Source organism: Mesoplodon bidens (assembly GCF_964165515.1).
Source record: "Mesoplodon bidens genome assembly, chromosome: 4".
NCBI classification, from domain to species: domain Eukaryota; kingdom Metazoa; phylum Chordata; class Mammalia; order Artiodactyla; family Ziphiidae; genus Mesoplodon; species Mesoplodon bidens.
This window is the reverse complement of record NC_138160.1, coordinates 140,647,218-140,754,374: the sequence shown is the minus strand read 5'-3', so window position 1 is coordinate 140,754,374 and position 107,157 is coordinate 140,647,218. Positions and strand designations below refer to the sequence as shown.

The following is a 107,157-nucleotide window of genomic DNA, read 5'->3' as shown; positions in this document are numbered from 1 at the left end:
GGAATTCCCTGGTGGTCCAGTGGTTAGGACTTGGCACTTTCGCTGCCGTGGCCTGGGATCAATCCCTGGTTGGGGAACTAAGATCTGCAAGCCCCAGGATGAGATGGAGAGATTTCCAGATGGGGGAACTGAGGCTCAGAGAGGTAAGTTGACCTGTTCAATGTCACATAATACATAAGTGTCAATGGAGGCTGTCTGCCCCCAGAGCTCTTTCTGCTACCTGGAATGGACTCAGGCCAAGCCTGGATTTCTTCCTACCCTGCAGCCATTTTATTAGGCTTATATGATGGTGGCTTTATTATTGATGGGGGGAGTTGCACCCCACATGGAGTTTGATTTCTCAATGGGCCACTGGCAGAAATTGCTGGTCTTTTCCTTCGTATACACCTCACGCTGATGCTCCTTGTTCCCCAAGAAGCCTCAGCCTAGGGACACCAAATCAGATACATTTGCTCTCTGCTCCCTGGGGTCAGGCCTGAGCCAGGTGCTCTTCCTGGAAAATCGGGAGGGCTGCATGGAGGAGGGGGCACAGAGTTGGGGCTTGGATGAGTAGAAGTGTGCTAGGTTGAGAAGTGGAAGAGGGACTTCTCTGGTGGTGCAGTGGGTAAGAATCTGCCTGCCAATGCAGGCGACATGGGTTCGATCCCTATTCTGGGAAGATCCTACATGCTGCGGAGCAACTAAGCCCATGTACCACAACTACTGAAGCCCGCACACCTAGAGCCCATGCTCCACAACAAGAGAAGCCACCGCAATGAGAAGCCTGAGCACTGCAATGAAGAGTAGCCCCCCCTCCGCCACAACTAGAGAAAGCCCGAGCACAACAACGAAGACCCAAGCAGCCAAAAATAAATAAATAAAATTATTTTTTTTAAAAAAAGAAGAAGTGGAAGATTAGCTGGGTGGATGTATGGATGGAGGAGCTGGGAGTGGATCATGGATGATGCCTGCATCTCTAGGAGGGTAGGTAGATGGATGGGTAGGTGGGTGAATGGTGGGTGGATGGATTGATGGATGGGTGGCTGGTTGGGAGGATGAATGGATGGGTGGATGGATGGACAGTGGGTGGGTGGGTGGATGAGTGGATGGGTGCATAAGACAGGGCAGGCCACTCGGAACCACTGACCACCTGGCCGACCCAGTGGGGGCCCCTCAGCCTCCCTCCCTCTTGCCTCCGCTCTTCTTCTCCCTGGAAGGTGCCCCCAGAACAGCAGAGACACCCCATCCCAGCCACTAGACACATCCTGCCTGGGCCCCAATGTGCAACGAAAGACCCCAAGATGTGATGAGACTGACACCCCTTCCCCAGACTCTGAGTTCCCCTGGTCTGTGCTCACTTTGGGATTTGTTATAACAAAGAATTAAAGGATTTTGAGAAGCGGGGACCCAGAGTTCCAAGTTCCACAATCCCCCTGCTGGGGTCCCCAAGATGTGACTAGGAGGCTGAGTCCTAGTTGTCCCCACTACACTTATCACACGTGCCACCATTTTGGGAGGTGGGAGGGTCCCCGTGTGTCCCTCTACTCTTGGGCATGCCCCTTCCCTCTCTCAGACTCAGTTTCTCCAGCTGTAAAAGGTGTCCACGAAAGCTCCCAACTGGGACCACCTTCTAAGTTTACTGCTCTGATGTCACAGTCTTAAAGATCTGAATAATTTTTTGACAAGGGGCCCTGCATTTTCCTTTCACACTGGGTCCTGTAAATCATGCAGGCTACGCTGCTCCCACTGCATCAATCACCAAGCATTTATGCTGCGCCAGGTGAATGTAAGCAAAGCCAAGACATGATTCCCCTCTCTGGAAGTGTGTGGCCGCTACTCTCAGGCCTCCCGGCTAGAATAACACAGAGCAAGATTTGAACCCAGGCCTCTGATTGCAGCCTGGAGGTAGTCTCCCCTGTGTATGCGGTTGGTGTCCAATGTGTGACCCTTTCTCTGTCCCTTAGTGGGCCCCCTCCTCCAATCCAGCCCAGGGCAAAGCAGGCTCCTCTGTGACCTCCCTTGGGGCTACAGGATCCACGTGTTCCGGAAACCAGATGTTTCCGTCCTGTTGGAGGCCTGGGATTTCAATGATAAGACCAGGGCCAGCATCATCAAGAGTTCTTGAGAGAGAGAAAGAGGAAAGCCAGGCAAAGCAGAAAGAGGGTTACTGAGATGAGCTTTCTCCCGGAAGCCCTGGGAGGGATACGTGCTTAGAGCCTGTGACCGTCCCCAAAGATATAATGATAGCGCGAATAACAATGTCATTTGTTTATCAAGCACAGAGCAGGATACTCTCTGTTTCGTGATAAACGAAGAGGAAAGTATTAGAATCACCCTCCTCAGTGCCATGTGGTGTGCTGGTGAATCTTATCTCAACATGTAAAAGCAAATCCTGTCCCTCTCCTGCTCAAAAGCCTCCCATGGCTCCCCAGTTCACATTCTTCACTGGGGCCCAGAAAGCCCCTTCTGACCCAGTCTATGAAGCTCTCTGCCCACATGGCCCCCAACTGTGCCCCCCACTCACCTGCTCCAGCCACACCTGCCTCCTCGATGCTGCTCCAAGGGACTGAGTGTGATCCCACCTCAGGGCCTTTGCACATGCTGTTCCCCTGAATCACCACCTCCTCAGAGCAGCCTTTGCCAGCCACCTGTCTTTGCCTTTTGCTTTGGTTGATTTTCTTTCCTTCGCATAATGCTGTCAGAAGCCAGCCTACTCTGTCCTCTGTCATCCATTTTGTCCACCAGATAGTTGTGAGCGCCCTGAGGGCAGAGCCTCCCAAAATGCTGGCATGTAGTAGGTACTCAATAAACATGAGTTAACAAATGAAGAGCCCCTTCTTAAAGAGGAGGAAACAGGGGATTCCCTGGCAGTCCGGTGGTTAGGACTCCGTGCTCTCATTGTTGAGGGCCTGGGTTCAATCCCTGGTTGCAGAACGAAGGTCCCATAAGCCGCGCAGCGAGACAGAAAAAAAAAAAAAAAAAAAAAAGGAGGAGGAAACAGAGGCCCCCAGTGCATCCATGGAGATGGGCCGTTGGAACATTTGAGTCTGAGCCCAGATTGTATCAAATCTACCTGCAGGGAAGTGAATGCCCCCTCACCCCCTCCAATGGGTAAATAAGGCTCCAAAGGCTGCACGGAGCAGGGCCTGGCCTGTCAGATCCAGGTTCGAGGCCAAGCTTTTCCACTCGGACATTTTTTCATCTGGGGAAGTGACCTAATTCCCCTGATCCTCAGTTTCCTCTTCTATAAAAATGAAGTCAGAGGTCAGATCAAGGAGACAGCCTGGGGGGGTCCTGCCATGGGCTGTCATAGCGGGCATCTCTCTCCCTCTTTGTGCCCTCCCACACGGCACGACGATGGGGACCCTGAGAGGCCTCTGCCCAAGTCAGGACCCCGAGGGACTCCCAGTCTGGGGTGGCGGCAGAGCCAGACAGAGATACTACCTCATCATGTAGGGTCAAGGTTGGGGTAGTGGAGGAAGTCTGGGAGGCCTTCCTGGAAGAGGAAGTGTTGGAGCTGGCATTCCAGGCCATAGGTGGGGTCAAGTGCAAAGGCTCAGAAATGAGGCCGAATGCATAGGTTCAGAGATGGGGTTCAGCATCTTGGCTGATGGAAATGAGGCGCTTGATTCTCCCTCTGAAACCTAACAAGAGAGCCATAGAAGGTGCTGGTTTAGGGGCCGGCCAGAGGGGTGAATCCTGACTCTAGCCTGTGCCTGGGGACCAGCAACAACCTCCCCTGGCAGACTGAGGGAGGAGGATGCAGCATCTGAGTCACCCGGTTCCTGCAAGAACACTCGGCACCCAGCGGCCCCACGTGGGCTGTCACGAAGCAGGAACACTGCCCCCGGAGGCCCTCCATGCAGACTTCCCCGAGACCTCCTGCTCTCTGTTCCCACAGCTGTTCCTTCAAGGCCACAGAAGGAGAGTAGTAGGAGGAGAGGGCAGGTGAAGGGGAGGCCATGTAGGCTGCTTGGCCAGAATTTGGGAGCTTGGGTGAAAGGGAGATTCCCTGGCTGAGGGTCCTGAGTGTCCTGGGGCTGCCAAAGCCTCTGGACTCTGTCTGGGATTGGGAAACTGAGGCTCAGAGAAAGTCAGGGTCTGCCCCTATTCTGCGCAGTGTATAGATACCTGGTTCTCTCCTAAGAGTTGAAACCCTGGGGGGGAATTCCCTGGCAGTCCAGTGGTTAGGACTCCCTGCTCTCAATGTTGAGGGCCTGGGTTCAATCCCTGCTCAGGAAACTAAGATTCCACAAGCCGCACAGTGCAGCTGCCCGCCCCGCCAAAAAAAAAGAGTTGAAACCTTGTCTGGAGCCTGCAGTGTAAATCTGATCACATCCCACCCTCTCTGGCTCCAAACTCTCCCATGGCTCCCCAGTACCCTCAGTACTCACTGCCATCCACGAGCTCCCACCTGGCTCCCTTAGCCCTCAGCATCCCCTTAGTCTCCTCCCTCACTCTGTTCTGACCACCCTGGCCTCCCTGCCGTTCCTCCAACACACCTAGCCCATCCCCACCTCAGGGCCTTTGCACATGCTGTGCCTCTGCCCAGAGCACTCTTTGTGACTTATTATCCCCATCTGATCCCTCAGCAAAGGTGCAGAGAGAGGGGATCACGTGCCCAGGAACACACATCAAGTTGGTGTGAGTCAGGATTTATACCCAGGCCTGTCTGACTAGCCCCCAATCCAAGCCCTCTCCCACAGATGGTGTCACGTTCAAAGCAGGCCTCCAGACCAGTCCAGTAGAGATGGATGATTCTCAGTCTCTCCAGGTTTTGCCACTCCAGGTGGGTGCCAAAGACTCTCAGTCCTTAGGCCCAAACCCGCTGCTCAGGGAGCTCCTGGGCCAACTTGACTCTCAAGTCTCCCACTGTCCCTCCTGATGTGGCTGTGATTTTTCTGCCCCACTTTCTGCCCTTCACATGAGTAGATGGTGGAGGCTTCAAGGACAGCACAGCCAAAAATAATCAGGCCCTGACCTACCTCCCAAAAGTGGGGCAGCCCCGCCCAGCCACCTGGTATCGTGGAGGTAATTAGTACATGTGGCAAATGAGGGTAATTAGGTCTGTGGGAACTGAACCACGGATCCAGGTTTGAAGTTTGGAGGGGGCTCAAGGGCCGCCTCCCTCAACCCCCAACCCGCCCTGGTCCCGGGAGGTTGATCCGTAACCCAGTGCCAGACCCTCTGCACCAGCCCGTTCATGTCTGGGCCTGAGGGGGTCTGGTTCCATTACTTCCTGAGAGCTGTTTGTTTAATGAATTAACCTTGGCCTTGGGGAGAAATTGAATTGGATCTGAATTTTAGGTGGGGTCAATTTCTAGTGAAGAAAAATCACCAATATTGAATCATCCAACTCTCCTCTGCCATGACCCCTATGCGTCCACCCCATGCTGGGAGATGCCAAGCCCAAGAGAGGCCTCAGCCCAGCCCTTGAGATGCCCTCAGGCTGGGGGAATCTGGACACAGACACCCCCTGGGGTCAGGGTTGGGCTACAAGGAGGGAGGGTGTTGGGAAGGGTTCAGCAGAAGAGGAAAGAGGGCTTCTTAGAGAAGAGGGCATTGGGGGTGGGAGTTTGAGGAATGAATAGGAGTTTGCCAGGAGGATAAGGTCTAGTGGCTGGCCCAACTAGCCAGCCTGGGACAATAGGGAGCAGGAGAAGGAGAGTGGTTAGAGAGGCACATACAGGGCCCAGAGCTAAAGATTTAGAGGATATCATGCCAGGTTGGACCCATTTCTCTTCTCAAGAGCTCACGCCTGGTTGGGACCCTTCATACCCTAAAAGAGAAAATCTTAAGAACTTGGCTCAGGGTCAAAACCACATGCCAAGAATAACTATAATGTTTATAACAGCAAGCATTTATTAAACTCCTAGGGTCATACCCTCTTCACGCCAGGACATGTTGGAGCCTTAGAGGAAACCTCAGAAGTGAGCACCATTCTTAAGCACATTTTATAGATGGGGAAACTAAAGTGCAGGGAAGAAAAGTGACTTCTTTAAGGTCACCCTACTGGTAGGAGGCAGGGCTGGGATTCACTCCCTGGCTCATGTGACTCTGGAGGCCACCAAGGACCAAGGCGGGGCCTTGGGACCCCTTCCTTCTGGAAGCATTTACAGAGTTCCTGCTGCAAGTCAGGCCTTGCTCTAGGTGCTGAGACAGAGCCATGGAAGAAGTAGACAGTAACCAACTCATGACATAAACAGACCTAAGTGGCCACTGTGACTCATGCCATGAAGTTGGGCATGTGGCTTTGGGGAAGAGTGACAGACCTCCCCTGCTCTGGTGGGACAGGAACCCTCCAGGGAGGAGAAACAGTATAACTTCAGCCCAAAGTTTGGGTCAGATTTAACTAGGCAGAGGCCAGAGCCTGACCTCTAAGAGCCACTCTGTAAATGTGGCTGCCCTAGAGCCAAACAAGCTATTCTATTTCCTGCTTGGTTCCTCCTGTGACAGGAAGCTCATTCCCTCATGTCCTTCCTCAGCCCCAAGAGAAAGCTGTTGTTACTAGTCAGCCACCTTGGGTTGGTGGCCTCTGTTCGCCCCTCAAGGACATTCCCAGTAAGAAAGGCCCGAGAACTAGGCAGAAGAGGGCTCAGGCTGGGGTGGTAGTGGCAGCTCAGGGCAGCCCCCTACCCATCTATACCCAGGGGACAGTGAGAAGCTGCTGGTGTTGCCTGGATCCTTCCTGCCTCCTCCCACCACCTACAGCCCTGTAAGCATCAGCCCATTCTCCAGGCAAGAAAACTGAGGTATACACTGACAAAATCCCTCCCTCAGTTTGAACTTGATTAAGACAACTTCAGGTCAGGGCTGCTCAAGGCCATCCACATCCCTGTCCTTCCTGGAGACCTGAGAGGGGACCCCATTCTCCCTCATGCTGTTGCCTCCTGCCCTCATAAGGGGTAAAGTCTGCCCAGGCTCCTCGCCCAGCTGCCCCCACAGAACAGCCACATGGCCCCAGCTCTACAGCCACCCAGCACTTAGCACACACCGAGCAGCTTCCAGAAGACTTGGCTCTGCCGGCACATTTCCAGTTACTTTTTTTTAAATTTTAATTTTTAAATTTTCTTTTTTTTTTCCGGTAATAAGGAAAAATCATTCTTTGCACAGAACAGACGGTATTTTCTTTGTTCCCTACAGTGTTCAAGCGTTTTGTGGCTTCGGGCCTGAGAGCGAAGCCAAATCCTTTGCTTATGCAGATGCCATGTGAAGTTAAAGGCAACTAGGGAAACTGAGTCTGCAGCTCTGTTTTCCCAGCTGGAGTGATAGTACCTCTCATGCTGAGTGAGGCTGGGCTCCAGGATGGGCCAGCTCTGGCCACAATCGAACAAATAAATAGATCAGGGATCCCACAGAAAGGGATGGGGTGGTGGAACAGGGGTGGGTGATATCTCTTCCAAACCCAGGATAGTTAGAGAAGCTTCCAGGAGGCGAGGGGGCAGTGGAGCTGAGCCTGGAAGGACAAAACAGAATATATGCCTTTGGGAAGGGCATTCTAGGTAGAAGAAACAGCTTGGGCAAAGGCCTGGAGGGAGGAAAACTCAGATCTTGGCCTGGGAATGACATGAACTGGGATTCACCTAAAGGTAATTTAAAGGAAGCTACCAGCTCAGATGTGCGATTCTTGTTGGCGGAAACAGAGAAGAACAGGGAAAGGAAGTAGAGGAGAGGAAAAGCAAAAACCTGGCATGTGAGTCAGAGCTTCAGGGAAGTGCAGGGCTTGGTTCTGAGGAGCCCCGGTGCCTCTGCCCATGAACCCGATGGCACTCTGTGACTTTGGAGACACTGTGTGTCTCCAGAGAAAGGGCAGATACAGGACTGAAAAGTGGGCTCCACAGGCAGGGTCAGAGGAGATCCTGGCTCGGCTCTAAAAGGACCCTCTCCCAGCAAGTGTAGGAAGGGGTGGACTCCCTCTGACCAGAGGTGGCAAACCTGGGCCTGTGGACCTCCAGGCAATTCACCCATTTGGTGGCAAGTGGACACTGACATTCCCTCCACCTGGATTTGGGGACCCTATAACACAGCAACGATAATCCTAATCCAACCTCATCGGCATTGTTACAGTTGTTTTAGGGGACACAGAAGCCCCGAGGTTGACAGAAGCCCCAACCTGGGGATCAGGGTGAGGTGGGAGAGCAGGCAGGAAGGATTCTGAGCAGGGGACCTGGGATCAAGCCCCATTAAGTGCCTACTGTTTGCCTCTCTCTCATCTACCAGCCCCCTCTCTGCTGAGGTCTCTTTCATTTTCTGGATACAGCCATTGAGAAGCTACTGTGTGCATGCGCCTGGGCCCACCAAGGCAGCAGATGTGCCCTGTCCCCGGACTCCCATCGGGTGAAGAGGAACCTGATTCCCCATCACGGGCAAAAGCAGCAGAGGCCACGAGGATCAGGGGCCCCCCTTGAAGAGAGGATGAGGCCACATTCTCCTCTGTCCACCTAGGTCTGTCTGTCTGTCTCCTGTGTCTCTGCCTCTCTCCTCCATCGCTCTGTCTCTAGGTCTGGGTCTCTGTCTCCGCCCTATTCCCTGTCCCCTTCCGCCCCCTTCTTAACCTCTCGTCCCCAATCCTCCCCACTTCCTCCCTGCTCGCGCCCCTCCTTCTCCCTCTCCCCCACACCCCACACCTGCCGCCGGCAGGGGGCGCTGCGGGCCGGCCTCGGCGGCCCGGGGAGGCGGGGCGGGCGGCGGCCGCGTCGGGACTCGCCGCGATGGGACCGGAGACGGCGCGGGCGGCGGCGGCGGCGGCGCAGACAAAGGCGCGGGCGGTGCGGAGGGCGGCGCGGAGGGCGCGGGCCCCGGAGCCAGCGAGCGAGCGGGGCGCCCGTCTGCGGGGACTCGGCGCCGCGGGGCCGCACCCGCCTAGCGCCCGGACACTTGCGGGGCGCCGAGCCGGCAGGGTGAGCCCGGCCAGCTGAGCCAGCGCTGGGAGCGCGTGGGGCCCCGAAGTTCCAGGGCCGGGGAGAGGGCGCTGGGGGTCCCGCAGTTCCGGATACGGAGGCTGGGGGCAGCTGGGGGAGCCCCGAAGTTCCAGGGCTTGAGAGGGCGCGGGGACCCCGAAGTTCCGGAGTCGGGGTCGGGGAGGGGACAGTGCGAGCGGTTCCCGAAGTTCCGGACCCGTCATTGGAGGGGGCTGTGAAGATGTCTCCGACGTTTCGGACCTGGGGTGGAGGGGCGACGCGAGGGAACCCCGAAATTCAGGACCCGGGGATGGAAGGGTGGCAGGGGCGTCCCCGAAGTTCAGGCGTCAGGGACAGCGCGCAGGATCCCCTAAGCTCTGGACCTGCGGTTGCAGGAGATAGATAACGTGTCCCCGAAGTTCTGGACCCGGAGTGGGGGGGGCGTCGCAGGGATCCTGGAAGTTCCAGGGTCGGGGGCGGCACTTCCCGAAGTTGGGGCGCGCATAGAGCACCCTCGTCCTGACCCTGGGAACTCGATCCTGACTGAATATCAGATCCCCTGGACTGGGGCTCCTGGGGTGGGGCTTCACCCCCGCACGCGATTGTGGATCCCGGACACCGGGCGGAGTCGGGCTCCCCTTTGGAGCCCCGCGTCCGGCCGCGTCCGAGGCGCATGACTAGTTGGTGAGTAACTTTTCCCAATGCCGCAAGTCGCTGCAGGAACATCCGCTGCAGGAACGTCCGGGCAGGAGGGGCCTGAGTTTCTAGGACCCCTGCGCCCCGGAACCCTGGCTCGACCCAGGACCCACCCCCAACCCCGGCCAAAGTCTCTGCCCCTCCCCCACCCAGGGGCTCCGGTTTCAGACCCTGTGACCGGGACAGCAGCTGCCCAGGACAGAGTGGGGGGGCATTACCCCCTCTGACCACGGAGGCTACCGAGTCCGGGCCTCCCTTCCCTTAGTTTGCATCCCCCCCTCCCCCAGGTCCCTCGTGGACCTGGATCCCGCCCAGCCCCATGGTACTGGGATTGAGTGGTGATGGGTGGGCACCATGGTAGACTTGTTCAGCCACATCTTGTCTTTTTAACTAGGCTGGAGGCTCCCTGGGGATTTGGACTTTGACTCCAAGGTGTGCCTCTGCCCTACAGTGGAAGCTGAGGGGTCTCTTTGTGGGTCCAGTGGGGGACTGGTCTCCCAGTAGGCACCTGTCCATGCCCCACTTTTTGATGGAGGCCCTGCCTTGAGGAGTGATGGACAAAAGTGTCAGGAAGTACTGAACAGGAGTTGGCCACCTTGGCCTCCTCCACCCAGCCCAGAGATTGAGAAGACTTCACTGGGGGTCCAGTAACCAGGAAGATGTGAGGTATATGCTGGGCTGTTAGATGCCACCTGGCTCCTATCAGAGGCCATCTCCTGCCCAGGGTGTTGCCCGAGCTTCCTCCCAATGGAGAGAGTTGGGGTCTTTTTGCTGAGTGATTCCCTCACTTTTGGATTGAAGTTCTATGAATGGTGTACTTGGAAGTGGGTCCTGGGGCTGGACATGCTTGGCCTCCCACAGCCTGGTCTGGGGGGACACTCACAAACCTCCTGTCCCCCCAGAGGCCAAGCCAGCAGTTCCTACCATCCCCCTGGCTGTCCCTTGGAGCCCGCCCACACAAGCCTGACCAATGTCCACAGCCAGGTGAGCCCCTGCTTCTACCAAAGCTTGGCCTTGAGTCCCCTGGGGGGCCAGCGCCTGGCCCCCACTGAACACCCTCTCCCCATGCAGGGAGCAGCCCATCTTCAGCACACGGGCGCACGTGTTCCAGATCGACCCGGCCACCAAGCGGAACTGGATCCCTGCGGGCAAACACGCACTCACTGTCTCCTACTTTTACGATGCCACCCGCAACGTCTACCGAATCATCAGCCTTGGGGGTGCCAAGGTCCTGGTGGGGCTTGGGTGGGGTGGCAGGTGCCAAGGATCCTAGGGACAAGCCTGGTTCAGTCGCTTCCTTGCTGTGTGCCTTGGGGGCCGGGGGAGTACCCTGAGTCTTTCTGGGTCTCAGTCTTCCTCCTGAAATGGCTCAGACCAAGGACTTCTGAGGTGCTGATACAAAGCTATATCCCTGGGGGTTTCACATTCATTATTACCAGTCCCATCACCCGGGAACTTTTCTCCCCACCGCCTTCCCCAGGCCATCATCAACAGCACTGTCACCCCCAACATGACATTTACCAAAACCTCCCAGAAGTTCGGGCAGTGGGCAGACAGTCGCGCCAACACCGTCTATGGCCTTGGCTTTGCTTCTGAGCAGCATCTGACTCAGGTGGGCCTGCAGGGATACATGGTGGGAGGAATGGGGCTGGGGCTGGGTCTTCTCTTGGGTGCACTGGGGGACCCTGGACAGATGCTGGGCCTCCATCTTCCCAGCTGCAGAATGGGCCTACAGAATTGGACAAACCAGTAGCTCCTTCCCAATTTTCTGGTTCACCTGCCAGCTCTGTTGGCCACCTGCTCTGATTTCGGACACACCCTGCCCCTCTCTGGGTGCCTAGGATGGGCTGGGTGCTTCCCCGCACCCCTGGCATTACCTTCTTTATCGCCTCCCTCCCCCCTCTGCTGTTTCTAGAGTTCAGTATTGTCTTATCCATTGCTTTCCTGTGTGGTTCGTGCTCTCTGAATCCTGTTGAGTTCATGATGCTTTTCTTCGCTTTTCTTCTAGAAGCATTAGTTTTCTTTTCAAATTTAGATCTTTGAATTAATTTCTACCAGGGGTTTAAAGTAGGAGTATTTTTTTTCCCACATGAGTATTCAGTTGCTCTTGGGCCATTTTTTGAAAAAACCATCTACCCCCCCAACCCCCAATGAATTGCACTGGCCCCTTTGCACAAATCAAGTGGCTGTATGTCTGTAAATATGTCTCTTTAAAAAATTACTTTCAAGCTAAGGAAATTTATTTTAAAATGAAAAAAAAAAAGTGTATCCTACCCTAGCTGGAAATGAAAGACAGATTAGCACCCACCTGAGGCTCTCCTTGCTGAAATAAGCCTGACTGAGAGGGAAAGGGGGTCCCTTTCTCAAGGTGGCTCAATGTGATACACCTCCATGAACATCCCACCCACCCCCCATCCTGATACCCACGCTGCTCATTGGGCATTGTTTTCCAAGCCTACTTCCCGCTCTTCCAGTTCATGAGAGGAGGGGATGCACTCAATTCTAAAGTTCCTTCCAAAGCGACAGAGCTGGTACTGGGTGGAGCTAATGTGGTGGGACCCTGGGGGAGGGGGCTGGGAGTTTGTTGACTGTCTGTTCCTGCCCCCCATTCCTCAGTTTGCTGAGAAGTTCCAGGAAGTGAAGGAAGCAGCGAGGCTGGCACGCGAGAAATCTCAGGATGGGGGAGAGCTCACCAGTCCAGCCCTGGGGCTCACTGCCCACCAGGTCAGCACTCCCTGTCCCATGCGTGCCAGGAGCTCAACTGGTATTGTGGGGTCTAGGTGCTGTGCCGGTTCCCAGGACCAAATGCTCACAGATGATGTAAAACTAGATCCATGGCAAGGACCATGGAAGAGGGCTGTGGGTGCCATGGGAGCATGTCATAGGCTGTCCAAATGTTAGATCAAGGAAGGCCAGAAAACCAGCTCACAGGGCAGAGTTGAAATGTGGAAGCTGAAATGGCTAAGTAGAGCGGCAGAGTAAAAAAACTGTCCCTGGGTGTTTTCCCCCACTAACTTATTCGTATCATTTATTTATTTATTTTTAATATTTATTATTTATTTTATTTATGTATTTTGGCTGCACTGGGTCTTAGTTGTGGCTCGTGGGATCTTCGTTGCGGCATGCTGGCATCTTAGTTGTGGCATGCAGACTCTTAGTTGTGGCATACATGCAGGATCTATTCCCTGACCAGGGATCAAACCCGGGCCCCCTGCATTGGGAGCACGGAGTCCCACCCACTGGACCACCAGGGAAGTCCCTCAGCATCATTTATTGACCCCATACTGTGTGCCAGGCCCAGGGCTGGGCACGGGATTAAGGAGATGAAAAAGTAGGTTGGTCCAGGCAGCAGGTGGATTCATAATGAATTTAGCCTGATGGAGTGCGTTTCCTGTAGGAATTTTAAATGGATGTTGAAATTTGGCCCCAGGGAAGGTCATCGCTCTGAGGGAACAGCATGGAGGTTTCAGATTGCTCCCCTCTTTGCAGATTATGAGTCTCTCCCGGGGTTTAGGCTAGCCTGCATCAGGTTTGCTCCTGGGGGTTGGTGAGAGCCCAGCTGGCAAGGTGGGGGGCAGGGCCCAGAAAGGGGCCATCGGGAGCCATTGGTAGTGGGTGAGGAGGGGAAAGGAGCAGTCAGGTCCCAGTGCTGGGAAGGACCTCCTGCCCTCAGTCACGACCCACGTAGCATCAGCCCTTACTGTGCCCTCACTTCTGCCCATGCTCTTAGGTGCCCCCGAGCCCCCTCGTCAGCTCCAACGGCCCCGGCGACGAGAAGCTATTCCGCAGCCAGAGCGCGGACGCTCCCGGCCCCGCTGAGCGCGAGCGGCTCAGAAAGATGCTGTCCGAGGGGTGAGGGGGGTAGGGCGGGGCACGGGGGCGTGGCAGGACGAAGGGTCGGGGAAGAGGGGAGAGGAAGTTCTCAGAAACTGTAGGGACTTGTTCAAGCGGCAGGATCTGACACGGGACCCAAGGCCTGTGGTAGGAGAGGAGACACCCAGATTATGCCCCTTCCAGAGCCGACCCCGCTCCTGCCTCATCCATTCCTCGGGGCTAACCCTGGCCTGTCCACATCTCCCCCGGCTAATTCTAAACCCACGGGTGCCTCCCCACCCACTTTGTTCTGTCCACATCCCCTGGGCTGATCCTGCTTGGCCTTCCGACTGTGTCTCACTGAACTGACACCAAAGCGCCTACTTTGACCCCACCCCCGGCAAGACTCCGCCTCCCCGGGACGTCCCCACCCCCTACTCCCGAGGTGTCTTGACCCCGCCCATAACCCCGCCCCCAGCCCAGCACCTCCCTCACCCTGCCTCAGGCCCAGTGAGGCCCCGCCCTGCCCTCTGCCGACTCCAGCGTCCCCGCAGCTCGGTGGGCGAGGTGCAGTGGGAGGCCGAGTTCTTCGCGCTTCAGGACAGTAACAACAAATTGGCGAGCGCCCTGCGAGAGGCCAACGCCGCCGCCGCCCAGTGGAGGCAGCAGCTGGAGGCCCAGCGCGCAGAGGCCGAGCGGCTGCGACAGCGGGTGAGGAAGCCCCTCCCTCCCAGAGACCCCAAGTGGCCCGGACCACTGTGAAGCCCCTGCCACCTATCTGTCCTGGGTTCCCTGGCTGGCTGTGTGATCTCGGCAAACCACTTCCCTGAGCCTTAGTTTCTTGTTCTGTAGTATGGGTCTGAAATAATGTCAGCCTCAGAGGGTTGTCAGACCCTAAAGACCTACCTGCCAGAGGCGGGGTGGTGGCCCCAACCAGAAGGGGTTAGTGCCCAGTCATGGGCTTGGCTGGTCAGGCACATTCCCCAGGGATCAGGAGAGTACAGGCTGGGGCGTCAGGGGCTGACCTTCCTGTCTGCACAGGTGGCTGAGCTGGAGGCCCAGGCTGCCACCGCCGAGCCACCCGCAGTCAGTGAGAAGGAGGGACCGGGCCAGTCGCTGGAGCAGCTGGAGGCACTAGTGCAAACTAAGGACCAGGTGTGTGAGCGTGTCTGTATGCGTTTGTGTTTCCTCGGGCCCTGCCTTCCCTGATCTCCCATGGGGGAGCCAGGACTCTCAGAACGGATTCTGGGAACTTCTCCATTAGGAGATCCAGACGCTGAAGAGCCAGACTGGTGGTCCCCGTGAGGCCCCAGACAGCGCCGAGCGTGAGGAGACGCAGCAGAAGGTGCAGGTGTGTGCGGTTGCTGTGAGGCGGGGTGGGGTGACCACCCAAGGCAGCCAGCCTCTGATATAGGACAGACCTGGCATCTTCCCTACCTAGTGGGTTCTGGGCAGCTATGTGCCTCCCTGAGCTTCAGTTTCTTCACCTATAAATCGAGTCAGGAAGACACCTAAGGTTGTGAAGGATTTGGATGACCAGGTGCATGGAAGGACTGAATCAGTGGGTGGTTTATAAAACATGGTTATTAGTACAATGTTTCATCTCCTTCCATTCATTCAACAAGCAGTTTTTGAGTCCCTGTTGAATCTTCATTCTTGACCCCATCAAATCCTCACACATTCCCAGCCTGAGGTCAGGAGCTTGCATTTGTACCCAAATGTGCTGGCCTGGCCCTCACCGAAGACTTTATCTGAGAAACCTTCAAGCATGTCCTGTGAGTCCAGCAGGAGGGAGAAGTTAAAGGAGCTGGTGCCCCCAAAGAGAGAGAAGTTGGGGGAATGCTCCCTATTGTTTCCTGGGCAGAGTGCACAGCATATGTAAAGGCCCTGAGCTGGGGAGAAAGTATGTTCAAGGAACCACAAGGAACCCAGCAAGCCTGGGTTGGAATGAGCGAGGAGGGGTATGGATTTCATTCCCAGCATGATGGGTGACGAGGGTCTTGAGCAGAAGAGGGACGTGGTCATTTCAATGATGTTCCAATTAGGGGACCAGGGAGTGTCTTGGGTAGAGGTGGCAGGGAGGAGGCCAGGAGACAGAGAGGGCTTGGCCCAGAGCGGAGGCTGTGGGGATAGCATTCAGATGCTGGACCCTTGAGACTTGCTGGGGCCCCCAACCCTGCTTGCCCTCTTCCTGCAGGAACTGGAGACCCGAAACGCAGAGCTGGAGCACCAGCTGCGGGCAACGGAGCGCAGCCTGGAGGAGGCACGGGTAGAGCGGGAGCGGGCACGGGCCGAGGTGGGCCGGGCTGCGCAGCTGCTGGACGTCAGGCTGTTTGAGCTGAGCGAGCTGCGGGAGGGCCTGGCCCGCCTGGCGGAGGGCACGCCCTGAGTCCGGCCTCTGGGTCTACGTGGGAGCAGGGGCCTGCGGGAGCTAGTTTTACATGAACGATTCCCGCCTGGGGCACGGGCCAGGCCGCAGGCGGCACAGTGGGCCATTCCCCCGGCAGGGACTGGGGCCCGACTCAGCCCGGGGAGGGCCTGTCCACAGTACTCCAGCCGGCCCTGGCTGTTCACAGCTCACGGGCTGTTTTTGAGCTCTTCATCGTGTAGAATTTCTAGACTCCCCAGGGCACGTGCTGGTGCCCAAATTACATTTCTAAGCGTGGCTGTGTGTGTGGTGTGTGAGCACCTAGGTACCTGGTCGCCGTCACTGGGCCCTCTGCCCTCAGTCTGTGTAGGGTTTGGTAAGCCACTCAGAGATGAGAGGGAGGCTCAGAAAGCCTCAGGGGCATGCCCAGGCCACATGGCTCTGCTGCCCCATCTTCTTGGGCTCTGCCCATGTTGTCTGGACCAGTTTGGACGAAGGTGGACCCTGGTTAAGGACTCCCCCCACCACTTCGCTCTGGCCACAAACCCCAAATGCAAGCAGGTCGGCAGGAGGGGAAGGTCCCAGCACACGGCTGTGTTCACTGAGCATGGGAGGGATATCACCAAAACATCTGCATTTGCAGAGAACAGCAGTTGCTATGCCCATTTTCCAGATGAAGAAACCAAGGCCCATATAAGGGGCTTCACCAACCCAAGGTCACTCAGCTGGAATGGTCAGCACTGCAGTCCAAAGCTTTGGGCCTGGCCCGACAGGAAAGGAGACCTGGGGGGTGGGGGATGGTAAGTGGTGTCCTGGGAGACTTGGGAAGTACAGGCAGTCACACCCTCCTCCCTCTGACCCTGCTCCCCGAGAGTCAGACTGGGGAAGTCAAAAGACTCATTTATTGAGCATCTCCTGCAAGCGACACACCTTCGCTCTGGGGCCCCATGGCACCCCCAGGGTGACCCTGGGCTGGGGTCACTGGACGGGGACTTGGGCCCAACCTCATAGCGTTCTTTCCTCCTCTGCAGCCTGCCTCTTGGCCAAGGTTCTGAGGAGGGACCACCAGGGGCTGCAGGGTCGGGTGGAGGGCTGCGCACTGCACGTGGGTGTCCGTGGGCTCCACTGAGGGGGACTGGGCAGACTGGGAGGAGGGATTATCCTGAGGGGAGGACCCTCCAACCTTCAGCTGGATGAAGGCGTCCCAGGCTGGGCAGATGGGGGCCGTGTGGAACTCAGGCCGGGCCCTGAGCGGGTGCTGGGGACAAGCAGGCCTCAGGCTGGGCCCTGGATGGACGCCCCCTGCGGCCAGCCCCGCTGGCCTTCTGCCGCTGCAGTGCCTGCTCCACTTTCTCCTTGAAGCGCCGGTTCTTCTGCTTGATTTTGGCCAGCTCGGCCTTGCGCTTGGCCTCCAGGTCGGGATCCTGGCATGGGGAGGACCGGAAGGTGGCTAAGCTGATCACCCACGGGGAAGCTTGTGCCCCACGCCCACTCCACCACCGGCTCAGCCCTCACCTTCCCCTCCAGGATCATCTGCTTCCGCTTATTAATCTCTTTCTTTTCATCAAAGTTGGTTGCCTCCAGTTTCTGCGGTGGGGAGGGAGAGGCCGTCTTGGGGGTCACCGTCTCGCAGGAAGCACCCTGGGCCCCGAGGACCAGCCCCTTCCCCGACACTCACAATCTCACACTCCCTCCGCACCACGTTGACCTGTGTGAGGATCTGGAGCACCTCAGCTTCCTCCACCGAGAACTCCTCCAGCTTCTTCTCTGTGGGGACAGCAGGGTCACAGGGGGGGCAGGCACGACATGGAGGGGGATTTCAACTATGTAGTGAGTTCCCTGTGTAGCAGGGCATGCAAGGCCATCCGGGGCCATAGCAGATAAGGATCAGGTGGGCAAGATCTAAGATTTCAGACCCAAGGAAGGTACAGATTGCTCTTTTTTTGTTGTTAGCAATACTATGAATTTGACTAGGGATTATTTTTTTTTCCTGGAAACAGTGTCCTTTAAAGTCAAGACATTTCTGAATCTTAGGACAGTCTGTGCAGTGACTGGAGGTGCCCCAGAGGTTCTCGGTCTTGTCTACACATTAAACCACCCAAGGGGGTTTTTCAGTCATGCCCGGGCCCGAGCCCTGGGGCTTCTGACTCATCCACAGGGACCACCCACACACTCTGGTCTGAGAAACCAAAGTCCCTTCCCACCAGATGTGGCTTCCAGCTGCTGAAGGCCATTGCAGAGCTTCTGTTTCAACAACTGGGCAAAAGAAACTTCTTTGAGGGTTGCGTAAGAAGGAAAGCGCAGTTTAAGCCTGCTCATGTGAGCAGGCTAGCGGGTGTCTGATAGGGTTGAGTGCCATCTCACCCAGAAGCACCCGTCTCCCCTCCCCTCTCGTCCTCTGCCCCTCCACTCACTGATCTGCTCCTCGATGGCGTGTACCAGGTGGATGTCATACTGCGTCACCAGCGTGATGGCCTGTCCCTGCCGCCCTGTGGGGACACACCCAGGCTGTGTGCTGGAGGCCAGGACAAAGGGCTTGACCAACAGGTGGCTCAGGGCTCCTCTTAATCAAGGGGAACAGTACAGGAGCTTGGTGGGTGAGTGAGTGAGTGGAAATGAACGAAGCTCAGGGCGTCAGGGCTCAACCCCCTGCCTGACCTCTGCGTAGTAGGCAGGTCTGTCCCAGGGGAGCTGCAGGACTCCAGGGAGAGGCAGCTCTCCTGCCAGCTTGGCCTTATACAGGTGATGTGGCTGATTTCCCATTTCGGTGTGGCCGCCAGGGAGCCCAGGCCAAGTTCTGTCAGCAGTAAGCCCAGACAGGCTTCAGCTCAGATCTCTGCACACCACTTTCTCCATTCCCTGTTCCTGTGACAGTGACTAGTGCTGGAACAGCACTGGCAGCTGACCAGGCCCATGACCCTCAGAGCAGCCCCAAACAGGTGTCACCTTCTTATTACCCATTGTTGGATGAGACAGTGGGGGCCCAGAGAGCTGATGTGACCTTCCTGAGGCTACAGGGCAGGAGAGAAGGGCCAGGCCCAGTCTGGCCCCAGAAACCATATCTCTGCCCACTCCAGGTATGAGAAAATCTCCTGGACTCCGTGCCCCTCCTGGGTGGGGCTGGGGAGCAGACACAAGGATGCCTCCTTGGCTCCCAGCCAGAGTCACAGCGAGGGGTTGAACTTGGACGCCAAATCCTACAGGGCAGCGCCATACCCACCAGGACTCGTACACCTATTTGCTGCTGGGCATGGATTGGCAGCCCTGACGGGTAAAGGGGCCTGGGGTGAGGCAACAGGGAGTGGTGGGGATGGGGCCAGTGTGTGCCGTGTCCCCAGGGGACAGCACGTGTCACTGTTAGTGCTGCTGGGGGTGAGAAGACAGAGCATCCCCACCTACGGTTTTGAAAGGACGATTCCCCCAACTTGCAAGTGCTTCCTCTAGTGTCTTTCACTTGTGGCCTGTAGCCCTCCCATGTCCCACCAGCTTGTGACTCTGGCTCCTCGCGGTGTGGGCAGGCAGGAGGGGCGGGTGCCAAAGGCTGCCGCGCCCTGTCTGCTCACCTGCACGGGCTGTCCGGCCGACTCGGTGGATGTAGATCTTCGGGAGCCCGGGGGTGTTGTGGTTGATGACCACCTGCACCGTGGGAATGTCCAGGCCCCTGGAGAGAGAGGTCGGTCAGCACCTCTGTCCATGTGGGGAAACTGAGGTTGGGGCTCACCCAAGGTCGCTCAGCAGTGAAGCTGAGGCTGCCTGACCCATGCCTGAAGCCAGTCCCTCCCTCTGGCCCTTTTGTGGGGGGCGTCATGGGGAAGGGAGTACCCTGGAGCTGCTCACCGGGAGGCCACATCTGTCGCGATCAGGATCCGGTAGATGCTGGACTTGAACTTGGCCAGGGCGGCAAAACGTTCTTTCTGTGCCGGATTGGGGAGAGAATTGGGGGCGGGGGTGGGGATGTGAGGTAGCATCTCAACAAACGTTTGAGCGCTTACTGTGTGAGGCCTGGGGACAGGGCAGAGGCCAGGACAGTCTCCACCCTCAAGTGGCTCACAGTCCAGTGAGGGAGATGACCTTGAGGAGGCCAGACTGGGGCAGACAGGTGGCAGGAAGAGTGTTCCAGGTAGAGGAAAGGGCCTGGGCAAAAGCCCTGAGGCTGGGAGAAGTCCCCAGGGCAAGGGTGGCGGGTGAGGGGATCTGTGGGGCTGCCCAGCACCTCACCTGTTTCATCATGGAATGCAGAGCCACGGTAGGGAAGTTGAATTTGCGCAGCATCATGCACAGAATCTGACAGGTCCTGGCAGGAAGGATGTGCCGTCTAGCGCTAGGGTCCTGGAAAGGCGCTCCTGGCCCTCCCACCCCCCGAGACCCCAAGTAGGTGGCCCTGCACAGCTGGGGAAGGAGAAGCCGGGGTGCAGTGTCCTGCCCACTGAGCCCTCCCCTGGCCTAAGCCAACAAGAGTGGGCCCTACATCCAGACTTTTCTGGTGGCCATGAAGTTCTTGGGGGGCAGCAATCAGGAGTCTCCTCCACGCTGTGGACTGCCCTCCTACTCTGGCTCAGGCTAGGCTACTCTACAGCTCCTTGACGCTCTCCCTAAACGCCTCAAAGGATTTTGAAATCCCTGGGTCTGTGGAGAGGACAGCCCCAGGTGTTGGTGCTGATGTGCTGGGCCTCATTGACATCCTGAGACCACAGCGAATAGGCTGCTCCAGGGCCTTCTGAGATGCTGCAGGGGTCTCCTGGGGAGAGCCTGAGGCCCTCAGCCCTTCCGGTTAAAGGCAGGTCTGAGGAACCCCAAATCCTGGCTCTGCCTTCAGGAGGGGTGACCTTGGCAAACTGCTTGACCTCTCTGAGCCCCCTTGAGTGCATCCTCCGAAACTGCTGGTCTGAGCAGAGGCCCCGGAGGGCCGAGACCGTCTTGGCACCTCCAACCTTGGGCCACCTCTCAGGCCTCCGTGAAGGGCTATGGGAGGGGTGCCCGGGGGACGGGAGAGGCAGGCCTGCCCACACTCACTTGCATGTGTTGGTGAAGATGATGATGGACCAGTCCTCGTGCTCATCCTGGAAGTTCTGGATCAGGTGGACCAGGTAGGCATCCTTGACCTTCTCAGGCACTAGCAGGTAGCGCTGGTCCAGCTGTTCTACTGTGCGCACACTGGGGACAGGCAGGCCTGTTTCCCCTTCTGTTGAATAAGGCCAATAGCCCACCCTGCCCATGGGCAGTAACCTCTGTTGGGTGTGACCCCCCACTTGGGCCCCCGCCTGACCTGCTCCCCCAGGAGCGTGGCTATGGACTCACGGGGCCTGAGCCTCCCAGAAGAAGGGCTGGTTGGTGGCCAGGCCCTGCAGCTCCCTCAGCGTGTCGGTCAGCGTGGCACTGAAGAGCAGCGTCTGCCTGCGGGCCGGCACAGCCGCCAGGATGGCCTCCAGGTCCACGGTGAAGTCAGTGCAGCCCTGCTCCAACAGCCGGTCCGCCTCATCCATCACCTGTAGTGCCGGCAGCAGCGGATAGGGATCTGGGGTGAGGGTGCTGCCCGAGTCCTGACTACATGCCTGGGCTCGACCCACCTTCCCCATGTGCCTCCTTCCTGGTCTTAGATGTGGGCCCTAGAGCACTCTCCCTCTAGGTCTTGGAGGCCTGCTCCCTCACCCATCTCAGCTCCAATGTCACCTCCTCAGAGAGGCCCAGCCCCCAACTATCTTTACTAATACAGGCCCCCTTTTGTTGGTTCCTGAGCTGTTTTTGTCACCATTCCCAGCGTGGTACTGGATGGCCTGTGGGACACACATGTCCCACGTGGATGTATCAGGGCCCCAGGCTGACTTACCAGGAAGTGAATCTTCTTTATGCTGAAGGTATTGGAGCTGCGGAGGTGGTCTGCCAGGCGCCCTGGTGTGGCGATGACCACATGTGGTTTCCGGGAGAGCTCCAAGGCCTGGGCCACCATGTCTGTGGGTGGAGGGCGAGAGGTGGGGCTGGGTGGATGATCTGAGGCTGCGGAGGGTCCATGCCCAGAGCCTCCCTGGGCCCCCCATACCCATGCCGCCGACAATGATGCAGTCTTTCAAGCCCAGAGGCTTCCCCAGGACCCGGAACTGCTCTGCGATCTGGTAGGCCAGCTCCCTGTGGGCATGAAGGGGCCAGCCTGGGTCAGATAGCGGTTTTGTGCTTGCCTCTCATTCCCATCTCCACCCTACGGCCTCCTGCCTGGGCCTCTCCTGTTCACACACCCTCCGAGGCTCCCAGTCCCCTTTGGACAAAGGTTCCGATACTGAGTGTTGGAGGCCCCTTGTGGCCCCTGCCCTCTCACTAGGCTGGGTCCCCAAACAGCCCATGGCTTGTCCCCTGCCAGTCCTACCCACACTGGCCTTTCTTCTTCCCACGTCCTCAGCAATGGCCTCAACACCACAGTCATCAAAGCCTGAGACCCAAGTGTCAGTCCCCCCTCCCCCAGGGCTGGTCAGTGTCCAAGTCCTCTCCTCTCTGCCCCCAGCCCCAGCTCCGCCCAGGCCTTTTCTCTGCTTGTGTCCCTACTTCCCGGCCTTCCTGCTTGCCCTGAGTCAAGCTCTGTGCTCAGAACTTTTTACACACTGTCTTGTTAATTCTTCAGCACCTCTAAGAGGTGGGCATAATTTCTGTCCCCATCTAGCACACATGGCAAGTGCACTCAGAGAGGTAAAGGCGCTTGCTCAAGAGAACACAGCTGGTTAACTCACCCACGAGGCCTTTGGGGGGCTCACCTGGTGGGTGTCAGGACGAGGCAGAAGATGCCATAGGGATCCTCAGACAGCTTCTGCAAGATGGGCAGGACAAACGCTGCCGTCTTGCCACTGCCTGTCTTGGCACAGCCCAGGCAGTCCCGACCTGGGCAGAGGGCAAAGCAGTGTCACAGGTGTAGACAGGTGTTGTATCGGGCACAGTTTACAGCAGCTAACATTTAATGAGCAGTTACTGTATGCTCAGTACTGGCCTGTGCCCTTTCCGTTCCAGGCATTCTGACAACTTTCCATTTAGAGCAACTGACACATTTTAGAAGGGCGAGGCCATTATCATCCCCATTTAACAGAAGGGGAAACAGAGTCTCAAAGATTTGCCCAGGATACACAGACAGTGAGTATCAGGCTGGACTGGAACCCACATCCATCTGACCTGAGATGCCTGCTACTAACCACGACCTCGTTTTGACTCCTTCCGGGGTATCAGGGCTTGGGAAACCCAGAATGTCCTCCCCCCAATCTGCATCCTATACTCCCTACTGACTCCTTCATCCTTGTTTATTTAATGCCTCAATTTGTCACATCCTAGGCTTCCTGAAGGCGTCTCTTTAATGGCAAAACTGGGTTGGACCAGAGGAGTGGGGAGAAGAGCAGTCTAGGGACCAGAGCCGTGGATTTACCAGTAATCTTGACAACCTCAGTTTCCATTTGTAAAATGTTGATAGTAATCCAAGCTCTACCGAATTTTCCCAGTACTATTATCTATTAGTTATTCATCAAACCCTCCCAGTGCTCTGAGGCTATAAAAGTTTCAGAGATTACATCACTTGGGTGCGGACACACGGCGAGTCAGCCGTACACCCTAAACGCCGACACTGCCTAGTCTGCCTCCGGAACCCAGGATCGCCCGTAAGGGCCAAGACTGCCCTTCGCCTCACGGGGCCGGCGTGGGCAAAAGCTGCGAGAAGGCAAAGTGAGGTGACAGGAGCGGGGACGCCTCCTGGAGAAGAGGCCTAGCCACACTCACCTTCCAGGATGGCGGGAATGCAGCCGAGCTGCACGGGCGTGGGCTGCTTCAAACCCAGCTGCCGACATTGTTCCACGAGCCAGGATGACAGCCCAAGCTCCGCGAAGCCAGCCATCCTCGCAGCCAGCCCAGTGTAAGCACCCGTGTGAGCCGTGCTTCCGGTGCATGTTGATGACGTTAGGAAAGCCTTCCAGTTTATTGGATCTGCCTCCTGCCTGGTCCCACCCTCTGCAGCTCACTGCCATTCCTAGCCTCTACCACATCCTTACCACTCTTCCCCGAATCCCGTTGGCTCTCAGGATCGAATCGAATTACAGATGCCCTGCGAGACGCACTTGCGTCTTCCGCCCCTTTGACTCCCGTTTGAGTCTCCCATTGGCTCATCTCTAAGGAGGAACGAGTAAACTACATTTCCCGGCGTGCCCCGCGGTGGCTCCCTCCTTCCGGCCGACGTGTCTCTCAGTGGGAGTAGTGGGTGAGAGGGCAGCGACATGGCGCCTCCGGTTCCTTGCTCAGCTTCTGGAGGCTCCGGGGAGGTGGACGAGCTGTTCGACGTGAAGAATGCCTTCTACATTGGCAGCTACCAGCAGTGCATCAACGAGGCGCAGCGGGTGAAGGTGCGGCGGCTGCGGGGCTGGGGGACCCTGGGGGCGGAGGCGGAGGACGCTTCCTGGTGGCTGCGGGTCGCGCTGATTTAAAAAACCCTCCCTCTTCACCTCGCGCCGTTTCATCCCCCCCGCCCCCCCCCCGCCACATCTCTTCAGAACGCGGTGAAGAATTATCCTTGTCCTATGACCAAACTCAAAGCAGTAACACTTTAACGATACTTCTCACTCTGAGCGCTCACTCAGACTGAGCCTTGGGAGGCATTTGAGTAAGAGAGGGGTTCATACCTCTATAGTAATAATAACAATGGTAATGATACTACGCTACAGTAGTAATGATAAAGACAGCAACAACAGTAATAGTTTCCATCTGTTGAGCACCCACACTGTGCCGCCATGCCCTCAGTACCCGTGAAGTAGGGACTGTTGTTTATCCTCATTTTACAGGTGAGAAAAGGGAGGCTCAAGAAAGAAATGCCTTCTCGCTCGTTACCCTGCCCCACTAACCAGGTTATTTCTCCCCAGACTTGATCATTCATTCATTCATCCATTCCTCATTGAGTATCTGTATGGGCCAGGCAGGATATTAGTGCTGGGCGCACAGCAGTGACAAAATAGACAAAACTCCTAGCTCTCTTGGAAGCCTCAGCTCCCAAGGGAGACAGACAGTAAACAAGTAAATAAACAAGATGTCAGGAGATGGTGCGACGGAGAGTGGTGGGAGTGAGCCTGGCTGTTTGAGAGCTAGAAAATATAGCCCTTCAAGGCAGGGCCCAGGCAACCAGGCAGTGAGTGGGTGACAGGAGAGGGGGCAGCAGTGGCCACTAGCAGCACCATTTGGGGAGGCGCATGGATGGTACTGTCACTTTGAGAGTGAGCCATTGGAGAATTTTTAAGAGCAGTGAACATGACAGGCTCTTTGCCTGCTCTCATGGTGTAGTGTCCTGAAGAGAGTAAACAAGTAACGAAGCAAGAGAATACATAGTGTCAGCTTGAGTCCTCGAGGGGAGAGGGGAGATAAAAAAGTGCTGATCAGAAATGGGGGTGGGGGCTGCTTCACGTGGGAGTGGTCAGATCAGGTCTCTCTGACTGCCATTTTAACCTGTGACCAAACCTTGAGGAGGCTGTAACCCCATAAGTTGCTGCAAAGGTGCTGAGGCAGCAGTGAGCTCCACGTAGTCAAGGCATACGAGGGTGGTGTGGCAGGAGTGGGGCGAGCACAGTGGGGGGATGAAGAACGAGGTGAGCAGAGCGAGGGGCAGGGCCTGAAGGGCCACAGCAGGGGTTTGGATTTTATTCCGAAGGTGTGGGAGGCCATGGGAGTGCCACACAAGGGAGTTGCAGACATCTTCCCAGAGGCAGCCAGAGGGTTGGGAGGAATTTGGATTCTGAAGTAGAGAAGGCTTGCTTTCCCTTCTGGCCTTTGGCAGTGAACCCCATGTCCCTGAGTGTCATCTGCGTAATGGGGGGTAAAACCTCAAACAGACTTCAGTAAGAGATTAGGAATCGTTGAAATAACATTTGCATGACTGTATTAGTTTTCCATTGCCACTGTGACAAATTACCAAACAACAGCTTAAGTAAGGCAGCACACGTTTGTTATCTCGCAGCTTCTGTAGGTCAGAAGTCCAGCACCGCTCTCACCAGGCTAAAATCAAGGTGTCGGCCCAGCTATGTCCTTTTTTGGAGGTTCTGGGGAAGAAGCACCTTCCTAACTTGTTCAAGTTGCTACCTCTTGGCCAGGGGCCCCCCTTAGCTCCTGGAGGCTTCTGGATGCTTCTCTCTAGTCCTCAACCTCGCATATCACCCTTCCATCTCAGAAGCAGCCACAGGGTTCTCACTTGGAGTCTCTCCAATTTCCCCTTCTCCTTCACTTCTTTTGTCTAAAAGTCCTCAGCTTTTAAGGGTTTCCGTGATTAGACTGGATCCTCCCAGATAACCCAGCGTAGTGTCTCCATTTTTAGGGTCCATAATCTTAATCACACCTGTGAAGTCCCTTTTGTGATGTAACGTAAGCTGTTCACAGGCCCCAGGGACTGCTATGGACATCCCTGGGGGACCTTGTCCGTTCAGCGCCATGGTTGTTACATGCCTCCTTGCCGGGGTAGTGTAGACCATGAGAAGATTGAGACAGACCTGGGCTCAGATTCTGTCTCTTCTGTGTTCTCTCTGCAGCCAGGGCTGAGTCACTGCACCTCTCTGAGCCTCACTTTCCCCTCCTGTCAAATGGGAACGATGACATTCATCTCAGTAGGGTCCCTGTGAGGTTCAGCGTTATACTCATGATCCGCTGTCTGTCTTCTGTTGTGTGTCTGTTCTGCTTACGTTACAGCGATGTGTTCTTTCAGTCTTACTGTGTCATAATATGCAAACTTTACCTCCCTGCCGAAGGAATCAGCGTGACCTGTTGTATGTAGAGAGTGATGGAAAACAAAGGAAACCAGATCAGCAGTCACTTTTTGATTGATTGATTGATTGATTGGCTGTGTTGGGTCTTCGTTGCAGTTCGCGGGCTTCTCAGTGCGGTGGCTTCTCTTGTTGTGGAGCACGGCCTCTAGGCGCACGGGCTTCCGTAGTTGTGGCTCGTGGACATAGTTGCTCCGCGGCATATGGGATCTTCCCGGACCAGGGAGCGAACCCCGTGTCCCCTGCATTGACAGGCAGATTTTTAACCCCCAGGGAAGTCCCAACAGTCACTTTTTTAAAATTAATTTATTTTTATTTATATTTATCTTTGGCTGCGTTGGGTCTTCGTTGCCGCACGCAGGCTTTCTCTAGTTGTGGCGAGCAGGGGCTACTCTTCGTTGTGGTGCGTGGACTTCTCATTGCGGTGGCTTCTCTTGTTGAGGAGCATGGGCTCTAAGTGCATGGGCTTCAGTAGTTGTGGCATGCGGGCTCCAGAGTGCAGGCTCAGTAGTTGTGGCGCACGGGCTTAGTTGCTCCACGGCATGTGGGACCTTCCCGGACCAGGGCTCGAACCTGTGTCCCCAGCATTGGCAGGCAGATTCTTGACCACTGCGCCACCAGGGAAGCCCATAGCAGTCACTCTTGCTGGAGGCACACTGCGGCCCAACCTCTGAGCTGGGGGAACTACACCCTCTTTAGCAACGTGGTAAAGATGCACCGGCACCAAACCAAGAGATTCTACCTGACGCATCCAGAAGAGTGGGAGTCCTATCCCTGCTGAGCCATTTGACGTGATTTAATTCTGGTCCACAGGCCACCTAAACCTTCTTAGGCAGCCTGTACTGGGTTGAATGGTGTCCCTGAAAAGATATGTTCACCCGGGACCTGTGAATGTGACTTATTTGGAAAAGAGTCTTTGCAGCTGTAATTCAGTGAAGGATCTCTAGACAGGATCAGCTGGGTTAGACCCTAAATCCAGTGACTGGTGTCCTTCTAAGAGAGAGGCTTGAGGCAGACAGAAAAGATGGAGGCAGAGGTAGGGGTGAGGCAGCCGCAAGCCGAGGACTACCTGGAGCCACCAGAAGACGGATGAGGCAAAGAAGGATCCTCCCAGAGAGCCTATGGGAGGCACACGGCTCTGCCGACACCCTGATCTCGGACTTCTGGCCTCCAGAACCATGAGAGAATAAGTTTCTGTTTCTTCAAGCACACCCCCCAGCCCAGCTGGTGGTTAGTTATAGCAGCCCCAGCAACCTCAGGCACCACCAGAGGTGACACCAGGTAGAACACCTGGTGTGTCTCAGTGCTGACACCATGATGATGTTTGTTTCCCCACCTGTCAGACATTTCGCAAGTGCCCACAAGATGGCAGGCACTGCACAGGTGTTAGGGATGAAGCAGCTAAGAAAGCCTCCAGGAGCTGACCGTGGAGTGTGGTCGGGGGACACTGATGGCCAGTAAGGGGAGGGAACGTGATCCCCCTTGCCAAACCCCATCACTGACTTCCCTTTACAGTACCCCTTGCTCTCAGGTCTGGCTGCACCTCTGAGCTGTTTGAAGGCAGTTTGAGGCCACCCTGGGGTTGGACATCATTGGTGGACGTAAGCCTCCTGGCTTTTCTGGTTTCTGAGCTCCCAGGTGATTCTGATGAGCTGTCAGGACTGGGGACCAGACCACTCACCTGGTGGCATGCATCACAGTCCCTGGTGTTCCCTGGTCTGTACATCTGTCCTTGTTCTTACACCTCCCAGAAGCTCTTCTCTCTTTGGCTGATTGAGAGGGTCCTGAGCATCTGTGTATGGGGTCTCGGTGACCCCCCTTGGCAGTCCTGCAGGGTCAGTGGTGGTGCCTGTTTTACAGAGGGGGCAGCTGAGGCTCAGAGTTGCCTCTGGGACCCTGGTCCCCCACAAGGCATCCCACTGTGTCCCTGCTTCAAAGATACCAACAGCCAACATTTGTCTCTTTTTTTTTTTTACTGAGGGTGGTATGGGGACCCCAGGTGGGTTGTCCTCACCAGTGTCCACCTCTGAGGGTCATTTCAGAGTCACTTATATAGAGGACACCGTGTTCCAAATCATGGCCGGATCCCCAGCCTGGCCACCAAGGCCAGAGCAAGCTGCTGGGACCCCCAGGCAAAGTTGGCCTGAGTCTGGCTGGGGCCAGGAGCCAGGCTTCTTGTTCGCAGTCTCCCTTGGCCTGGGAGGAGGACACATTCAGCGCTCTCACCCCCTCAGGCTGGGAAGAAGGCCTGGGGACTAGGAGTCTGGTTCTCAGCCTCGGGGGAGAGCAGTCCTGGCGTGCTCCCACCGGCGGGGCTCCAGAACATTTGTCCCTGTGCTCTGGCAGCTGGACAGGCTGTTCATTCTCTCTGTGCTTTTCCTCAGGCCCTGTGGTTTAGAGGTTGTTGGAGTAGTGACTCCAAGGTGGCCGGGCCCCCTTCCCCCATGTCACTTTGCTCTCCCAGCCTCCAGGTGGCCTGTCCCAGCACCCGCATGCCCTCTGGGCTGAGTTGCTCTGTGCCACCCCAGGTCAGCCAGCACCCTGGGGCGTGGTCCAAAGCTGCTCTCCCGAGGGAGGGTCCCTCGCCTGCCCGTAGCCTCGTGGGGGCCTCCCTCGCAGTCCCACAGTCAACCCTGTAGGAGGTCACCTCACACCTGCTTCTGGGTTCTGTGTGGTGGCTGGGCTGAGGGAGTGTGGCCCGTGGGCCTCATCCCCGAGTATAGGGCGGTCCCCAAGGTCTCACCCAGCCTGGCTAGACCCAGACATCGCTATGCTGGGGCAGCTAAGCTGAGCTCTCCCAGAAAGGTCCTCCGAGTGAGGCAGACCTTCATCTCTCCTGTTCGTCACGTTTAAAGAACATTTTGAAACAAAAGCAGGACAGGAACAAGAGGCATGGAAGTATTCGTTACAGAAAGTAAGTCCCTTTCGCACGTCTCCCGCTGGGCCCCATCCCTTCTCCAATATCCACCATTCATGTCCGGATAGGAATCCTCCCAGGCCTGTTTGCGGATAGGAATCCTCCCAGGCCTGTTTGCTCGGCTTGTACAAACTTGGGCATCAGGGCGTTCCCATACCCACCCCCACCCCCACCCCTTGCTGTCCTCGGACCACCCATACTCTTGAGCAGCTTCTGTTTTTTTTTTTTTTTTTTTGCGGTACGCGGGCCTCTCACTGTTGTGGCCTCTCCCGTTGCGGAGCGCAGGCTCAGCGGCCATAGCTCACGGGCCCAGCCGCTCCGTGGCATGTGGGATCTTCCCGGACCAGGGCACGAACCCGTGTCCCCTGCATCGGCAGGTGGTCTCCCAACCACTGTGCCACCAGGGAAGCCCGAGCAGTTTCTGTTTTGATCCACTGCACCCTGGGGTCCTTCCGCCTTGACACAAGCAGCCATGTGGCCAGTGGTCAGAAGCGTGGGCTCTGCCCTGGCCCCTGCTGTGTGGCTGGAGCAGTTTCAGCACTTTTGGTGCCCCCATCCCTCACCTGGATGGATGGGGGTGACGGTTGAGCCTCCTTTCCCAGGGCGATGTCAGGGTGGCACAGAATGAGGTGCCTGGCTCACTGCATGCCCTCAGTGGAGGCTCCTCTCCTGCTGCCTAAGGTCATAGGCAGCTGAGCGCCAGGGCCGGGACTAGGACCCAGACTCCACTGGGAAAGCTGCCCACTTCTGGCCTCTGAGGGCCTGTTGGGCACACAGCCCCCAAGAGTTCTGACCTGCTTTTCCACAGCCGTCAAGCCTGGAGAGAGATGTGGAAAGGGATGTCTTCCTGTACAGAGCGTACCTGGCACAGGTGAGTGTGGGCCCTTGACCATGACTGCCAACACCCTGGGGAAGGAGAGTAAGGAACAGAGTGTCGGCAGGGGTGGGGACCACGAGCAGCTGGTGTGCCACCACAAGGTGGCCGTGTCACTGAGGCCCTGGAGCACCAGGCCAGAGGGTCAATGTTGGGATTTCTTGCTTTTCTTTTTATACTTAATCGATCGATTTCACTTGTTCAGTACAGTTCTGGGTTTACAGAATAACTGAGCAGATGGCAAAGAGAATTCCAAATGCCCACCCCCCACGCACAGGCATTTTCTCTTATTAACATTTTGGGTTGGCAGGGAGCTTTTGTTACAATCAATGCAGTGATATTGATACTGTTATTAACCAAAGCCCACAGTTTAGACACTAGGTATTTTTTGTTTCTTTTATTTGGGGTATAATTGATTTATAATGTTGTGTTAGCTTCAGGTGTACAGCAAAGTGAATATGTTATACAAATACATATATCCACCTTTTTTTTTGGATTCTGTTCCCATATAGGCCATTACAGAGTATTGAGTAGAGTTCCCTGCGCTGTACAGGAGGTCCTTATTAGTTATCTACGTTGTATACAGTAGCATGTATGTGTCAATCCCAATCTTCCAATTTATCCCTCCCCCCGGACCCCTTACCCCACCCTGGTAACCATAAGTTTATTTTCTACATCTGTAATTCTACTTCAGTTTTGTAGGTAAGCTCATTTGTAGTCTTTTTTTAGATTTCACATATAAGCGATATCTTACGATATTCTTCTTTTTCTTTCTGACTTACTTCACTCAGTTTGAGAATCTCTAGGTCCATTCACGTTGCTGCAAATGGCATTATTTTGTTCTTTTTTATGGCTGAGTAATATTCCATTGTATATACATACCACGTCTTCTTTATCCATTCGTTTGTTGATGGACATTTAGGTTGCTTCCACAGACACTAGGGTTTTTAAAAAGCAGCATTACCCTGATAATGCAGTAAGACTGCATTCTTCTGTTCTAAAAACAATCTGGACTCTGCACACAGGATTGAATTGTGCCCCGCCCTGTTCCCACCCCAGACCCACCAGCCTCCCGCCAACCTCATCCCACAGCCACAGCCGTAGACTGCTCTGTTGTGGGTACATGGCTCCACAGATGCCCCCACCTCACATCAGGCCTCGGGTGGCTTCCCAGGTCTGTTTTCATCTTTCCCTCTATGGAGCGTTCTGGAGCCTGATGGAACTTCCACCTTGTGGACCGAGCCCCCCTCACCACCCTCCCCCCACCAACCTCCAGGGTGAAGCTGGGGCCCAGACAGTGTGTGTGGTCCCCAGCAGAGTAGGGTGCCCTGGCACACCCCAGAATCTCCTTGGATGTGTTCATGTATTCGTGTATGTATATATATCTTTAAAAGAGGAATACATGTCGGTGGCAACGAAAATACTGAAACTACCTAGAAAGAAAGACAGTGGAAAATGGGTCCCTGATTCCAGTTCCCCTCCCTGCAGCGACCTCCCTGCTGGGTGTCTGCCCGTGGGGTGCATGTTCTGCTCAGTAGAAGCCAGTGCCCAGACCCCCTGGCCCTGGTGACACCACTGCACCCCACCCCCAGAGCTGGCGGGGCCCTCACCCCGTCACTTCACCACCGGGGGCTGAACAGTGACCTGCCAGGGTCTCCAGGTAGAGAAGTGGGCAGCGTGGCACGACAGCTAACGGGTGATGCTGTGCTGGCTTCCACAGCGCACTCCAGCGGGGATGGCACCCGTGGGCTGAGGGGGTCCCTGGGAGTGGTGGGCACCGGCCCCTGGTATTGGGGCTCCACCAGGGCAGTGCTGGAGCCAAGAAGCCCTTGTATGTTCCTGGGGTCTGAGAACATATAAACCCCACGGGGAGTTCGGGCAGAGCTGGCAGTCTGCTTGTCTTGCCCACAGAGGAAGTACGGCGTGGTCCTGGATGAGATCAAGCCCTCCTCGGCCCCAGAGCTCCAGGCCGTGCGCATGTTTGCTGAGTACCTGGCTAGCGACAGCCGGCGGTGAGGTTGGGTGGGGGGTGGGCCTGGGGCACGGTGGATGGGCCTGGGTGGGCAGAGGATGTCTAGTTGGCATCCCTCCTCTGCCCTCTCACCTCTCTGAGCTTCAGTTTCCCTCACTTGCACAGTGGGAGGCAGTGATGGACCCTGCTTCAAAGGGGGCGGGGGGCTGGGGATCAGAGATGCGGACTTGTGTACAGATACCTAGGGACAGTGAGGGCCTCATTCTTGCCAGGAGGACCTCCCCTGGTACATAAGGGTGGGGACCCTGCAGCCAGTCTTCCAGCCATTGCTGCTCACCCATTGTGCAGGGGAGGGAATGGCAGCCACATCACGCGTCGTTCATCTCTGCCCAGATGGAGGGTGGGAGGGGACAGCAAGTCTTCACCCTGAGCTGGGTGTGTCCACCTGTGCCACAGACCAGCAGTCATCAAACTCCCTCAGGCGATGGCCAGGAGAGGTGGGGTGGTCCGGGCTATGGGGACCTGGAAGTGCTGAGCATCCCAGGACCAGGCCCGCCTGTTACCTGCTGCTCCGTCGGGGTCTGAGACAGCTCACGGTCCAGCCCTGCTGGCCTCAGATGGTTCCTGCACAGGCAGGTGCGTGGGCTGTTCCTTGCTGGCTGGGATGCTCGCCCAGGTGCACGTGAACTCGGCCTCTGCAGGTGGGGGCCCTGTGGCCCTGCATCACCTGTGCGTGGAGCACCAGCCTGACGCAGCAGGCCCCGTGGCCCCTCTGCACCTCGGTTTCCCCTGCCCCTCGGAATGGGCTGGTCGTGAGGCCCCCTGGGATTTTGGAGGTAAAACACTCCCCAGAGGGCGGCTGGGATGAAAGGCTGGGGCAGCACAGCCCACGACAGGGAGCCACTCTGTTCTGTGAGCCGATTCCCACCTACCTGTCCCAGCCCCAGGGCCCTTCCACCACCCAGGCCGCCCCTCACAGCACTGTGACGCCTCACAGAGGGGCCCTCCCCCCGATCTCTGCCCTGTGGAACTTAATAAACCAGGATGCGGTCATGACCTTGTTGACACTACGCTTTCCTTGGAGGCTGCTGCAGCCATGTTTGAGTCCCAAGTGTGGGTACGACTGTCTGCTGTGACCCCCACCTCTGCTCCTTCCTCATGGAGGGCAACGCCCTGTGCTCCACCTTCTGTGATCAGGCTCCTTCGTCCACAGACGCTTGAAGGATTTACTCAAAGAGGCTTAAGCAGTGGCAGCTGAATGGGGACTTCCAAAAGACATGTCCATGTCCTGACCCCCAGAACCTGTGAAGCTGACCTCATTGGAAATGGGGGTCTTTGCAGGTGTACGTGGTTAAGGATCTTGAGATCATCTTGGATATAAGGTGGGCCCTAAATCCGGTGACTGGTATCTTCATAAGAGATGGAAGAGAAGACACAGATACGGAGGCCACATGAAGATGGAGGCAGAGATTGGGGTGAAAGAGACACAAGCCAAGGACTGCCGCAGCTCCAGGAGAAAGGACCAGGACAGATCTTCCCTTGGAGGAAGGAACCAATCCTGCCAGCACTTTGATTTCAGACTGCTGGCCTCCAGAACTGGGAGAGAATAAACCCCTGTTTTTTTGTTTTGTTTTTTATGTGATACGCGGGCCTCTCTCTGTTGTGGCCTCTCCCGTTGCCGAGCACAGGCTCCAGACGCGCAGGCTCAGTGGCCATGGCTCATGGGCGCAGCCGCTCCGCGGCATGTGGGATCCTCCTGGACCGGGGCACAAACCCGCGACCCCTGCATCGGCAGGCGGACTCTCAACCGCTGCGCCACCAGGGAAGCCCACCCCTGTTGTTTTGATCCCCTCCCTGGTTCGTGGGCTTTGTGACAGCAACCCCAGGACACTACGACAGGCAGCGTCCTGAGGCCGTCCCTTCACCCTCTCTGTGCACGTCTCTAGCTGGGGTGACAAACCCCATTCTCCTTTCGGAAGGGGAAGGAGCCGCAGGGCTGCTGTGAGCACTACAGAAAAGAACCCGCAGGAAGCCCGCGGTGTGGAGCAGGTGCTCGGGAAAGCAGAGCGGCTCTTGGTGCATCCATCCTGGCTGTACAGACCACCGCCCCATGCAAACTGCCCAGCGAGCAGGTGGTGGAGAAAGTGCTGGAGCCCGTAAGGGTAACCACAACGTGTTCCAGTAACAACGTACAGCACTGACGTTACAAGGACAAGAGCAGGCACCGTGTTCACAGCCTGTGTGCCAGGAACCAGGCAGGAAGCTTTGGGAGGTGGCCTTGGGGCTCCTCACGCCAACCCTGTGTGATCCCCGTGCACAGTCCTTCTGTGCAGAGCGGGGAAGAGACTCAGATTTGAAGTCATTTGTCCGTCAGGCACCTCTCTGGTGGGCGCAGAGGGAGTAATAGGCACATCCCTGCCCTCGAGGGGCCCTCAGGTACACAGGCACTTGGCTGCCAGCCCCCAGCAACCCGCGTGAAACGTATGCGCTTGTTGAGACCGTGTGTCCCAAGCCACAGCATTTGTCCAGCAGTGACACAGGGCCAGGCCCTTGCCTCCCTTCTCTCATTAACCACTCAGCAGCCCTTTGAAACAAGGAGTTGCAGCTCCTCGTTTCAGTTAAGCAGACCGAGGCTCTGGTGTCCTGTGGCGGGTGAGGGCGTCCGGCGGGTCCTCGGGCAAGCCTGCACTCCAGCCTGCTGCCGGCTCCCAGCCCCCAGGCGCACATGACATCCACTTGCCGGGAGCAACCTGCACACCAAGCTCGGGAACTGGGGGCAGCCACCCTGTCAGTGGGGGTATCGTCCTGCACAGCCACCCTCAGGACCCAGGCCCGATGCTGACCGAGGTAGATCAGGACCCTCTGCTGAGACCACTGGCCTACTCGGGAAGTTGGTGACGTCGCTGGTGTGAGGTTCACCTGTGTGGCCTCATGTCCCTGTGGAGGTGTCCTCATTGAGCTAGCCTGTCCCTGTGCATGCGGGGCAGCGTGGACACCTCAGCCCCCGAGTACTGAGGGCCAGTGGAGCTCGAGACCTGGATGGTCATTTGTGCTGCTCCGTGGGCAGAGCCAGGCGTGGCCCTTGCTGCCCCACACTCCCCACAGGGCCTGGAGCACCCAACCCCGCTTCTCCTGGCCTTCGTTTCCCTGTTTATGTGCGGGGTGAGGAGTGCCTGGTGGGGAGGTGGCGAGACTGGCACCTAGTGGGGCTTGGCAGAGACAGCTGGGCCTATCCTGCCCTCACTGCTTTGTGCCCCGGGGGGCTTGACTCGCCCTCTCTGGGCCTGTCTGTTCCCATGGGGGAGAGGCCGCCTCCCGCCCCTGCCTCGGGCTCTGAGCAGCTGCGTCTCGCAGGGATGGGATCCTGGCCGAGCTAGACCGAGAGATGAGCCGGACCGTGGACGTGACCAACACCACCTTCCTGCTCATGGCTGCCTCCATCTACTTCCACAACCAGAACCCGGACGCAGCCCTGCGCACCCTGCACCAAGGGGACAGCCTGGAGTGGTGAGTGGCTGTCCTGCACTGGGGGAGCGGCCAGCGTGAGTGGCTCCTCTGGTGTCCAGGAAGCTCAGGGCCTCATCAGCCATCGTCATAGGAACGGCAAGGGGGGCTGCTCTGAAAGAGAGGGGCTGGGATGGGGCATGGGCCTCCCATTTAGGCTGCAGCTCTTGTTCTCCGTCCAGGAGACACACTTTTCCGCATGGCTGGGCCATTGCTCTGAGGACACATCACCCGGGGCTGAAAACCCTCTGTTCCCAGCAGCAGAGCAGAAAGCACCTTTGTCTCTGCCTGAGATTTCTGCACCCTCCCTTCTCCCATGGAGCCTTGTGTTTCTCTGCCCTGGGCCCTGGATTTCCATGTCCTCCCTGGGCCCCACGGACCCTCCCCTGAGGCCGGCCCTCAGGGCACTCTAGGCCTGGGCACTGGAGTGCCCTGCAGCCTGCTGTTGGCTCCACCCCCACCCCAGGAGGTGGCTCTGGGCTGTGCTGTGTCCGGCTCCCTGCGGCCAGGGCTCCAGCCCTGCAGGGTGCAGCCATTCTCCCCCATGAGCGCTCTGGTTTCTGCCTTCCCTTGGTTAGTTGGTCACCACGTGTTCCTTCCTATCCATTTATGTCCCACCCTGATCCAGAGGGGTTTGCAATAGGCATGTTACACGGCTGGTGAGGCAGTGCACCCCACGAATGTTTCTCATGCTTCTCCTTGGGCTGGTCTGGGTGCCGGGTCACGTTCTGGCGGGAAAACTCGGGAACAAGTGGCCACATTAGTGATGCGGTGGTCACAGCTGTCTGGGCTCGAGGCGGGGGGCTGTGGGTGTGGGTGCTGAAAGCACGGAGCAGATGTTCTCCTGCAGCACTTCATCTGGGACTCTGGAAAGGAGAGGGAGGTACAGATGGGATGGCCAGCCACGGGGCGGGCAGGGAGTGGGCCACAGGCCTGGGGACCCCATGGGAGCTCCCGGCCCAAGCACACTCAGCAGAGACAGGCGGGAGTGCAGGGCCTGGGAAGCGATGGGGTGCTCAGCCCAGCAAGCAGCGCCCAGGTCTGAGTTCGGCCCTGCTGGGCTGACAGTCAACCTCAGTGTTCCCCGCGGTAAGGCGGGGCTGGTGGCCTGAGCACGCAAGGGGAGGTTTCTGGAAGGTGGTGCTTACACAGAGTGAGCTCCTGGTGGAAGATAAAGTGGGATAGGAGTTCACTGACTGCCCGCCCTTCCCACAGCATGGCCATGACGGTGCAGATCCTGCTGAAGCTAGACCGCCTGGACCTCGCCCGGTAAGCCCCTCTCCCCCAGGGCTGCTGGGCTGTGGCCTGTGCATCGGGGGTATCTTAGCAACAGCCAGGCCATGTTGGGACACTGTGTTCTCTAGCAGCCAGGCCACTGTCTTCAAGGGCGCACACGGCATGGGGACCACCCAGAGCCCTCCCCCTGGCTCTGATTATCAGTGACACGAGTGTTTCTCCATTTATTTCATTCTAGTCCATTGGGGTGACTGCACCATTGTTTACCTGCCCTTCTCTGCAGGGTGTTGCCTGGGACAAGGGGCGTCACTGTCTGTGCCTCAGTTTCCTTCTGTGAGGCAGGCAGCGGGGCCCACCTTGCAGGGTTGGGGTGGGCTTTGCAAGCACGCAGAGGCATGTGCAGCCGTGGATGGGGGGTGGCCGGGCCAGGGCCTGAGGTCCTGGGGCCTCGTGAGCAAGGAACTCGGGCGGGGGTGGGGCACAGTGACTGGCCACTCAGCTACCGGGCACCTTCCCGCCTCTCTCCTCTGCCCCCAGGAAGGAGCTGAAGAAAATGCAGGACCAGGACGAGGACGCCACCCTCACCCAGCTGGCCACCGCCTGGGTCAGCCTGGCTGTGGTGAGCACTGGGCTTGTGTGCGGGCATGAGAGACAGGAGTATCCGGGACCCAGGAGGTGGCGGCGGCCCCCTGTGCGCAGCGCTGGCTGCTCCTGTGGGGGAGGGTGCAGGTGGGGTTCCACAGACGCACTGGACCTCCTGCTTTCTTGGGGGCTAGTCCCCTGGAGGAGCCCTAGCACGTTTTCCCCCTCTCTCAGGCTTGACCCATTCTGGCGCCTTGCAGCCGAGAGGCTTGGCCAGAGCCAGAGTGAACAAACTGGGGGTTTATGGAACCGGACTCGGCGTACCTCTGCCTGCACGCACCCCCTCCCGCCCCCCAGCCTAGGTGCACGGAGCCAGCCAGCTGGCAGCGCACCCTTCTCTGGGGTCTGGCCCTGGTCTTGGCTGCTGCCCATCTTGCTCTCCAGGCTCCCGGCACAGGGTTGGTGCCCGTATCCCCCTCGCGCTTTCCCCCCTCGAGCCCAGCCCCCCACCCCCACGTGCCTGGGCGCCCCTCTCCTGGTAGCAGCCCCATTTCTGGATTTGGACATTTGGCTTCCTTTCTCTGAGTCACTCCTTTGTATGGGCCTTTTAAATTGTGCTCCGCGTCTGCGTGCATCTGCACATCCTTTTGCAGGGCTGGGGCCTCACCCCACAGTATCCATTCAGTTTAGTGGGACACACCCGAACAGCTCTCTCCCATGGCCTAGCAGTCTTTCACAAGCACATCTTGGTCTCAGGTTCCCCTGCAAGTGTGGCGCTGTGTCTTTACCAGGCGGACAGAACCTTCTATTCAGAATTTGGGCGGTCGGGGTCACGGCTGCTGGAGCAGAGGCCACCCCGATGGGCCATGTGTCCCAGTGGTCCCAGCTCAGACCTTGACCCAGCTGACCGTGCAGTGATTCTCCCTCTCGAAGCCGAGGCTTTCGAGTCTATAAACGTAGGGCTTGGGGAGCTGGATTTGAGGGGGGTCTTCGTGCCGCTTTGGCCCCTTCACAGCACTAGCTGCACAGGGGTCTCTTCAGGGAAGGAGACGGTGTCCAAAGAGTGCCTGCTGTAGGCCGGCTGCACTGGGACTGTCTCCACAAAGTGCTGGGGTCCCTCCAGGAGGGAACAGGCGGGGTAGGGCTGGGCAGCAGGGTGACAAAGCGGTGACGTCAGCTGTCCCCACAGGGTGGTGAGAAGCTGCAGGACGCCTACTACATCTTCCAGGAGATGGCTGACAAGTGTTCGTCCACCCTGCTGCTGCTCAATGGGCAGGCAGCCTGCCACATGGCCCAGGGCCGGTGGGAGGCCGCGGAGGGTGTGCTGCAGGAGGCGCTGGACAAGGTATGGGCAGATGCAGCCCCAGCCCAGAAAGAGGTGTGCCACAGACCCCGTGGCCTGCCTTGTGGCCATGTGGGGATTTTAATGCCATATCAGTTAAAACTCGGGATTGCAAGCGACAATCCTGATTCTAACTTCTCTTGGAAATGCGAGGATCCCATCAGCCTGGGCCCCCGTCGGCCTGAGCTGAGCAGACCCACGCCCTGTCTCCTCTTCACTGAGACCTTGGCTGCCTGGCCCGGGGCCTTTTGCGGTGATCCCTCACCTGGGTCTGTGCTTGGGAGAGACAGCTCCCGTTTGCTGCCGAGGGGAGAGCAGGCTGCCGACGGGAGGTGTTGCCTTTGCCCATCCTTGTTGAGCAGAGGGCCTGGAGCGCTGCCCTCAGGGCTGCCACAGTTGTCTTCTCATGGCTGCCATCTGAAACGTTTGATATAATGAGAAACTGACACCAGTGGGAAGCTTTCTCCATGCTCGTCTCTGCAAGGGGCCGAGCTATCGTCAGAAGGTTGTTGGCTGAGTGGGGACAGGCCGAGGGAAGTCAGTCGGGTGCTCTTGCTGGCTGGCGGCGTCAGGCTACCCGTGTGGAGCTGCCTTGCCTACCAGAGCACCCCGTGCTGGTGGGGAGAATGCAGGTCTCTGCAAAGAAGGGCAGCATGGGGGTGGAGCCAGATGTGTGCAGGAGGCCTGGGCCCCTGCAGCCCCTCAAGCCTGTGGCGCCCTGCATCCTGAGCGGCATGTCCCTGCCTCGCCCCAGCCAGGGGCTCTGGCTGGGGTTCCTGGCCAAGGCAGCGGCCGAGCTGATTCCCAGAGTTCCCTGTGCCTCAGAGCCCAATATGGGCGGGTGGGGTGAGGTCACCCCCTTGGAGTTTCTGGTAATTTCCCGCAGCTTCCTGCCAATGCCCCTGGGGAGCAGGCAGGGCGGGAGGGGTCTGTCCCACGGTCTCAGGCCTCATCGATGGAGCAGGAGGAGCAGCTAGCTGGGCTGTGATAGGTTGAGGCCGCCTTGGTCTGGACTCCATTACTTTGAGATTTGTGATAAAAACGCCCCTCCCAAATTGCAGCAAGCAAGGGGGGCTCTGTGTCAGACTGGTCTGCACATGAAGCAACACGCTCACTGGGAAAGCAGCCGGTGTGGGGAGGCAGAAGGGAGGGCCCTGAGGTCACTGTCTTGCGGAGCGGCCAGTGGTGGGGGCGTGCTGGGTCTTGCAATCCCAGCCCTGCTTGAGATGGGGGCCTGGAGGAGCTGACCCTGCCTGTCTGGTGTCCCCTTGTGTTGCCAGGACAGTGGCCACCCTGAGACGCTGATCAACCTCATCGTCCTGTCCCAGCACCTGGGCAAGCCTCCCGAGGTAGGACCCTCCCCACCCTCAGCCAGGTGCAGGAGGGTTTTCCGGCCCTCATGGTGCCAGCCTGGGGTGGGCAGGGGTCTCTGGTGTGGCCCCGGCTCTAGAGGGAGCTTGGGGCCTCAGGGTCTGAACTTCAAGGTTGGCCTGGCCTTAGGGCAAAAACCTGTTCCCCACGAATGGGTGCAGCTGAGATGGGCCCCTGGGAAGCTGGCATTGCAAGTACTCTCCCAGGGTCCCCACCCTGGTCGGGGCTGCAGGTCAGCCGCTCTGTGGGTCCTACGGACAAGTGGGCTGAGGCTCAGGGCTTCCAGGCTGGGACTCGGCCTGTGCCACCTCAGGATTGGGAGCGGACACCAGGACAGAGAAACAGGGCTCAGGGGAGCAATCCTGCTGAGCCTACCTTGTCTGAGGGTGGGGAGGAGGACGCTGGGGCACTGCCCCATTTAGGTGCCTTGCCCAGCCGGCCAGGGGCCTGCCTCAGGGCTTCATGATGGTCTGTCACCAGTTCCTTGAAGAAGAGTCCCCCAGACAGCCTCAGGGCTGGGGTGGTGCAGGACAGATAGGACGACTCTCCCACTCACTGCAGAGACGTCCCCAGACTATCAGTTTTGGAGAAACAGAGCCAGACAGACGCCCCTAGCCCCACATGGTCAGGGCTGAGCCTGGCGGGTAGGGCAAGGCTGGGAGCGAGGGCTCCAATCCCCAAGCCTCTGAGGTGTCTCCATACGACGTGCCCAGAACAAATCCATCTCCTTTCCCAGCCCCGTGCCCCCTGACCTGCCTTCCACTCCTGACCCCCTGCCTCTCCCGGGGCCTGGGTCCCTGCCCAGCCCACATCCCTGCACCTGGTGCATGCTTCACCCATGTGCCAAGTGCAGGCTCTGTGCCAGGTGGTGCTCCCCACCCACCAGGGTCCTCTCTAATTCAGCATGGTTCCGGGGCAGCAGGGTGTGATGGAGAAAATATGGGGAAACCAGGGCTCTTGCCTGGGTCTGGCCAGGTGGCCCTTGTTTCACCCCACTCCCTACCCTGCAGGTCAGAGCCACAGTGGAGTCCCCATATTTAGCTAACCTTGCCTCCCCCACAGGTGACAAACCGCTACCTGTCCCAGCTGAAGGATGCCCACAGGTCCCACCCCTTCATCAAGGAGTACCAGGCCAAGGTGAGCCCATGCAGGCGGCCCGTCTCTGAGCCCTAGACCCCTCAGGCTCTGTCAGGCAAAGCGTGGAACTCGGGGTTTGGCTCACAAGTTCTCCCCTTTCTCTGCCCACCCTCATCCCCTTCCCCGCCCCTTATTCACGTTGAAGGAAAACGACTTTGACCGGCTGGTGCTGCACTACGCCCCCAGCGCCTGAGACCGGCCCCAGACACGTTTCCAGAGCTGTGGGGATACAAGGCCAGGGCTGTGCTGCCCTCTCCACCGGGCACTTGCCGTTTGGCCAGAAGCAGAGGTTGGAAACCCAGCCCAGCCCCCTTTTGTCAATAAATGTCTCCACTCCAGGTATCCCCACCAGATCCATGTTTGCTCTAGCCATTTTGAGGGGAGCATGTGGGAACCAAGGCTCAGATGGGAGTGGCCTGGGCACCATCACCCAGGGCTGTTGCTGGGAGGGGGCCCTGGTGACCAGGGTCTGTGAGCAGCAGCTGTACAGACTCCCCTGCCCTCAAACAGCCACCTCATGTGGCTGAGCTGCAGGTGGCACAGCCATGTCCCCCAAGCCCAGTTGGCATCCAGGGAAACTGCGGCACAGAGAAGTCACAGCCATCACAAGGGGCACCAGGATTTAAACGCAGGACCCCTGGGTGGTCTGCAGGTGGTGAGGGTGCCAGAAGCACTCAGGCTCAGCCAAGTGGGGAGGGTGAGTACCGGGTCCTCACAGGAGTAAACATCAGCGGCCCAGACCCCTGCTCCTTGCTGCCCTGTGGTGAGTCATGAGCCAAGACAGACCCACTGTGGTCGGGGCTGTGGGTGCCGGAGCACTGCTGTGGCCAAAGCACCGAGCTCCCTGCCCACAGAGAGAAATGCATAGTGAGCGCCCCTCGATAAGAAGAAGCTAAGGGCTTCCCTGGTGGTGCAGTGGTTAAGAATCCGCCTGCCAATGCAGGGGACACGGGTTCGAGCTCTGGTCTGGGAAGATCCCACACGCCGCGGAGCAACTAAGCCCGTGCGCCACGACCGAGCCTGCGCTCTAGAGCCCGCGAGCCACAACTACTGAGCCCATGTGCTGCAACTCCTTGAACCCCGCGTGCCTAGAGCCCGTGCTCCGCAACAGAAGCCACCGCAAGCCAGTGCACGACAAAGAAGTGTAGGCCCCGCTCACCGCAACTAGAGAGCCCGCACGCAACAACGAAGACCCATGCAGCCAATCAATCAAAAAAAAAACAAAAACTAAACAACAGAGGGAGGGAGGGGAATGGCCGGGGCCTCAAGAAGAAGGATCTGCCAGGACAGGTTCTGGGGCGACGAGCATCCTGGGCAGTAGGAACAGCCTGTGCAAAGACCCTGAGGCCACACTGGACTCAGTGAGCTGGACAGGGCTCTGTCTCTGGGCCAGTGTCTGGGTAGGGAAAGAAAGACACTTGGCCTCTGAGAGCCTGGCCTCGGAGGTGGCCTTGGGAAACCCTGTCCTTGATTGCCAAGACAAGACAGAGCAAGGGACCCCCAGCATCAGGACCCGCCCCCAGCCCCTCCCTGCCTGGTGTGGATGCCCACATGGGGCATGCCCAGCATCAGGGCAGGGGTGGTGGTGTGTAGGGGGAGTGAGGGCTGAGATGAGCTCCCTGGGGAAGAGGAGGCCTGCCCTTTCAGGTGGGGCAGGGTATGGGTGCCATCCTTGGGACCTCGGCAGCCCCTCACTGAGCCCCTGGTGCCTGGGAGCTGCTTCCCAGCTGCCAGCACCAGGAGCCACTTTCTGTTTCCGCTCTGTACCCACACATTGGCAGCCTCCTATCTGGGCCCTGCCAAAATGAAACTGGAGGCTGGGCTGGGGCTGGTGGATGGGGGCACCTCTCCCATTACTGATGGGTGCCATAGTGACCAGATAGTGCCTGGGTGGGAGGGCAGAGGTGGGTGGTTGGGATGGTACAGGGCTGCCCCACAGGCCCGACTGGACCTATGAGGGCATGTCCAGCAGGCCGGGACCCCTTAGCCCCCGTCTGCTTGCCACGCTGGCTGTGGCATTAGTTACCTTAACTGGACAGATGAACCCCTGCCCACATGGAGTGCACATTCAAAAATAATGAGTAAGAGGTACAGCAGGACAGATGGTGACAAGTGCCAAGAAGACTGATGGGGGGATCAGGGAGGTGCAACAAGCAGGTGACATTTGTAGGTAAAGCCTGAAGTTGGTGAAGGAGGAGCCCTGCCAATACCTGGGGGAACAGCATTCTAGGCAGAGGGAACAGCCAGTGAAAGACCCTGCGGCAGGACTGCTTGGGGTGTTGGAGAGCCACCTCCAGCTATGAGGCCAATGTGGCTGGAACGGAAGGAGAAAGATGGACAGAGAAGGGCGTGAGGATAGGTTGTGAGTCACAGTGAGGAGATGGGCTTTTACTCTGCATGATGGGAGCCATGGAGGGCTGTGAGCAGAGGAGGGACAGGTAGATTTCCTCTGGCCTCTGAGCGGGGTAAGGAGGAGGCCGAGACACTAGGAAGGAGGCACAAGGGTGGCCGAGGGTCGCATAAGGCTGTACAGGTGCAGAGAAGTGGCTGGATTCTGGGAACATTTGAAGGTGGGGAGAATTGGATTGCTGCAGGACAGAGGATGAGGGGAAGGAGGAGGGATGAGGGCCCCTTTGACCCCCCCTCTGTTTTCACCTGTGCACCTGAAGGTCAGGTCAGGCTGGTGGCCATATGGGACCCAGCCTGGCTCCTGCAGGGCCCACACTGATTCCTCCCACCTCGGAAGGCTGTGGGAGGACTCCTAGATGGGGAGAAGGGAGGGGCACGGCACAGGTGTGCGGGAGTCCCGGGGCTGGGATGACGGCTACCAGTGTCAGGCGAGACGATGTCCCCAAGAGGTGACCGGTGCCTTCGGTGATGGCCACTGGGGGCTTTGGACACAGGGCCTGGTCGGTGTATGGTGGAAGATCATGGGGGTGGTCCCAATGAAGTGGTGGTCTTGATCCAGCCTGAGTTCCTCCACGTGGGCACCCACTCCCTTGGCCTCCCTGAAGGCCTGTGTTAACCCGCTTCAGAGAGGCCTGCCAGGTCCTCAGGGTCACAGAGAGCAGCAGGTGGCCCTCAGGCGGGGGGATGGTGAGGCCTGAGTGTGGGACAGGGCGAGAAGCATGCTGGAGGGCCTGGGAAAGAGAGAATCGCTGGTCCTGGGCACGGCCTGCTGGTGCTCACCTTGCCCCATGTTGCGGACACAGCCTGGTGGGGTGAAGGAGCCCAGGATGGGCAAGGGCATCCAAGCGGGGACGAGGGATGGGGACACGGGGCCGCTCCGGCCCTACTCGGGTTTAGCTCAGGCGGGCGCCAGGCAGACACCCCCGGTCGCCCCCCTCCCCCCTCCCCCGCGCCTGGGTTTCCTCCACTGGAAAATGAGCCAGATCGCTGGCCCGCCTCCAGGACGTGGCGCGACAACGCCAGGACTTGTACGCACGAGGTCGCCGCTGCTGCCTCCGGGGGACCCAGCTCCTGCGCGCCCCGGCCCCGCGTCCCTGCGGGGCGGAGCTAGCGCTGGCCCCGCCCCTCCGTCCCACGGGCTACGGCCAGCGCGCCCCCGGCCCAACTGCGGCGCGTGACGCGGGGCGCGCGGCTCCGGCGGCCACCGTGGGCGGGCGCAGACCGCCGGGACGGCCGGGAGCGGACGGCATGGCGGCGGCAGGGACCGCGGCGGGGCCGGCGGCGCCTGAGCCCATGCCTAGCTACGCGCAGCTGGTGCAGCGCGGCTGGGGCAGTGCGCTGGCGGCGGCGCGGGGCTGCGCGGACTGCGGCTGGGGGTTGGCGCGCCGCGGCCTGGCCGAGCACGCGCACCTGGCGCCTCCCGAACTGCTGCTGCTGGCGCTCTGCGCACTCGGCTGGACCGCGCTGCGCTCGGCGGCCACTTCGCGCCTCTTTCGGGTCAGTGCTGCTGGAGGTTGGGACGTGGGGGTCCCGGGCTGTGGGGCCGTTATGTTAGGGAGTCCGGGGAGGGGACCCAGGGCCGCCGCGCGCCCCGTTATGTCTCCGCGGACCAGGGTGACTGGAACGTGGCGAGCCTCAGGGCTGGAGGAGCTCGGGACGCGGAATCTTGGGCCGCCGCTTGCCCCTCTGGGTCAGGGCGGGGTGGGGTTGCGAGTGGATGTGGGGGTGTGGCCGGGCTGGGGGAAGCCTGGGACGTGGGGACCCTGACAAGGGTAGGATGCTCAAGATGTGGGGGAACCGGTCCGGTCAGTGCGGGACAAGGGGGCCCCAGGCGGTGGGAGGGCCTTGTCTGCTGCGCACTCTTTCGGACCTAGCGGAGCTGGGGACAGAGGAGCGGAGGACACGGGCAGGGAAGGCTCGGCGCACAGGGGCTGCGTGTGCCTTGCGCCTCCGGGTCATTTGGGGCACGCTCGGAACCGGATCGGTGTCCGGGGTCGGTGCGGCGGCGGGACTGGCTCGTCCGCTGCGACCGGGAAGAGGCAGGAGCTGCCCAGTCGCTGCCGCTCGTCTGTCTGGAGTCAGCGCCACCCTCCGATCAAGGGATGCAAAGGCCTGGGCTCCCTGGCCACGCCGTGTTCGCAGCCTTTGGGGGAGGTGGCACGGCCTGGGTCTGCGAAGCTGGACTGTGCGGGCTCCAAGGGGTCGCCACCGAATTGCTCAGTTTCCGGCGAGCCTGGGAAGGCCACCTCCCCAGCTGGAGAGTGACTGTGGGGGTGACATTGGCGCCTGGCCTCCCTCCCATCCTTGGGGAGGGGTCGCTGCTATGGGAGCTCGTTGGAAGGCGTTTGGGCTCCAAGCTTGGCTGTGACTTCCCTGAGGACCAGCTGGGGTCACTCCGCCCGTCTGACTGGAGGTGGCAGGGGGTGCAGGGACAGAGTGCCTGGAGCCAACAAAGGGGCCTTTCTCTTCTGGCTGGGCAGAGGCTGGCCCTTGTTAAGTCAGGGATGGGGTGTTGTCTGGCTGCCATTGTCCCCACTCCCACCCCCATATGACCCACATGGGGGTTAGAGACCCCAGCCACCACGCTGCTCCAGGGAGGGGGAGGCAGGCATGACTAGGGCCCCTCCGTAGGTGAGCCCTGGTCCCAATCTGGCTTTGTTGCTTCCCCCACCTTCCCAGTTTCCAGCTGGGCAGTGGGAGGTCCAGGAGGACGAGGGCCAGAGCCCAAGAGGGGGATATGGTTGCTCTGGGACCACCAGGGTGGAGCAGACTTCCTCCCCACGTTCCTGAGGGAGCTGGGTGGGGGACAGCAAGGTCACGGGCCCCTCACTTTTAGAATCCCCGGACGTCGGGCACTCACTCCAGTTCGTGGCTCGCCCTTCCCAAGAAACGGGCGGAGGGGCTGCCTCTTTCTCCAAAGCTCATCTTCTTGGCAGTCGTGTGGTTGCCAGGGGTTACCGGAGCTGGCTCCGGCTGTCTCCATGGCGACTGTTGGTGCTCCGGCCCCCTCAGCTTCGCCTAGGGGAGGGGGGCGGGGCTTGGCCGGCAGCTCTGGAGCCCCGCCCCCAGGGAGATTGAGGCTCTGCCCTCAGGACTCCAGGGGCGCTGGGCCCCTGAAATTCCTCCATGCCTCACCGTTGCATGCTCCCACTTCTCTTGTCCCCTCCCTGCTGTCCCCTCAGGTCCCCCCATCTGCGATATCCTTTCCTTGACCCTCTTTCTCCCTCCGCCCCATCCTCTCTTCCTCTTCTCCCCTGAGTTCCCATGTCCTCCCCCACCTACCCACCCCATCTTCCCCAGCCCCCGTTCCTCTTTGGACTCCCCAATTCCTCCTCTGAGGCACCCCCTTCCCTCAAGTTCCTCCCCCATGGGGATTGCTAGGGTTCCAGCCCCCCATGTTCCCCCGGATGCCCCATATTCCCCTCCATGTTCTCTTTACAGGTTCATCCCCACAGCCCCTTCCAAGTCTTCTCTTTAATCCTTCCTCTTTGTCATACCTCCAGCTCCCCCTGAGACCACCCCCCAAGCCCCCCAGTCCCCTGGACTGACCCCACTGGTCTCCCTTGCTTTACACCCACGTGTCCCCCTCCTCCCCTCACAGCCTCCCCTCACGTTTCCTCCCAGGTCTCCCCCATCACTCCCCTCCCCTTGCGGCTGCGGCTGGACAGCTGGGCACTAAGTTTAGCCCTTGGCAGGTACACGTGGGCTCTGGTTACGTTCCAGGAGGCTGTGGGTACCGGGCCCGGCACTGCCTGGCCTGGGGAGTCCCTGGGCCTTGGTTTCCCTACCCTGGAGCAGCGGCCCTTGGCCCCCAGTGCTGATGGCCGCCCGCCTTCTCACCCGTAGCCCCTAGCCAAGCGGTGCCGCCTCCAGCCTAGAGATGCCGCCAAGATGCCTGAGAGCGCCTGGAAGTTTCTCTTCTACCTGGGCGCCTGGAGCTACAGCACCTACCTGCTCTTCGGCACTGACTACCCCTTCTTTCACGACCCACCCTCCGTCTTCTATGGTAGGGGACCTGCCGGGATGGGGCAGGTTGGGGGAGGGCCCTGTTCTGAACTCAGAGAAGGGTACTGGAGAGTACCTTCAGTACTCTGAAGGGATGGGGGAGCTGGACACTCATCAGACATCCCACGCTGGATGTCTGCTCTGAGACAAGGGCGATGAAGGGGCCCTGGGGCCAGAAAAGGGGGCACCTGTCCCTGTCAGGACTCAGGGAAACATCCTAGAGGAGGGGATCCGTTGTGTGGGCCCAGGCAAGCAGTCCAACACGTGCAAAGGCCCTGGGGCTTGCATGAGCTTGATATTTGGGGACGAGAGGAGGATGGCAGGAGCTTGAGTTTCATCCTAAATGGGATGGGTTTGTGGATTATAAAAAACCTTCTTCTGGCTGCCATGTAGAGACAGATGAATCTTGGGTAAGGAGGGGAGCTGGGCCCAGGGGTTAGGCAAGGGACCAATGTGGCTTGGACCAGCTTGGCAAGGAGATAAAGATGGTGAGAGTGGCTGCATCCATTGATTGGATTCGACGTCGGTGTCCTCAAGGCCTGAGCTCTGGGTGGGATGGGCAGGAATTTGACTGCACTGTCCTCTGTTACCAGCCAGCAGGCCGATGTAGAAAACTCAGTCTGTGATGAGGGGTCAGGCTTCTCTACTCTTGTGCTGACCACCCAGACCGTGTATCAGGGACACACATGGACGTGTTTCCTGCCGTGTGATGTAAACATCCTGAGAGGGCTCCTGGTGGCACCAGGGAGCTGGGCACCCCTGCGCTGCACCTGTCTGTCTTGTGACCATGCTGCCCACATGGCCACTTTTCCCGTGTAACACACGCACATTTCCCATGTCATAAATCCCTAGAGGGGAGGTTTGAGCTGTCATTCAATTTTCCTTTATGAGAATGAACTGTAATTGAACTCTCTCTCTGTACTTGAAGTTTCGAGCGTGGAGTTGCCTCTGGTTCCTGCTTATAAATGATGCTGTGGTAGCACCCTTGCAAGTTAGCTGCTTCTTTGCAGGCATATGCTTACTGAGTACCTACTGTGTGCCAGGCGCTGTGCTGACCCAACTGTGAGGAGGCCAGAGAAAGCCCCCCACCCTTGTGTTTTGGGGTGACAGATCTGTTAGCGTGAAATAGGAAATCTGTTAACGGTGATAGTGCAGATGAGAAAACTTGAGTGAGGAGAGGAGCATGGGATGTGGGGTGTCTAGGAGGTGGGGAGGAGGGCATCTTCTACAGGGATGGGGATGGTCCCACCAAAGGTGACTTTTGAGTGGGGACTGGGAGGAACCTGGGGCAGATGGGAAATGCAAAGGCCACTGTTGGACAGACACGCTACTGGCTGATCAGAAGCAGCAAGGAGCCCAGTCAGGTGGGGTGGGAGCAGTGGGGGTCTTTACCATAGGGCCACGAGCAGAGGGGGGACGTTGACAGGACGACCTAAGGGTGGGGCTGAGGGCAGGAGCCGGTGTGCTCTGCCCAGGACAGGGCTGTGGCGGGGAGAGAAGTGGCTGATTTAAGAAATGTTTTGGGGCTTCCCTGGTGGCGCAGTGGTTGAGAGTCCACCTGCCGATGCAGGGGACACGGGTTCGTGCTCCGGTCCGGGAAGATCCCACATGCCGCGGAGCGGCTGGGCCCGTGAGCCGTGGCCGCTGAGCCTGCGCGTCCAAAGCCTGTGCTCCGCAACAGGAGAGGCCACAGCAGTGAGAGGCCCGTGTACCACAAAAAAAGAAAAAGAAAAGTTTTGAAAGCAGAATTGATAGGATTCACTGCCAAACCAGAGGTGGGTGTGAGAGAGAAGGAGGATGGGGCTGACGCCAGGGTGAGGCAGGTTTGGGGGAGACCAGGAGCTGGGTGTGGGATGCCCAGCTGGCTGATCCTGGAGATCGGGGAGGGGGATGAGGCAGGAGTGACATGGAGAGGCCAGAGCAGCAGGCGGGGTGTGCGTGGAGAGGAGGTTGGAGGTCCACAGACAGAGCCCGGCCCACCTCACCCCGCAACGTGCAGGGAGGTGCAGACGCAGCCCAGATGGGGAATTATCTGCTGCCCTCTTCCCTCTGCCCCAGACCTGGGGCCCAAAGCTGGAGAGGGGGTGCTTTCCACTGTAGCAATCTCATCAGTGTGATAGGTGGAAAAGAGGGTGTCCCGTTTCCACAGAGGGTGCCTCCACGTCCCTTCCTTCTCAAGAGGGACAGAGACACTTGGCAGGTGTGGGGAGGCCCCCCTCTGCTGACTGCAGCACTGCCACGAGGCTGTGCACGGAACGTGGGGGGAGACCTAGACAGGAGTGTGAGTTTTGCTACCGAGCCTTGTGGAGCCCTGGACGTGTTCAAGTCGGGGATCAGTGATCTGTCAGGTGTCTTTCATTTTTTTAAATTAGGTAAAATTTACATAACATAGAATTAACCATTCTATTTTATTTATTTATTTTTGGCCGCACTGCGCGGCTCACTGGATCTTAGCTCCCCGACCAGGGATCGAACCCATGCCCCCTGCAATGGACGTGCGGAGTCCTAGCCACTGGACTGCCAAGGAATTCCCAGAATTAACCATTTTAGCCAGTCACAGAAACACAGATATTGTGTGATGCTACTTACGTGAGGCACCTAGGGTCGTCAAATCCATAGAGACAGAAGGTAGGATGGTGGGTGTCAGGGGCTGGGGAAGGGGGAACAGAGAGGGAGTGTCTAATGGGAACAGAGTTTCAGTTTTACAACATGGAAAAAGTTTTAGAGATTGGTTGCACAACAGTGTGAATATACCTAGTGCTACTAAACTTAAAAATGGTTAAGATGGTAAATTTTATGTTATATATATATTTTTACCACAACTTTTAAAAATTCACCATTTTAAAGTGAGCAATTCAGTGGCAATTAGCACATTCACAGTGTTGCGCAAGCACCGTGTCTGTCTAGTTCCAGAACATTTCCATCATCCCCAAAAGGAGACCCGTCCCCATTAGCAGCTTGCCATCACCCCTCTCCCAGCCCCTGACAACCATTAATCTGCTTCCTGTCTCTATGGATCTGCCTGTTGTGGACATTTCATATACATGGAATCATTGGTATGTGATTGCATGTGCCCATTTGTGTCTGGCTTCTTTTACTCAGCATAATGTTTTTGAGGTTTATCCACGTTGTAGTGTGTGTCAATGCTTCTTTCCTTTTTAGGGCTGCATAATATTCCACATTACGTGGATACATGAAACGTGGATTTACCACATTTTATGTACCCAGTCACCTGCTGATGGACATTTGGGCTGTTCCCCTTTTGATGATTGTGACTAGTGCTGCTGTGGACATGAGTATACAGGGGTCTCTTGAGTCCCTGTTTTCAGTTTCCTTGGGCACAGGCCAAGAGTGGACTTGCCAGATCATGGGGTCTGTGTATTCACAGCCATCGAGGCTGCTGTGGGGAGAATGGACAGTCGGGAATAGGCTCTGGAGGCCGGGAGAAGCTGGGGCAGCGCTAGGAGGAGATGGTGGTACCTGGACCAGGGTGGGGGCAGTGGGGGCAGGGCAAGTGAGTGGAGGTGGGGACCAAAGAGGGACCCCCAGATAGAGGTCCAAGTGGATCTCTGTTGCAGGCAGCACCAGGGTACAGACGAAGGGCTGTCACTGAGGTGGCAGCATAGGAGGCATCTAGGGGATAGCTGGCCTCCAGGGGGACTTGAGGGTCTAGCTCCAGATCACTGAGGCTTGGAGGGGGAGGGACAGGAGACCAGGGATGGAGCCCGGGGAGGCCATTACGGGGGGTAGACAAAGAAGGAGCCGCAGACAGCAGGGCACAGTCTGGAGTTCTAGGTCAATTCGGGCAGAGTCCTTGGTGATGGACTGAGGAGGGGAGGCGGAGGTGGTGGGGGGAGCGATGTCCCCTGGGAAGGCACAAGGCCTGAGTGCGGGTGGCACATGTGCAGGGGCAGGGGGCAGGAGGTGGCTGCAGGAGGGGAGGTGGAGCCGGGCCCGCTCTGCGGGAGAGCCCGCACTCATGGGCATTGGAAAGTGTGTGATTTCTGCCTCAGCTGCTTGGCCAGCCCAGCAAGGCAGGTGGCAGCCTCCATCGGTTTGGGGATTTGCTGGGAGGGCAGCACCCAGGACCAGGTGTCTTGAGCGAGCCTGGTAAGAGAAGACGGGAAGGGGGCCTGGGGCACAGTTGGAAATTCTGCAAAGGACCAATTTCAGGGTAGGAGCACCTTTTTCTGTAGATCTAGAACTGTTCTAAAAAGTAATGCCTATTCATAAACAATGACGGGTGGAGAATGGGTAACAGAAAACCAGCGACCAGAACAGCTACAGAGACGGGTGGCACGCCCAGCACGCAGAGGACCCATGCCCGGCTTGAGGGAGTGCTCGGGGTCGCCTGCGGGTCCCGGAGGCCCTGCAGGTCCCTGACGGCACGGTCTGGCCCTCCCCAGACTGGAAGACGGGCATGGCGGTACCACGGGACATCGCAGTTGCCTACCTACTACAGGGAAGCTTCTACGGCCATTCCATCTATGCCACGCTATACCTGGATGCCTGGCGCAAGGACTCAGTGGTCATGCTCATCCACCATGTGGTCACCTTGGTCCTCATTATCTCGTCCTACGCCTTCCGGTGAGTCCAGGAGGGGACAGGAGGGTGGAGGGCACTGGCATGAGCAGTGGCAAGAGGCTGGCGCAGGGCAGAGGCTAATGCCTGGGTGGGGGGTATGGGGGTGTCTGTGGGAGAGGTTTCTGAAGAGAGATTCTGAAGTGATGGGGCAAAACAGGTGCAGAGAGGCACCACCCTGCCCCCACCCCATCTGTCCCCCTCCAGCTCCTCCTGGATGGCACCCTTGGCCAGGTCACAAAGCAAGTGTTTACTGAACATGGCAGGTGCTGCTGGGGGCACAGCCATGAACACAGTAGACAAAACATGATGTTCCAGAGCCCGCTGTGGCCACCGCACATGGTCATAGTGCTTCAAGGCAGAGCCTGTGCAAACCACAGCGTGCTGTATGTGTAAAAGCCACCCTGATTGCAAGGGTAAAGGAGAGTGAAAATATCTTGCAGTCCCTTTGTTATATCATTTACATGTTGAATGATGACATTTTGGATATACTGAGTCAATTGGAATATATTATTAAAATTAATTTTACCTCTTCCTATTTACTTTTTTTTTTTAATGTTGCTGATAGAAAATTTAAAACGAAATTGGGATTAGCAGATGCAAACTATTATATATAGGATGGATAAACAACAGGGTCCTACTGTATAGCACAGGAAACTATATTCAATATCCTGTGATAAACCATAATGGAAAAGAATCTGAAAAAGAATATATATATGTATAACTGAATCACTTTGCTGTACAGCAGAAACTAACACAACATTGTAAAGCAATTATACTCCAATAAAGATATTAAAAAAATAAAAATTGAACACGGAAACTCAAAAAAAAATTTTTTTAAAGAAAATTTAAAACGACATGTACAGCTCATATTCTATTCATTTTTTTAAATTTAAATTTATTTTATTTATTTATTTTGACTATGTTGGGTCTTTGTTGCTGCGCGCAGGCTTTCTCTAATTGTGGCAAGTGGGGGCTACTCTTCATTGCAGTGTGCGGGCTTCTCATTGCGGTGGCTTCTCTTGATGCAGAGCACGGGCTCTAGGCGCGTGGGCTTCAGTAGTTGCAGAATGTGGGCTCAGTAGTTGTGGCTCACGGGCTCTAGAGCACAGGCTCAGTAGTTGTGGTGCACGGGCTTAGTTGCTCTGCGGCATGTGGGATCTTACCGGACCAGGGATCGAACTGTGTTCCCTGCACTGGCAGGCGGATTCTCAACCACTGCGCCACCGGGGAAGCCCCTCAAATTCTATTCTGGTTGGACTAGCTGTGCCCTCCAGCACAGTAGCTGCTGGCCACAGGTGGTCATGTCAACTTTAATTAAACTTAAATAAAATCACACATTCTGTACCTCAGCCCGGTATGTGGCTGGTGACTCCTGTATTGGACAATGCAGATTTAGAACATTCTTATCATTCTTGAAAATTTATTAGACAGCCCTGCTCTAGAGGGTAGAATCAGATAACAACCCCCCCCCCACACACACACACACAAACATGAAAGAAAAGAACTAACGGTTTGTTTGAAGGTGATCACTATGGAAAGTTCAAGTTGGAAGATAAGGACTGAAGAGGTGGTGAGGTTAGGTGGGGTGGTCAGGGGTGACAGGTGAGCCGAGACTGAAAGTTGGTGAAGGAAGGCTCTGGGAACACCAGGGATGTTAGGGGATGAGAACAGCCTGTGGCTGTGAGGAGGGCAGAGTGGCCATGAAGACAGTGACAGAGGTGCACAGCCACATCCAGGCTGAACTCACGCACCAAGCAGCTGTGAGGCGGAAGGGTGGATAGGGACGGGGCTCCAGCCTTCGTCAGATCCTGGTGGGGGTGCGGCCTTTCCCAGGCAAGTCTGCAGTTTGCAGCAGTGCTCAGTTTCAATGTACAAACCTGGGAGCATCAGTAAGGCAGTCATGTTTAAAGTGTGGGTTATCTGGGCACAGAATGACCCAGGCCTGTGAGGGTCAGGGGTCATGGAGGGTCAGAGGTCACAGAGATGAGGAGGGATCAGAGAGGGCACTTCCAGGGAGGTTCCTGAGCCTGGGTGTGGCTGCCACAGGACGGGTGCAGCCTGGGTGTTACTGCTGACCTAGCCCTGTGAGTGGGGGATGGGCATGGCAGATGGGCCAGGGAGGACAGCCCTGAACAGACCCACGGGAGGGGTGGCCAAGGGGGCCTGTGCTTGGGAGCCTCGGTGCGGGTAGGGGTCCCAGGGTAACCAGCCCTCTCTCCTCCTCAGGTACCACAAGGTGGGCATCCTTGTGCTCTTCCTGCATGACATCAGTGATGTACAGCTGGAGTTCACCAAGCTCAATGTCTACTTCAAGTCCCGCGGAGGATCCCACCACCGCCTTCACGCCCTGGCTGCAGACCTGGGCTGCCTCAGCTTCAGCCTCAGCTGGTGAGCCGGCAGGGGAGGAGGCGGGGCCTAGTGGAAGGGAAGGGGACCTGGTGGAGGTAGGCGGGGCCAGGCCGGGAAGGAAGTGGGGCTTATGAGAGTGGGTGGAGCCAAGCAGGAAGGAAGTGGGTCCTAGAGAGGCGGGTGGGCAGGGAAGGGGTGGGTCCTGGTGAGGTGGGTGGAGGCTTGGTGAGGTGGGAGGGGCCAGACAGGACCACGGCGACATGGGCGGGGCCTGGTGGGACAGCAGAGGGCGCGAGTTGGGAATAAGCAAGCTGGGCAGGAAAGGACAGAACAGGAATGGAGACAGCTGGGCAGGAATGAACAAGGGTCGGGTAAGGAGACATGGATGGGTGGGGATGTGCAGGGCAGACGGCACAGTACAGGGACCGGGGGGAAGGGAGGGGGCTCCCCCTCTCCCCCACAGCCTCCTCGACCCGCCCCTCCCTCCTGCAGGTTCTGGTTCCGCCTCTACTGGTTCCCGCTCAAGGTCCTGTATGCCACGAGCTACTGCAGCCTGCGGTCGGTGCCTGACATCCCCTTCTACTTCTTCTTCAACGCACTCCTGCTGTTGCTCACCCTCATGAACCTCTACTGGTTCCTGGTGAGTTGGCGCTCACAACTCGCCACCCCCTTCTTCTCAGATGCCAGTCCTGTCCTGGTCCGCGTCCCCAAGGAGCGTTCCAGGTGCATGCCCTTCTCACGCACTCCCAGGGAGGAGGGGCATGTTAGGCAACGTGCAAAGGGCCGGCGGCAGGAGCCCCCAACCATCAGGAGGGCAGCGAGGTCGGGGACGGGGCTCTCTTCTCACCTGTGCTTTCCCCTCCCACAGTACATCGTGGCTTTTGCTGCCAAGGTGCTGACGGGCCAGGTGCGTGAGCTGAAGGACGTGCGGGAATATGACACAGCAGAGGCCCTGAGCCCCAAGCCCAGCAAAGCTGAGTGAGTGTGGAGGGGCCCCCAGCCCTAGTTCATTCCTTATCCACGTCTGTCTGATCGAGCGCGCTCTGTGGGTAGGCCCTGGAGACACGGCAGCGGATGAGGCTGATGCTGACGCTGCCCCCCCGGAGCCTTCATCCAAAAGAGAGACTGCACTAAAGGCATGGACGATATAGCGACAGAGTTAGATGCTGTCAGGACAGACAGCGAGGAAGGTGGGGGTAGAGAGGTGACGGGTGAGAATCAGGGTCTCAGTGGTGGGAGCCGTGAGGGCCAAGCCCAGTGCTGAGGAGCAGCTGTTTTCCAGGCCTGACGGCAACCTCTAAGCAGGTGGCAGTGGAAGGGGGCGGTGAGGGGGTGCCATGGGCGGCCCAGGGAGCCCGGGCTCTGTTCGGGCTAATACTCCCTGGTCCAGCGGGGCAACCACTGGTCAGCCAAGCAGGAGATGGGGCCGGGGGTTCAGGCCCAGGTGGGAGTTGTAGGTATGACGAGCCAAAGGGGCCTCTTCGACCGTCCTGGAGGTAGGGGCCTCGGGACTGCCAGCCCTGGGATGTGAGCCTGATGGCGCCCAAAGCCCCTGGCCTGGAGGGGCCCCAGGAGTGAATGGAGGCAGGTTGGGGTGACCAGCAGGGTCCAAGATGTGCAGCGCCCCACAGTCAATGTGAGGAGTGGTTGAGCAGCAGTGAGATGGGGGCTGCTGAAGGCTCGCAGGGCGCTCCCCAGCGGACCCTCTGATTTGGCCCCTGGGAGGTCATCAGTGACCAACCTGGGAAAGATGGTTTCGGGGAAGCAGTGAGCTCAGCGTGCAATGAAGTGTGGGTCAGAATGGACAGGGAGGAGGATGAGAGAAGCAGAGATTTTAAAAAACTCTCCTTGAAAAACATGAGAAGGGGAGCAAAGAACTGGGGGAATTGCCAGAGCAGCCAAAAAGCCAGTGCCCAGGTTAGAGAGGAGTCAGGCAGTTGAGCAGGGATTGTGGACACAAGAGGGCTGGGCAGCAGGTGAGGTCACCCCAGTGGTCAGATCCCAACTCTGTTGTAGAATAACCAGACTTGCTTTGGATGTAGGTGAAACAGAAATAAAAAAATCAAAGATGACCCAAGACCTCTGGCTCGAGCTGCCATTTACCGAGATGGGACTCAGGGCAGGGCCATGTGCACTGGTGGGGGTAGGGGGTTGGGAGTCTAGTTTTGAGGGTGTCGGATTGTCGATGTCCAGCGAATGCGAGTTGGGAATTGCGCATAGTGATCGGTGAGGTCTCACCAAGGAGTCTGACCAACCCTCAGAGGCTTCCAGAAGAAGCGGTGATTAAAGAGAACTCCAGGGGTGAGGTTGGGGAGGCACCTGATTGGCTAAATTTAAAACTGAAAGACCTTTCTGCTGTAAAACAGTGGACTCCTAGAGATGTCCTTGTAAATGCAGAGCCCAAGGCAAAGAGCAAGCCAGACCAGCTAGCTCCACCCTGCTCCCTGCCCTGTCTCCCCCAGGAATGTCCAGCCAGAATGTGAGTTGGGAGGCTGGCGCCTCCAGCCCCAAATGACAGCATTCCCACTAGGATGGCAAAGAACAAACTCCATACAGAAATGACAGGGGACTGGGGACACGCTGCCATGGTTGGCCCCATGGGCACCACCCGCAGAACCTGGTCCCTAAGGATGGCTAGAGTTAGCACAGTTGGGTATAAAACAAGATGGGATAAAAAGCAATGAGAATGTGGAATGTGCCACAAAAGAGCTGGTCAGGACACCTCAAAATCGTCAGGTCATGGAAAACAAGAGACTGAGGAACCGTCTCAGCTCAGATTGACTGAATGCAATGTGGGATCCTGGACCAGAAAAGGGACATCTGTGGAAAAACTGGTGAAATTCAAATAAAGTCTATGGTTTAGCTCATAGCAATGTTCTAGCGTTGGTTTCTTAGTTGTGATAAATGCACTGTGGAGATATAAAATGTCAACGTTCGGGGAGACTTGGGCAAGGGCTACCCTGGAGCTCTTTATGCTACCTCTGCAAATCTAAAATTATTCTAAAATGAAAAGTTTATTAAAAATGTAAAAGGCATGAGAGACCATCAAAAATAGCATTGGATGTTAAATATATTTCTTTCCTAGGGCTGCCGTAACAACGTACCACAAACTAGGGGGCTTAAAACAACAGAGGTTTATTCTCTCACAGTTCTAGAGACCAAAAGCCTGAAATGAAGGTGTCAGCAGAGCCACTCTTGCTCTGAAGGTCTAGGGGAGGATCCTTCCTTGCCTCTTCCAGTTTCTGGGGGTTCCAGATGTTTTTTGGCTTGTGGCTGCATCACTCCAATCTCCATTTCCTGTCTTCACATGGTCTCTTCTCTCTGGCTCTTTTCTCTTATAAGGACATTTGTCATTGGATTTAGACCACTATGATCTCATCCCAAATTCCTTCACTTAATTACATCTACAAAGACTCTTTTTCCAAACAGAGTCACAGTCACAGTTCTAGAGATTAGGATGTGGAGATATCCTTTTAGGGACCACCATTCAACCTATTATATATGTTAAGTCTCCAACGATTAGATACAGCTGAAAAGAGAATCAGTGACTTGAAAGCTGCAGAGAAATTACCTAGGATGCAACCTAAACAAATGGAAAATATGACAGCTAGAATAGTAAGAATTATGTGGCTGAGTCCTAATAGGAGATAGATAGGGAGAGACAACATGAGAAGACATAATGCTGAGAATTTTTCCAGAAAGTGACAAGACATAAATCATAAGCAGGATGAATACAAAGGCATCCGGGCCCCAAACACATCATAGTGAAATGTGAAACAGCCACAGAAAAGAAGAGATGACCTACGAAACAGTGACAGACTAACAGCAACAAGGGAAGCTGGAAGACTGGAGTCAGATATCACCTCAAATGCTGAAAGGAAGTAACAAGAAACCGGGACTCTTATACACAACTTTAAAAACAGTTACCCAAGAGAAAGGATACCTGTTGGCTTGCATGAGATCCTGGGTTTGGTCCCCAGCATCCCCACCCCCCCCCCAAAATAAAAAGGATATCCACAGGAACAAAAACTAAGAAGGCTTACCATTCACAGATCTTCTCTAGGAGAATATTTCAGAAAACTACCCCAAGAGATCAGCAGAGAAATTGATACATATCTGGGTAAAATGTTTTTAAATGCCTAATTTGAGAGATTTTAAAAAATTAGAGCTGAAATATTTATATTATTGAAACAGGATTGGTGGCTTTGCATTTTGCAGGAGGGTAGGGCATTACCTTTGGGCTATATTGAGTATTTATGTTAACACTATTAGGGTGTAGAGGGGAGAATGGAACCCAAAACAGGTACAACAAAGTGAAAGCAGGAAAGGAAAGCTAGAAAAAGCAGGGTAAGTAATGCAGATTGAGGGTAGAATCTCAAATATTGGGCATGCAAATGAACACACATGGAATAATCATGACAATGACGAGACTGGGCTTTTAAATAAATCCACCTCTGACCTGGTTAAAAGACTTCAACTCCAGGATAAATAAAAGTTGTAAGTAAAAAGACAGGAGGAGAAAGTCAGGTGGAATTTCTGATGTGAAAGAATATGCATGATGCAGCCCTGAACCGTGGCGAGATGGGACCACAGGAGGTAAAGTCCATGCTCCTCATCAGGCAGCTCCGAAGCAAGAATAGATGTTCTGTTTAAGCACAGGAACACTTCTCAAAATGGAAAAAAAACAGGGGCAACCTCAGTTGCTCAGAACCAGGATCGTGCAGACCATGTATGATGAAAATGCAGTTAGATTTGAAAACAGTAAGAAAACAATGACTGAGAACCACTTTGAAGGACCCCGGAGTGGAGAATAAATCGAGTGGCAAAGCAGCACTGAGGCCTTCTTTGCTCCTGCTGGCTCTCTCTTCTGAACCCCCCTCCGTGGGGCCCCTCCTGGACCTCTGTCTTCGGCCCCCTGCAGTGGCCCCTGCACCCCGGTCACGACCTCGGTCTGAAGCTCCCATCATTCTCTTGGGCTGCTGGGACCGCCATCCATCAGGGGCCGTCACCCCGCTCTGGGTCTGCTGACCTGCCCGAGGCTACCCCACCCCTCCGTACACCGGCTTTCTCCTCCGTGACACTCTCAGCTGCCCCCGCTGTATCTGAAGAGCCACGATCCGCACATCTGGTCCTCGCTGCAGCACTAACGGGGGCCAGGGGTCCTCAGCGATGCCTGGGCAGTGCCTGATCTCCTGAGACTCTTCCTTCCCCTCGGCCACCAACTGTCCTCACCATTGTCCCCTCACTCGATGACTTGGCCTCCGTGTCCCCAGGAAAACGGGTAGTCGGATGAGGACATCCACCCTCTAGTGCTGGCTGGCTGCTTTGGTAGATGGTCCGTCTCCCTCTGAGGCCCCCGTCCCAGGCCACCGACGGTCCACCCCTTTGCCTGCTCAGGGACATTCTGATCAAGAAGAGAAACCTCCTCTCTCTGCCCCGCTTTATAGCACAGCACCCCCTTCCCCTCCCTTCTTGAACCCAGCTCCCTCTGGGGTCTTCCCCCCACCACCCCGAGACCACTCCTGTCCGCTCCGCTGATGCCAAACAAATCTGGTGGTCACTCCCCCTCGCCTTTTTTTGAACAGTTTTATTGAGATGGAATTCACACACCATGCAATTTGCCCATTTGCCGTGTAGAAGTCAATGTTTTTAGTCCATTCACAGAGTTGTGAAACCATCACTGCGGTTTTAGAACATTTTTGTCACCCCCGCAAAAGAAACCCCATACCCAACCCAACCCCTCCTTTTGCAATCGCCAGTCTGCCTCTGCTCCCTGCTTCACTTTCTTTTTTTTTTTTTTTTTTTAATATTTCTTTATTTACTTGGTTGCACTGGGTCTTAGTTGCAGCTTGCAGTCTCCTTAGTTGCGGCACATGGGCTCCCGCTTCACTTATTAGTGCCTTCCTGCTCCACGTCTGGCCTCCCCCTCTCCCAGGGCCCTTTCACTTAAGCCACCCCGACTTCCAAGTTTCTCTCCCAGCTCACAGTGCTTCTCTGAGTGCCATTGTCTGTGTCAGTGTCTGCTTGACATTCCAAGAACCTTCTAAATATCCAGAATCAACCCCCATTCCCACCGCAAACTACCTCTCGTGAACATTTGTCCATCGCAGTTGATGGCAACTCAGGATGAAAAACCTTGCAAAACCCTAGGGAGCCCCCCTTCTCTCCCTCTCCTCCTTATCCTCAAGGAAACATCCAGAATCCACCTGAGTCTCTGCCTGCCCACATGTCCCTGCAGCTTCCACCCTCGTGCTGATTTTCTCTTTCCCGCTGTGGTGCACTGAGACGAAAAAGTGTAAATCTGATTCTGCAGAGAGGCCATCTTGCCCTAGTTGGGTACTCCCCTCCCCCGCAAATACACTGTTTTTGAGGAGGGAGGGGGCACTTGGAAGCTTGTGCAGAAAAACAAACCAGAATCACCACAGGAAAGCTCTGATAAAGAGGCACAGGGCAGGGGTACGGATCCTTGGAGGTATTAAACCGTCTGTGGAAGTATAGGAATTAAAACAGTGGGAACAGAGCTGAGCCCATCAAACTTTAGCAAAGAAGGATCCCAGGAGGGAAGGAAGAACTAACTGTCAATGGGACGCTTGCTTGGTAGCCATCTTTATCTCGCATGAGCCCCCAGTGCAAACTCCCAAAGCATCAAAGATGTTGATGCAGAAATGGAAGCTGTGAAATCAAACGAGTCAAAATGAGAGACTGTGCCGTCCAGCAACTGAACTATGAGAAGACTCAAGAAGCTGGGAACCCCACCTCTGTCTAAAAGACCCAACAGGCAAAGCTGAAGATATAGGACAGATGGGAGGTCCACGGGGGGCTTATCTCTGATCTCCCAGATAAAGGGCTCCCGCGGTGGCAGCGAGAGAAAGCAGCAGCCCACGGAGAAGTGGGCCGGTGGGGGGAGGTGTGCTCCCAGGAAGGGGCATCCAGTGGCTCCAGCCCCAGGGAAGAGCGAACTAAAGTGACTGAGACCATCTTCTCCAGGAATGTCTTTACATTCTCATATGGAACGGTCTCTGAGCTAGAGTGCTCCACAAACCAAAGGGCTGCAGGGTACAGTAATGCACATATGCTAGTATCTGAGGATACACAGAAGTCAAAGGGTGGTAGATCCCTAGGAGCTGCTCGGTTGAACTGTGAGTTTTCTATGCTTTCTGAGGTCTAGATCGTGAGAATATATTACTGGCTCGGAAAACTTAATACAGTTGTACATAAACTAGACTGTAGAATTCACTTCAGCAGAGACTGATGGACCATGTGCAAAGGCACGAAGAGTTCTCATACGTGGGAATGGGAATGGTCAATGGCCGTGACCATAAGACTGCAGGGAGATGCTGTCTTGACATCAGCAGGCTGGGCATTTAAACAGGACACAACACCGAGCAAGTGATGGCGGTGGCGGTGAGGAGCAGGGGTAGACCTGTTGAGTCCAGTAAGGTGGGCCTGGGCAGATCCCCAGGGCGTAGGTCCCCTCCCAGTCGGAAGCCCAGAGACCTGCCACTAACACAGGCAGGGAAGATGGAATTAAGGAGAGCATCAGTGCACATGGGAGCGATCTCGGTGGCACATTTTTGGAAAATTGAGGTGCAGGAGAAGACATCTTTTTTAAAAAAATTATTTATTGATTTATTTATTGGCTATGTTGGGTCTTCATTGCTGCGTGTGGGCTTTCTCTAGTTGCGGAGAGCGGGTGCTACTCTTCGTTGCGGTGCGTGGGCTTCTCAGAGCGCAGTCTCAGTAGTTGTGGCAGACGGGCTTAGTTGCTCCGCGGCATGTGGGACCCTCCGGGACCAGGACTCGAACCCGTGTCCCCTGCATTGGCAGAGGGGTTCTTAACCACTGCACCACCAGGGAAATCCCGAGAAGACATCTTTATAGACAGTTTGAAATATGCAAACCATGAACTTTGTTTAGACGTTAGGGGTCTTTCTCTGGGATCTTACAGTACTGATTCGTCTTAAAACACTACATAACTTGTTTTAAGGACATGGAAGCAAAGTAGGGGCTGTGGCAGGTGTAGACAGAGGGCAGTGGATGGAGAATCATAGGCTGGGAAGCCTTTCCTGGTAGGGCCATTGTAGTTGGGGAGGAACTGGCCAGAGCCCCCGGTGGGATCGCCGGGGGCTCTGGCCAGTTCTGCCTCCCTGGGAGAGGAGGAGGATAAAGTGCTGGTCCAGGTGCAGGCGATGGGCTTAAATCAGGCAGAGGTTGGTAGGTGACTTTTGCCTTCCAGCAGCCGCGGGTGGCCCAGGGGGGAGGGGAGAGGAGGGTTTAATTGTGGGAAGGAGCAGGGACCACTTGCCCAGCAGGCAGATGGCAGGGTCTTTTGGCCTTGTGGGCTGGGAGGAAGAATGGGGCGGGGCTGGGAAAAGGAGGGCAAGTAGGGCGGGACGGTGGTGGGAGGCGCTACGTGGTGGCGTGGGGTCCCTAGGCTAACCTGGGCCGGTTCTGGCTCGCAGGAAGCCGCTGAGGAATGGACTGGTTAAGGACAAGCGCTTCTGAACCCCTCGACCCCGGCCCCGCCGCCCAGGACCCAGCCCCACCCAACCTCGCCCTCGGGGACCAGCCACGCGGCTCCCCCATTCGCCCCCTGTACCCTGGCCCTATCAGGCTCCGCCCCCGCCCCAACCCACCCCGCCCTGGCCACTCCCGGGACCCCTGCGCCGCCCCCTCGAGACCCCGCCCCCGTGATTGGTCCCTATTCGACTTCAGGATCGCGGCCACGCCCCCCGAGACCCTGACCTGGCCCAGGTCTCTCCAGGGACCCCGGTCCCGCCCCCAGCCCGCAGGTCCCGGAGCCCAGCAGCCCCTGAGCACTCGCCCGGCCGCCGCCTGTGACGAAGATGCCACCGCTGTGCCGGCGTCCGGGCCGCCGCGTCCTTCTTCTCCTACTGGCCATGCTGCTGCCCTCGTCACCCCCGGCCCGCGCCCCCGCGCCCCCGGGCCCTGCCGCCGCCCTACTCCAGGCTCTCGGGTTTCCCGACGTGCCCCGGGGCGCCCCCAAGTCCCGGCCCGTACCCCCTGTCATGTGGCGCCTGTTCCGCCGCCGGGACCACCAGGAGGCCAGGGCGGGCCCTCGGAGGACGCCCCTGGGGGCTACCCTGCGGCCGTGCCACGTGGAGGAGCTGGGGGTCGCCGGAAACATCGTGCGCCACGTCCCGGACCGCGGTGAGTGGGGTCTGCGCTGGGGGCGTGGGTCTGGGAGGCCGATACCGCGCTGGGCGCCCCGAGCCCGCCACGAGCCTCCAGCGGCGCGTGAGGAAGGCCGGAGAGCCCTGAGGGTCCCCACCCGCCCCGTCCAGCCCGCAAGCAACCTGGGCGTCTGAACTCCCTCAGCTCCTCCGCGTGGACACCTGCCGGGACAGGGGATGGGGTGGGGGAGTGGTCCGAAGGCCAGGCTCCCTTGCACCGAGCAAGGCCCCTTGCTTGCAGCTGAAGCCCTGCCCCCACTCCATCCCACCCACTCTGCCGCTTCACACCACTTGATGTCCTCCTGCAGATGCCACCCGCCCTAGCATCGCTTCCCCACTGACCCCATGCGTTCGCTCATTGCCCCCCCCTCACCTCCCCACCCCCGCCTATGTCCCTAACGGCGGGCTGGCCGCCCTACACTGGTCGGGGCCTCTTCCTTGCAAGTGATGCCCTGCCCCCACTCCATCTCCCTCACCCACCGCCGCTTCACACCATTTGACGCCTTCTAACAGATGGTGCGCCCCCCAGCTCCGGTCGCTCACCTTCCCCCGCTGTCCCCAACCGAGACCCCTTCGCGGGCCGACCGGCACCGAGTGGGGACCCAGCGCCAGCCGAGCCCTCTCCCTTCCTCCCCAGGCGCGGCCGCCCGGCCCCCGGAGCCCGCCTCAGCTGCGGGACAGTGCCCTGAGTGGACCGTCGTCTTCGACCTGTCGGCCGTGGAGCCAGCCGAGCGCCCGAGCCAGGCCCGCCTGGAGCTGCGCTTCGCGGCTGCACAGGCGACGGCGGGGACGGCGGGCGGCTGGGAGCTGAGCGTGGCGCCGGCGGGCGCGGGCCCTGGGCAGGTGGTGCTCCGCCAGGCGGTGCCCTCCCTGGAAATGCCGGTGCGTGCCGAGCTGCTGGGCGCCGCCTGGGCCCGAAACGCCTCGGCGCCGCGCAGCCTCCGCCTGACACTGGCGCTGCGTCCCCGGGACCCCGCCGCCTGCGCGAGCCTGGCCGAGGCCTCGCTGCTGCTGGTGACCCTCGACCCGCGCCTGTGCCACCCCCTGGCCCGGCCGCGGCGCGAAGCCGAGCCCGCAGTGGGCGGCGGCCCCGGGGGCGCGTGTCGCGCGCGGCGGCTCTACGTGAGCTTCCGCGAGGTGGGCTGGCACCGCTGGGTCATCGCGCCACGCGGCTTCCTGGCCAACTACTGCCAGGGCAAGTGCGGGCTGCCCGCCGCGCTGTCCGAACCCGGCGGGACGCCCGCGCTCAACCACGCGGTGCTGCGTGCCCTCATGCACGCGGCCGCCCCTAGCGCCGCCGCCGGCCTGCCCTGCTGCGTGCCCGCGCGCCTGTCGCCCATCTCCGTGCTCTTCTTCGACAACAGCGACAACGTGGTACTGCGGCACTACGAAGACATGGTGGTGGATGAGTGCGGCTGCCGCTGACCGGGGGCGGGCGGGAGGGGGCAACAATAAACACTGCGTGGTCCGCTCTGCTGTCTTCTCGGGTCTTGTCACCTGGGAGTGGGGAGGGAAGCATCTATGTCCATCACCATGGTGGGTGGGAGTCCTACAGTGACGCCGCCGGCCCAGCCTTCCCAGAACCCATCTCTAGGGGGCCCAACATCTAACGTACACAGGCCCCAGGAGCTGACCCTGCGTAGGCCCAGCTTCCCCCACTCCAGTCCCTGCTGCACAGGTTTGGCCCGCCTCAGCTTTGCCGTGGAGGTGGCCCCGAATCCCCCAGCCCCAACCAGGCAGAACCCCGAACCAAGTGCTCTGCCACCCCCCATAATTATCCAGCCCCAGTGTGAATGCAGAGCTGTTTATTAAGAGTTTATTGGTGACAAAAGAAGTTAAAACAAATTGACCGAAAATCAAAAAGTTACATTGCCTTGGTACAGATGCTTGATTTGGGGGACTCATAGCAACTGTTGCTAAGGTGGAGAAAAAAGCAAACAGCACAAAGCAGAGGCAAAGCATTCCAAGGAACAGAACAGGGTGGGTGGGTGTGTCACCCATGGGGACAGTGCACAAGGGGTCATAGCAAAAACCTATCCAAACTCTATGCAGCTACCAAAAGAAGCGGGAACCAAAAGCACTACAGCAATGGTAATAAATAAGAGGCCTTGCCAGAAGGAAGGTGGCCTGTGTCCCCCATCTCTCCCATGTACCAGCTGGAATCTGGAGGCTTTGGGATAAGGCACATAGGGAGGGGGATGCTGGGGGTCAGGGTTAGACAATCCCCAACTAGGTCCTGCCAGGGAGGCTACTCCCCATCACGGTGTGCGAAGAGCTGGGGGTGACTCCACCAGCAACAATAAGTGCAAGTTGCAACCCAGACCCAGGCAGAGGCCCCTTGTACCACGTGATGTGACAAGCCCTTCAAGCCCTTCGGCACAGAACCAACTTACTCGTATTCCTTTTCCCCGCCAAAGTTAAAATGACCCCACCTCATCAAAACTATGCCCGCAGGTAGAAGGGCTCCAAACTAGTCCGGCAGGATGGGGAACAAGAGGGGATGGGGCATTCAGTCAGCCTAACTGGCCACAGCAGTGGTGGGAGCCTCCCTGGGGACGGGGACAGATCCTCCTGGCTGGTGCTTTCCACCAAATCCTCAGGAAGGACCCTGGGGAAGGAGCCACTGGCCAGGGAACTGCCACCTTCCTGCCCTCTGGCCTCACGGCCAGTCCTGCCCGAGGCCCCTCCTGTGGGGCCGAGTCCACGGCACACGGGAAGCACTTTGCTTCTCGGAGTCCAGCAGAGACCACGGAGTCGCCTGCCCGGCCCGGGACCGTGCTCCCTCACCACCCTGACGTACAGGGAGAAGCTGCTGGAAGCTAAAACTGAAAAAGAAAAAAAATCCTCCTCCCGTCACAGGTGTTGATCCTAGTCTTGAGTTGTTTTGGCATGTTTAAACTTCGTTTCTGGAAGCTTCTCGCATCTCCCAGGTCCACCACTAAGATTTGAGAGACAAATTCAGGAAAGTATATTTTTCAGTACTCCTTTGAAAGAATCTTTTAAAAACAAACAGAAAAACACAAACCACCATATTTTCTTTAAATGAAAACCCTCCTAGAACACAGGCAGTGTGAGCGCGGCGATATCAGAGCCGGCGTGGACAGAACCCACACTCTGAGGGGCTCTCCCGGCACGGCCGCCACCGCAAGGAGCCTGCTCGGTACAGAAACGCGTAGTTTTTCCTGCTAAAACGTAGTCCCCTTTCAATAAAAGAGAAAAAGAAAGAAAAGAACAGAGGAAAGGGCTACTCTGAGATGAGGGTCTTCCTCCCTCCGCCCTGGTCGCAGGCCCAGGTGTGGACGCAGCGGGCGAGCGCTGGGCTCCTCGGCGAGCGGGGCTGGCGGGGCTCGCTGGCGGGCGGTCCTCCGTGGCCGCCCCACCTCCCGCTCTCCCTTCTCCGTCTCCTCGCCGCCACGTGCCAGCAGTGGGCGCTCGCTCCGTCTCGGGCTCCTCTCTCCCTCGGGTACTCCTCTCCCTCTCCTGCTCACAGTGGTGCTTCAGTTTTAGCAGTGGAAAACAGGTATCCATTTATTTTTATTTTTTATTACCCAGAATAAGATGCTGATGGACTAAGCCACGTAGCTTAGCTCTTCCGCTGCCACCTGTTGGGGAGGGAGGGAGGGCAAGAGGCTTCAGAGAAAGTGGGAGCCGGGGCAGCTCCCCGGCCTGGCCCGGAAGGCACGGACGGGGCTTTCTCCCCGACTCCACTTGGCACCTGCGTCCTCATGTGTTAAACGTGACCTCAGAGGCCGGCCGGGTACCCAGACCAATGACTTCCCACCCGGAGAGAAGGCAGCCGAGAGTTAAGGCTGCTGAGCCTGTGTTGTTCAACAGCGGTGCGCCCCTCCTCCCAGCATCACTGCATCCCACTTTCCCTGCACACAGGAAGGTGCACAGGGGCAAGCCCCAGGCCTATGCTTGCCCTGCTCGGCCTCGTTACAGATGGAGAACCATGAGCCAGGGCCCTCACGGGCACCTGAAAGCACCCCCAGAGGCACCCGTGCACCTAGGAGCTGGGGCCCTCGCCACCCTCACGACCTGCCTCATCAGGGCGAGGGGTGCGTCCACTTCCTGGCTGCCCACCAGGAGCAGCTCTAAGACTCTCTCTGGAGAGGACCGTGGCACAGACGGTGTGCATGAAGTTCACATCCCCCAGACACTAAGCAGAGGTGCAGGGACCCAGAGTGACAGTTGACAGGATGTGCTGGCCCTCGAGGACTTGAGACCCCCACATTTCCCAAATTTTCCTACAAGTCCAGATCCCAGCGAAGACCTCCTCCAGAGGCCAGCTTGCCTTCTAATACTGGGACAGCCCCGTCACTCCGCCGTGCTGGTACGCCCGCTCCCCCTGGTACGTGGAGTCTTGCGACAGCGCCACATCAATCTGTGACTTAAACTCATCTCCAAGGTAACTGTCCTGGAAGACAAGGTTGGAGAGATGAGCACCCAGTCGAAGGATGCGCACTCACCCTCCCAGCCTTGAGAACCTGCTCTGCATCCAGCCCATCACCAGCCGCAGGGAATAATCTGGAAACTTATCCTCAAGCCTAAGTGGCAGGAAACCCACACTGGTTACCTCACCATTGGAGACACGCTACCTAGGACAGTATTGTGGATGGAATGTTCTAGACCTACAGTCCCCCTGCTAAGGTCTTTAGGGGTGAGTGTCATGGGGTCTGCATGTGTGAAGAGGGCTCCCTGGGCTGGTCTGACTTTTCTGTGGGTGCGAGACGTCTCAAGTTAAAGTGGCAGAGGGCTCACCTGGGACAGCTCAGGCTGGGAGAGGCCGGGCTGGCTCATCTGGGAAGGCTGGCTCATGGAGATGTAGCCCTGGGTCAGAGCGCCCTGTGAGAAGGGCTGTGACGCCACATCCTGGCTGGCCTGGCTATTGGGGAGATTCGTCTGGCTGGGCCCAGGAAGCCCAAAGCGGTTCTTCTGGCGTCCCCCACGACCAGTCTTGCCTTTTGGGGTGCCCCGGCCTGAAAGACAGCCATCCAGGGTTCCTTGAAGGAGGTTCTGAGCCTCACAGACAAGCACTCCTGCTCAAAGCCTGGATGTGAACAAACTGCAAGGCCAAACTGCTTTTCCCCATGGGATGCCACTCAGTGCTCACCTGCAGCTGGCCCATTAGCTTGTCCAAAATACCCCGGTGGCGGCATGGGCGGCATGACCAGGTTGAAGGGGATGGGAATGTTCATGGCAGCCACGTGGCTGGGGCCAGCACTGATCATGCCAATCTGGTCATGGGTCTGGAAGTACATGTTCGAGGGCCGGCCTACAAGACACAAGGTGAACGGCAGGCATCACACTGCATCCAGATGAGTCTGTTGCCTGCACATAGCTGAAATGTCTGTTTAGTCCTGTCACTGCTTTGTCTGCCCCAGCGTTTCTTGGTGCGTCCCTAACAGCAAAGTCACCTGATGCAGAATCTCACAACTCAACCTCCTCCCCCTCCCCGCGCCTAATAGCCTCCTTGAGGCTGGTGCCTGGGAAGGCACCTTTTCTCCCAGGGGATTCTGAGAATCACTGGCCCATGGGGATCTGAAAAACTGAAACCGCTCTGCATTTCTAATTTCTTTAAAAAAACCCTTTTATGGCAAATGCTATATTCATGTTACATGGTACCACTGCCACCCTGCCATCCCCCAATCAAAAGAGAAAGCCCAAGCTTGATAGACCAGCAGATCTCACTGAAAGCAAAAGCCCCCAGGGGGCTTCCCTGGTGGCGCAGTGGTTGAGAGTCCGCCTGCTGATGCAGGGGACATGGGTTTGTGCCCTGGTCGGGGAAGATCCCACATGCCGTGGAGCGGCTGGGCCCGTGAGCCATGGCTGCTGAGCCTGCGCGTCTGGAGCCTGTGCTCCGTGGAGGGAGAGGCCACAACAGTGAGAGGCCCGCGTACCACATACACACAAAAAAAGCCCCCAGGGCAACCTTGGGTGTAGCCAGACCCACCGTGGCATCAGGGATGAAGTATGGACCCAGGAAACTCCCAGCCACAGGGGGACTCGTCAGATATGGCGATAAGAGATCTGTTGTTCTTCAAGAACACAATCCCTGGGACTTCCCTGGTGGTGCAGTGGTTAAGACTCTGCACTCCCAGCGCAGGGGGCCCAGGTTCGATCCCAGGTCAGGGAACTAGATCTCACATGCATGCTGCAACTAAGAGCTCGCATGCTGCAACTAAGGAGCCCGCTTGCCACAACCAAGACCCAGCGCAACCAAATAAAAGTAAATAAATAAATATTTAAACAGACAAAAACAAACAAAAAAACACAATCCCCTGTCTGAGCCCAGGGACAGGGAGAACAATGGGGCAGGGAAAGGGGCCCTGACAATTTAATGTGACAAAGGAGCAGCTGGGGTGCGCCTGCCCTCAGGGTGAGTGGCAAGCACATGAGAGGTTTAAGGCCAACGTGAAACTCGGGCAGGTGGCACAGAGTCATGGGTGAGGCAGTCACCCTCCATGAGGGCTGGTGCAGGGAAGGGTCAAAGGAGGCAGGGATCTGGGGGATGAATGGGAACCGTCTACAGACTGGCTCAGGCAAGAGTCGCTGTCCCAGGCAGCAGGATAAAGCTCAGCCTCAGTACATACAGAAGCCTCACACAGGAAAAGCGGGCACGCGCAACCCTGAGGTCTGACAGATGGAGCTGAAGCTTGGGGAAGCCGCGAAACCTGAAATGAGGCGGGGGGTGTGACACCCCAACTGAGAAGGTGAGCGAAGGGCAGGCAGGGTGGGGTGCGAGCACAGGGCAAACTGGCTGAGCTGCGGTATTTGTTGAGAAACCACTGTCCATTGAGCTGTATTATTTTAAAAACATCTGGTTTTTAGAAATGGCCAAAGACCAATTATTTGATTTCTGACAAGGGAAGCTGAGAAAACTGTCAGGCAGGCTTCTGTGGACCAAGGCTTGGGAGCCACCCCAAGAGTAACAGGGCTGGAAGCTGTGGGTGTGGGAACGGTCAACAACTGTGGGGCTGGGCCGGTCCCCTGCAGAGACTCACCCTGGCTGCTCCGGTCATAGACCGATCCTGGGATGATGGCCTCCCGGGCATCATACATGGCTGTTGTCATGAAGCGGGCTCCCTGCAAAGGGTTTAGATAAGTGAGGAATTTATCATGTTGACACAAGGAAGAACTTCCAAAGATCTGGTGGCCTGGGAGGTGGCCAGGCTGCACTGAGGACTACCCCGAGGCTTGCCGGCTTTGGGCCTTTTGTGCTTCGGGCCTTGCCTGCCCCTCCTCACCTGACCTGGTCTTTGTTGCCAAACATTCCCGTCTCTGGGCTTCAGCTCAAGCAGCATCCACTCCCTAGGCCCCCAGAGCACCTTGGGTTTGCCAAGTTCCCTAACTGCTTGGGTCTGACCCCTAGGTGCCACCCGTGACGTAGCATCCCATGAAGTCCAAGGCCAGAAAGGCCTCAGAACAGCGGGGAGACCTGGCGTGGGGGACTCTGTGGGGACAGACTGGCATGCATGGCTCCTGTTCACACAATGACACTCTCAGCGCACGCTCAGCTTGCGCTCGTCACGTGTCACACCTGCCATCGCTCACTGCCACGTGCCCGGAACACCGGCCTGGGGAGGACGGGGTTCCCAGCAGTCTCCTCCCCACCTCCCGGCCCCTGCCTGCGGCCGGCCCTCACCGGGTTGATGGTGTTGACCAGCTTCCTGGGCTTGCTGAACTGCATGAGGCTCTCCCTCAGGTTGTTCAGCGGCCCCTCCACCAGCACCTTCTGCTCCTTGTAGTAGTTCAGCAGGTGGTTCCAGAGCGGCTGCTTGGACAGGGCCTTCGGGTTGCCCACAATAATGACCCCATATCTGCAAGACGTGGGCACAAAGAGTGCCGTGCTTAGGGCTGCACAGTGAGCAGAGTACTACACAGATCGGTCCAAGGCAAGAGCAAACAAACTGGAAACCCAAGTCCAGAGTAAAAGGTGCCCAGGCAGCTCTCCTGGCACCCCGCCCACCAGGCACCCCTCCTCCTGCCACACAGGAGCCTTGGGGGCCACCCTCGACCCCCCTAACCAGATGCCTGCCCTGCCTGTGCCAGTGCCTGCTGTGAATGCTGGGGACAGGTGAGTAACTGTGAGCCGAGGTGACTTTCACTGGAGCCCACCCTGTAAGCTGCCGAGCCTACACTCGGGTTTATTTGAGGGCAGATTTCTGTGGAGCCCATATGTCAAAACACCTCTGTGGGCCGATGAGCTCAGAGATGAGTCTCCTTGTTTGCAACCATGAGTCAGCCTCCTGGGCACTATGTCATAAGTGGCCCAGGCAGGCTCCACAGCAGCGTCGGGACCCCTGATGGGCCGGGCATGTAACTCGAGGCCCAAGCTGAGCTGCTAATGGACGCTCACACTCATCAGGCTGTGCTGGGACCACCCCTGCCCCCGCCAACGCTGGCCGCCAAACAAATGGGGTAACAAACGAAAACCAAGGGCTCAGTGGGGAAGGAACCAACATGCGAACGTGAGCCCAGCTTGGGGCTGGTACGATGGTGGCTGTTGTCTGGTGTCACGTGGGGGTAACACGGGGTCCACCTTGCCCTCTGGGGCCCTCACCATTTCAGAAAAGTTATATTCCAGAACTGAACAAGGCAAATAGGACTAAAACATTAGACTCATGGATTAAACAACTTGACAAGGACACTCCGCTGTTGGGATGGAATTTCCTTCGAGACTGAGGCCGCAGAAAGCCACCAGGACACAGAAACAAAGACAACACACGAGTGAGATGTTCTTTCCGAACTGCTGCTGGCAGCCCTCTGACCGCTAGCACTGGCGAAGCCCCTCTACCATGCCCTGTGCCGCAGCCCAGGGTGCAGCTGGGGTACGAGAATTAATAGGAAGAGAACCAGGCACTGAGCAGCCTCTTGGGCCAACCCCTCCGAGTGCCTCAGAAGGACTCCTATGCAAGAGGAGCCACCAGCAAGGCCCAAAAGGACTCAGTCCTCCATACCGTGCTCTGGTCAAGGCCACATTAAGCCTCCTGGGGTCGTTTAAAAATCCAATGCCTTGGTGCTCATTCGCCCGCACACAGGAGAGGATGATGAAGTCCTTCTCGCGGCCCTGGAACGCATCCACGCTGGCGATCTCCACCTCCTGCAGGGGCAACGGTCACGGTCAGCCAATAGGCTTCCTCAAGGACCCCTCAGCCTGGTGTTAAGATGCACCATCAAATCCCAGCGATGAGCCTGGGACCTGAAGCCTGCAGAGCCCCTAGGTGCTGGCCACCGGCTCACTGCGCCTCTGCTACAAGGTGGCCAAAGGTCAGTGCCTGGGGTAGGAGCCAGCAGACCGGACTGGGCGCGCGCACCTGGTAGAGCTTGGTGTGCAGGGAGCCACTGAACTGCATGTACTGCACCAGGTAGGAGCGCTGGCCCTCATAGGGCGTGATGATGCCGATCTGGTCTGGCTTGGCGCCCGCCTTCAACAGCTTCGTGGTGATCTTCTCCACATTTGCAGCCTCCGTCCTAAGAAAATCAGGCTTTCACTTACCAGCCTCCACCTGTGGGCTCCTGAGACCCGCCCCCCCCCCAAGGCTGGAGGCTGTGGGAGGCTCAGGGGCAGTTCCACCTCCAGCACGACCCTGTGAAGGCCCTGCCCAGTGTGGCCACGGCTGGGCTGCCCATCCTTTACCAAGGGAGTCATGAGGGATAGAAAGGCTCATGCGTGGGTTTATGAAGGATCTGCTCAACATAAAAACATGTGCTGAAAAGATGAGATTGGAAATAGGCTGTTGGTTTAAGTGTCTGAACAGAATAAGGATGAGGGGGACAAGGAAAAGTTTCACCACCACATTAAACAAAACCACAGGTTAGCAGTCACTGGACAAGCCATCACTGAAGCCAGGAGACGCCACAGATGAGTCTCTGCTTACCTGTTTAGGTAGGAAGTGCCTGAGCTGGCAATCTCCTCTTGGCCCTGGGTCACGTAGAAGAACATCGGTTTATCCGGTTGGGGCCACTGGAAGTCAAACCCCTTCTTCACACGATCCGCTGTCATCGTAGAGGAGAAAAAAAGAGAATATCCAATCAGAGAAGAAAGTGTAGGCAGTCTGGACTGAGCTAAGGTGGACAGCTGAGTGGAGGCCATGCCATCCTGGGCAGGCACACGGTGGGGCAGGAAACCGCAGGCTCCAGGCAAAAGACCCAGGTCTGCGGGCCCGGGGCAGGCCACCGAGTACATCCTCTGACCGAAACTCCCATGAAAACCTGGCACCGTGTCTGGGATGAAGCCGGCTCACTGGCTGAACAGATCTCACTGGTTAGTGCTTTCTGCAGTCTGTTTAAGAAACCTGTGTCTGCCCCAGGGTAATGAAGATATTCTATTTCCTTCCAGAAGCTTTATGATGTACCTTAAGGGACTCATATGCCCCTACAACTGGCTTTTAAGAATGACACTGATGGGCTTCTCTGGTGGCGCAGTGGTTGAGAGTCCGCCTGCCGATGCAGGGGACACGGGTTCGTGCCCCGGTCCGGGAAGATCCCACATGCCGCGGAGCGGCTAGGTCCGTGAGCCATGGCCACTGAGCCTGCACGTCCGGAGCCTGTGCTCCGCAACGGGAGAGGCCACAACAGTGAGAGGCCCGCGTATCGAGAAAAAAAAAAAAAAGAATGACACTGTTGGGGCTTCCCTGGTGGTCCAGCAGCTAAGACTCTGCACTTCCACAATGCAGGGGGTGCAGGCTTGATCCCTGGTTGGGGAACTAAGATCCCACATGCCGCGTGGTGCAGTAAAAAAAAAAAAAAAAAGAATGACACTGTTGAGCTGACCCCATCTTGTCACACACCAGGGCCTGTAGACACGTGGGTCTGCCTCTGGACTCTATCCTGAGCACTGTGCCCAGTGTCTCTGCGACTGCAGATTTACAGTAACTCCTGACATCTCCTAGTACGAGCTGCCACCTTCGTCAGGCTCTCCATGTTCATCTTGGGTGCTTGGTCCTTATAATTTAAAAAAATCAGCTTGTCAAATCACACCCCACCCACACCTTTGGGAATTCTGACTGGAGTTGTACCTAATCAACAGATTAGAGTAAGAAAACTGGTATTTTTGCATGAAAATAGCCTAACACTGATGAAGGAAGCTTGACCCATGAGAACACGTTGTATGATCCCTTTTATGTCAAGCTGAAAATGAGGCAAAGCCTCAACCTTTCAAGCGAGGGCAGTGGCTGGCAAGCTTGGTGACCCACGCACTGCTGGCAAACGCTTAACCACCTGCTGGGGGTAAGGTGAGGGCTAATCTACAATGCTGGCCAATTTCTGTGGTGTAAACACTCCCACCACCACTGATGTCAGGCTACCCTGAGTCTGTAGGTCTGGGCGGCACCCGCACTGCCCTGGACAGGGGTCACTGCAAGCCTGCAAGGAGCTGGTCAGGTTGTGCTTTTAGATGCAGGTGCTAGTTACATGGGTGTGTTCACTTAGTGAAAACTCACTAAGCTGAACACTTAGGATCTGGGCACTTTTTTACACTTCAGTAGAGAGTTTAAAAAAATATACTCATGGGGTGCTATGTCCTGGGCACTGACGGTTCAGCAGTGAACCACCACCACCAACCCCTGCCCTATGGAGCCGATGCCGTGGAGGTAGGTGGAGCAAGGTGGGCGAGGGTGTGAATCAGGGTTACATGGTGGCTTTCCCAACAAGTGTCAACCGCGTCAGAGAATCACAAACAAGCTCCTCATGGCCTGGCCTTTTTCTAGCCCCACTACCCAACAGACCAGCAGCATTCTAAGTGTCAAGACTGCATTGCACAGCAGCTGTGTGGCCCTGGCCAGGCACGCACACTTTTGGCCTCAGTCTCCTCACCTGTAATGTGGGCTAAACAAGGCCGACATGGTGGGCTGTTGGCATTAATGAGACACTAACTGGTTCTCGAATGAATGCTGCTCTCAGAACCCCTTTACACTCTGAAAAGTTGAGTTCAAACAGCTATTGTTTTTGTGGATTACATCTACTGATATTTATTGTATTTTAAAACCCAGAAATCTAAAATATTTTAAAATTCATTTAAAGATAAACATATTAACTTACAAATTTTTTTTATGAAAAATAACTGTATTTTCCACTAAAATATATATTTAGTGAATTTTCTGAACTCACTTCACGATCCGGCTTACTCTACTCCTGTTCCCAGTCTCCCATAAGCCCTTGCAGCATGTGAGGATGGTCACAGATGCACGTGGTTGGAAAAGGGAATCGTGTTTCATGACCTTTCCTACTACTGTGGAATTCTGCCCGATTCTACAGGAAAGCTGGACAGGAGGTCACCCTGCAGGTCAGTGACGATGGCCTTTCTACTCTGCCCTGCACCTGCATGGCCTCTGACCCCCCAGTGACTTGGGAGCACCCTTGCTGGCCACTGGAATGGCAAGTGCCTGCTCACCTCGTCAGGCAGAGCTTCCAAAGGCTGATGCACCTGACATCTGTCACCACCAAAGATCTCATCAGAAAATCCACTCAGCATTGGGAAGACTTGATCAGCTCATGCTAGGGGACATGGGTTTTCCAAAATTCTAATTTTGGTGTGAATTCTCTGCTTTTATCACTGGTGATGAATATTCTCAGTTATTTTCCTTGAAGCCACAGGCTCGCTTTGGTCACTTTTGGGAAAACGCCTGCTAAATACCCCAGTCTGTACAACCAGTGTGTGAGTCCTTCCTTCAAGCACCTCACACCCCTGCCAGGTTTCTTAGGAGAACGTCCTCTCCCATCACACAGAGAATCTCAAGAACGTGCACTCAGGGATTAGTAAACTGAGTACTCTTCGCTTGTGCACCCAGACTGGTGCCTGCCACAGGTGTATGGTGGTGACGACACACAGCAGCCTGGTCACACCACTGACGCTTCTGCGCCATTAGCGCAAGTGTCAGCACAGCCAAAAGGTGCACGATGTCCCAGTGTTACTACAGAAGTAGTCTGGCCTTGGTCGTGCAGAGGTCTTTGAGACTCCCAGGGCCCGGACTTTGAGAACCACCGATAGAGGAAGGAGCAGGACGGGCAGTCAGCTCTGCCACCCCCTCTTGTGTGTGCTGTGTGTGATGCACCAATGGTGGGAATTCTCACATATTGACTCTGAATTTTACGAGGACACGGGCTCCCCCTTGCCCACACCCCGAGAATGTCCCAGAGTGCATTCCAGAGTGCACGTTCTGTCCCACTGACCACTGCATCTCTCTGAGGCGTCCCCTACCCACAAGCAGTCACCACGTAAGGCCACTTAAGAAGGAAGTGACAGGAGGTATTGTCTCCCCAGGCCCCCCACTCTGGGCCGAGTATTACCTGCAGTGACACCATTCTGAAGAGAGCCCTCATAGAAGATGTTGGATGGGAAGGCACTGAGCGCAGGATGCATCCGATACTGGACCTGGAGGCGGATGGGACGGATGCCCAGCACCACCAGGCGCTCAAAGAGCGACTGGGACAGCCCGGCCTTGGCCGCCTTCTTGCACATCACCACGGGGCCCAGCTGGCAGTGGTCGCCCACGAGGATCAGCTGTGGTGAAAGGCCCACACAGGTAAGAAGCTCAAGCATGGAACAGCCTAGACGTCCACTCAGGGGACTAAGAGGGCCAGGGTCCATACAACCACCCGGCTATGTGAATTCAAATGGCAAGATATGGACTGGGGGTGGGAAAACTGCCCACCACATACATGAAACACGCAAACTTGCACTCAGAACCCACACAAAGGCACTCTGTGCCAAGTCCACCCTTCGAAGACCCCCTCAAAGAGCCTGCTGTGCATCCGTCTGTGCTCTGGCAGGGCATCAAACAGCACCATAGGACACTTAAAAACAAACCCCCAGCACTAAGAATTACACAGAACTGGAACAAGAGAGAATGCACACCAATTTTCAAACAAGACTATAATGGATGGGCTGTGGCCCACCTGCTTGGCTCCAAGGACCACAGGGACCATGCACTCTGGCTCGGTGGCCTGGGTGCTCTCGTCGATTAAAATGGATCGGAACTGCATCTTGGCGAGCCTCGGGTCCCCGGCGCCCACACACGTGCAGCAGATGACATCTGCATTCTGGGGAAGAGAGTGTGCCAGGCATCAGGGCACCTGCACGGTCAATGTTCCCAGATCCCAAAAGTAGGCAGGATGGGACACAGACACCATTCCGGTCCACGCCCGCCTCAACAACTATGGAAATAAGTGGTCCCTCTCTGACAACATCTGTCCAGGGTGCAATGACCCTAACTTTCGAGATCCTAAGTGGCTGGGCTTCATGCCTAAGAAAGAGCTTGGCGCCTTGAGACAGCCTCTGAGGGGCAGCGCTAAGCCAGGGACACCATGCTCAGGCTGAGATCCACCTTTGGTTGGTTCATCAGCAAAGAGCAGGAGACGGCGCTCCAGACCTGCCCCCTGTCCCACCCCGGGTACGGACCAGATTCCCAAGATCCCAGCAGCAGGGAGGCTGGCGGGGAGTGGAATCTACCTCAACAAGATGTCTCTGTGTGATCTCAGAGAAAGCATACGGAGGAGGGTATGAGTTCTCTCCTCATATGCAAAAACTAACTAAAGGTGCCATCGTGGACTTAACGCATCCAAGCAGGTCCTTTGGCCCAAGTGAACAAGACAAACGCCCAAAGGCCCAGGCCAGTCCCCCCGGCAGCAGGGCGGGTGAGCTCACCATGAGCAGCTCCCTCTCGGCAGTGCGCTTCAGGGCCCGGTACCGCTTTTCGTCCGCAGACGACAGCTCGCCCGTCTCATCCTTCAGCTGCTGCAGCTTCTGGAGCTCCGGCATGCTGCAGACACAGGGGCACATGAGAGGGAGGCGTGTGTCGCCAGGGCCTGCCCAGGGGAGACACACCTTGCTTAAGGCCGGCTACCCGACACCCACCTGTCCATGTTCCTGATCTGGTTGTGCAGGGCCAAGAATGACACCGGGGAATCGATGGCCTCTCGGCTCTTGGCACAGAGCCGCACGACTTTCAGCCCAGTCTGGTGGATCTTCTCAGTCAGCTGATCCACGGCTATGTTGCTTGGAGCACAGACAAGCACGGGCCTTCAACACAATGTGAGCAAATGTCAGTGCTCCCCCAGAGAAAGTCTAATTAGCCAAGACTTGTTTTGAATCATAGGCAGTGGAGCCAGCTCAAGCTCTAAGACTAAAGCCAGGAGTGACACGATGCTGAAATAGCTAAGAGCCAGATGGTCTGGAGCTTCCTGATCTTCACTCTACTCATGCAACCCACCGCTAACACCCGAGTCCAACATCCTCACCTCCTGTTTGCACTGTAAAGTCTTTCAAAGCTCCAAGGTGCACACAGGCACAACACAACCCAGGATGAACCTACCCACTACAGCCTTTACAAGAACGGCAGGTTTGCTTGTTAAAAGCAACCACAAAGGCCAGATCTAATACAAATGGCATAGAATGCAGCATGCCAGACACCCTGGGCCCCAAAGCCTCCTGGAAGACAGGCCTCCCTCTCTCCCCAACTTGGGCTGTGCAGAGCCCTACCCATTGCCTTGCCGAGCCAGGTGGTAGACAATGGTGGCTGAGGTCACCGTCTTTCCTGTGCCCGGTGGGCCCTGGATCAGACTCAGTGGTCTCTGCAGCACAGTCTTCACGGCATAAACCTTCAGATACAAGTGGCTGTTAGGGGTGTAGACACGGCGGAGGGCCGCTCACTAGGCAGGCTCTGCAGTCCGGGACCCTCCTGCCCCCGGGGCGGGTGAGAACCTGAGAGTGGTTGAGGTCAGGGAGCCCCTGCGCCGTGAAGCGCTTGGGCAGCTGGCACTTGATGATCACATCCTCCACCTCGTGGCCGAGCAGTTTGTGGTAGATGTAGCCCGACACGGAGGTCTCGTCCACAGCAAAGGTTTTCAACGCACTCTGCATCCTGAAAGGAAAGCTCCAGGTCAGTGGCACGCACCACCGTGGAGCTGCTGTGCAGACCTGCCCCTCTGTGATGAGGAGGAGAAGCACGGAGACGCCGGAGGCAGCAGCCACGCCAAGGGCAGGTGACCGCAAAGTAGATGCAGGGAAGTAGAGGCTGGGAAGGAGGCAGATATACCTGTCGAATGAGGTTGACTTCCACACGAAATCCACCTGGAAGTTATGAGTCACCTCCACGGGTGCACCCACACTGCTCCGAAGCTCAATAGCGATCTCATCGCCATAATCTATGCCGCCGAGTTAAGTCTCATCCTGGTCAAAAGCCTTTCTGAGGAGACCTCACTCTGTTACTGAAGAGACAGACCCTCCTCTGCACCAAGGACAGAAAACGCAGCCAGAGACCCACGTTCTCAGGGACAGATTCTGCCCACCGTGTCCAGGGCCAGCGCAGCCAGCACTGTCCTCCTCCTCGTGAGCCCTGGGGCAGCAGCCAGCACCCAGCACCCAGCGTGGAGCAGCCAAGCCCAGGGCCCAGGTTCCAGGTTCCAGGTTCCAGGCCCTGACTGAATTTCCGCAGAGCCCTCAGGCACATAGCTTGGAGCGCCCTGGCTTCTGCCTAAGCAGCTCTCTTCATCAGTTTTATAGAAACGGTGCCCCCTCAGAGGACGCCTGAAGAAAGGGCGTTCCAGCCGCAGCTGTATACACCCTTCCCTCCACCTGAGGCCCCGAGGCTGCTCTCAGCGGTGACCCCCACGCAGGTCTCCTGTGCTCAGGACAAGCTCATCAGAGACTTGGGCAGACAGTGCCTGTGCCAGCCCTTCTTTACACAAAGGATACTATCAGGGACCTTGATGACGTGGCCGATCCCTTTCCATAGGGGCGCCAGGTCCCCTTTGTACCGAAGGCATATCTCATCCCCTTGCATGAGCCGCATGTCTTACAGGGAAAAGACAGCAAGAAAGTTAGAGTTTTCACATGTGCCACAGACGCTACCATGAAGAGTTCAAATTAAGGGACATTTTACAAGGGTGAAACTAGGAATTTTATGCTACTTATGGTCACAAATATTTTAAAACTTAAAATCACCTCTTAACCAAATTATGACTAAATCCTCATTACCAGAGTCAGTCTTGGGCAAAGTGAAGTAGGCGATTCTCTTCTTGTTAAGGCCCAGGTCCCACCTGACCGTGATGTTATCTTGAGTCTGAGCACATAAAAAATAAGAGCCCTGTTAGCCTGCAACACAGACACAGGCCTGGACTCCTTGTGTCTGGGTTTCCATAGGTGCGTGCCCTATGGTGAGCAGCACCGGACAGCCTGAAACACCAACAAGGGCACATCCAAGAGAGAAGTCATTAGGACCCCAAAACCTGCACAGGACGACCAGGAGACCCCCACATGATGTCTGTTCTTGGAGGCGGCTTCTCTGTGGGCTGCGGAGGGAGAGAAGGAAGCCGATGGCTGAGGACACATCTCGTGAGCCTCAGGGCTCCTGCTTCCTATGCACAGTCTCCGAGGGACGGGCACAAGGAGTGTCCTCAGTGTGCTGTGGGCTCCTGACGTCTGACTCTCATGGCTGTGGCAAAGGCTACAAACCCAACTGTGAGGAATTTTTGTTGGATCTAAAATCCGAAAACACCCAGGCGGGTGTCTGGCTTTGAGTGATGGGGCGTCTGCCCACAGGCCTGTCCTCAATCCACGGTTCCGTCTCTCAGGGGCTGGGCCTCGGCCCACGTCAGCATTTGTAGTCTGCAGAGAAAACCACCCTCCCCAGACCTTAGGAGAGATGCTTTGTTAAAAAGACCAAACCCTCCTGCACACACCACATCACCTGCGACTCTTTCAGTTTCTTATCGTAGTCAGCCTCCAGCTTGACCAGAGGACCGAAAATGTTCTGGTACTGGTAGGCATCCTCATACCGCAGGAGGACATGCTGCGGCTCCTCATCCACTCCCGGCTTCTCGAGGTCCTCCAAGGTGGCAGAAGGATTTTCCTAGAGGACAAGAACGGCACCACGTTCTTCCCTGTTCTCACCTCTAAAATGAACTATATGCGAGCTCCCCAGTCAACAGAGGCACAGCCACACCCACCATTTCTCAGAACGAGCTGATATTGGGCTGATGCAAAGAAGGGCACCCAGTGGTCAGTGGTGTCCACTCCGTAAGGAGAGCCCTCATATCAGAAAGTCCATGTGGCACACAGAGGTGGACACCCCAGGTACACAGCCCTGACACACCTATACCATCAGATGGCTGCACTCTCCAACAAAGGCCTAGCCCCTGACCTGGGAGAGATTACACTTCTTCCTGGCTGCCAGAAAGATTACTGGCTTCCCTGGCTGTGTAAACAGAAAGGAAGGCCCACCTCCCCATTTCCTCCTGATCCTATGCTGCACCAACAGGAGCAACGCACACTTCCTTGGCAGGGACAAAACAGTATGTGGGCTGTCTGGATACAAACAGGAACAGTGAAATAATTGTGGCAACTTGAAAATCAAGGTGGAAAGGTTCCTTGCTGGACTGTCCTTCAAAAATATTTTGACTTGCACTTGAAGTGAAGATAAATTCACATCTTTGATTATATGGGTACCTAATTAAAATTTCTAGCCTAGTTACTAAAACTTTATCATAAAATATAAACAGCCAGAACCAGAGATGGGCTTCCCTGGAGAAACGGTCTGTGGGCAGGGCAGGAATCCTGCGCGCCCCCAGCCTGGTGTCGCCCTGGCTCCGACGCGTCACAGGCCCGACCAGGTTTTATGGAGTGCACCTGCAGTCCTGTCTGTCTACTCAGGCCCGGCTCCTCCTGACATGTCCACACACAGTCACCAATGGCCAGTTCCCATCCACTTCCTTCCCACCACCTACCCTTGCCCTCAGCAAGAGAAAAAATCCAACAGCCGGAGCTTTCCTTTCCCAGAGGCCTGGTGGGAGGTACCCGTGGCGCCCTCAGTCCCGCTTCCAGAAGGAGCTCGAGGGGCCACTCCAGGTAGAGGCTGCAGAGTCCCCCTCGAGCTCCTTCCGGAACCTCCTGTTTCTGAGACACCACCCCCAGCTCCCCTCTCCACCCACCCCCCCCAACACTTGGTGCTGAGATGGGTGTGCATTCACAGCAGGCCCTCACCTTCCAGAGCTCCTCCAGCTTGTTGATCTGCTGGGCGGTGATCTGCCGCGCCCGCAGCTGCTCCTGCTCAGAAGGGATCTTGACCAGCCAGGACAGGAAGCAACGGTCCTGGATCAGGGGCTGCCACTGCGAGCTGTCCCAGTTAATGTCCTTGAGGCTGCTCTGACTGGCACAGGGCTGCCTGCAGAAGCCCCGAGGGCGGGGAGAGCCCAGGTGAGGATGACCTCTAGCCCCCCAAAGGCTTACTGCCTTTAACCTCAAAGGGGCATTCCCTACATTTTACTGTATGATCACATTACCTTTAAATTGTTAGCAATAAATTGCGTGCCCCACACACTTGGGCTCTGAACTCTTAAAACTCAGAAGAAACTTTGCTTTTACTCAATTGTTTTCATGATTTAACCAGAACACACCCCAAAAGGGTTACTTGACATTCCCAGCTCTCTAACAAGCCCCAACCCCCCGAACCTCCTTACACCTCGTCAGTCGGCAGAAACTATTTTAAAGCTCCATGAAGTCAGAGCTATCGAGTGGCTGAGTCTTTGGGGAAGATGACTGGGGCTGAAAGGCAGTCCCCCAGGGAAATCGCGGCCCTGCCCTCACCTGCACAGCAGCACCACAACCGAGTCAGCCTTGGCAGGGATGAAGCCGAGGAGGAAGACGTTGCGGCAGCCGCAGTTATAACACTCCAGAACCGTCTCCCCCAGGGGCCCATCCTTGTGCAGTGTCACCTCTTTGCATTTTGCCCTCACGAGGTGATTTACAATGTGGCTAAAACCAGGAAATGATAAATAGTTAACACCCAAAGTTTGGCTTTTCACCACTTTCAATTTTCGAGCTCCGTTAAAAGTTCCGGTACCGTTCACGGTCCATTAGCAGGAGTGGTCACACCTCATCCATCTGGCATCCCGGGGGACCAGCCCGCCCCTGAACTGGCTCCCACAGAGCACAAAAATCAATCCGACTTGAACCATTTTTAAGGAAAACTCTCCTAACACGTTTCACACAGTTCCTGCTTTTTTCTCTCCCCGCCAGTTCCTGCTTTCTTAAATCCAACTTATTGGACCTAAGTGAATCTAACGCTGGGGACAAGGCTGCTGTCCTGGAGAGGCAGGAGGCTCGCCCCTTTCACTGCTCCTCTGCTGTTGTAGTTTCTCTCCTGCTCCTTTCAAAGTCACTTCTCATGGCCCCTGTGCCTGCTTCCAGGAGCAACACCCCTCCTCATTTGCTGCAGGCCAGGAAACCTGATAACCAAATGTATTAGAAACCTGAGGACAGTAAAAAATACCGAGTAGTGGGGCTCAGGGATACTCTCCGGAAGCACAGGGCCAGCCCTGAATGGTCTGAAAGCCCCGCCACCTCAGCTCTTTCCTTGCTGCACGTGGCCAGGGCTCTGACGCCTTTCTCATTTCCGGGACACGGCTCACCTAAACCAGGGCCTGAGTGCCCCAGCCACCAAACCCTACCCTCCGCCACGCCAGCCTCACTCAGGGCCCACGGGTGGTGCACAGTTCTGCCTCAAGCCCTCCCAGCCCCGCTAGCGATCTGCAGCCTGGCTGCAGGTTTGTCACGCGCTGAGCATTGCCTGCCAAGCCCCCAGCCTTCCCTGCTGCCGCCTTCACATCACCTTGGGAAACCCCTCCTGTTGCAAGCTTCGGCTCAGTTGCCAACATCCTAATCCTCTCTGGCCCCACGAAGACTGTCAGATTACCTAACTAATCATCACTGCTCTCCGTACTTCCAAAGCCACCCCCTCCCCCCCACCCCGCCACCCGTGGGCCTTCTACCAGGATCAGTGATTTCCTCTTGTCTTTTCTAGGCCCACCTCACCCCATTACACTGGCAGCTTCCCAAAGGCGAGTGGCTGTCCCATCACCTTCACAGTCTGACCTTGCACAGCACACACAATCTGGCCGGCCAAGTCTGTTTTCTCTTAGAGGCCCTCCACTCACTTCCCTGATCTTGGCTCTGCTGACCGGAAGCTGGGGTTGCCAGCCAAGGCAAGTTTTATTTAACTGCTTTTCCTGCAGGAGAGGAACTAATGCGAACACGGTAACACTTATAATTACCCAGAACGTCCGGAAAATGGTATACCAGTCTCTTCTGGGTACCCTGAAGATGCTTTTCCCTTCACATCTCTAAAAAACATCAGCTCCCTTTCTTGCCTCACTCAGAACCCCACAATTCGCATTACTAACTCCAAGGTGACACGAGATCTGACCATTCTGTGTCCTCAGCCACGGCTGCCAAAGGCACAGGAAGGGTACGGGCTCTGTACAAATAAAGCTGCCTACGGAATTTTGTCACTTTATTTCTATAAAACGTGAACCTCAGAGGAAGATGCCGCTTTCTTGCAGGCGACCCGGATCCCTGCCCCACGGAGACTCTGCTCTGCTTCCCTGTGGTAATGGAGCGAGTCGCTGCACATCATGGCAGCCTTGGAGGAGCCACCAGGACCAGACCCATGCCAGTGGTGGAGGCTGAGGAGTCTCACCGCTCGAGCTTAGCCAAATGGACTCTCCCCTGGAATGCAAGCACCCTCACAATGTGGGTCTCACCCCAAACACAAAACAAGGGACCTAGTCACAGCTGCTGCTGATCAACAGCAGGAAGGGAAGCCCAGAGCCGACGGTCAAGTGAACTTAATTTAATCTGATGCTTCAGGATCTGGCCCATATTAGCCTCAGGACTGCTCTGATGAGCTAAGGCCAGAGGGAGCCTTCTCAGGAAGCGGCTCCCATGGATGCCCATTGCTGTCTTGGGAACATCCTCCCCAGGCACCCAGTAATGAAGATGAACAGGCGTGCCAGGAGCTCATCTTGCAGAAAAATATAAATAAAAACTGGGAAAGAGAATTAAGCCAACCCTACTTGCATAATAAAAAGAACCACAGAGAATAAATCAAGGGTAAATACATTAAGGCATTCACACACCACCATCTGTTTCAAGTTAAACCAGTCACAGAGGAGGGAAAAAACCAGGTTTGTTAGCATGATTTTATATTGTGCTTCGCTTCAACATTTCCATAATTTACACACAAATCTGAGCACAGCACTGATTAAAGACACATGCGCGGTTTGATTATCTACCTGCCAGAAGTATTTCCACGTCCATTACAGAACCACTTCTTGCTGGTATTACAGTAAACCACGCAAGCAGGATCGTGTATTCCGCAGTAACTAAAAAAGTCAAAACATCAACAGTTAAAGCTAGAAGACCACTCTCTGGTTTTAATTTGGCAGGATGTAAAATTCTTTCCTCTTACAACATTTTTAAGTTTTTCATTAAACACATACTCAAATCCAACGATCCCACTAACAAAATCCAATCAGTTAACTGCAGAGGCTTCCTGACCCTGTGAACGCAGGGAAGGGTTTAGGGGTGCTGTGGAGACTCCTCAGACAGCAGCAAAGCCCCTTCCAGGGTGAGGTGGCGGGGGGTGGGGGTGAGAGCAGTGCAAGGTGCCAGGTGAGCCCAACAATGGAGTCCTAAAACCCCCAAGGTGACCTAGTCACTCCCCTTGGCCTCATGATTCAGGAACCGTGACTTATAAGCAGGGAAATCAGCATCCCTAGCTCTGGGCACACAGAAGGTAAGCTGAGACCATGCTGCGTTCACAGTGCCTCCCATGCTCCAGCAGAGGGCGCCGTGCTCCTGGGAACACTCAGCTCAACCCAGCAGCGGAGGGTCCTGGGGTACAGACTGAGCTCAGCTCGCAAGGAGCACCTAGGGAGAGCCCCCTGGCCTCCCTTTTCTGAAAATCAACACACCAAAAACAGAAATATTGGCTCTCCACAGAGTTCTGTATGTGGATGAAGCCAACACTCAAGTCTCAAACGAGAATGTCCTCTGGCCAAGAACCTTCCCTGCAACACCTCACGCCAGGGGGCTCTCCCTACTCCACTCCCTGGGGACGGCAGGAGTGCGAGGGGGTGTGCAGACTTTAACGACCTGCAGCTTCACCAGGACCACTTCACAGGCATATTTGGTACATAACAGGAACGCGAATACGTATGTAAAAATGTACTGTAAATGAGAGTGAACAAAGAGCCAACAAAGTAAAAAAGTGTGCCCACCAAGCAGGGAAAAGAGTGGCCCTCTGTCCCGTGATGGGTGCAGACCTCAGAGGGGCAGCGTGCCCAAGGGGCAGGCAGAGCTGAGTAGAGGCCCAGGCCCACTGCCCTGCCTGGCGGGGTGCCCCGAGCAAGATCATTTCACCTCTTTTGGTCTCAATTTCCTCATGTGCGTGTAACAAAAAAGCAAGAGTAAGTCCAAACACAGGGGTGGGTCCTCCTCTAGATGAGAATTCCAAATTTGGTCAACACGCAGGTCCATCCACTGACTACTCACTTCCAATTTTTCAGGAATCTTCAACGCAACAAGGAGGTAGATGTTTTAAAGAAGCCTACAGTAATCTCTTTGTAAGAGAAATCTTAGCTGCTCTATTCACCCTCCAAATGCTCACCCAATGTGATGAGTTCTTTCTGATAAGTGAGTGGGGCAGGTACCGGGTAACAACCCAAGGGTCTGAGGAAGGCAGAGAAGGGGAACCTTTCCCCCTCCAGCTGGGAGAATCAGGGGTGACAGAGGGTGCTGATCCCATTCGCCTGCCCAGTAATAGGGACTTAATGTGTGTACAAAGGCTTGAGCAACCTCCTTATTCCCAAGGACAGTGTTTCCAAGTGTCACAGTCCATGGTCTTAGAGGGGCCTCTGTAAACTCAGCAAATGCATAGAGAACATGGATGCTCTGGGAGGCGAGTCCTCTCCTCCGCTGAAGGTGCTCACCTGCACGCATGTATGGGGAGATCCTTCGTGTAATAGGTATCTTCCTCATCTTCTTCGAAGTTCAACTCGGCCAACAACTGGCTAGTCTTGGCCACGCTGTCATCCACGGCCCCGTTCTGCAGGATGCCCTCAGGTCCACCGACCTATGGCAGAAGGCAGCGTCACCATGAAAGACTGCAGCTTCCGGGCCTCAGCCCAGGCATGTGGCTTCTCCCCATATGAGCAGTCATGGCAACCTTCCCGTGAAGCACTGGCCTGCTCTCTACTGTGCGACAGTTCAGCGTCTTCTGATTTGACTTTTCATACTCTCCTCTTCCCTATCAAACCTACCTGGCCAAAAACAGGGCACAGGTGGCTGAGGTCATCCGCCCTGCCACCTGCACACCCAGGCCCAACCCCATCTAGCCATAGCGCCATGACTACAAGCAGGAAGCTGAAGGCCACAAGAAGCAAGATGACTTTTTACAAACTAGGTATGGTCCCCCCCTGCGGACAGCTGCACAAGGGTCCTCCTCCTTTAAAGCCTAACACCAGAAGTTGTGACCCCTGCAGATGTGGGAATGCAGTTCTCTCGTTAGTCCACATACTTCCTTCACTGACAGTTCCCCTCTCCAGAAGGCAGCCCTTCTTAATTATGAATCAGAAATTGAATGTTAGGATAATCTTCCAGTTTCAGGACACAATCTTACTAAATGTACCCTTTATATGTTATAACAGCAAAAACATACAAATAGGCAACTTTAAATAACTAAGCAATGAATTTCACAGGCACCTCTGCTGAGCTCACACATCCATTCACGGGTGCACAGACTCAGCTTGTCTGAGGGAAACAGGTGCTCCTAATGCTGCCCCCCTAGGAACTGCTTCCTCAGACAGCAGCCAACAGTCCCCATCATGGTCCCCACGGGCCACAGCCCACACAAGGCTGGGTCAAGCAGTGGAAGCATCATGCGATGTAAGAAGGGAAGGAGTGACAGGAGCCCCAGGGCAGGCACCAGGTTTCTCTGAGCTGTGAGACGGGATCAGACACTGGTCTGCTACACAGAGCTGGGAAACCAAAACCCACACCCACGCCATGCAGGGTCGGCTCAGGCCAGTCCCTGTCCACTGCTCCAGTCACCTATATGGGCCTAAGGACAACGGGTCTCCTGAGGGGGGGGCACCCCAGAAACTCCAAAGGTGCATTCGGGTTGTCAAGGAAGCCAAGAACCCATTACAGGAACACGTGTCTGTGTAATGGTCTCAGCCAGATCAGAACCCCATTTCACTGTGTCTGCCACCACTTTAATATACTATCTTTTTTTCTTAAGATTTTTTTGATGCGGACCATTTTTAAAGTCTTTATTGAATTTGTTACAATACTGCTTCTGTTTTATGTTTTGTTTTTTTTGGCCACCGGGCATGTGGGATCTTAGCTCCCCAACAATGGATCAAGCCCACACCCTCTGCACTGGAAGGCAAAGTCTTAACCACTGGACCAGCAGGGAAGTCCCAACATTTTTTCAGAAGGCAACAATCAGGTTAAATGCAAGAAGACTGTATGCTTTGTTTGGGGGAAATTTTTTTTTAAATGAAAAACCAGTATCAACTTTTGGATTTTAATGTAATGAAGACAGCATTATTAACATCATCACAAGCACCTCTTTGTAAATCCCTGATCTCCTTTTCAAAAAAATTGTAAGTGGTTGTTGCGTTAAGTACATTCACATGGTTGTGCAACCACTACCACCATCCATCTCCAGAACTTTCTCATCTTCTCAAACTGAAACTGTCCATTCCCCCTCCCTCAGCCCCTGGCAACCTCCATTCTACTTTCTGTTTCTATGAATTTGACTACTGTAGGGACCTCACATAAGTGGAATCATATGGTACTTGCCCTTTTGTGACTGACTTATTTCACTTAGCATAATGTGCTCAAGGTTCATCTATGTCCTAACTGTGTCAGAATTTCCTCCCTTTTAAGGCTGAATAATATTCCACTGTATGGACACACAACATTTTGTTTATCCATTCATCAGTCAGTGGATACTTGGGTTGCTTCCACCTTCTGGCTGCTGTGGATGATGCTGCTATGAACATGGAGTACAAGTATCTCTTCAAGTCCCTGTTTTCAATTCTTTGGGGTATATACCCAGAAGTGAAGTTGCTGAATCATATAATTATTCTATGTTTAACTTTTTGAGGAATTGCCATACTGTTCTCCACAGCAGCTACACTATTTTATATTCCCACCCACCAGTAGTGCACAAGGGTCCTAATTTCTCTACATCCTTGCCAACACTTGTGATTTTTCTATTGGTTGTTGATAGTAGCCATCCTAATGGGTGTGAGGTGGTATCTCATTGTGGTTTTGATTGGCATAATCTGGATTATAATGATGCTAAATATCTTTTCCTATGCCTGTTGGCAATTTTTTGCTGTGCTTTGTTTGAAAAAATTTTTAAACATTTGTTAATTTATTTATTTAGGCTGCACTGGGTCTTAGTTGCAGCATGTGGGCATGTGGGATCCTTAGCTGCGGCAAGCAGGCTTCTTAGCTACAGCATGCGGACTTCTTAGTTGCGGCATGCGGACGGACTCTTAGTTCCCCGACCGGGGATCGAACCTGGGCCCCCTGTGTTGGGAGCATGGAGTCTTACCCACTGGACCACCAGGGAAGTCCCCTTTGTTTGAAATTTTGATAGCAAGTTACTACTTCAAAAAGTCACCTCTCCTTTTGGCAACACTTCTCCTGACACATGCAGTGGCAATACTAGGATGAGGCTGCCGACAAGGGACCAAGACACCTCTCAGTGTGACTGCCTCAGCACACATGTGTTTGTTTTCTGAAAGTGTGTGGCCAGATTATAGTACCTGGATTTCACTTCATGGCAGTGAAAGAGCCACATATATCATGCTACAGGGGAGGGCTGAGAGGGTGTGGGCCACAATCTCAAGCTCAGAATGGTATTTACATTTTTAAATGGTTGGATTAAATGCCTAATAGTAGGTATTTGCTTCTTGTCCCACAAAGCCTAGAACATTTACTACCTAGCACTTTAAGGAAATGCTTGCTGACATTTCTCCAAAGAAGACATACAGATGGTCAACAGGTACATGACAAAATGCTCAATATTGCTAATTATTAGAGAAATGCAAACCAAAACTACGAGGTATCACCTCACACCAGTCAGAATGGCCATGATTAAAAAGTCTACAAACAATAAATGCTGGAGAGGGCATGGAGAAAAAGCAACTCTCCTTTGCTGTTGGTGAGAACGTAAATTGGTGCAGCCACTATGGAGAACAATATGGAGGTTCCTCAAGAAACTAAACACAGAACTACCATATGACCCAGCAATCCCACTCCTGGGCATATATCCGGAGAAAACTCTAATTCGAAATGTACATGCACCCCAATGTTCACAGCAGTACTATTTACAACAGCCAAGACATGGAAGGAGCCTAAATGTCCATCGACAGAGGAATGGATAAGATGTGGTACATATACATAAAATGGAATATGACTCAGCCATAAAAAAGAATGAAATAATGTCACTTGCAGCAACATAGATGGACATATCATATTATCATATTAAGTGAAGTCACTTATCATATTAAGTGAAGTCAGACAGAGAAAGACAAATATCATATATCACTTGCATGTGAAATCTAAAAAAATGAAACAAATGAACTTATCTACAAAACAGAAATGGACTCACACCATAGAAAACAAACTTATGGTTACCAAAGGGGCTGATGGGGGGTGGTGTTAATTAGGAGTCTGAAATTGACATATACACCCTGCTACTATAAAATGGATAAACAACAGGGACCTACAGTATAGGGTACTACATTCAATATCTTGTAATAACCTATAATGGAAAAGAATCTAAAAAAGAATATATATATAACTGAATCATTTTGCTGTATACCTGAAACTAACACAATATTGTAAATTAACTATATAGTTCAGTTTAAAAAACAGTTGGGGGGCTTCCCTGGTGGCGCAGTGGTTGAGAGTCCACCTACCGATGCAGGGGACACGGGTTCGTGCCCCAGTCTGGGAAGGTCCCACATGCCGTGGAGCGGCTAGGCCCGTGAGCCATGGCCGCTGAGCCTGCGCGTCCGGAGCCTGTGCTCCGCGATGGGAGAGGCCACAACAGTGAGAGGCCTGTGTACCGCAAAAAAATAAAAAGAAAAAACAGTTGGGGGACTTCCCTGGTGGTCCAGTGGTTAAGACTCCACGATCCCAATGCAGGGGGCCCAGGTTCGATCCCTGGTCAGGGAACTAAGATCCAATATACCGCAACTAAGACGGCACGCCTTAGAGAAGCCCGTGCGTTGCAACGAAGACCCAGTGCAGCCAAAATAAATAAATATATAAATAAATAAATTTCAAAAATAAAAAATGGTTAATTTAAGGAAAAAAAAGAAAATGCTTGCTAACTCCTAGTCTAGAAGAACTCCTAAAATGTCTCATCAGGTTGTATAAACTTTTATGTGTAAAGAAATATCCTTAGTGATATGTGAATCTTTACTTTCCTGAAACATCAAAATTAGTATGTGGAGTAATACGGACACCTGCGTGACACCAGGTGGCTTCATTCCACCCACTCCTGCTTCATCCAGGCCTCAGATCCCACACTTCATCTCCCTTCACAGAGGGAAGAGTGAACCAGCAGAGGGCACATCAGGAATGTGTGAGGCTCTTAACAGAGCCTGACCAACCATGTGACGACCCTCTCTCTGCATCACTCATACCCCTCAGGCTTAATAAGGAGCAAGAAATCTAAGTCCGCTCTAGGACCTGCTCTAGGAACTCTCAAGAGACAATACAATACCGACACAACACAAGGTCAGACGGATTCTCCCTCAGCCCCACTGAAGGCAGGGAGACTAGAGAGAGAGAAGAGTCCAGGTTCCCCAGTAGGCCCTGTAGCTGTGTGGCTGGGGCGTGGGTGTGTCCCTCCTCACAAGTACTTACACACACCTACACACCACATGCACTTGTCCAACCCCTGCCCAGCCCCACTCCTGCCCAGCTGTGACCTGACCACAACACAGAGTTCTACAGCTGGCTTGTTAGTTTCTCCCTCTACTTTCTGGAAAGTTTTAAGATAAACATTAACTTCAAAAATACATTTGACCTGGGCTTCCATGGTGGCGCAGTGGTTGAGAGTCCGCCTGCCGATGCAGAGGACACGGGTTCGTGCCCCGGTCCGGGAAGATCCCACATGCCGCGGAGCGGCTGGGCCCGTGAGCCATGGCCGCTGAGCCTGCGCGTCCGGAGCCTGTACCCCGAAGAGGAAGAGGCCACAACAGCGAGAGGCCCCCGTACCGCAAAAATAAATAAATTAAAAAAAAAATACATTTGACCTTAGCAACTATAATTAAGTGAGTTAAAGCACTAAAGAGTGCCTGGCACAGAGAAGGCCCACAATCCAAGCCAGGCGATGTAATGGAAGAAGGGAGGGGAGTGTCCTTGTCTGGCACAGGACTGAGGTTATCAACCCATCACCTCCAGCCAGGACCCCTGGGTCCTGTTGGGCTCAAGAAGGGAAAGTCCTCCCTGCACCCCTGGCACCAAGCCCGTCCCCAGGCACCATGTCACTGGGTCTAGAAAGTGAAGGAAACAGTTCCCTCTCCACCCCTGCTCTGGGCACTCATTACTGAAGTCCACCTATGAGCTGCTGAGCTGATCAAGGCCTTGCAGAGGTTTTCTGCCCAGAGAGTTTCTTACGAGCCACTGCAGAACTCAGTGCACCTCAGAACAGCAGGAAGAAAGGTCACTTCATTCCCACAAAGGAAAAGCACATCAGTTCAAAAATTACCACTAACTGTGCTGGTAAGAACTTTTAGACCATAAATTTTTACCCCAAACCTCATAAGCGTCATACCACTCAGCATGAAATGGACATTTCTGTCCCTCAATCCCCGACTATGCCAATGTCCCAGGGCCTTTGCACTCACTCTCCCCCTGGCTTCTACACAGATGGCTCCTGGTCCTTCAGTCCCGGTCCACAGGGCACCTCCTAGGGAGGCCTCCCCTGACCCCATCTGAGGGGCGCCAGTGGGGCCAGCTCTGCCTGTCCTGCTCCCTGCTCTGACTCCCGCACCTAGAACTGAGCCCACACCCCAGGAGGCTCTCACAGTGTTAGCTAAATGAACATATCTTCTCATCCAAAATATAAAGGTTGAGATGTAAAATGACTCATCATTTATTCTTTTCTTCCACAACTTAAATAAAGAAGAGTGAGTGGGAAATCGCCTTTCCCTCAGGTGACCTGAGGCAGAGAGGAACTACCAGGTCTCTGAGCCCTGCCTCAGGAAAAGGAGAACAGAAGATCCGCTCTCCCTCAGCTTTTGAAAAAGTTTCAAAACTACAGAGAATGAATGACCCACACACCCACCATCTGGATCCACCAGCCACTCACATTTTGCCACACTTGCTCTCTCCCTCTCTTGCTCTGCACACGTATGCACACATGCATTCACACACACACATACTTTTCTGTTCCTGATCCATTTCAGAATCATAGGTCCCAGGACAAGGGCTTTCTCCACACAACCACAATATAAACATCACACTCAGGAATAATGCTGATATAATACTGATATCTAATACACATATACACATTTTCCCAATGTTCTAACAATGTCCTTTACAGTTTTTTAAATCCAAGACCCAGTTAACAATTACACATTATTTGTGATGTAATCTCTTAGCCTTCTTCAATCCATTAGTTTTAACCACAAGAAATTGTTGAGATTTGACCATTTTTGACCTACAATGAAGGGAACTTCACATGGTCCCACCCAACACAGCAGTCCCTGAGCTTTGGGTTAAAGGAGTTCTACCTGCCTCCCTCTTTTCAGTAGACCCTTGTTTTGATCAAATGCCAAGTCCACCCCTGCAGTTCATTTCAAAGCTCAAGAATATCCTCGACCTGTCTGGGGTGTCTGCAGCTCCCCTTGTGCTGCCCCTGCCTGCCCAGCTCTGGGGTCAGCCACTCTCAAAGGAGCTCACAGACTGAGATGGAATCCACCCACACCTGCAGGGAGAAGCCAGGCTGTGAGGAGAGGTTCAGTCCAGAAGGCAGGACACCTCACAGGACAATGACCTGGACCGGATCCTGGCTCAGTGGCATGAAAAGAAGAAGAGGGAGGGGCTGCCCAGAGGAGCAGGGCTGGAGACATGACAATCAATCACATTAACACTAGACCTCACAGGGATCCGGACCAGGTAAATAATCTGACTGTGGAGAAAGGGAAGCCCCATGTATTCAATATTAGATGATCCTGAAAAACTATTGTTGGTGCTGTTTGTCTGACCACAGCAGTGCGGCTATGAAGGAAAGATGCCCTTTTCATGTTTTTAGAAATGCATTCTAAATAGCATAGGTTTAAATGGTTGAGTATCACTAACTCATATGGCTCAACCTCAGAAGAGTGAAGTGACAAGTTGGATTTGCTTTAAAACACTTCAGCAAAGAAAAAGAAAAAAGAGAGAAAAGAAAATCTTCACAACCATCAAATCAAGAAGACAGATGGTTAGGATTTGCTTTATCTACTTATACATGAGAGAATTCCTAATAAACATTTTTACACAATACAGGTGGACAAGGTGGCTGCCTGGAATCTGTGTTAGCTCTGCAGAGCCATGCACATGAAAGGAGTGATGGAAGATAGATGAGCACAGCTTGTACCAAATGGCTTCTGCCTCGGATGAGGCAAGCAACCCCTCCAGGTTCACTGTCAGCCCTGGCAGCTGAGCTACGCGAAGAGCTAGAGTAGATAGGAAGGTGCTATCCTCAGTCATGACAAAGGGCTACTCACAGCTCAGCAGGCAGCCTAAATCAACTGTACTGTCTAGAAGCCGTACTGGCAACAGTCCACAGGGATCCTGAGAAACCCAGCTCAGTTGTCCAACTTGCAAGCTGCTAGTGGACCAACACACATAAAAAGGCACAAGGACCCTATGCCAGCCATGGGATCCCAGGACCCGGCATTCCTGTTGTTTATCAGAGGAAGTAGGATTTTGCCCTCATGGAAAGCTCTTCCGGCAAGAAGAGTTCAAAGCCCCCCAAGACTGGGGCCCTAAAAGACTTGGAAAAGGGAGCACTGGAGACCCGGCCTGACTCACTGCCCGCTCTGCACCTCCCAGGCCACATTCTGCACTGGGACCCACTGAACACAATGGTCATCTTGGCCCTTCTCTGTGAGCTGGACTGTCCTATGCCACCGAAAGACCACCCCTACCACACAACTGCCCCTCAGTTGAGAGCCAATACCCACAATCTACCCCTCCAGCCCCTGCTCACAGCCCTCTGGTGGGGCCTCTCCCTCCTGCAAGGCCTCTCACGCAGCTCTCAGGGCAGCACCTCCAAAGGTCTGCTGACCCCCTACTCACACCTCCCATCCAAGGGGAGCCCTGCCTCAGCCCAGGGGGATCCCGGGCCCTGATGAAAACCATCAGACAAGAACTCACGCCTGCTCTAGAGGAGTTATGAGGACTCGGGGACAACGGGGTGCTCAGCGCAGTGACAAGCATGTGTGCGAGGAGGAGTGGCCACTGTGGCCACCTGGTACTGTGGTATTTCACACATGTGCGCACCTGAGGGCACACATCTGACCCCGGCGCTCTCTGCCTGAGCTCCCCTTCTAGCCTCAGCCAAACTCTGCCAGGTCTCCCTGCCACCTAAGGGCCCTTCCTCTCAAGGGAGGTCACGGCACCCCTCAGCAGCAACATGAGGCTCCAGGATCCAGCCTGAGCCCCTCGTCGTGGACAACAGCCCTTTTCCCTCCATGCCAAGCCCTGTACCCAAGTTGTTCAGGGTGCCCTTCCTGAACAACTCAAGGACCACCACTCACAAAGGCTTTTTTCCCTTTCCCTCCTCTGGGCCCTCAGTGTCCCCAGGGTCAACTGCAGACTGGGCAACACCTGCCATTTCTAACAAAGCAGCTGCAGTTGGCAAACGACTCACTTTGACTCCCAGTGGGAGTCAGCCCTCCCCAGGCACAGCAAGACAGGGAAACAGAAGTACTGAGAGGACGGGAGTTGAGAACCAGGCTGAGGAGGTCAGCCTGAGAGTCTGTGCAGAGGGAACAAAACAAAACGTGAACAGACACATGAGGGCTCCCAGGCTCACCACATGAGCAGTGTGGCCAGGCCTCAGCTCCTACCTCTGAACCCCAGCACACGAAGCACCACATCTCCCCAGTGTGTGACCTGGAGTGGGAAGCGCGGGGTCACCCGATCTTCCTACCTTAGAGCTTTAACAAGAAACAACCAAGATTAGAAGGAGCAAAAATAGAAGAGGAAAGGAAAGGTGGCATGAAAGAGAACTCAGGACAGTGAGTGACTGTTGGGATGGCTACACAGCCCAGTAAATTTACTAAAAAAAAGAAAAAAAAAAAAAAAAAAACACAAAACACTGAATTGAACACTTAAAAACAAGAGGCCTTGGGAACTGCCTGGCGGTCTAGTGGTTAGGACTCTGTGCTTCCAATGCCAGGGGCCCGGGTTCAGTCCCTGGTCAGGGAACTAAGATCCTGCAAGCCGCTTGGCAAAGCCAAAAAAAAAAAAAAAAAAGCATGTCTTAACTGCTTATATCCATGACCCAGATCAAGGTGTGTGAAACTGTAAAAATTATAAAAAACAAACAAACAAGAGGACTCTGGTATATGACCATACGTCAGTAAAGCTATCATTTATTTATTTTATTATTACTTTTTTTTTTTTTGGCTGCGTTGGGTCTTCACTGCTCCGCGCGGGCTTTCTCTAGTTGTGGCGACCGGGGGCTACTCTTCATTGCGGGGCATGGGCTTCTCGCTGCGGTGGCTTCTCTTGTTGCGGAGCACGGGCTCTAGGCATGGGGACTCAGTAGTTGCAGCTTGCGGGCTCTAGAGTGCAGGCTCAGTAGTTGTGGCACACGGGCTTAGCTGCTCCGCAGCATGTGGGATCATCCCGGGCCAGGGCTCGAACCCGTGTCCCCTGCATTGGCAGGTGAATTCTTAACCACTGCACCACCAGGGAAGCCCAGTAAAGCTATTAGAAAGATGCCTCCCTTTTTTGGTTGTGGGAGCTAGATTGATAGAGAACTTTGTTCTGCTGTTAATATTGGTATTGTATTAGTGTTAACTTTTCCCCCAGTCATGCTGAATCTGGGTAATGAAATTAATTGGGTAAACAGAGTTAGGAGTTATTTCGCTTATTAAGCAGTAACTGACACGTAAGCCCTCCCTTTCGGGGGTTTGGAACCAAACGCCAGAAATCCAATAAGAGGAAAGTACAGGTAGAACACATGCCAGAGCTCCTGTGAGGCTAGCAGCATCTCATCTCCAATTTTCTCAAGGCGTACTTATGTCACAGCTGTACTGAGTGTTCACGGAACAAAAAAAGGCCGACTCAAATTTTAGACTCACCACTTTTAGGAACCCTGGAACTATATGGAAGTCACTCCTCATCATAAGCTGAGGGCCAGGAAGCAGAAGATGATCTTTTTACCTGGACAATCAAGGATATGCTGGAACAGCCTTCCCTGACTTCTGAAGGCAGCAGGTTTGGAAGAGTAGGAAGCAGCTCTTTATAATTTTGTAAGTTGACACACATCAATGTACATAAACACCAGTGAATCCATCAATAAAGGTAACAAACACATCCATCACCCTCAGTCTCCTCGTGCCTTTGCCATCCCTCTCTCCTTTCCTCCCCTCCCCACAACCACTGATCTGCCTTCTGTCACTGTAGGTTACCTAGCACTTTCTAGAGTTTTATATGAACAGAATCAAAGAGTATATACTCTTTTAAGTGCATCTTTCACTCACTGTAATTATTTTAAGATGCATCCATGTTGCTGGCTGTATCAATGGTTCATTTCCTTTTTTTTTGTTTGGCAGTGTTCCCAACTCTTAAGATTTTCACCATAATTCCAATGTTTGGAGGAAACACGATAATAGCAACAGTCAAGGGGAAATATTCCAACTAGGCAGACCAGAAGGTCTGTAATACCAGCTATTATGCAAAGGACTTCCAAAATTACCTTTCCCTGCCCTTTGAAGGGCAGGGGAAGGGGCCAGGAAAGGGTCAAATACTCAAAAGAAAACTGTCCCTTTATCTTAAGGACACTTGGCAGGGCTCTGATAAATAATCAGTTTCAAATCATAAACAAGAAAACAAGTGTTATTGGAACTAACTCAGTGCTCAGCAGAGTCACCTCTGCCTGCCATTCTCCCACCCTGGCCAAGACACACATGTGTTACCTCAACAAACTTTCAGATAAAACCAACTGTGCAAAACTGGCAGTCAAAACTGATATCAAAAGTGGCTACACACCGGAAAACAGTCCGGCAGCACCCGAAAAAGCAACAGGCAGTTGTTACCATACCACCCACCAATTTCACTGAAGGCTTACGTCCACACAGAAACCTCTACACAGACGTTCACAGCAGCATTTTCCGTAACAGCTAAAAACAAAAACAACCCAAATGTCCACTGACAGGTAAGTGGATAAACAAAATGTGGTCTGTCTGTGCTGTGGAATATCATTCAGCCATAAAAAGGAATGGAGCAGATACATGCTACAACATGGATGAACCTTGAAAACATGCTCAGTAAAAGAACAAAAGACCACATACTATATGTCTATTTATAGGAAATGTCCAGAGTACGTAAATCCAGAGATAGAAAGATTAGTGGCTGCCTGGGGTTAGAGAAGGGAAGACTGACAGGCTAAGCGGTGCAGGGCTTCTTTTTATGGTGATGAAAATGTCCTAAAATCGACTGTGGTGGTGGCTGCACAACTCTGAATGTACTGAAGTCACTGAATTGCACACTTTGAATGGGTGAAGTGTATGGTATGTGAATTCTACCTCGGTAAAGCTGTGAAACAAAAGTGGTTGCCCAGCACTTGACAATCCACAGCCACTCATCCAATAAGATAAAATCAAAAGGCACTCAGAATAGAAGCCCAGGGACTTCCCTAGTGGCGCAGTGGTTAAGAATCCGCCTGCCAATGCAGGGCACAAGGGTTCGAGCCCTGGTCCGGGAAGATCCCACATGCTGCGGAGCAACTAAGCCCGTGCGCTTCAACTACTGAGCCTGCGCTCTAGAGCCCGTGAGCCACAGCTACTGAGCCCACGCGCCTAGGGCCTGTGCTCCGATACAAGAGAAGCCACCGCAATGAGTAGCCCCCGCTCACCACAACTAGAGAAAGCCCGCACACAGCAACGAAGACCCAATGCAGTCAAAAATAAATAAATAAGTAAATTAATAAATTAATTTTTAAAAAAAAGAACCCAACTAGAACTCAGAGCTGCCCCAGGCTTGCTGTTTTATAGGCTACAGTCTAAACAGGATTTGCAATAAAACGATTACCTCTCACAACCCTGAGCTGCCACGGGTCATGGCACACTGCTCAACCAAGAGATCTTTATCCTCAGCCTTCCGGACACGCTGGACACAAATTACAGACAGCACTATCTGCTCTATCCATTCATACATGAGTCCAAATTTCACGTATGTTTAAAAGTAACAAAAATATAGCTGTTATCCCCATTTTACAGCTGTGGAAACAGGTCTACAGAGTATGAAACTACAGGCGGTATCATGAGCCTCCAGCGGCTCATTCATTTCTCCATGCAAACTCTCCCCTCTCTCCTACCTTCCCCCACCATATGTAAACAAAACCGAAAAAACATACATATGGTGCACACCTGTTCTCCCTGATGCCCCACCCATCAAGCTTCTATTTTTAAGGAATCTGGGGTTAGCATGAGTCAAATGTTTTCTGCTTCTATTAGGGGCTAAAAGAAAAGTCCAAGTGGGTGGTCTACCCACGGGAATGACTCATCCAACTAGAATGTAAGCCCCCTCCTCCAGGACAGGGTTTGAGCTCACTCTGGCTGAGGATGGGTTAGCTCCCCGCACCCTGGCAGTGGATCCTCTTGCTAAGGGACACCTATGACAAGGTGAACCCTATAGCTCCTCCCTGGCTGAGAATTCAGGAAAATAAACCTGAGGGAGGTGCCAGGCACAGGAATGGAATCTGAGATCCACAGGAAGATGGCTACATTCCTGGGGAGCCCAGCCCAAGACCACTGCCAGCCCCTTCTCCCACCCCGGGGCAGGGACCCAGGTCCAGGAAGTGTATGCCCAACACACTCTCGTAACACAAACCCAAATTTAAAATAACTGAGCAGCCTTCGCTAAATGTTCACATCATTAAGAACAGAACTTTCTGGCGTGGCAGAACCATTTATATGAAACCCACTACCACTGCCCCATTGGAGGAGCAAACTCAAAACCAACTTTTCCAAGGCAGGGCTATGGAGTTACGTAACAGGTCGATTTCAGCAACAGGCAATGCAAGAAGGAAAAACAAAACGCAAACTGCTTCATGAATAATCTTAAAAGCCAGCGAGTGTGGGGTTCTCGATTGGATGCAAAAATTCCGTTTCTGCTGGGGAAGCCTCGACCCTCCTCTCGCCAGCATCCCAGGGCCCGGTGAAATTTGAACCCGCCGCACAGTGGGCATGAATGGGGGCGGGGGTGCCGTGATGGCTGCGACCACAGGTAAGGGAGTGGGGCAGGGCGGTCGCATCAGCCCAGAGGGGGAACCGGAGCAGATCACCCCGGAGCTGGTTTGAGCAGGGCACTGACCCAGCTGGAGGAGAACTCGGGGACAAGTCGCCCCCGACCTGGCCAGAGACAGACCTAGGACCGATCACCTCGGACAGGCCCGGAAGAGGACTTGGGACAGATCACTTAAGACGCGGCCTGAGCTAAGTCCTGAGATCACACGGACGCAACCAGAGCGGAACTTGAAGGAGAACTACCCGGGTCCGGCTGGAGAGCGGAAACTGGGGCAGGTTACTCCGGGCACGTCCTGAGCGGGAGATCCCCGGCCAGGTTACTCCGGACCCGGCCGGACTGGGGGACCCGAGCAGATCAGCCCGGGCCCGGCTGGAGGGGAAACCGGGGCAGGTCCACGACCGCCGAGGCCCGGCCCCGGCTTCCGGCGTCGCCATGTGCCGCTCACCTGCGCGTCGAGCTGTCCGGCCGCCGCGCCCGGGCCCGCGCAGACCGGGGCCCCAGCGCCGCCACCTCCGGGGCCGCCGGGGGGCGTCTGCGTCTGGCTGGGGAGAGTGAAGTCGGTAAACTCGAACTCGGAGCCCTGGGTGTCGGCGCCGAGCAGCTCGGCCTCCTCGGTGTCCAGGAAGGTGAGCGTCTGCGAGCTGGGCCCGTACGCCTCCACGCTCATGGTGCCGCCGCGTAGAGCTCTCAGGCCGGCTCCGCACCGCACTCGAGCCCGCCGCCGCGCTGAGGCCTAGGCCGCAGGCCTCGGGCTGCCGCCGCCGCGCCCGCGCCCGTGTAACGGATCAAAACGCCCGCCGCAGAGCGAGCAGGGTCGAGAGTCACGCGCGCCAAACCGCCGCCGCTGCCGCCGAGCCTCTCAGCTTCGCCGCTTCCTTCGGAGCCGCCCGCCCTCACAGCCCTCGGCAGGAACCGCCGCCACCGCTGCCGTCGCCGCCGTGCGCGTGCGCGAGCCCGACGCCGGCGCAGGTGCGCGTGCGCGAGCCCGACGCCGGCGCAGGCGCGCGCACTCCTTGAGGACGCCTCCAACCGCGCCCGGACTCCCGGAGCCTAGCGGGCCGACGGGACGCGCAGCGTGCACGCGTGGGAGGCGGGGCTTCCAACCACCGTCTCGGCAGGCTCTCCAGTACGTGGTCCCGCCCCAGCCGCTGCTCTGTGGCGCTGGGGCAGCGGTTGGTTGTGAAGTTAGTCGTCCGTGTCGTTAGAGGCGGGGACAGTGTCTTGGGTTAACTGAGCGCCAACTGAATTCCTTACATAGGTGGAACACCCCGGTGGGGAGGCTTGGCGAGGACGGTGCGGTGCGTCCCCATCTCTCGAAGAAGCTCCCTGGGCCTGTTAACCCATCTTTAAAATGGGGGCGCCTGGCACAAAGTAGCTGCTCAGTGTGCATTGGTTGAATAAATGAAGGGGACAGTCCTTACCACAGAGCCTAGCACGCGGAAATGGTGATTGCTGCTGCTCTGGACAATAATATTATTCAGAGGCAGTATATAACAAAGCGATTGGGAGTACTTGCTCTGAGTTGAAATCCAGACCTGACCACCTGCTGGCTGTGTGGCTTTGTACAAGTGATTTCACCTCTCTGAGCCTAGGGTTTCCTCATCTGAGAAAGGGAAATAATAGCCATTAAGATGGGATGAGGAATAAATAAGCTACTATTTACTCCCTTAAGAAGTATTTATAAAGGAAAGTTCCATGTGGACAGGGGCTGACCATGTGATCATGGTCTTCCCCATGGGGAGAATAATGCCAACACACAGGAGGTGCTCAGTAAAAGTTCAGTTACTAGTTTATGAGCATTAGTCTCCTAACTCCTAGCCTCAGTTTCCTTTTTTGTGAAGTGTCTTGAGAACCTGCCACTTCCCAAGATTCTGGGACTAAATACTTGAAGTCAGCTCACAGGGCTCCTGGTTTGCATGGCTACACTACAAGTTCCTGATGCTGCATGGTTCCTGATTTTCCAATATTCCTGTCACGACATAAGAGTTTCCTTTTTCCTTCGTCACATCTTTTTGGCTGCCTGTGCACTAAAATGTGGGAATATAAAAAATGAATAATTAGGTCCCCCTCTCCAGGGAGACAGTTTAAGGGAGAATCCCAGCAAGCCAACAGATGCTTTCAATAAAATGCAAAGCCCTCTATGGAAAATATCCAATTGAATTGGTAGAAGCATTTAAGACCAATGTGGTAAAACTTATCAGTTTTATTTATTTATATTAATTAATTTTATTTATTTATTTTTGGCTGCATTGGGTCTTTGTTGCTGTGCATGGGCTTTCTCTTGTTGCGGCGAGAGGGGGCTACTCTTCATTGTGGTGCGCGGGCCTCTCATTGCAGTGGCTTCTCTTGTTGCGGAGCACAGGCTCTAGGCACGCGGGCTTCAGTAGTTGTGGCACTCTGGCTCAGTAGTCGTGGCTCTCAGGGTCTAGAGCTCAGGCTCAGTAGCTGTGGCACACGGGCTTAGTTGCTCCGTGGCATGTGAGATCTTCCCAGAGCAGGGCTCGAATCCATGTCCCCTGCATTGGTAGGCAGATTCTTAACCACTGTGCCACCAGGGAAGTCCCCCTTATCAGAGTTTTAAATGCATGCCTTGCCCTGCATTTGACCTAGCAATTCCACTTCTAAGGATCTCCTCTTATGTCCTACATACACTCACATTTGCAAAATGTTTTAGTGTATTTGATGATACACTAAAACATATCTATTTAACATAAAAGAAGTTGGTAATGGAAGAATTGAAAAAAAAGACATGACGTATAGAAAGCAAATAGCAAATGGCAGAAATAAGTCTTTATGTGTAATTACACTAAATGTAAATGGATTAAACTCTCCACTTAAAAGACAGAGATTGTCAGAACTGATTTTTTTTTTTAAATCATGGTTCAACTATGCTGTCTACAAAAGACTCACTTTAGATTCAAAGACAAAATTGAAAGTAAATGGAGAGAAAAAGACACTCCATGCAAATAGTAACCAAAAGAGAGCTGGACTGGCTATACTAATCTCAGATGTTAAGACAAAAATTGTTACTTAAGACAAAAAACATTATATAATGATAAAAGTTTCAGTCTATCAGGAAGAAATAACAATTATACACATGAAAGCACCTAACAGTAGAGACCCAAAATACATGAAGCAAAATGTGATAAATTGAAAGGAGAAATAAACAATTCAACAGTAACTATGGTTTACTCTTGAGGAAAGGAGTCTAAGGCCTAGGGAGATGAAAATGTAGAGTGGATTTGTCATTTAAGGCCTATTAACCCATCCTGGGAGGTCCCAAGGATACAACTTTCACCATGATTGTGAGAAATAAATTTGTGAGGGGAACCCCAGCATCCTGGAGGAGCTCTATGATCTCTCTTCTCTGTAGCTCAGAACTTATAGCAGTAACTGCTGCCACTGAATTGGGAAACCTAAATACAATGAGAGTAATTGAATCCTGGGTTGGCAGAAGCCAAGTGGTGGCACTCAAACACCCAAGGCAAGGTGAGTGTCATTACCATAATGGACATCAGAGTCAAAGCAGCAATCAGGAAAAAAAAAAAAAAGCAATCAGAATAGTCTGACTCACAGAGACCTATGGCATTGGCTAGCTGATCATGGTGTTCCTAGAAGTGAAATAGATGGGAAGCCTACTAAGTTCTTATTTGATCTGTTTAAGCAGAGAAGTTCTAGGTCAAGTGAACAAAAGTCTAACTTGAATCATAAAAATAGAGAGTCGTGGCCCCTCAGTCAATCCTCAGACTTGATCCAGTTCACAAACCTAGAACATCTTTAATGAAGATGAGGCTGAGTGCCCTTGAGGAAGGACCCTGGTACACTACCAAAAATTTGTATGTTAACATTTCTCCCAGTCTTCTCCAATGAAACCTATGGCCCTTTACCAGGGTGACTGTGCACTGGGGAAAAGGAAATAATTAGGCCTTTCAGGAATTACTGGACACTGGCTCTGAACCAACACTAATTCTGGAGACCAAAAATATCACTGTGGTCCATCAATCAGAATAGGGGCTTATGGGGGCTTCCCTGGTGGTCCAGTGGTTAAGAATCCACCTTCCAATGCAGGGGACACGGGTTCCATCCCTGGTCAGGGAACTAAGATCCCACATGCCGCAGGGCAACTAAGCCCATGCACCACAACTATTGAGCATGCATGCAAGCCACAACTAGAGAGAAGCCCAGCACGCCTCAACAAAAGATCCTGCATGCCACAACTTAGACCCAACGCAGCCAAAAAATAAATAAATAACTAAATATATTTAAAAAAAAACTTAAAAAAAAAAAGAATAGGGGCTTATGGAAGTCAAGTTATCAATGGAGTTTTAGCTGGTCCATTTTACAATGGGTCCAGTGGATCCCTGAACCCATCCTGTGGTATTTCCCCAGTTCTGGAATACATAATTGGAATAGATACACTTAACAGCTCGCAGAATCCTCACATTGGTTCCCTGACCTATGGAGTGAGGGCTATTATGGTGGGAAAGGTCAAGTGAAAGCCACTAGAACTGTCTCTAGCTAAGAAAGTGGTAAACCAAAAATAATACTGCATTCCTGGAGGGATGGCAGAGATTAGTGCCAACATCAAGGACTTGAAAGATGCGATTGAATGCACATCCCCATTCAACTCTGCTATTTGGCCTGTACTGAGGACAGATGGAGCTTGGAGAATGACAGTGGGTTATCACAAGCTTAAGCAGGTGGTTGACTCCAGTTGCTGCTGCCCTATCAGATGTGGTTTCATTCCTTGCGCAAATAAACACATTCTCGGTACCTGGTATGCAGCTATATAGGTGGCAAATGCCTTTTTCTCCATCCTTGTCCAAGACCAGAAGTAGTTTGTTTTCAGCTGAAAAGGCCAGCAATACACCTTCACTGGCCTACCACAGGGGTACATCAGCTCTCCAGCCCTATGTCATAATTTAGTTCACAGGAATCTTGATCACCTTTCCCTTTCACAAGATGTCACACTGGTCCATTATAATGATGACATTATGCTGATTGGACCTAGTGAACAAGAAGTAGCAACCATTCTGGACTTACTGGTAAGACATTTGCATGTCAGAGGGTAGGAAATAAATCCAACAAAAATTCAGGGGCCTTCTAGCTCAGTGTAATTTTTAGGGGTCCAGAGGTGTGGGGAGTGTTGAGGTATCCCTTCTGAGGTGGCTAAGTTGTTGCATCTGGCCCCATCTGTCACCAAGAAAGGGACACAAAGCCTAATGGGCCTCTTTGGATTGTGGAGGCAACACATTCCTCATTTGGGTGTGTTACTCTGGCCCACTTACCAAGTGACCTGAAAAACTCCTGGTTTTGAGTGAGACCCAGAACAAGAGAAGGCTCTGCAACAGGTCCAGGCTTCTGTGCAAACTGTTCTGCCACTTGGACTGTAAGATCCAGCAGATCCAATGGTGTCAGTGGCAGATAGCGATGCTCTTTGTAGCCTTTGGCAGCCCATGTAGGTGAAATGCAGCACAAGCCCTTAGGATTTTGGAGCAAAGCCCTGCCATCCTCTGCAGGTAAATACTTTCCTTTTGGGAAACAGCTTTATGCCTGCTACTGGGCCTTAGTAGAGACTGAACCCTTCACCATGAGCCACCAAGTTACTATGGGATCTGAGCTGCCATCATGAACTGAGCACTGTCTGATTCACCAACCCATAAAACAGGATGTGCACAGCAGCCCATCATCAAATGGAAGGGGTATGTATATAAGATCAGGCCTGGGCTTCCCTGGTGGCGCAGTGGTTAAGAATCCGGCTGACAATGCAGGGGACATGGGTTCAAGCCCTGGTCCAGGAAGATTCCACATGCCGTGGAGCAACTA

At 55.2% G+C, this 107,157-nt stretch overlaps 6 protein-coding genes across 9 annotated transcripts; 4 read left to right on the top strand and 2 right to left on the bottom strand.

Moving 5' to 3' along the window:
• The first annotated feature begins 8,716 nt into the window (after positions 1-8,716).
• On the top strand, positions 8,717-16,053 carry HOMER3 (homer scaffold protein 3). 2 transcript variants are annotated; one of them, XM_081230702.1, is made up of 10 exons: positions 8,717-8,879; positions 10,478-10,559; positions 10,647-10,803; positions 11,056-11,187; positions 12,192-12,299; positions 13,306-13,427; positions 13,943-14,099; positions 14,430-14,543; positions 14,653-14,739; positions 15,586-16,053. In XM_081230702.1, exons 2-10 carry the CDS (start codon positions 10,546-10,548, stop codon positions 15,775-15,777), a joined length of 1,083 nt encoding a protein of 360 aa, XP_081086828.1. In that variant the 5' UTR covers positions 8,717-8,879; positions 10,478-10,545; the 3' UTR covers positions 15,778-16,053. The 2 variants fall into 2 exon arrangements, with proteins under 2 accessions (XP_081086828.1, XP_081086829.1); XM_081230703.1 differs by lacking the exon at positions 8,717-8,879 and adding an exon at positions 9,125-9,563.
• A 585-nt stretch (positions 16,054-16,638) lies between these two features.
• Positions 16,639-23,655, bottom strand: DDX49 (DEAD-box helicase 49). The gene is made up of 13 exons (XM_081234000.1): positions 23,500-23,655; positions 22,497-22,620; positions 21,794-21,879; positions 21,584-21,705; positions 21,055-21,242; positions 20,770-20,910; positions 19,975-20,050; positions 19,594-19,670; positions 19,320-19,417; positions 18,171-18,245; positions 17,435-17,523; positions 17,272-17,343; positions 16,639-17,180 (listed from the first exon to the last, which is right to left on the bottom strand). The coding sequence occupies exons 1-13, from the start codon at positions 23,612-23,614 to the stop codon at positions 16,992-16,994; spliced, it is 1,452 nt and encodes a 483-aa protein (XP_081090126.1). The 5' UTR covers positions 23,615-23,655; the 3' UTR covers positions 16,639-16,991.
• Positions 23,656-23,938: 283 nt separating this feature from the next.
• COPE (COPI coat complex subunit epsilon) lies at positions 23,939-41,798 on the top strand. Its single transcript, XM_081233073.1, has 10 exons — positions 23,939-24,116; positions 30,236-30,298; positions 32,213-32,313; positions 35,628-35,780; positions 36,993-37,046; positions 37,551-37,632; positions 38,785-38,940; positions 40,218-40,286; positions 41,371-41,445; positions 41,591-41,798. The coding sequence occupies exons 1-10, from the start codon at positions 23,991-23,993 to the stop codon at positions 41,636-41,638; spliced, it is 927 nt and encodes a 308-aa protein (XP_081089199.1). The 5' UTR covers positions 23,939-23,990; the 3' UTR covers positions 41,639-41,798.
• Positions 41,799-45,093: 3,295 nt separating this feature from the next.
• CERS1 (ceramide synthase 1) lies at positions 45,094-63,338 on the top strand. 2 transcript variants are annotated; one of them, XM_081234021.1, is made up of 7 exons: positions 45,094-45,351; positions 47,701-47,860; positions 52,266-52,446; positions 54,670-54,831; positions 55,285-55,432; positions 55,661-55,770; positions 63,255-63,338. In XM_081234021.1, exons 1-7 carry the CDS (start codon positions 45,103-45,105, stop codon positions 63,295-63,297), a joined length of 1,053 nt encoding a protein of 350 aa, XP_081090147.1. In that variant the 5' UTR covers positions 45,094-45,102; the 3' UTR covers positions 63,298-63,338. The 2 variants fall into 2 exon arrangements, with proteins under 2 accessions (XP_081090147.1, XP_081090148.1); XM_081234022.1 differs by lacking the exon at positions 63,255-63,338 and adding an exon at positions 57,529-57,659.
• A 283-nt stretch (positions 63,339-63,621) lies between these two features.
• On the top strand, positions 63,622-65,420 carry GDF1 (growth differentiation factor 1). The gene is made up of 2 exons (XM_081234019.1): positions 63,622-63,963; positions 64,624-65,420. The coding sequence occupies exons 1-2, from the start codon at positions 63,639-63,641 to the stop codon at positions 65,409-65,411; spliced, it is 1,113 nt and encodes a 370-aa protein (XP_081090145.1). The 5' UTR covers positions 63,622-63,638; the 3' UTR covers positions 65,412-65,420.
• A 368-nt stretch (positions 65,421-65,788) lies between these two features.
• UPF1 (UPF1 RNA helicase and ATPase) lies at positions 65,789-102,279 on the bottom strand. Of its 2 annotated transcripts, none has more exons than XM_081234002.1 (24): positions 101,777-102,279; positions 87,756-87,898; positions 86,058-86,147; positions 83,572-83,739; positions 82,969-83,149; positions 81,677-81,838; positions 80,932-81,049; positions 80,683-80,781; positions 80,024-80,132; positions 79,690-79,849; positions 79,468-79,586; positions 78,844-79,008; positions 78,634-78,748; positions 77,886-78,029; positions 77,277-77,490; positions 73,868-73,985; positions 73,304-73,460; positions 72,947-73,089; positions 71,632-71,806; positions 70,991-71,072; positions 69,100-69,261; positions 68,748-68,965; positions 68,281-68,403; positions 65,789-67,588 (listed from the first exon to the last, which is right to left on the bottom strand). In XM_081234002.1, the coding sequence occupies exons 1-23, from the start codon at positions 101,996-101,998 to the stop codon at positions 68,284-68,286; spliced, it is 3,384 nt and encodes a 1,127-aa protein (XP_081090128.1). In that variant the 5' UTR covers positions 101,999-102,279; the 3' UTR covers positions 65,789-67,588; positions 68,281-68,283. The 2 variants fall into 2 exon arrangements, with proteins under 2 accessions (XP_081090128.1, XP_081090129.1); XM_081234003.1 differs by having other exon boundaries at positions 80,965-81,049.
• Between the last annotated feature and the right edge of the window lie 4,878 nt (positions 102,280-107,157).

What these genes read in the sequence shown, in the direction of transcription:
- HOMER3 (XM_081230702.1), top strand. An exon ending in CTGAGCAGCATCTGACTCAG is followed by an intron (nt 11,188 to 12,191) that starts GTGGGCCTGCAG and finishes CCCATTCCTCAG; the next exon opens with TTTGCTGAGAAGTTCCAGGA. An exon ending in AGACGCAGCAGAAGGTGCAG is followed by an intron (nt 14,740 to 15,585) that starts GTGTGTGCGGTT and finishes CTCTTCCTGCAG; the next exon opens with GAACTGGAGACCCGAAACGC.
- DDX49 (XM_081234000.1), bottom strand. Translation starts at nt 23,614, where the DNA reads ATGGCTGGCTTCGCGGAGCTTGGGCTGTCATCCTGGCTCGTGGAACAA. An exon ending in CATTCCCGCCATCCTGGAAG is followed by an intron (nt 22,621 to 23,499) that starts GTGAGTGTGGCT and finishes CCCTCTGCCCAG; the next exon opens with GTCGGGACTGCCTGGGCTGT. An exon ending in TTCTGGGAGGCTCAGGCCCC is followed by an intron (nt 20,911 to 21,054) that starts GTGAGTCCATAG and finishes GCCTGTCCCCAG; the next exon opens with TGTGCGCACAGTAGAACAGC.
- COPE (XM_081233073.1), top strand. Translation starts at nt 23,991, where the DNA reads ATGGCGCCTCCGGTTCCTTGCTCAGCTTCTGGAGGCTCCGGGGAGGTG. An exon ending in ACCTGGGCAAGCCTCCCGAG is followed by an intron (nt 40,287 to 41,370) that starts GTAGGACCCTCC and finishes CCTCCCCCACAG; the next exon opens with GTGACAAACCGCTACCTGTC. An exon ending in TCAAGGAGTACCAGGCCAAG is followed by an intron (nt 41,446 to 41,590) that starts GTGAGCCCATGC and finishes TTCACGTTGAAG; the next exon opens with GAAAACGACTTTGACCGGCT.
- CERS1 (XM_081234021.1), top strand. Translation starts at nt 45,103, where the DNA reads ATGGCGGCGGCAGGGACCGCGGCGGGGCCGGCGGCGCCTGAGCCCATG. An exon ending in CCACTTCGCGCCTCTTTCGG is followed by an intron (nt 45,352 to 47,700) that starts GTCAGTGCTGCT and finishes TCTCACCCGTAG; the next exon opens with CCCCTAGCCAAGCGGTGCCG. An exon ending in ATCTCGTCCTACGCCTTCCG is followed by an intron (nt 52,447 to 54,669) that starts GTGAGTCCAGGA and finishes TCTCCTCCTCAG; the next exon opens with GTACCACAAGGTGGGCATCC.
- GDF1 (XM_081234019.1), top strand. Translation starts at nt 63,639, where the DNA reads ATGCCACCGCTGTGCCGGCGTCCGGGCCGCCGCGTCCTTCTTCTCCTA. An exon ending in GCGCCACGTCCCGGACCGCG is followed by an intron (nt 63,964 to 64,623) that starts GTGAGTGGGGTC and finishes CTTCCTCCCCAG; the next exon opens with GCGCGGCCGCCCGGCCCCCG.
- UPF1 (XM_081234002.1), bottom strand. Translation starts at nt 101,998, where the DNA reads ATGAGCGTGGAGGCGTACGGGCCCAGCTCGCAGACGCTCACCTTCCTG. An exon ending in CTATGACCGGAGCAGCCAGG is followed by an intron (nt 69,262 to 70,990) that starts GTGAGTCTCTGC and finishes TGTGTCTTGTAG; the next exon opens with GCCGGCCCTCGAACATGTAC. An exon ending in CCCAGCCTGAGCTGTCCCAG is followed by an intron (nt 68,404 to 68,747) that starts GTGAGCCCTCTG and finishes CTTGTCTTCCAG; the next exon opens with GACAGTTACCTTGGAGATGA.